This window comes from Triticum urartu, chromosome 6A, assembly GCF_056163025.1.
Source record: "Triticum urartu cultivar PI428250 chromosome 6A, HENAU_Tu73, whole genome shotgun sequence".
Classification (NCBI taxonomy): domain Eukaryota; kingdom Viridiplantae; phylum Streptophyta; class Magnoliopsida; order Poales; family Poaceae; genus Triticum; species Triticum urartu.
This window is the reverse complement of record NC_141878.1, coordinates 148,874,368-149,018,546: the sequence shown is the minus strand read 5'-3', so window position 1 is coordinate 149,018,546 and position 144,179 is coordinate 148,874,368.

Sequence of the window (144,179 nt, the reverse complement as noted above, 5' to 3'; positions counted from 1 at the left end):
CGACGAGCTCGCCTTCCTATTTGCTGTCGAGGCGAGCGCCTACGACGACGTACTTGCTGCAGCTGGGGTCTTCTGGGTTGAGCTTCACTTTCTTGATCTCCTTGGAGGGCTTGAAGTCGGCCTCGTTGGCCGGGTCTGAGGTCGGGATCGACGCGGCGGAGGCCTCGCCTGCCAGGGCGACGATCCGATCGAGCTGGCGCCGCTCCTCGGCAATGACCAGCGACTCGGCCAACTTGGCGCCGTCTCGGGCGCACTCCAGGGACTTGCGGTAATCACCGGTGATGGTGATGAGGCCCTTGGGACCCGGCATCTTCATCTTCAGGTATGCGTAGTGGGGGAACGCCATGAACTTAGCGAGCGCGGGCCGGCCCAGCAACGCGTGATACGCGCTGGACAGGTCCACTACTTCGAACCAGATCGGTTCGGGCTGGAAGTGGCTGCTGTCACCAAACAGGATGTCTAGCCGGACCCGGCCAATGGGGGAGCAGGAGAGGCCGGGCACGATGCCATGGAAGATCGTCCGGGTCGACTCCAGGTCCTCGGCCTTGAGGCCGAGCTTGGTCATCGTGTCACGGTAGAGGATGTTGATGCTGCTGCCGCTGTCGATGAGGACCCGGGAGAACTTGCATGTGCACCGCGCGATGATGGTGGGGTTGAGGACGAGGGCGTAACCACCCGGGCTCGGCATGACTGCCGGGTGATCCTCCCGGGTCCAGGTGATCGGGCGATCCGACCAATGCATGAACTCCGGCTTGGCTGGGACGACGGTGTTCACCTCCTGCCAAAGGAGGCGCTCGCTGCGCTTGTCATAGCCGAGGCTGGTGAAGACGATGTAGGCCGCATTCTGGTCCGGGTAGGCGTCGTTGCGCATCGTGCCGCCAGCTGGAGGCAGCGGCGGAGGTCGTGGCGGCTGTCCCGTGCCTGGAGCCGGAGCCGGAGGGGGCAGGACATCGCCCCTCATGATGCGCTTGGTGATGGCGCACTGTCGGAGCATGTGCGTGGAGGGTTTCGCGCCACTGTGGTGCTTGCAGGGGGCGTCAAGCATCTGCCTGAAGCTCATGGCGGGTTGCCATGTCGTCTTGCCGGTTTGCCGGCGCTTTGCCGCTGGGTCCGCCGCGGGCTCGGCGGCCGCGATGAGACGGTTGTCGCGATGCGGCGCTGGCTGGTCGGCCTTGCGCTTGTTGTTCTGGTGATGCTGCTGCCGGCTGCTGTCGTCGGCTGGCTTCGGAGGGGGGACCGGCTTTGCCTTGCCGACCTCATCCAGCGCCACCTGGATCTTCATTGCGGAGTCGGCGTTGGCGTACTTGTCCGCCGTCACCATGAGCGCGACCATGGTGGTCGGCCGGGAGCGTAAGAGCTTGTGCTTGAGGAGGGTGCCGTCTCGGCACCTGTTGACGAAGTACTGGATCGCTCGGACTTCATGGACGCCCTCGCAGCTATTCCGGAGCTCGGTCCAGCGTGCGAGGTACTCGCGACCGGTCTCTGCGAGCCCCTGCACGCACATGGCGAGTTGGCTAGGGCGGCCGGGTCGCTTGTAGGTCCCCGTGAAGTTGCGGATGAAGGCTTCCTCGAAGTCCACCCACGTGTTGATGCTGCCCATCGGCAGGCTGTTCAACCATGTGCGGGCCGACCCTTGGAGCATGAGCGGTGAGTAGCGCATGGCGAGACGGTGATTGGCACCGGTGATGCCAATGGCCGTGGTGTGGTTGGTGAGCCAGTCTTCTGGCTTCACTATCCCATTGTACTTGGGGGTGTCGCGGGGGAGCATGAATCCTTTGGGGAAGGGCTCCTCCCGGATGCGGGGGACGAAGCACGCCGGACCGATAGCGCCGTTCTCCTCCATCTCCAGGGAGTGAGCGAGCCGATCGAGGCGGTGGCGAGCGTCGGCGTCGTCGATGGCGCGCGGGCCGAGTCGACTTGCGGCCAGGCCACGGGGGGCCGGGTCGGTTGGAGCCGGACGCCGGCCATGCGGGCCGGGTCCGCGCTGGATCTCTAGGATGGGCTCATCGCCCAATCCGCCGGCGGCTGTAGCGGCCGGGTCGCGCCGAGTCCGGGTTCGGCCAGAGTGTGCCTCACCGGGCGGCGAGGATGCGGTGTGCAGAAGTTCGCCGGTCCTGCCAAGGCGGGCGGAGCCGGACCCCGCTGCCTTGGCGATCTGGTTGAGGCGGTTCTGTTGGGTGTTGGCGGCGTGGAGGAGTTCGCGCATCCACCCGATGCGCTCTTTCAGCTCCTCACCCGCGAGCTGGTCCAGGCCGGCTGCGGCTGCCTGGGCAGCGCGCATGTTCTTCGCTGGGGTTTCGTAGACGGTTGGGACGGTGCCGAGGGCCCGACCGATCGCTCCTCCCCAGGCGCGCACATCGGCGACCCGACTTGGGTCGGCCGTGGCGGGCGTGAATCCGTAGGCGGCATCGCGCTCCAGCTGCGGCGTCCAGGCGACGCTGAGTGGCGGCGAGCGTCTCGGACAGGTCCAGCATCTGCTGGCGCCTTTCCTCGAGCTGGGTTCGGGCCTCGACGATGTTGGTGGTGTCGACGTCGGTGCCGATGGGGATGCGGAGGCTCTGCATTGCGGCGCACAACGGATCGGACGGCTCGATCCGTTCCGCTACGGTCCTGGCTTCGGCAGCCTTCCTCGTTTTGCTCGATGAGGAGGAGGCGCCGTCGCCAGTGACGAAGACCTCCACGTGGACGTCCATTGCCCCGAGGAAAACATTGCCACCGAGGGAGAGGGGAGAGTCGGAGTAGCTGAGCACCTCGCTGGGGTACTCGTTGGCCGTGAACGCATCGGAGATGTGCAACGCGGCGAAGGAGGCGACAAGCGTGCCGACGACGTCGTCCGCTAGTGCGACAGACTCGTCGGTGTAGGAGAAGGGCCCCGTCTGAAGCATGTTCCTGGCCAGCTCCTTGAGCTGCCCCACGGTGGGCACCAACTGTCGTGGTGGGTGCACAACAGATGCCAATGGATGGCTAAAGAGAGGAGGAGGCTCGAAGGCGCTGGTGGACTCCAGAGGCGAGGTTGGCATGAGCGGGCGCGGGACGCCGGACATACCCAGGTTCGGGGCTCTCCGGAGAGATAATACCCCTAGTCCTGCCGAGTGTAGTTGGATGATTGATAGTACAATGTCGCTCATGGAGCTGTATGGAAGAGGAAGGAAACTGGCCAAGGCTTAGGCAGTTCCTTCTCCTTGGATGTTGCTAACTTGGTGAGTGTGGTGGAATGAGTTCTCTGGCGCGTGTATATGTTGTCTGTGTTGTCTGTCTCTTTGCATGAGGGCTCCTAGGGGGTTTTATAGGTCAACCCCCCCAGGGGTACAATGGTAATGTTATAAGTCGGTGGCTCCGTATTGTCGGTGTCCAGGGACCCGAGCTGGGTCCCGCTGAGGGCTTGTGGTTCGCCGGGATCCCCTAGGTGCGGGCCCCGCATACCTAGGGGGACTGTGCGCCATCTTGTCGATCGTCAGGGCGTGGCCGAGTCGAGTCATGTACAGTGCTCTCCGTCGAGTCACCACTTGCTGTTGTCAGTGGTGAAGGCGGGGGCACTGTAGCCACGCCAGACTTGGTCAACGGGTAGGTGAGGAGCACTGTTGCTATGTACCCACTGACCAGAGGCATGGGCGGGGCACTGTCGCCTCGGTCATCATTGATTGAAGTCTTGTCCCATCGTACGGCCTGGATGGGATGGGTGCTGACCCGTGGCTGGATTGCGTAGCACGCCACGGGTGGTGCTGGCTTGTTGAGGAGGCTTTGCTCGTGCCGGGTTCGGCTGTCTTGCGCTAGTTGTTGAGGCCGAGTCGACGTGTCTTGCCGGGTCGGCTAATCTGGCCGGCTTGCGGGGCTTGGCCGGGTCGAGCGACTCGGCCAAGCGCTTGCCGGTATTGAGGGGCAGTGCCAACCCTGTTGTTTTTGAAGAAGATCCGGGTTCCGTTGCCTGCCCGGGGTCCATCCCCCCGACAATGTATGTTTAACTTGTATTTTTGTGAAGTGGCGATTGTAAGCCAACTCTTTATCCCTTTCTTACTCAGTACATGGGATGTGTGAAGATTACCCCTCTTGCGACAAGCCTACCATGCGGCTATGCCTCTAAGTCGTGCCCCGACACGTGGGAGGTATAGCCGCATTGTGGGTGTTACAGCTCCGCTGCAACGCTTGTGGAGCAGCCGGAGCGGGAGCGGCTCGCAACCTATTTGCGCGGAGTGACCAAGGTGGGGCTCCGCCGCTCCTGTATTTTGAGGAGCTAGTTTAGTGCCGAACAGGCCCTAAATAGCTCGAGAGTGGGATATTCTCCTCCGACGATGGAGAGATATTCTTAGGGCCCTCTTGGTGTGACAGTATCCATCATCGTCTGACCAGACACAGGTGACTATGTCAACGGGATGATGGAACACTTCAACGAGAAAGACGAATGAAACCGGCAACGAGATCAATAGTATAGTGAACATGTGCATGACTCAAGAGGATACCGATGCACCTTGGATTTTGTAAAGTATCACAAAGCAAAGGGAACATCACATGATAACCAAAGGTTCACAAGAACACTGGTACATCAAAGTGCTATACTAACGGTTTTTAACCCCTTTCTGCGATGGCATTTGAAACCGTCGCCAAGTGAGTGTGGGCGATAGGGGGGTCCTTCCCACACGACTCAGAAACCATCAGGGATATGCCCTCCTGTCACACACGCTCGGCAAAATGAGGTTGTGTGCGACCGGCGAGCGATCAAATATGGTTATACGTACGATAGTGCTAAAAAATACAATTATACAGGCGAAATTGTTTTCGGTCGTAAGTACATCCCACACAGTCAGTCCCTGCTAAACATTTCTGTTTATATATACATCCCACACAGTCGCTCCAAGGAAAACGTTTATGTTCGCAGGTACATCACACACAATTTTTCCCGTTAAATTGTTTGTGACGGCGTTGCCATTACACACAATATTAACAATTTTATCGTTTGCGTTATTGAATGCATCACATACGGTGCGTAGAATAAACTGTGTGGCAAAGGTTGTCCATCACACATAGTTTTTATGTGGTAAACGTTTGCGCAAGGTGGCCTAACGCAAACAGTTTTCAAGAGAACGTCATGTGTGATTGTTCATTGATCCAACACGGTTTATTCCTAGAAACTACATGCGTTGCCTAAGGTCATCGCCCAAAGTGTTTTCTGAATAATCATTTGCAATAGAAAACCCAATTAGCGGGCTAATTTACCATTAGCAGGCTAATTTCCTATTATTAATAATCCATTTATTAATCTAATTGACATTCATATTAAGCACGAAATATATTTCATTTCCATATTAAGGAAGCGGGATTTCATAATTGAAATACATTAGAGTACAACATGATATAGCTTCAGCACTCAGCTACCCCATTACACAACTGCACCAGCACCAACTTTCAAATGCAACATCTAGAACTTTTCGAAATTAGCATCATAGACGGTACATAGACAGATGCATCTCATCTGGAAAACTGCTGAAGCAGAAGGCGAATATTGAGCCTTCATTGATGTTGAAGGTCTTTGCAACTTTAGGCCAAGTGCCTGTGGATGATTGACCGTCCATCATTCGTCCTCTTCAGGAACACTTCAATATTGAACCGTGGGTGTTGTATGAAAATCTTCCTCGCCTTCTGACCATAGAGGTGGTTTGAGAGGTAATCATGAGTGAACTGTTTTGGAAAAGCCTGAAAACAAGGATGTGCATAAATATCTTCTCTATATTGGAAATGGGGCAAAGGAATAAAAAAAGGCAAGGTATAATAGTTATTACCATCTTATAGTTAACTGATGTCTTCTTCATTGTGCAGACAAAGATCTTATTGTTTTTTGTCACTAACTTCTTTATCCTAACAATTTCTGAGTTTCTTGACTTGATTGATATTCATGGAAAACTCATTTCCCCATATGCAAAAGGGTTGAACAGTGGGTCAAAACCTCTGACAGCAGGACCTACATGTGCAAGACCAAATTGTTAAAAACCTAAATATTAGAATGGTTCCTGCAATTGCACAATAATCTGCTATTAGACAACAAACCATGCACGTGCTAACCTCGATTGTAAACCTTAGTGCTTCCCATTGTTTCCCTGTAACACATATAAGGTAGTTAGTCATCAGGTTAAGTAAGGGTTCGCATGCTATGAGTAAAATATGTTCATGAAAAATAAGCACATTGCTGATTCATCAGATTAATTCAAGCCACATGGAAAACCCATTTATCCAAACCAAGCATGATTAAGAATTAGGAAATATAACACTTGTATATGTTTCTCATGTATTAAGTGCAGCCAAATTCGATTTATTCCTCACATGCATAACAATACAAAATTCTACCCACAATAATTGGACATCGCATTGCAGAATTGAACCAAGCAGTTAACTAAACACCACAACAAATGATCCAAACATTAACTGAGCACCACATTACACAATATAACATACTCCTAATAGAAGATCATACAGTTAACCAAACTAAACATGCTTAACAACTTGGAAATATAGCAATTGTATTTGTTTCTCATGTATTTGGTACAACCAAATTCAATTTATTCCTCACATGGTATACAATAATAGAATGCACCCACAACAATTGAACATCCCATTGCAGAATTGAACCAAACAGTTAACTAAACATCACAACAAATGAACCAAATGTTAACTGAGCACCACATTGCACAATATAACATACTCCTAATATAAAATCAGATAGTTAACCAAACCAAGCATGCTTAAAAACTTAGAAATATAGCATTTGTATTTGTTTCTCATGTATTTAGGACAGCCAAATTCGATTTACTTCTCACATGGCATACAATAACAGAATGCACCCACAACTATTGAACATCGCATTACAGAATTGAACCAAACTGTTAACTAAACACCACAACAAATGAACCAAACGTTTACTGAGCACCACGTTGCACAATGTATAACCAAACCAAGCATGCTTGACAACTTGGAAATATAGCAATTGTATTCGTTTCTCATGTATTTTGTAAAGATAAATTCGATTTATTTCTCACCTGGAAGACAATGCAAAATTGCAGCCTGAAGAATTGAACATCACATTTGCAGAACTGAACCAAACAGTTAACTGAAGACGACAATTAATTAACCAAACAGTTAATAAGTGAGCACCACACTGCATGACATATAGAACATATACACTAGAGCAACAAATTGCATGGTAAAATTAGATAGCACAATTCACTAGAATTTGTTAAGGAAAGGCAGGAGCGGCACACACAACGGGTAAACCGAGCATGCTTAAACGACGTAGCTAGCAAATGGCAAGGTGCTCCTCGAGGATCTGGGGGTCGGCACAAATGGCAGCCATCGCAACCCCATCTGCGCGTGCGGCCGCGATTTGCTTCTCCGCTGCCAAATGCTCCTTGAGCTCCTGGCTATACCGCATGCACCATGGCTTAGGGCGGCTCTTATTTTGTGGAGGGGTCGGTGATTTGGGTGGAAGGTGTCGCGCCGGCGGTCGGGGCATGTGGGATGTGGGAGGAGGAGGATGGGGGTCGGGTGTGAATTACCTGCCTGGATAGACCAGGCCGAGCAGTGTGAAGGAGGGTCGCCGACGAGGAGGCAGCGCTGCAAGCAAGGAGTGAAGGTTTCAATTTGGAAAGGAAGGCGGAAACAAGGGAAATGTGGCTTTTGGTAAGGGGGAGGGGTGAAAGGATCGAGAAGAGGTGTCTAGAGGGGTGGGGGGTGATTAGACACTAAGTGCCAAAAGTTGCAGTTTTTAATATTCTTAAGTTTAACTGGAGTTTAAGCACAAGTTTAACAAACACAATACATATCAAGCAGGCATGCAATGAGTATATGAGCAGCGGAAAGTAAAGCATGCAACTTGCAAGAATGTAAAGAGAAGGGTTTGGAGAATTCAAACGCAATTGGAGACACAGATGTTTTTGTCGTGGTTCCGATAGGTGGTGCTATCGTACATCCACGTTGATGGGGACTTCAACCCACGGAGGGTAATGGTTGCGCGAGTCCATGGAGGGCTCCACCCACGAAGGGTCCACGAAGAAGCAACCTTGTCTATTCCATCACGGCCGTCGCCCACGAAGGACTTGCCTCACTAGCAGTAGATCTTCACGAAGTAGGCGATCTCCTTGCCCTTACAAACTCCTTGGTTCAACTCCACAATCTTGTTGGAGGCTCCCAAGTGACACCTAGCCAATCTAGGAGACTCCACTCTCCAAGAAGTAACAAATGGTGTGTTGATGATGAACCCCTTGCTCTTGTGCTTCAAATGATAGTCTCCCCAACACTCAACTCTCTCTCACAGGATTTGGATTTGGTGGAAAGAAGATTTGAGTGGAAAGCAACTTGGGAAAGGCTAGAGATCAAGATTCATATGGTTGGAATGGAATATCTTGACCTCAACACAAGTGTAGGTGGTTCTCTCTCAGAAAATGTGTATTGGAAGTGTAGGTATGTTCTGATGGCTCTCTCCACGAATGAAGAGTGGGTGGAGGGGTATATATAGCCTCCACACAAAATCTAACCGTTACACACAATTTGCCAAACTCGGTGGGACCGAATGGTTAAACTCGGTCGGACCGATTCAGCAAACCTAGTGACCGTTAGGATTTTCGGTGGGACTGAGATGCAACTCGGTAGGACCGATATGGTTAGGGTTAGGGCATAACGTAATCTCGGTGTGACTGATTACACAAACTCGGTGGGATCGATTTTGGTAATAAGCTAACCAGAGAGTTGGTCAGGCAAACTCGGTGTGACCGATTACACAAACTCGGTGGGACCGATTTTGGTAATAAGCTAACCAGAGGGTTTGCATTGTAATCTCGGTAGTACCGATTGCTCAAACTTGGTGAGACCGATTTTGGTAATGGACATGCACAGAGAGATTACAATCCCATCTCGGTGAGACCGAGATCCCTATCGGTGAAACTGATTTGCTAGGGTTTGTGGCAGTGGCTATGACATCTGAAACTCGGTGGCACCGGATAGATAGAATCGGTGGGGCCGAGTTTGACTTTTGGTTTAGGTCATATGTGGATGTGGGAAGGTAGTTGAGGGTTTTGGAGCATATCACTAAGCACTTTGAGCAAGCAAGCCATTAAGCAACACCTCATCCCCTCTTGATAGTATTGGCTTTTCCTATAGACTCAATGTGATCTTGGATCACTAAAATAGAAAATGTAGAGTCTTGATCTTGAAGCTTGAGCCAATCCTTTGTCCTTAGCATCTTGAAGGGGTTCCACATCCTCTAGTCCATGCCACTCCATTGTTGAACTTATCTGAAACATACTAGGTAAAAGTGTTAGTCCAACAAGAGATATGTTGACATTAATTACCAAAACCACCCAGGGAGCACTTGTGCTTTCAATCTCCCCCTTTTTGGTAATTGATGACAACATACACCAAAGCTTTAGATAAAGATATAGAGAATAGCAAGTAAAGCTTTGGAAAGACATGTAACATGCATAGGCTCCCCCTACATGTATGCAATCATGTGAATATTGAATATAGGAGCATGTGAATGCGTAAACATGACAGAGTAAGCAATGTGTTACATGTATCTTGGCTATATGCATCAGAGCAAATGATGTGAATATGAGAAATGTACCTTCATGCTCATGAGTCCTTCTTGCAAACAGTATGTACATCAGCATGAACTTCTCATTCACATGACTGTGATGCATATACTTACCTTGTGGTCTTGAGTTGGCTTAGGATGGGATGAACCTGCGCAAACAAGGTTAAATAACACAGATACACCTACTGACCAGAGCAAGCAAGAGAAACCACAAGAGAACCAAGACTGGGATGACATGTAAAGTGAGTACTAAGTACCACATTGGATATAGACATGTCCCCAAAGGTAAAGATATGCAATAAAATCAGAGATTTCCTTCCCTTAGATGTCTTGCTCCCCCTGAATCTGCATGAGATATTGGGAGAAGATAGGGAACAGAAAATCAGAGCAACAAAAAAGGAAACAACAGAGCTTGAGCTAAAGAAAGCAACCAAACATGTCTTTCCCCTCTTAAAGACATGTGACATCTCTCCTCTTGAACACCAAGCATCAGGGGTCTTTGATGATATTACTTTCTCCTATTTGAGAAACTCTCTCCCCCTGAGTATTCTCTCTTTCTCCCCCTATAGGAGGGATTAAGCTTTGATGTGATCTCTCTCTCCCCCTTTGACATCAATTTCCAAGAAGGGCTCTTCTGGACATGTGATACAAATGGGTTGGTCCTCGAGTCACAGAGCAAAGCAGCATGTCTAATATGATGCTGGTAGAGGACAAGAATCATTGAGTGGAGCTGGAGCAAACAGAAATCAGGAATAAGTGGCAAGTTGGTTTCCCTGTGGTGGAATCGGTGACTCCGAGTTGTGTGCTTCGGTTGCACCGAAAGATTTCAGTTGGACCGAAGAGAACAAACCGGTGTGACCGAGTTCATTAGAGTGAATCCACTTGTCACCTCAGCTCACTAGACAAGTAAGATCTCACAAGGATATGCAAGGAATTTACTGAAAGATTTGCAATGAATTGGATATAGAAAATGCATAACAAGAAGGAAAGAAAAGAAACTAAAAGTTGGAAACAAATATGCAAGATACAAAAGCACATAGAGACACACGAGAACTTCATCTAGAGATGGTCGGCGACAAAGTCACCTATGTTAGAGTATATTGAGTTAGGAGTCAAGTGAGAGCACTTGATCATAGGTCATACTCATCGTTTAAGCTCAAAATGGGGTTACCATTTTTCGTTTAAGCCTTTTGATGTATTCACATCTTGTCGAGTTGCTTTGACTCATGACTTGGAGTAAAGCTTCTCTAAGATGGAATAACATACCTTGGGTGGTGGTGTTGATCTTGCTCGTGTAGTTGAACTTGTGCGGGTTGCTCAAGGTTGATGTAGTTCATCAAGGGTTGGGAGCACCACTTGGAGTTTGAGTTCATCTACCTACATGGGTTAGCTTTGCAAGGAAGAGCACTTGTGTATCCAAAATGACAATCATGAGACTCAACATAGAATTTGCCAAAGGATATGTTTGAATGGTTTCGTGCTTCCTTGTCTTCAACCACCATTGTGTAGAGACTTGGTGACGTAGAGATTTCTCAAGATGTGAGTGAGTTGCAATCTCATAGATTTAGATTCAACCAAGTACCTACACGGGTTAGATAACATGCAAGGTACAAATATATCCAAGACATATGAATAGCATCATAAGAGAAATATCGAGGATTAGTCATAGGCTCATGCCCCGCATGTATCAAATGGACTTCCTACTCCAAGTTTGAAGCATCAATGATGTTCAATTCACCTCTCAACCTGCAAAACACTTTCTCATCAAGTGGTTTAGTGAATATATCCGCCAATTGCTTATCGGTGCGAACATGCTTAAGGTTAATGTCCCCTTTTGCAACATGATCTCGAATGAAATGATGACGAACTTCAATATGCTTAGTTCAAGAATGTTGCACGGGATTGTGAGCAATCTTAATAGCAATTTCATTGTCACATAGCAATGGAACATGTTTCACATATATCCCATAATCTTTAAGAGTTTGGGTCATCCAAAGTAATTGAGCGCAACATGAACCAGCGGCAATGTATTCCGCTTCGGCGGTGGATAAGGATACCGAGTTTTGTTTCTTGGAAGACCAAGACACAAGAGATCTACCAAGGAATTGACAAGTACCCGAAGTGGATTTTCTATCAACCTTGTCTCCGGCATAGTCCGGATCGGAGTAGCCAACAAGATCAAAAGAGGACCTCTTAGGATACCAAATGCCAAAATTTGGTGTATGGATTAGGTATCTCACTATCCTTTTCACAGCCTTAAGATGACACTCTTTAGGAGCAGCTTGATATCGTGCACACATGCACACACTTAGCATAATATCGGGACGAGAGGCACATAGATATAACAATGAACCAATCATAGAGCGATAAACCTTTTGATCAACCGGTTCACCATCTTTGGTCAAATCAAGATGTCCACTAGTAGGCATGGGTGTAGTCATACCTTTGCATTCTTGCATATTGAACTTCTTGAATAAGTACTTGGTGTACTTCGTTTGAGAGACAAAGGTACCTTCCTTAGTTTGCTTGATTTGCAAACCGAGAAAGAATTTGAGTTCACTCATCATAGACATCTCAAACTTCTCCGACATTAGCTTTCCAAACTTCTCACTAAAATGAGGGTTAGTTGAACCAAATATGATATCATCAACATAAATTTGGCACACAAATAGTTCTACATTAACCCTTTTAGTAAAAAGAGTAGAATCAATTTTACCAATTTCAAAGCCTTTTTCAATAAGGAACTTGGTCAAGAATTTATACCATGCTCTAGGAGCTTGTTTAAGACAATAAAGGGCTTTGTGAAGTTTGTAAACATGATTAGGTTTCTTAGGATTGACGAAGCCGGGAGGTTGCTTAACATAAACTTCCTCCTCAGTTTTGCCATTTAGAAAAGCACTTTTAATGTCCATTTGGTACAAGGTGATATCATGGTGATTAGCATAAGCAAGTAAGATGCGAATGGACTCAAGTCTAGCAACGGGAGCATATGTCTCACCATAGTCCATACCTTCAACTTGTGTGTAGCCTTGGGCGACGAGACGTGCTTTGTTGCGAACCACTTGTCCATCTTCATCTTGCTTGTCGCGAAACACCCATTTGGTACCAATGATGTTGTGGTTGTTGTCGGGCTTCTCGACCAATGTCCACACTTGATTTCTCTCAAAGTTGTGTAGCTCTTCATGCATAGCGTTTATCCAGTCCGCATCCTCCAATGCTTCTTCAACCTTCATAGGTTCAATGCTAGAGATGAATGAGTAATGTTCACAAAAGTTAGCTAAACGAGTTTTAGAGCGAGTGATTCTCCCGGTTTGGATATCATTGTAGATTTTCTCGACGAGATGATCCTTAGCAATTCTTGCTCGAACTCGTGAAAGCTTTTGCTTGCGTCGGGGTGGAACATCCTCTTCATCTTGTGCTTCTTCTTGGCCTTCTTCATTGTTGACGTTGTCGTTCTCTTGTTGTGGTGGAGAAGGAGGTTGTTGATGTTCATCTTGGTGCGCTTCCTCGTTTTCTTCATCTTGGCGTGTCCCACTTGTGGATGCTTTCGTATCAACTCTTGGTTCACCTTGTCGTGAGGTAGAAGCTTCCACTTGGACAGACGAGGTACTCTCCTTCACTTCCGTTGGACGAATCTTGCCAATGGACAAGTCTTGAATTGCTTCCGAAGGGTCTTTGTCTCCTACATCAATTGGAAATTGCTCTACTTGCGAGCCGTTAGATTCATCAAACTTCACATCTACCGTCTCTTCAACCTTTTGGGTGAAATTGTTGTAGACACGGTAAGTGTGAGAGTTTGAGCCATAACCAAGTAGGAAACCTTCATGAGATTTAGGAGCAAATTTAGAACGATGATGCTTATCAAGAATGTAGCACTTTGAGCCGAATTTCGAAAGTATCCAACTTGGGGTTTGTTACCGGTGAGGAGCTCGTATGCCGTCTTGCCGAGTAGCTTGTGAAGATACAAGCGATTTGTTGCATGACAAGCTGTCTCAACCGCTTCCGCCCAAAAGTGCTTTGGTGTTTTGTACTCATCAATCATCGTTCTTTCCATCTCGATAAGAGTCCGGTTCTTCCTTTCAACAACTCCATTTTATTGAGGTGTGTACGTAGCCGAGAACTCGTGTGAAATCCCTTCTTCGTCAAGAAAGGTGTCCACATTTGCGTTCTTGAACTCCGTTCCGTTGTCGCTCCGAACCTTCTTGATCTTTACGTCAAACTGATTTTGGGCCTTCCTAGCGAAGTTTTTGAAGATCTTTTGGACCTGCGATTTGTCATCAAGAAAGAACACCCACGTGAATCTTGAAAAATCATCAACTATGACTAGACCAAATGAGTTACCACCAAGACTCTTGTAGGCATTTGGACCAAAGAGATCCATGTGAAGTAGCTCGAGTGGTCTTCTTGTGGTCATGATGTTCTTCGCGCGGTGACTTCCTCCAACTTGTTTCCCTGCTTGACAAGCACTACAAAGTCTATCCTTGTCAAATATGACATCTTTTATTCCAAGGATATGATCACCTTTAATAAGCTTATCAAGATTTCGCATACCAACATGACCTAGTCTTCTATGCCACAACCAGCCTTTAGAAGATTTGGTAATTAAGCAACTTCTAGGTTGAGCCTTTTTAGTGAAATCAACAATGTAAAGATCTCCTCTACGTATACCGGTAAAGACCATTTTATGATTGTCTCTACGAAACACTTGGCAATCTACTTCAGTGAATAAGACATTGAAACCAAAATCCGCAAGTATAGAAACTGAAAGTAAATTGTATCCAAGGGATTCAACAAGCATGACATTTTGTATGGAGCTATCATGTGAGATGGCCACCTTACCAAGGCCAACCACCTTACCCATTGAATTATCACCAAAAGTGACATATTTTTGAGGGCCGTCGTTTTCAGCAAGCTCACGGAACATATATTTATCTCCGGTCATATGATCAGTACATCCACTATCAAGGACCCATTCCTTTCCTCCAGCCATGTAGCCGCGAAGATTTGCCATAAGACCAAAATGCCTCAGTGCATCATCAAGATCATAGTCACTATCATCATCTTCATCATAGTATCCATGTTCAACATCATCTTGTGATTGATCAATTCCTAGAGAGGGTAATTCATTAGGTAAATGATCATCACAATGGTTACCTTTATGAATTCTAATAGCTTCGGATATGATATCACTAATGATTCCAACATTTCCTTTAGCACGCATGAGATTGGTAAGCTCAAATAGACAATCACCAAAGCTAGGATCACTAGAGTTCATCTTACTCAAGGCAATAGACTTATGGAGAATTTCGTCTAAAATTTTCAAGGAATAATCTGGAAATCGTTCCTCAAGAAATCTCCATATGGTGTAGGCACACTTGAGAGTAGGCAAACATCTAATCAAGTTTCTAGGCAAGCCTCTAATGATGAGCTCAACAGTTCTAAGATTGCGAATCATGTCAATATCTTCATCTAGGGTAGGGTGCAAAGGATCAACATGAGGTGCACAAGGGCTAGTAATGTACTTGTTCAAATGATATTCGTTGAAAATCTTAAGCATTTCATTTTTGCACTCATGAAAATACTCTCCATCAAGAATAGGCACTCTATGTCTAAGACTCCCCAAAGTAGACACATCCATCTTCCTCCAATGGTGTTTAAACCAAGGCAATGGAGACCAAAGCTCTGATACCAATTGAAAGGATCAAGAAGAGGTGTCTAGAGGGGGGGGGGTGATTAGACACTAAGTGCCAAAAGTTGCAGTTTTTAATATTCTTAAGTTTAAGTGGAGTTTAAGCACAAGTTTAACAAACACAATACATATCAAGCAAGCATTCAATGAGTATATGAGCAACAGAAAGTAAAGCATGCAACTTGCAAGAATGTAAAGAGAAGGGTTTGGAGAATTCAAACGCAATTGGAGACACGGATGTTTTTGTCGTGGTTCCGATAGGTGGTGCTATCGTACATCCACGTTGATGGAGACTTCAACCCACGGAGGGTAACGGTTGCGCGAGTCCATGGAGGGCTCCACCCACGAAGGGTCCACGAAGAAACAACCTTGTCTATTCCATCACGGCCGTCGCCCACGAAGGACTTGCCTCACTAGCGATAGATCTTCACGAAGTAGGCGATCTCCTTGCCCTTACAAACTCCTTGGTTCAACTCCACAATCTTGTTGGAGGCTCCCAAGTGACACCTAGCCAATCTAGGAGACACCACTCTCCAAGAAGTAACAAATGGTGTGTTGATGATGAACCCCTTGCTCTTGTGCTTCAAATGATAGTCTCCCCAACACTCAACTCTCTCTCACAGGATTTGGATTTGGTGGAAAGAAGATTTGAGTGGAAAGCAACTTGAGAAAGGCTAGAGATCAAGATTCATATGGTTGGAATGGAATATCTTGACCTCAACATAAGTGTAGGTGGTTCTCTCTCAGAAAATGTGTATTGGAAGTGTAGGTATGTTCTGATGGCTCTCTCCACGAATGAAGAGTGGGTGGAGGGGTATATATAGCCTCCACACAAAATCTAACCGTTACACACAATTCGCCAAACTCGGTGGGACCAAATGGTTAAACTCAGTCGGACCGATTCAGCAAACCTAGTGACCGTTAGGATTTTCGGTGGGACTGAGATGCAACTCGGTAGGACCGATATGGTTAGGGTTAGGGCATAATGTAATCTCAGTGTGACCAATTACACAAACTCAGTGGGACCAATTTTGGTAATAAGCTAACCAGAGAGTTGGTCAGGCAAACTCGGTGTGACCGATTACACAAACTCGGTGGGACTGATGTTGGTAATAAGCTAACCAGAGGGTTTTCATTGTAATATCGGTAGTACCGATTGCTCAAACTCGGTGAGACCGATTTTGGTAATGGACATGCACAGAGAGATTACAATCCCATCTCGGTGAGACCGAGATCCCTATCGGTGAAACTGATTTGCTAGGGTTTGTGGCAGTGGCTATGACATCTGAAACTCGGTGGCGCCGGATAGATAGAATCGGTGGGGCTGAGTTTGACTTTTGGTTTAGGTCATATGTGGATGTGGGAAGGTAGTTGAGGGTTTTGGAGCATATCACTAAGAACTTTGAGCAAGCAAGCCATTAAGCAACACCTCATCCCCTCTTGATAGTATTGGCTTTTCCTATAGACTCAATGTGATCTTGGATCACTAAGATAGAAAATGTAGAGTCTTGATCTTGAAGCTTGAGCCAATCCTTTGTCCTTAACATCTTGAAGGGGTTCCACATCCTCTAGTCCATGCCACTCCATTGTTGAACTTATCTGAAACATACTAGGTAAAAGTGTTAGTCCAACAAGAGATATGTTGACATTAATTACCAAAACCACCCAGGGAGCACTTGTGCTTTCAAGGGGGGAGGCAGATATTTCCGCAGAAGCCGAAATTTTGAATCACTTCAGCGAAAAAATTGACACGCAAAGTGTCATCAGACATGGTCCCTTATTCAGAACTGTGTACGATATGTGAATATCACAAACGATTCAGATAGCTTAACCCGTGTGTGATGAGTTTGAACGTCAAAAAATTTGGTTCGAATTTCCTTGGTTACAATGGTCATCCACGTCATTGCATAATTTGGGTACACAAAGGAGACTACAACATACACACACTTCTTAATTGAGCAAGCTCAGCAATTAGACAGAGCTAGCTGACCTAAACATTACTCTAACAAATTAAAGACTGGCGCTCTTAATTAAAAAACAAAGAGTACTACTGCGACTGGTGCTCATCGATCTCCGCCGCTGCTTCCATGTCCAGCTCGCGCCCAACGGTCTCCTGGGGAAGGGGCTCTATGGCATCCATCACACCATACTCGGCAAGCATCTTGCCATCCGTGTCTTCCATCTCTTTGGAAAAGTCCGCCACGAGCTGGGCGTGGGTGGCTATGATATGGTCTTGGACGGGCTCCGTCATGGCAAGGTATGCGGCGGAGGAACGGATAGCCGCTCGAATGCTCTTGGTGATTTCCAACTCTTCGGCCGTGGGTTGTCGACCGTTGTTGGAGAAGCTTCATTTGATTTGTGTGGTAACCGCCACGAGCTAGGCGTGGGCGGCCTCGACATGGTCGTGGGCGGCCTCCATCAGGGCTAAGGCCACCGCTGCGGAAGGAAAGCTGTTGTGCCGCTCTCGCCAGTTGCTATCCCCGAGGCAGATGTTGTTGCCGCCACCTAAGAAGCAACATCGGCAGTTTGGGCTGCCCTGGCCGCCCGGTCGCAGATTGTGGCCGCGCTCATGCATCTTGTTAGCACGTGCATGGCGGCTGCAGACACACTCTTGCCGGAGTGGACCGCCGAAGTTTCCCTCACAACGCGGGTCCACGTCCCCATCTTTCACCGGCGATGATTGAATAGTGAAATGATATTTGGGGAGCAAGCTAGTGTGCTTGACACGCCGGCTGTGGACTGGCCGACACACCTTCTCGCGTAAGCCATAGGCTTACTATACACCGACGGTGCTCCAGGATATTTTGTACTGCATCTTGCACGGTTGGTGATAATAAACTATGTGGGATCTAGTTGATTTTTCATCTTGATTTGAATTACATAATGGGTTCATAGCGGCAATGGACGGTGTTTGAATTGCTAGAACTTTTATCTACAATGAACATGCAACTACATGTGTGTCGTAAAAAAATTGGAATTATTCGGGGTTTGTTTGGACATTTTATACATTAAATTGGTTTTCTGGCCATTTCAGGTGCACAATTCAAAATTGAACTACATGCACCTGCTCCGGTGCACCAACATGGGTTGTAAAATCATATATGTGTCCATGGGTTTATACTTATGTCCCATGCAAGAAATTGGGATGAATTTCGAACACCACGGCACCGTGGCTCTCTGGCAAACATTGAGGTACTTGCTTTTGTAATTCTAGTAAATCCAAAACTCGTCTGAGATTCATGAAACTTGGCATGCTATAATGGAGCAGCGTCAACATGTCGTGGTAATTTTTTTTGTCGCATTTGGGGCAGGTTTGGGTATAAGCTTCTCACAAACCAGAGCTTCTCACAACAATCTTGATGGTTTCGGTAGGGAACGTGTCACCTTTGGGGACGAAACGATATCCGTTGCCTCTTATTGCTTTCAAAAAGTTTCTAGTGTCAACATAGAACAACATGAGTGTTGTGTTAAATTTTAGAATTTTTCAGGGTTCAATTGGACATTTTTATACATTAACTGGGTTTTCTAGGCATTTTATGTGCATAATTCAAATTCGAACTACATGCACATGCTCCAGTGCATATAAATTGGTTGAAAAATCAAATCTGTGTCCTTGGGTGCATGCTTAGGTCCCATGCAAGAAATGGGAATGAATTTCAAACACCCTGCTGATACGTCTCGAACGTATCTATAATTTTTTTATGGTTCCATGCTATTATATTATCAATCTTGGATGCTTTATATTAATTTTATAGTCATTTTATATCATTTTTTGGTACTAACCTATTGACATAGTGCCAAGTGCTAGTTGTTGTTTTCTGCATATTTTTTACATCACAGGAAATCAATACCAAATGGAGTCCAAACGCAACGAAACTTTTTGGAGATTTTTTTTGGACCAGAAGACAACCAATGGGCCAAAGAAGCACCTGGGGGGGGGGGTGCTTCGAGGGGAGCACAACCCACCAGGGCACGCTAGGAGGCCCAGGCGTGCCCTGGTGGGTTGTGCCCACTGCCGGTGTCAAAACCGGCGGATCTCGGGTAGGGGGTCCTGAACTGTGCGCCTAGGATCGATGGTAACAGGAGACGGGGGACACGATGTTTACCCAGGTTCGGGCCCTCTCTATGGAGGTAATACCCTACGTCCTGCTTGATTGATCTTGATGAATATGAGTGTTACAAGAGTCGATCTACCATGAGATCGTAATGGATAAACCCTAAAAGCCTAGCCTGTATGACTATGGTAATGAGTATATCCTTTCCGGACTAACCCCTCCGGTTTATATAGACACCGGGGGGATCTAGGGTTTACATAGAGTCGGTTACATAAGAAGGAATCTTCATAGTCGGTCGCCAAGCTTGCCTTCCACGCCAAGGAGAGTTCAATCCGGACATAGGTATAGTCTTCGGCCTTCATGTCTTCACAGCCCATCAGTCCGACCCAATAGATAACAGGCCGGACGCCCGAGGAACCCTTAGTCCAGGACTCCCTCAGTAGCCCCCGAACCAGTCTTCAATAGCGAGGTGTTCGGCACACAAATTGTCTTTGGCATTGTAAGGCGGGTTCCTCCTTTAATGATCTTCAAGTGATGTATTCGGCCATCGGTTCAATGTCGCTCCCCTCGGCTTCTGTGCGTTAAATAACTTCGCCTCCCATGTGTCAAGCGAAGGTGGAAGGTCGGGGTATTTTTGTAGATAACACCCTATCCCTGCAAGGAAGAGCACCTATTAAAGAGATTGGATCCTAGATCCATTCGGCACCACGCAGAGGAATCCCCGAAAACTGCTTAGGAGAAACCATTCCAGCATGGCTAGCGCCCCCAGCTCCTCCACCCATTCTAGCCCAGAGAAAGGCCAATGGGAGAGGTGTTCAGTGTCCCACAGTCAATTGAAGAAGCTGCAGACACAGGGATTTCTTCCCCCCGTAGATCTAGTTCCTGTTCGAGCGGGGCTAGATTCCTTCAACGGCGAGATTCAGGCAGAGGACTTCCCCAATCCATCCAGAGGAGAGTGAGTATGTTTCGTCCCCTACCTGCTAAGGGGCGTTGGATTTCCCATTCATCCGTTCCTCCGAGGGCTTCTGGAATACTATGGCCTCCAGCTGCACAACTTCACCCCTGCCTCCATTCTGCACATTGCGGGTTAAGTCGCCTTATGTGAACTATTCCTGGGTATCGAGGCTCATTTCGAGTTATGGAGGAAGTTGTTCTGTCTTGTCCCGCATAATCACGAGGGGTCAATATTTGAAGTGGGCGGAGCCGAAGTATGGCGTATCGCTGATACTGGATATCTGTCCGGCACACCAAGGAAGGCATCCGAAGAATGGCCTTCCGAATGGTTCTATATTGAGGAAGTCGCGCTTCCCGACCCAGTTCGAAAGGGTCTTCCTAAATTTGTGAGCGTTCCGCTGAGGAAACGCCACAGTTGGCGTCCTCGGAGTCTTGAAGAGGATGACAACGCAGAAGTTTGCGAGCTTATGAGCAAGATAAAGACGCTCGCTCAGTTCGAACTCACAATAATTGAGGTAATGGCGATCTCCATAGTGCGTGTGGTTCAGCCGCTACAAATACAGAGGGCTGCCCATGTGGCACTATAACGGAGAGGATGACGCCTCCCGCTATGGCCGAAAGGGTCCGGATACCCCCGCCGCTCTGGCCAAAATATTGGCCGAGCTATTTAAAGGGGAGGAAGAAGAGTTCCTTCACATTAAGCATAGAGATGGATATTCTATGTATGATCCTCCCAGTTGGGTAAGTTTCGACCCCTCTATTCCACTCATTCCCTTTCCGGATTACTTTTGATAAATTTCAAGTCTGTTTATGACACCACTGGCGGAAGGTCACCGAAGGACTTCATAGTCCTTCCCCACAGCCGGAGATCCACAACCGGGAGCTAGTTCCTGGGTTTGAACAGGATCCGGATATATTCGTGGTACTTGCGGGGGGAGTGTTTTACCAGACAAGCTATGATGGCATAGAAGTGGCCATCACCGCCGACTATCCTGGCCTTCTTCCTGCTTCGCATGTAAATAATTAAGAAACACCTTCTCTAAAAGAGTGCACTTATTCTGCCTCACCCACCGCACTGTATCGTGCTTCACAAGGGAGACGCTCGGCGATTTCGAAGAGATCGGCTCCCGCGTCGGGCAAGCCTTCCAAGTGGAAAGCAAATGAAGACACGGTCGTGCCTTCGTCGAAGAGGTATGAATTCGCCAACCCGCACCTAAGCAGTCACGTCCAACCGTGACCTTCCCGTTTTCCATGTGTCAGGAGGAAGGTGCGCCGGACTATATCCGGAGGTTCGAGCAGTCGTACTTCTCGCAGCCAGGATTCAAATCCCGCCATGCAGACGGGGGCTAATGCAGGGGCGACGCCGGACTGTCCTCCAGCCAAGGACTCAGATGATGTATCCGTCACCAACTCGGAAGTGGAGAGTGCCATGAATCATCGGCACCGCTGGGCCATTTTACAAGACCCTGGCTTTTCAGAAGAGTCGTTTAACACCTTCAACTCAGCCGATGCATACATCCGGGCTGCTCGAGATGGGATTAACAAGGCTACAAAGCAACATTTGAAAGATGTGCAGGTAAATTCGCTTTGTCTGACTATGATAACCATATGCCAGTAGCCCCCGAGACTTAAAGGAGTTGAAACAACTGATTTAAGGATCAATGTACAACCAGGTGCTTACTGAGAGGAATACCTAGCTAGCTCAGGAACTAGAAAAGTGTCGGCGCCAGCTGCTTGCTGCCAATGCCGAACTAGAGAAATACAAGGCATCTCCCGGTAATATTTTCCTCTATCGAAAATTCATAATGATACACCGATAGTGTGAATCTGGGTTCTAATCTTTGTGTTGGATCGTTAGACCAAGTACGAGAGCAGCTGGACGTCGCTCAAAGCGAAGAACACGGAGCCAAAAAGCTTCTAGCAGGCGAGCGTGTATTGACAAAGGTCGTTGAAGAGAAAAAGAAACTCCAGGATTCGAACACCAAACTGGGCGAAGAACTGAAAGATGTGCAAGCGCAGCTAGCCGACTCCTTGGAGGAGAACAAGAAGCTCCATGGCGGCATATTCAGTACGTGGCTGCTTTTATCTTATAGCAGTTTGGAGGCAAAGGTAGCTGATATAGCTGTAATTGCAGGTGTATTGACGAACCGCCCCGAAGAGGAAGTGTGCGGATCATCGAATGATCTTCTGCAAGGGCTGTCGCAGTTGCACGAGCAAGCTCGGTAGGCTATGCGGAGTGTAGCCAAGGCTTTATGGCCATTCGACTCCCCTACAGGAAGCATGGAGAAGCTGGTAGAGCTGCTCAAGGGAGCGCGGCGGCGTATCCGGCAGTGGAAGATATCTGCCTGCCGAGAGGGTGCGCGAGAGGCCTGGGCCATGGTGAAGACGCGATATACCAAGCTGGATCCTAATCACATGGCTCGTGTCAGACCGGTAGGGCCGAATGGGGAAGAAATTCCTGTTAGTATAGTATATGACCAAGTAGAGGTGGCCGCCAAATATTCCCAACAAGATTGTAAGTTAGACTGCCTGTTGGAAGGTGTAGAGGAAGAGGTGTCGAGTCCAAGTGACTGTGTACTTTCCTCATCTAGCTGAATTGTATATCATTTGTCATGGCAAACCTTTTCGCTTCAACCTCCGGACCCGAAGGTGCGGAGTGTTTTCGAATACCGTTGCGGCCAAATAGGCCGGGGTATGCCTGGAAAACTAGGTGTGGGGGTCATAGTTGCTTGAACAGACAAGTTGTATCCGGCTAGCTATGTTATATTACATTGATACCGTAAGAAACATCTTCCAGAGAGAATAGTTCTGTTAAGGGTTCCTTTCCCTGGGTGTGCATGCATTTAATGTACATGTCCGAATTGTGGTGCGAGCACGACAGTTTGTATAACTTCTGGGGGTGCACAATGGAGTGAGTTTAGAAAACATCTTTAATTCACTGACCGAATATTCCCTTAAGAACGCTAGCTTTCGGTTTCACCCAGTCTGAGGTACACATCTGGATGACCCAGCAGTAACAATTGTAGAGGTGCTCCCTTTATGCCCTAGCCGAACTAAAGGGAACGTAGGGCATAAGCACAGGAGCCATGCAACCCAGCTTGGCCAAAAACTTAAGTCTATGCATATAGTGGCAAAGAAAATGTACATATGGAAAAACTCATATGTGAGGAGCTTAATGCTCAAGGAATGACAAGAACTTCTATCCGAGAAGCCCCCCAGGTACAAGTGACATGCACATTTAGACATGTATGTGTCGATGGTGTGCGGTCTAGCCATACCAAAGCGTTAAAGCAAGAAAGAAGAAAATAATAGGAAAAGAGAGAGAAAAAATAATGGAAACTACAGGGGAGGAGGAGACGAACAAGGGGTTTGGCGCTAGGCATAGAATCTTCGGAGTCTGGCCGCATTCCAGGGGTTCAGCTTGAGGCGATTGTCTGATGCATCGTGAAGATGGTATGCTCCTCCAGTGAGAACTTCGTCAATTATGAAGGGACCCTCCCATTTGGGCTTGAGTTTGTCCTTTTTCTTCTCCGACAGGCATAGAACGAGTTCGCCAATGTTGTAAGTCTTGGCCCGTACTTCTCTGCTTTGATATCTTCGAGCCTGTTGTTGGTAAAATGTTGAACTGGCTTTTGCGACATCGCGTTCCTCCTCCAGGGCATCTAGGCCATCCTGCCGATCAAGCTCGGCTTATCTCTCTTCATACATATGCACTCGAGGTGAGTCGTGAATAATATCGCGGGGCAATACGAACTCTGCGCCATACACCATGAAGAAAGGTGTGTATCCGGTAGTGCGGTTGGGTGTGGTCCGCAACCCCCAGAGTACGGAGTCGAGCTCCTCAACCCAGTGCTTGTCTGATTCTTTCAAAGACCGCACTAGTCTAGGCTTGATGCCGCTCATAATAAGACTGTTGGCTCGTTCGACTTGACCGTTGGTTTGTGGGTGGTAGACGGAGGCGTAATCGAGTTTAATACCCAGATTAGTACACCAAGTTTTTACCTTGTCGGCTGTGAAATTGGAGCTGTTGTCAGTGATGATGCTGTGTGGGACACCATAACGGTGCACAACACCGGATATGAAGTCTATCACCGGGCCAGACTCAGCTGTTTTGACCGGCTTAGCCTCTATCCACTTAGTGAATTTGTCCACCATAACCAGCAGATATTTTTTCTTATGGATTCCCCTTTTAAGGGGTCCAACCATATCGAGTCCCCAGACCGCAAAAGGCCAAGTGATGGGGATTGTTTGTAAGGCGGTGGGGGCATATGGCTTTGATTGGTGAAGAGTTGGCATCCGGCACAACGTTGGACAAGGTCCTGTGCATCTGCTCGGGGCCGTCGGCCAATAAAACCCTGTACGGAAGGCCTTGCCAATAAGGGCCCGAGCTGCGTGATAACCCATAAGTATAGGGGATCGCAACAGTTTTCGAGGGTAGAGTATTCAACCCAAATTTATTGATTCAACACAAGGGAGCCAAAGAATATTCTCAAGTATTAGCAGCTGAGTTGTCAATTCAACCACACCTGGAAACTTAGTATATGCAGCAAAGTGTTTAGTAGCAAAGTAATATGATAGTAGTGGTAACGGTGGCAAAAGGTAACGGTAGCAAAAGTAATATTTTTGGTGTTTTAGAGTGATGATAACAATAGCAACGGAAAAGTAAATAAGCGAAGAACAATATATGGAAAGTTTGTAGGCATTGGATCTGTCATAGAGAATTATGACGGATGTGGTTCATCATGTAACAGTCATAACATAGGGTGACACAGAACTAGCTCCAATTCATCAATGTAATGTAGGCATGTATTCCGAATATAGTCATACATGCTTATGGAAAAGAACTCGCATGCCATGTTTTGTCTTACCCTCCCGTGGCAGCGGGGTCCTAGCGGAAACTAAGGGATATTAAGGCCTCCTTTTAATATAGTACCGGACCAAAGCATTAACACATGGTGAATACATGAACTCCTCAAACTATGGTCATCACCGGGAGTGGTCCCGATTATTGTCACTTCGGGGTTGTCGGATCATAACACATAGTAGGTGACTATAGACTTGCAAGATAGGATCAAGAACTCACATATATTCATGAAAACATAATAGGTTCAGATCTGAAATCATGGCACTCGGGCCCTAGTGACAAGCATTAAGCATAACAAAGTCATAGCAACATCAATCTCAGAACATAGTGGATACTAGGGATCAAACCCTAACAAAACTAACTCGATTACATGATAAATCTCATCCAACCCATCACCGTCCAGCAAGCCTACGATGGAATTACTCACGCACGACGGTGAGCATCATGAAATTGGTGATGGAGGATGGTTCATGATGACGACGGCGATGGATTCCCCTCTCCAGAGCCCCGAACGGACTCCAGATCAGCCCTCCCGAGAGAGTTTAGGGCTTGGCGGCGGCTCCGTGTCATAAAACGCGATGAATCCTTCTCCTTTATTTTTTCTCCCCGAACACGAATATATGGAGTTGGAGTTGAGGTCGGTGGAGCTCCAGGGGGCCCACGAGGCAGGGGGCGCGCCCCCACCCTCGTGGCTAGGGTGTGGGCCCCCTGGCCTTGATTCTTTGCCAATATTTTTTTTATTATTTTCAAAAATAATCTCCATGGAGTTTCAGGTCATTCTGAGAACTTTTGTTTCTGCACATAAATAACACCATGGCAATTCTGTTGAAAACAGCGTCAGTCCGAGTTAGTTCCATTTAAATCATGCAAGTTGGAGTCGAAAACAAGGGCAAAAGTGTTTGGAAAAGTAGATACGACGGAGAGGTATCAACCCCCCCAAGCTTAAACCTTTGCTTGTCCTCAAGCAATTCAGTTGAAAAACTGAAAGTGATAAAGAAAAACTTTTACAAACTCTGTTTGCTCTTGTTGTCGTAAATATGTAAAGCCAGCATTCAAGTTTTCAGCAAAGATTATGAACTAACCACATTCACAATAACACTTAGGTCTCATGTTTACTCATATCAATGGCATAACCAACTAGCAAGCAATAATAATAAATCTCGGATGACAACACTTTCTCAAAACAATCATAATATGATATAACAAGATGGTATCTCGCTAGCCCTTTCTGAGACAGCAAAACATAAATGCGGAGCACCTTTAAAGACCAAGGACTAACTAGACATTGTAATTCATGGTCAAAGAGATCCAGTCAAGTCATACTCAATGTAAACTAACAATAATGAATGCAAATGACAACGGTGCTCTCCAACTGGTGCTTTCTAATAAGAGGATGATGACTCAGCATGAAAGTAAATAGATAGGCTCTTCGTAGAGGGAAGCAGGGATTTGTAGAGGTGCCAGAGCTCGGTTTTGAAATAGAGGTGAATAATATTTTGAGCGGTATACTTTCATTATCAACATAACAACCAAGAGATGGCAATATCTTCCATGCTACACACATTATAGGCGGTTCCCAAACAGAATGGTAAAGTTTATACTCCCCCTTCCACCAACAAGCATCAATCCATGGCTTGCTCGAAACAACGAGTGCCTCCAACTAAGAAGAGTCCCAGGGGGAGTTTTGTTTGCAATTATTTTGATTTAGTTTGCATAAAGCATGGGACTGGGCATCCCGGTGACCAGCCATTTATCTCGTGAGTGAGGAGCGGAGTCCACTCCTCTTGAGAATAACCCGCCTAACATGGAAGATACGGACAACCCTAGTTGATACATGAGCTATTCGAGCATACAAAACAGGATATTTATTTGAAGGTTTAGAGTTTGGCACATACAAATTTACTTGGAACGGCAGGTAGATACCGTATATAGGTAGGTATAGTGGACTCATATGGAATAACTTTGGGGTTTATGGAGTTTGGATGCACAAGCAGTATTCCCGCTTAGTACAGGTGAAGGCTAGCAAAAGACTGGGAAGCGACCAGCTAGAGAGCGACAATAGTCATTAACATGCATTAAAATTAATCAACACCGAGTGCAAGCATGAGTAGGATATAATCCACCATGAACATAAATATCATGAAGGCTATGTTGATTTTGTTTCAACTACATGCGTGAACATGCGCCAAGTCAAGTCACTTAAATCATTTAGAGGAGGATACCACCCTATCATACCACATCACAACCATTTTAATAGCATGTTGGCACGCAAGGTAAACCATTATAACTCATAGCTAATCAAGCATGGCACAAGAAACTATGATCTCTAGTTGTCATTACAAACATGTTTATCCATAATAGGCTGAATCAGGAACGATGAACTAATCATATTTACAAAAACAAAAGAGGTCGAGTTCATACCAGCTTTTCTCATCTCAGTCAGTCCATCATATATCATCATAATTGCCTTTCACTTGCATGGCCGAACGATGTGAATAATAATAGTAGTGCGCGTGCATTGGACTAAGTTGGAATCTGCAAGCATTCAATAAACAGGAGAAGACAAGGCAATATGGGCTCTTTTGTCAGATCAACAAGTATGCATACAAGAGCCACTTCAACAATTTAATTATGGTCTTCTCCTATCGACCCCCAAAGAAAAGAAAGGAAATAAAACTATTTACACGGGAGAGGTCCCAACAAGTAAAAGAAGAACATGAAATCTTTTTGGGTTTTCTTTTTAATTACTACTACAAGCATGGAAATTAAACTAACTAAAAGCTACAACTATTTTTTTATTTTTCTTAAGGTTTATCAAACACACAAGAAGAAAGCATAAAAAGGAAATTAAACTAGCATGGATGATACAATGAAAAAGTATGAGCACCGACATCTAGCAATGAGTGTGTGAACATAAATGTAATGTCGGTGGGAAATACGTACTCCCCCAAGCTTAGGCTTTTGGCCTAAGTTGGTCTATGGCCACGGCTGGCCTGGCGGATATCCATAATAATAGTTGGGGTCATACTGCGATGTAGCGGCTATCGCCTGCTGAGCTGCAGCGTGGCGACGAGCGGCCTCCGCTCTCCTCTCGTACTCATCTGCCTCCTCTCTGGTAATAGTATATCTTCCTTTTGCCTGATGATCAAATAAGGCAGGAGCAGGGAGAGTATTATGGACAACACGACGTTTGTCAAAGATTAGTCGATACTGGAGAGGTGATTCATTCCTCTCGACAAACTGGTGGTGAACCATAGCATTAAAGTCTAGGTAAGCAGGAGGTAATTCAATATCATCTTCGCGTATGGCTATACCAAGAAAATTAGCTATGCGGGTTGCATAAATTCCTCCAAAGAAATCTCCATTAAATCTATTAAGATGCAACCTACGTGCAACAATGGCTCCCAAATTATAAGATTTGTCTCCCAACACAGCACTCCTAAGAATACTGAGGTCGGGCACACACATGTGACATGCTTCATCCTTACCGTTAATGCATCTACCTATGAAGAGAGCAAAATAATGTACAACAGGAAAATGAATGCTCCCTATGGTAGCTTGTGTTATATCTCTAGATTCCCCCACAGTTTTGGTAGCAAGAAAATCTCTAAATTCAGATTTGCGAGGATCCCTTATACTACCCCATTGTGGAAGTTTGCAAGCAGTGGTAAAGTCCTCTAAGTCCATAGTATAATAATTTTCATTAAGTTCAAACAGGAAAGTTGGAGAATTACGTGAAGTTGAAAATTCAAACCTCCTCACAAAGGTACTGGTGAGGTTGTGATACTGACTGCACTTCTCTTCCTCGAAGCTCACAAGATCGGTGTTACGCAAATATGCGTTGGATTCTTCTTTAATTCCTGCTCGATCCATAAAATTTTCAGAAGGCCACTCACAAGGACGCACTGGAGCGTCTCTTGGTGGCTCTTCATCAGCATCACGCATCGCAAGCCTCGGTCCTTGCTTCCTTGAGGAACCACCTTGAAACATTTTCCTAAGCATTTTTCTTCCTCTGAAAAATTCTGAATTTTTTTAGTAACTTCAAAATAAAAGTAAACCAAACTCAATAATATTGATAGCAACTACTCCTACAAGTGCCTAGAGCCTATATCATGCATCAAAACTACTTTTGACCAAATAAATTTGACATGCAAGCTCAAGAACAGGGTCACCTAAGCAGCAAAAATTTGCAATGAATAAAGCACTAGAACAAGAACTAATTGGACCAATGGAGGAGTCACATACCAAGGAACAATCTCCCCAAGCAGTTTTGTGAGAGGTGCTTTGAGCAAGGAGATTGAAAATGGCAGCAAAACGAGCTTGGACTCGGGTTTGAGCTGGTTATTCGTGTTTGGAGGAAGATGGAGTGTGTGGGTGAAAGGATAAGTAGAGCACCTTTAAAGATCAAGGACTGACTAGACATTGTATTTCATGGTGAAAGAGATCCAGTCAAGTCATACTCAATGTAAACTAACAGTAATGAATGCAAATGACAGCGGTGCTCTCCAAGTGGTGCTTTTTAATAAGAGGGTGATGACTCAACATAAAAGTAAATAGATAGGCCCTTCGCAGAGGGAAGCAGGGATTTGTAGAGGTGCCAGAGCTCGATTTTGAAATAGAGATGAATAATATTTTGAGCGGTATACTTTCATTGTCAACATAACAACCAAGAGATGGCGATATCTTCCATGCTACACACATTATAGGCGGTTCCCAAACAGAATGGTAAAGTTTATACTCCCCCTCCACCAACGAGCATCAATCCATGGCCTGCTCGAAACAACGAGTGCCTCCAACTAACAACAGTCCTGGGGGGAGTTTTGTTTGCAATTATTTTGATTTGATTTGCATAAAGCATGGGATGGGCATCCCGGTGACCAACAATTTTCTCGTGAATGAGGAGCGGAGTCCACTCCTCTTGAGAATAACCCGCCTAACAAGGAAGATATGGACAACCCTACTTGATACATGAGCTATTCAAGCATACAAAACAGAATGTTTATTTGAAGGTTTAGAGTTTGGCACATACAAATTTACTTGGAACGGCAGGTAGATACCGTATATAGGTCGGTATGGTGGACTCATATGGAATAACTTTGGCGTTTATGGAATTCGATGCACAAGCAGTATTCTCGCTTAGTACAGGTGAAGGCTAGAAAGAGACTGGGAAGCGACCAGCTAGAGAGCGACAACAGTCATGAACATGCATTAAAATTAATCAACACCGAATGCAAGCATGAGTAGGATATAATGCACCATGAACATAAATATCGTAGAGGCTATGTTGATTTTATTTCAACTACATGCGTGAACATGTGCCAAGTCAAGCCACTCGAATCATTCAAAAGAGGATACCACCCTATCATACCACATCACAACCATTTTAATAGCATGTTGGCACGCAAGGTAAACCATTATAAGCTCCTAGCTAATTAAGCATGGCATAAGCAACTATAATCTCTAATTGTTATTGCAAACATGTTCATTAGTAATAGGCTGAATCAGGAACGATGAGCTAATCATATTTACAAAAACAAGAGAGGCCGAATTCATACCAGCTTCTCTCATCTCAATTAGTCCATCATATATCGTCATAATTTCCTTTAACTTGCACGACTAAACGATGTGAATAATAGTAATAGTGCACATGCATTGGACTAAGCTGGAATCTGCAAGCATTCAATAAACAGGAGAAGACAAGGCAATATGGGCTCTTGGTTAAATCAACAATAATGCATATAGGAGTCACTTCAACAATTTAATCATGGTCTTCTCCTATCGACCCCCAAAGAAAAGAAAAGAAATAAAACTATTTACACGGGAAAGCTCCCAACAAGCAAAAGAAGAACATGAAATCTTTTTGGGTTTTCTTTTTAATTACTACTACAAGCATGGAAATTAAAACTAGCTAAAAGCTACAACTATTTTTTTGGTTTTTCTTAAGGTTTGTTAAACACACAAGAAGAAAGCATAAAAAAGAAATAAACTAACATGAATATTAAAAGGAAAAAGTATGAGAACTGACATCTAGCAATGAGTGTGTGAACATGAATGTAGTGTTGGTGGGAAATACGTACTCCCCCAAGTTTAGGCTTTTGGCCTAAGTTGGTCTATTGCCACGGATGGCCTGGCGGATATCCGAAGTTGTAGTTGGGGTCGTACTGTGATGGATACTCAGATTGCCACTGGCCGGCAGTCACCTCCGGATCCCACTGGTAATCAGACTGTTGTGGAGGATCAAATTGTGGTTCCGGCTCTGGCTCTGCAGCTGATGTAGGGTTTCGGTAGGCGTGAATAGCCTCCAACAGAACAAGGTACTTGCGTGCAGATAAATCAAACAAGGAAGGAGCAGGCAGGGTAATAGTCTCAGGATGATGTTTATCAAAGAACAATTTGTATTTAAGCTCCCTTTCCCTATCCTTTCCAATAAAATCATGCGCTACCATACTCTTATAATCTAAATAAACAATAGGCAGCAATTTTTCTTCTTTTTCATAGTGCCTAAGTATGTTATAATATGCAGCAAGGCGTGAAGCATAGACACCTCCAAAGATGGGGCCCTTTGTACGGTTCAGACTTAACCGTTTGGCAATAATACCGCCCATACTAACAGAGTCGTCACGGAATAAACCATGGAACAAAATAATAATATTAGGAACACTAACGTTTCCACAGTTTCGGCGACCAATTAAGCAACGACTAGCAAATATTGCAAAGTAGCGTAAAACAGGAAAATGTATGCTAGTGATTCTTGCATCGGAAACTTTCCTAGTTTCCCCTATAGTAATAGTTTCAATAAACCTGTCCACATCTCTACAATGTGGTTCCTCGAAGCTACCCTCGAAAGGTATTTTGCAAATCCTGCAAAATTCATATAGTGACATCTTCTTAACCACATCATATAAATGAAACTCTACTGAAGGAGGTGATTCCCTTGGATAATAGTAGAATTTTTGCACAAAAGTATTGGTGAGTAAGAGATATTGTTCGCGTTGGTCGCGGAGGAAGTTGGTGAGGCATGCATTCTTAGACAATTCATAAAAATCATCATAAATCCCGACTGCTCTCAAGAAATCATCGGAAGGCCATTCACATGGCCGAACCTCCGCGGTGCGAGGCATATTATATTTGGGACTCTCTGCTTCTTCATTTTGCTTTTCCTTCGAGCTTCGGCTCGATGAGACCCTCAAAAATCTCTTCATTATTTTTTGAAAAATTCTGAAATTTTTAGTAACTTCAAATAAAAGTGAACCAAGCTCAACAAAATTGATAGCAACTACTCCTACAAGTGCCTAGGACCTATATCATGCATTAGAACTATTTGGAACCACATAAATTTGACATGCAAGCTCAAGAACATGGTCACCTAGGCAACACAATTTTGCAATGAATAAAGTACTAGAACAAAAACTAATTAAACAAATGGAGGAGTCACATACCAAGGAACAATCCCCCAAAGCAGTTTTGTGAGAGGTGCTTTGAGCAAGGAGATCGAAAATCGCAGCAAAATGAGCTAGAACTCGTGCTTGAGCTGGATGGTGATTTTTTGGGAGGAAGAAGAAGTGTGTGGGTGCAGGAATAAGTGGAGGGGAGCCACCATGGGCCCACAAGGCAGGGGGCGCGCCCTGGACCCTCATGGCCAGGTGCTTGCTCCCCCTGCTGTGTTCTCAGTGAGAGATATTCTCAAATATTCCAGAAAAAATCATATTAAATTGGTAGGGCATTTGGAGAACTTTTATTTTCGGGGTATTTTTATATTGCACGAATAATTCAGAAAACTGACAGAAAATACTATTTTTACTTTATTTCAACTAACTAACAAAAAGTAAAAGGAGGGTACAGAAGGTTGTGCTTTCTAACTTCATCCATCTCATGCTCATCAAAAGGAATCCACTAACAAGGTTGATCAGGTCTTGTTAACAAACTCATTCCGAATAACATGGAACCGGAGAATTTTCGAATAACACTAGGTTACCTCAACGGGGATATGCACATGCCCAACAATAAGAATATCATATTTCTTCTTGATAGTAGGAAGAGGAAATTCAAAACCTCCAAAAATAATCGATGGAATTTTTCCAATAGAATTGATACTGTGAACTTGAGGTTGTTTCCTCGGAAAGTGTACTGTATGCTCATTACCATTAACATGAAAAGTGACATTGCCTCTGGTGCAATCAATAACAGCCCCTGCGGTATTCAAAAAAGGTCTTCCAAGAATAATAGACATACTATCGTCCTCGGGAATATCAAGAATAACAAAGTCCATTAAAATAGTAACGTCTGCAACTACATCAGGCACATCCTCACAAATACCGACAGGTATAGCAGTCGATTTATCAGCCATTTGCAAAGATATTTCAGTAGGTGTCAACTTATTCAAATCAAGTCTACGATATAAAGAGAGAGGCATAACACTAACACCGGCTCCAAGATCACATAAAGCAGTTTTAACATAGTTTCTTTTAATGGAGCATGGTATAGTTGGTACTCCTGGACCTCCTAGTTTCTTAGGTATTCCACCCTTAAAAGTATAATTAGCAAGCATGGTGGAAATTTTAGCTTCTGGTATCTTTCTTTTATTAGTAACAATATCTTTCATGTACTTAGCGTAAGGATTCATTTTAAGCATATCAGTCAAACGCATACACAAAAAGATAGGTCTAATCATTCTAGCAAAGCGCTCAAAATACTCATCATCCTTTTTCTTGGATGGCTTAGGAGGAAAAGGCATGGGTTTCTGAACCCAAGGCTCTCTTCCCTTATCGTGTTTCCTAGCAACAAAGTCTCTCTTATCATAACATTGATTCTTTGATTGTGGGTTATCAAGATCAACAACAGGTTCAGCTTCTGCATCATTATCATTGCTAGGTTGAGCATCAACATGAACATTATCATTAACATTATCACTATTTTCATGTTCATTACCAGATTGTGTTTCAGCATCAGAAATAGAGATATCATTGGATTCTCAGGTGTGTCAATAACAGGTTCACTAGAAGCATGCAAAGTTCTATCATTTTTCTTTTTCTTCCTTTTAGAAGGACTAGGTGCATCCGTATCATTTCTCTGAGAATCTTGCTCAATTCTCTTAGGATGGCCCTCAAGATACAAAGGTTCCTGGGTCATTTTACCACCTCTAGTCATAACTCTAACAACATTATCATTTTTCTTACTATTTAATTCATTGAGCAAATCATTCTGAGCTTTAAGTATTTATTCTACTTGAGTGGTAACCATAGAAGCATGTTTACTAATGAGCTTAAGTTCACCTTTAACTCTAGACATATAATCACCCAAGTGTTCAATCATATAAGCATTTTGTTTCAATTGTCTACCAAAATAAGCATTAAAGTCTTCTTGCTTAACCATAAAGTTATCAAACTCATCCAAACATTGGCTAGCAAACTTAGTAGGAGGGATTTCAGCTTTATCATATCTATAGAGAGAGTTTACCTTTACTACCTATGTCGGGTTATGAAGACCATGTGTTTCTTCAATAGGTGATGGATTAAAACCATATATTTCTTCAACAGGCGGTAAATTAAGACCATGTATTTCTTCAATAGGAGGTAAATTCTTAACATCTTCAGCTTTAATACCCTTTTTTTCATGGATTTCTTTGCCTCTTGCATATCTTCAGGAGTGAGAAATAGAACACCCCTTTTCTTCGGAGTTGGTTTAGGAATAGGCTCAGGAGTTGGCTTAGGAAGTGTCCAATTAATTTAATTTTTCAACATATTATTCAATAGAATTTCATCTTCATCCGGTGTTCTTTCCCTGAAAACAGAACCAGCACAACTATCCAGGTGGTCTCTGGAAGCATCGATTAGTCCATTATAAAAGATATCAAGTATTTCATTTTTCTTAAGAGGATGATCAGGCAAAGCATTAAGTAATTGGAGAATCCTCCCCCAAGCTTGTGGGAGACTCTCTTCTTCAATTTTCACAAAATTATATATATATCCCTTAAAGCAGCTTGTTTCTTATGAGCAGGGAAATATTTAGCAGAGAAGTAATACATCATATCATGGGGACTACGCACACAACTAGGATCAAGAGAATTAAACCATATCTTAGCATCACCCTTTAATGACAACGGAAATATTTTAAGAATATAAAAGTAGCGAGTTCTCTCATCATTAGTGAACAGGGTGGCCATATCATTTAATTTAATAAGATGTGCCACAACAGTTTCAGATTCATAGCCATAAAAAGGATCAGATTCAACCAAAGTAATTATATCAGGATCAATAGAGAATTCATAATCCTTATCAGTAACAAAGATAGGTGAAGTAGCATAAGCAGAATCATATTTCATTCTAGCATTTAGAGTTTTTCGGTTTAAGCTTAGCTAGTAATTTCTTAAGATCACCTCTATCATTGCATGCAAGAAAGTCTCTTTTAGTTTATTCATCCGCAAAATAGCCCTCAGGCACAACAGGCAATTCATATTTATTAGGAGATCCTTCATCATCACTTTCATCAATATTATCATTTTCAATAATTTCATTCTCTCTAGCCCTAGCAAGTTGTTCATCAAGAAATTCACCAAGTGGCACAGTAGTATCAAGCATAGAAGTAGTTTCATCATAAGTATCATGCATAGCAGAAGTGGCATCATCAATAATATGCGACATATCAAAATTAATAGCAAAAGTAGGTTTTGGTGTCTCAAGCTTACTCAAAATAGAAGGTGAATCAAGTGCAGAGCTAGATGGCAGTTCCTTACCTCCCCTCGTAGTTGAGGGATAAATTTTTGTTTTCGCGTCTTTCAAGTTCTTCATAGTGACCAGCAGATATAAATCCCAAGTGACTCAAAGAATAGAGCTATGCTCCCCGGCAACGGCGCCAGAAAATAGTCTTGAAAACCCACAAGTATAGGGGATCACAACAGTTTTCGAGGGTAGAGTATTCAACCCAAATTTATTGATTCGACACAAGGGGAGCCAAAGAATATTCTCAAGTATTAGCAGCTGAGTTGTCATTTCAACCACACCTGGAAACTTAGTATCCGCAGCAAAGTTTTTAATAGCAAAGTAATATGATAGTAGTGGTAACGGTGGCAAAAGCTAACAGTAGCAAAAGTAATATTTTTGGTGTTTTATAGTGATGATAACAATAGCAACAAAAAAGTAAATAAGCGAAGAACAATATATGGAAATATCGTAGGCATTGGATCGTTGATAGAGAATTATGTTGGATGTGGTTCATCATGTAACAGTCATAACATAGGGTGACACAGAACTAGCTCCAATTCATCAATGTAATGTAGGCATGTATTCCGAATATAGTCATACGTGCTTATGGAAAAGAACTTGCATGCCATCTTTTGTCTTACCCTCCCGTGGCAGCGGGGTCCTAGCGGAAACTAAGGAATATTAAGGCCTCCTTTTAATAGAGTACCGGACCAAAGCATTAACACATGGTGAATACATGAACTCCTCAAACTATGGTCATCACCAGGAGTGGTCCCGATTATTGTCACTTCGGGGTTGCCGGATCATAACACATAGTAGGTGACTATAGACTTGCAAGATAGGATAAAGAACTCACATATATTCATGAAAACATAATAGGTTCAGATCTGAAATCATGGCACTCGGCCCCTAGTGACAGCATTAAGCATAGCAAAGTCATAGCAACATCAATCTCAGAACATAGTGGATACTAGGGATCAAACCCTAACAAAACTAACTCGATTACATGATAAATATCATCCAACCCATCATCGTCCAGCAAGCCTACGATGGAATTACTCACGCACGGCACTGAGCATCATGAAATTGGTGATGGAGGATGGTTGATGATGACGACGGCGACGGATTCCCCTCTCCGGAGCCCCGAACGGACTCCAAATCAGCCCTCCCGAGAGAGTTTAGGGCTTGGCGACGGCTCCGTATCGTAAAACACGATGAATCCTTCTCCTTTATTTTTTTCTCCCCAAACACGAATATATGGAGTTGGAGTTGAGGTCGGTGGAGCTCCTGGGGGCCCACGAGGCAGGGGGCGCGCCCAGGGGGCAGGCGCGCCCCCACCCTCGTGGCTAGGGTGCGGGCTCCCTGGCCTTGATTCTTTGCCAGTATTTTTTATTATTTCCAAAAATAATCTCCATGGAGTTTTAGGTCATTCCGAGAACTTTTGTTTCTCCACATAAATAACACCATGGCAATTCTGCTGAAAACAGCATTAGTCCGGGTTAGTTCCATCAAATCATGCAAGTTAGAGTCCAAAACAAGGGCAAAAGTGTTTGGAAAAGTAGATACGACGGAGACGTATCACTGCGGCGTGGTGACCGCCGAGTCTGGCATGAATTTCAGCCAAGAGCTGCCGCCCCTCTTCCTCGGATATACATCGTTGAAGTACTCAGGTGGCGCTTTTCTTGTAGAGCTCTCCATCATGAACCTTGTAGGCCTTTGAACGCCGGATAATGCAGCGGGCCTCATTCTGGTCCTTGGGAAGCTCTTTCCTGTTGAGGTAGGCCAGGAAGGGTTTGGTCCATGGGGCAATGGCTGCCATGATGAGATGCACTGACGATGTTATTTCGATGGCTGAGCCCCCGACGACGTCAGTGTTTCCAAGATCTTGGATTATGTTTGGTTCCGGACTAGTATTGCCGTTTCCCCCCTGCCACACCACGGATGGCTTAAAGAGCCTTTCCAGGAAAATATTAGGTGGGACGGGGTCGTTCTTAGCGCCGATACGAGCAAGAACATCCGCCGCTTGATTACTTTCTCGAGCCAAATGATGGAACTCGAGTCCCTCGAACCGGGCTGACATTTTTATGACTGCATTACGATATGCTGCCATCTTTGGATCTTTAGCATTGAAATCTCCGTTTATTTGAGATATTGCAAGGTTGGAGTCCCCGCGTACTTCTAGGCGTTGTATGCCCATGGAGACAGCCATATGGAGACCATGTAATAAGGCCTCGTATTCGGCTGCGTTATTGGAGTCTGTGTATAGTATTTGGAGAATGTACTAGACGATGTCTCCAGTAGGGGACGTTAAAACGATGCCCGCTCCTAACCCAGCCAGCATTTTGGAGCCGTCGAAGTACATGACCCAATTGGAGTATGTGCCGTACTCTTTAGGGAGTTCGGCCTCTGTCCATTCGGCGACGAAGTCGGCCAGTACTTGGGATCTGATAGCTCGACTTGGTTTATATGTAATGTCAAATTGGAGGAGTTCAATGGCCCATTTGGCAATTCGGCCCGTAGCATCGCGGTTGTTTATGATGTCATTGAGTGGCACTTCGGAGGCCACCGTGATCGAACACTCCTGGAAGTAGTGACGGAGCTTTCGAGATGCCATGAAGACCGCAGATGCTATTTTTTGATAATGAGGGTACTGGGATTTGCATGGTGTAAGGATAGTAGATACGTAGTATACTGGCTTCTGAAGCAGGAATTTATGTCCGTCCTGTTCTCGTTCAACGACAAGTACGTCGCTCACCACCTGGTGTGTTGCCGATATGTATAATAACATCGGTTCACCGGTGTTTGGTGCGGCTAGGGTTGGATTGCTCGCAAGAAGGGTTTTTATTTCCTCCAGTCTGGCTGTTGCCGCGTCTGTCCACTCAAAGTGGTCGGTTCACCGTAGAAGGCGATAGAGTGGCAGTGCATTTTCTCCCAATCTGGAGATAAAGCGACTTAGAGCTGCTATGAAACCCGCAAGCTTTTGAACTTGTTTAAGGTCTGTTGGCTTAGCCAATTGTAACAAAGCTCAGATTTTGGCTGGGTTTGCTTCGAGTCGTATCCTGTGGTGGCGTCGATGATTTGATCAATGGGGGAGAGGGGAATGGATCCTTAGGGCAAGCCTTGTTGAGGTATTTGAAATCGACGCACAGGCGCCAGGATTTGTCCTTCTTTGGTACCATCACCAGGTTTGCCAGCCAGTCCAGGTGTTTGATTTCTCTAATGAATCCGGCCTCGATGAGTTTGGCCAGCTCCTCCCCCATGGCTTGTCGCTTGGGTTCAGAAAAGCGCCGCAGTGATTGCTTGATCGGTTTAAACCCCTTTAATATATTGAGGCTATGTTCAACTAGCTCGCGTGGGATCCCTGGCATATCTGAAGGGTGCCAGGCGAATATGTCCTAGTTTTCGCGCAGGAATTCTCGTAGTGCGGTGTCAACTGTTGGGTTCAGTTGAGCTCCGATAGATGCTGTCTTCTTGGGGTCTGCTGGGTGGACCTGGAATTTGACTATTTCTTCTGCTGGTTTGAAGGATGTGGATTTAGGGTGTTTGTCGAGGATCACGTCGTCCCTGTCCACCGTGGAGCGTAGTGCGGTTAATTCGTCGGCCGCGAGGGCTTCAGATAGCTCCTCTAGGGCCAGGGATGCGGTTTTGTTTTCAGCGAGGAGTGCTATGTCCGGATCACTGACAAGAGTGATTATACCATTTGGTCCGGGCATTTTGAGCTTCACATACCCGTAATGGGGTATCGCCTGAAAGCATGTAAAAGCATCCCGCCCCAACAGGGCGTGATATCCGCTACTGAAAGGGGCCACTTGGAAAGTTATTTTTTTGGACCGATAGTTTTCCGGCGTGCTGAATTCTACGTCAAGTGTGATTTTGCCCGCGCACCGCGCCTCCCGACTGGGAATAATTCCTCGGAAGGTTGTGTTACTTTGCATGATGCGGCTCCTGTCTATTTCCATTTTATGGAGTGTGTCCTCATAAATGAGGTTTAGTCCACTGCCGCCGTCCATGAGGACCTTGGTAAGTCGAAACCCGTCCAGGATGGGACTAAGGACTAACGCGGCTGGTGCTCGTACTGTTCTGTACTTTGGTTCGTCACCGGCGTTGAATGTTATAGCCGTGTCGTTCCAGGGGTTTATCGTAGCAATTTGGCAGAATTCGGCGAGCTCGCGAAGCGCCCTTTTGCACTTGTTGTTTGAAGCGAATGTCTCAAAGACCGTCAGTACTCTTGAGTTATCGTCCCCTTGGGGATGCCGTTCTGGGTCGTCCTTGATAAGGATGTCCTCGCCGCTCTTGGCTACCTGTCGTAGTGTCCAACATGCTCTAAGGCTATGGGTTGCCACGGTACCTGTGTTCTATGTATTTTGCATGGGCCATCGAGCCACCCCACCAGAACGGTTCCATGCCGCATAACGGTTTTGTGTTTCTTGACCGTTGGACTGGGCGTGCCACAAGGGTGCGCCCTTTTCGCCTGTAGGGGGAGTTGAGTTGGGACTGACGGTTCCCAACGAGCTGCCTGAGTTTTCCAGGTGCTCTCCATCACGTTGTACTTTTGTACGATGGTTGCTAAGTCAGCGAATTTCAGTATGCGGCGGCGATTAATGGCGTTGAGGATTCCTTCGTCTGCGCAATTGTTGCAGAACGCTGATATTGCGTCCTCATCACGACAATATTTTACCTTGTCCTTGAGAAGGAGGAATCTGGCCCAAAAGTGATGGACTGTTTCCTAAGACTGCTGTTTTGTGCTCATGAGAGCGTCTATATCCGGTTGGGTGGGTGGAATTAAATCCGAACCCCGACCTGGCTGATTATCCGGAGTCTGACGACCTTCCGGGCTTAACAGTCCGGGTTCCGGAATATCTTCTAAATGTTTAGGACCGTCGTCCGATGCTATGTTCGGAGGGCTGGTCGCATGCTTTCGCGCGTGGGTATCCGCCTCTTCCTGATCGGCGATCCGAACATAATCCGTCTTCAGTATAGAATAAGGCTCGTTGTCCTGCTCCACGACTACCGCAATCTGGTGTATGATCGGTAGGGACTCGATTTCTCCTTGATCGGTTTTAGGCCCAATCCGATCGTAGTCTGTGGCTATTCCCAAAGCAGCGATGCGATCTAGGAGTTCGTTCAAAGACGAAAACTCTATCGGATCCATCTGCTTGGAGTTCTCGGAGTTGATGCGAAGGGGGTTTTCGATGGCCCGAGAGGTCATCGTCGGCTCAGCGGCTGAACGGGCGATCATAGTAAAGCCGGCCAACCGGAGGGTTTGGCCTGGGGCCAGAGCTCCCTCGGAGGTGATGTTGTCTTTAAGGACAAGGCAAGCCATCGAGCCTTTCATCGATGGCATAGTGGAACTCTCAATGAAAGCACCAATGTTGGTGTCAAAACCGGCGGATCTCGGGTAGGGGGTCCCAAACTGTGCGTCTAGGATCGATGGTAACAGGAGACGGGGGACACGATGTTTACCCAGGTTCGGGCCCTCTCTATGGAGGTAATACCCTAGATCCTTCTTGATTGATCTTGATGAATATGAGTGTTACAAGAGTCAATCTACCACAAGATCGTAATGGCTAAACCCTAAAAGCCTAGCCTGTATGACTATGGTAATGAGTATATCCTTTCTGGATTAACCCCTCCGGTTTATATAGACACCGGGGGGATCTAGGGTTTACATAGAGTCGGTTACATAAGAAGGAATCTTCATAGTCAGTCGCCAAGCTTGCCTTCCATGCCAAGGAGAGTTCAATCCGGACACAGGTACAGTCTTCTGCCTTCATGTCTTCACAGCCCATCAGTCTGGCCCAATAGATAACAGGCCGGACGCCCAAGGACCCCTTAGTCTAGGACTCCCTCACCCACCTCGGGTTCCCCCTGAACCGCCTCTTTGCTCTATAAATACCCCAATATTCCAGAAACCCTAGGGAAGTCGACGAAAATCAATTCGAGCCGTCCCAGAGTCTAGAACCACCATATCCAATCTAGACACCATCACGGAGGGGTTCACCACTTCCATTATTGGTGCCTCTCCGATGATGCATGAGTAGTTCTTTGTAGACCTTCGGGTCCGTAGTTAGTAGCTAGATGGCTTCCTCTCTCTCGTTTGATTCTCAATACAATGGTCTCTTGGAGATCAGTATGATGTAACTCTTTTTGCGGTGTGTTTGTTGGGATCGGATGAACTTTGAGTTTATGATCAGATCCATCTTTTTATCCATGAAAGTTATTTGAATCTTCTTTGATCTCTTATATGCATGATTTCTTATAGTCTCATATTCCTTCTCCGATATTTGGGTTTTTTTTGGCCAACTTGATCTATTTATCTTGCAACAGGAAGAGGTGCTTTGTAGTGGGTTCGATCTTACAGTGCTTGATCCCCGTGACATAAGGGGAACCGACACGTATGTATCATTGCTACTAAGGATAAAATGATGGGGTCTATCTCTACCTAGATAGGTCTTGTCTACATCATGTCATCGTTCTTATTGCATTACTCTATTTCCCCATGAACTTAATACACTAGATGCATGCTGGATAGCGGTCGATGTGTGTAGTAATAGTAGTAGACGCAGGCAGGAGTCAGTCTACTAATCTTGGATGTGATGCCTATGCTACCTCTTGAGCACTGCGTTGGTTTTCCCTTGAAGAGGAAAGGGTGATGCAGCAAAGTAGCATAAGTATTTCCCTCAGTTTTTGAGAACCAAGGTATCAATCCACTAGGAGACTACACGCAAGTCGCCTCGCACTTACACAAACAAATAAGAACCTTGCAACCAACGCGATAAAGGGGTTGCCAATCCCTTCACGGCCACTTGCAAAAGTGAGATCTCATAGAGATAATAAGATAAATATTTTTAGTATTTTTATGATATAGATTGAAAGTAAAGATTGCAAAGTAAAATAGATTGGAAACTTATATGATGGAAAATAGACCCGGGGGCCATAGGTTTCACTAGTGGCTTCTCTCAAGATAGCATAAGTATTACCGTGGGTAAGCAAATTACTGTCGAGCAATTGATAGAAAAGTGCATAATTATGAGAATATCTAGGCATGATCATGTATATAGGCATCACGTCCGCGACAAGTAGACCGAAACGATTCTGCATCTACTACTATTACTCCACACATCGATTGCTATCCAGCATGCATCTAGAGTATTAAGTTCATAAGAACGGAGTAACGCATTAGGCAAGATGACATGATGTAGAGGGATAAACTCAAGCAATATGATATAAACCCCATCTTTTTATCCTCGACGGCAACAATACAATACGTGCCTTGCTGCCCCTGCTGTCACTGGGAAAGGGCACTTCAAGATTGAACCCAAAGCTAAGCACTTCTCCCATTGCAAGAAAGATCAATCTAGTAGGCCAAACCAAACTGATAATTCGAAGAGACTTGCAAAGATAACAAATCATACATAAAAGAATTCAAAGAAGAACCAAATATTGTTCATAGATAATCTTGATCATAAACCCACAATTCATCGGATCTCGACAAACACACCGCAAAAAGAATTACATCGAATAGATCTCCAAGAAGATCGAGGAGAACTTTGTATTGAGATCCAAAGAGAGAGAAGAAGCCATCTACCTAATAACTATGGACCCGAAGGTCTATGGTAAACTACTCACACATCATCGGAGAGGCTATGGTGTTGATGTAGAAGCCCTCCGTGATCGATTCTCCCTCTGGCCGACCTCCGAAAAGGCCCCAAGATGGGATCTCTTGGGTACAGAAGGTTGCGGTGGTGGAAATAGGGTTTCGTGGTGCTCTCGGATGTTTTCGGGGTATATGAGAATATATAGGCAAAAGAAGTCGGTCAGGGGAGCCACGAGGGGCCCACGAGGGTGGGGGCACGCCTCCCTGCCTCGTGGCCTCCTCGATGCTTCCTTGACGTCCACTCCAAGTCTCCTAGATTGAGTTTGTTCCAAAAATCACTCTCTCAAAGTTTCATTCCGTTTGGATTCCGTTTGATATTCCTTTTCTGCGAAACACTGAAATAGGCAAAAAACAGCAATTTGCACTGGGCCTTTGGTTAGTAGGTTAGTCCCAAAAATAATATAAAAGTGTATAATAAAGCCCATTAAACATCCAAAACAGATAATATAATAGCATAGAACAATCAAAAATTATAGATACATTGGAGACATATCAAGCATCCCCAAGCTTAATTCCTGCCCGTCCTCGAGTAGGTAAATGATAGAAACAAAATGTTTGATGTGGAATGCTACCTAGCATAATTCTCAATGTAATTTGATTTATTGTGGCATGAATGTTCAGATCCGAAAGATTCAAGACAAAAGTTTAATATTGACATAAAATAATAATACTTCACACATACTAACAAAGCAATCATGTCTTCTCAAAATAACATGGCCAAAGAAAGTTATCCCTACAAAATCATATAGTCTGGCTATGCTCTATCTTCACCACACAAAGTATTTAAATCATGCACAACCCCGATGACAAGCCAAGCAATTGTTTCATACTTTTGGTGTTCTCAAACTTTTTCAATCTTCACACAATATATGAGCGTGAGCCATGGACATAGCACTATAGGTGGAATAGAATGGTGGTTGTGGAGAAGACAAAAGGAGGAGATAGTCTCACATCAACTAGGCATATCAACGGGCTATGAAGATGCCCATAAATAGATATCAATGTGAGTGAGTAGGGATTGCCATGCAACGGATGCACTAGAGCTATAAGTGTATGAAAGCTCAATAAGAAACTAAGTGGGTGTGCATCCAACTTGCTTGCTCACGAAGACCTAGGGCATTTTGAGGAAGCCCATCATTGGAATATACAAGCCAAGTTCTATAATGTAAAATTCCCATTAGTATATGAAAGTGACAACATAGGAGACTCTCTATCATGAAGATCATGGTGCTACTTTGAAGCACAAGTATGGTAAAAGGATAGTAGCATTGTCCCTTCTCTCTTTTTCTCTCTTTTTTATTCCTTTTTTGGGACTTACTTTTTTATGTCCTTTCTCTTTTTTTCGTCCGGAGTCTCATCCCGACTTGTGGGGGAATCATAGTCTCCATCATCCTTTCCTCACTTGGGACAATGCTCTAATAATGAAGATCATCACACTTTTATTTACTTACAACTCAAAAATTACAACTCGATACTAGAACAAAATATGACTCTATGTGAATGCCTCCGGCGGTGTACCGGGATGTGCAATGAAACAAGAGTGACATGTATGAAAGAATTATGAACGCTGGCTTTGCCACAAATACGATGTCAACTACATGATCATGCAAAGCAATATGACAATGATGAAGCGTGTCATAATAAATGGAATGGTGGTAAGTTGCATGGCAATATATCTCGGAATGGCTATGGAAATGCCATAATAGGTAGGTATGGTGGCTGTTTTGAGGAAGGTATAAGGTGGTTGTATGGTACCGGCGAAAGTTGTGCGGTACTATAGAGGCTAGCAATGGTGGAAGGGTGAGAGTGCGTATAATCCATGGACTCAACATTAGTCATAAGAACTCACATACTTATTGCAAAAATCTATTAGTTATCGAAACAAATTACGACGCGCATGCTCCTAGGGGGATAGATTGGTAGGAAAATATCATCGCTCCTCCCCGACCACCACTCATAAGGAAGACAATCAATAAATAAATCATGGTGCGACTTCATCACATAACGGTTCACCATACGTGCATGCTACGGGAATCACAAACTTTAACACAAGTACTTCTCAAATTCACAACTACTCAACTAGCACGACTCTAATATTATCATCTTCATATCTTAAAACAATCATCAAGTATCAAACTTCTCATAGTATTCAATGCACTTTTATGAAAGTTTTTATTATACCAATCTTGGATGCCTATCATATTAGGACTAATTTTATAGCCAAAGCAAACTACCATGCTGTTCTATAAGAATCTCAAAATAATATAAGTGAAGCATGAGAGATCAATAATTTCTATAAAATAAAACCACCACCGTGCTCTAAAAAGATATAAGTGAAGCACTAGAGCAAGATTATCTAGCTCAAAAGATATAAGTGAAGCACATAGAGTATTCTAATAAATTCTGATTCATTTGTGTCTCTCCCAAAAGTGGTGTACATCAAGGATGATTGTGGTAAACTAGAAATCAAAAACTCAAATCAAAAAAGACGCTCCAAGCAGAACACATATCATGTGGTGAATAAAAATATAGCATCAAGTAAAGTTACCGATGGACGAAGACGAAAGAGGGGATGCCTTCCGGGGCATCCCCAAGCTTAGGCTTTTGGTTTCCTTGAATTTTTCCTTGTGGTGGCTTGGGCATCCCCAAGCTTAGGCTCTTGCCACTCCTTATTCCATAATCCATCAAATCTTTACCCAAAACTTGAAAACTTCACAACACAAAACTCAACAGAAAATCTCACGAGCTCCGTTAGTATAAGAAAACAAACCACCACTTAAGGTACTGTAATGAACTAATTATTTATTTATATTGGTGTTAAACCTACTGTATTCCAACTTCTCTATGGTTCATACCCCCTGATACTAGCCATAGATTCATCAAAATAAGCAAACAACACACGAAAAACAGAATCTGTCAAAAACAGAACAGTCTGTAGTAATCTGTAGGTTTCGAATACTTCTGTAACCCCAAAAATTCTGAAATAAATTTGTGGACGTGAGTAATTTGTCTATTAATCATCTGCAAAAATAATCAACCTAATCGCACTCTCCAGTAAAAAATGACAGCAAATCTCGTAAGCGCTAAAGTTTCTGTTTTTTACAGCAAGATCGCAAACACTTCCCCCAAGTCTTCCCAAGGGTTCTACTTGGCACAAACACTAATGAAAAGAATAAAACCACATCTAAACAGAAGCTAGATGAATTATTCATTACTGAACATAACCAAAAAACAAGAAACAAAATAAAATTGGGTTGCCTCCCAACAAGCGCTATCGTTTAACGCCCCTAGCTAGGCATAAAAACAAGAATAGATCTAGGTATTGTCATCTTTGGTATGCAATCCATAAGTGGCTCTCATAATAGATTCATAAGGTAATTTAATTTTTTTCTATGAAAGTGTTCCATGCATTTCCTTAACATAAATTGGAATCTAATATTCCCTTCTTTCATATCAATAATTGCACCAATCGTTCTAAGGAAAGGTCTACCAAGAATAATAGGACATATAGGATTGCAATCTATATCAAGAACAATGAAATCTACGGGCACATAATTCCTATTTTCAACAATAAGAACATCATTAATCCTTCCCATAGGTTTCTTAATAGTGGAATCCGCAAGATGCAAGTTTAAAGAACAATCATCAAATTCACGAAAACCTAACACATCACACAAAGTTTTTGGAATCGTGGAAACACTAGCACCCAAATCTCATAAAGCAAAGCATTCATGATCTTTAATTTTAATTTTAATAGTTGGTTCCCACTCATCATAAAGTTTTCTAGGAATAGAAACTTCTAATTCAAGCTTTTCTTCATAAGATTGCATTAAAGCATCAACGATATGTTTGACAAATGCTTTATTTTGACTATAAGCATGAGGAAAATTTAACACGGATTGCAACAAGGAAATACAATCTATTAAAGAACAATTATCATAATTAAATTCCTTTAAATCCAAAATAGTGGGTTCATTGATATGTAAACTTTTGACCTCTTCAATCCCACTTTACCAATTTTTGCATCAAGATCTGAAAACTCAGAATCATTGGGACGCCTTTTAACTAAAGTTGACTCATCTCCAGTCCCATAATTATCAAGATTAATATTGCAAAACAAGGATTTAATAGGGGACACATCAATCACTTTTAGATCTTCATCCTTACTATCATGGAAACTAGAAGAACACACTTTCATAAAACAATCTTTTTTTGCCCGCATCCTAGCGGTTCTTTCTTTGCACTCATCAATGGAAATTCTCATGGATTTGAGAGACTCATTGATATCATGCTTAGGTGGAATAGATCTAAGTTTCAAAGTATTAACATCAAGGGAAATTCTATCCACGTTCCTAGCCAACTCATCAATCTTAAACAATTTTTCTTCAATCAAAGCATTGAAACTCTTTTGCGAACTAATAAATTCTTTAATTCTAGATTCAAAATCAGAGGGCATCTTATTATAATTTCCATAAGAATTGTTGTAGGAATTATCGTAATTATTAGAGGAATTACTAGGATACAGCCTAGGATTAAAGTTTCCTCTATACGCGTTGTTACCAAAATTGTTCCTACCAACAAAATTCACATCCATAGATTCATTATTATTCTCAATCAAAGTAGACAAAGGCATATCATTAGGATCAATAGGAGCACTCTTATTAGCAAACAACTTCATAAGTTCATCCATCTTTCCACTCAAAACATTAATTTCTTCTATCGCATGAACCTTTTTACTAGTAGATCTTTCGATGTGCCATTGAGAATAATTAACCATAATATTATCTAGGAGTTTGGTAGCTTCTCCTAAAGTGATTTCCATAAAAGTGCCTCCCGCAGCCGAATCTAAAAGATTTCTAGAAGAAAAATTCAATCTAGCATAAAATTTTTGTATGATCATCCATAAATTCAAATGATGAGTAGGGCAATTACAAATCATTAATTTCATCCTCTCCCAAGATTGTGCAACATGCTCATGATCTAGTTGCTTAAAATTCATAATATTGTTTCTAAGAGAGATGATCTTAGCGGGAGGAAAATACTTAGAGATAAAAGCATCTTTGCACTTATTCCAAGAATCAATACTATTTTTAGGCAAAGAAGAAAACCAAGTTTTAGCACGATCTCTAAGCGAAAACGGAAATATCTTCAATTTAATAATATCATTATCCACGCCCTTTTTATTTTGCATGTCACACAAATCAACAAAGTTGTTTAGATGGGTAGCGGCATCTTCACTCGGAAGGCCAAAAAATGGATCTTCCATGACAAGATTCAGCAAAGCGGTATTAAGTTCACAAGATTCAGCATCGGTAAGAGGAGCAATCGGAGTGCTAATAAAATCATTATTGTTGGTATTGGAAAAGTCACACAATTTAGTATTATCTTGAGCCATCGTGACAAATGATCCAACACACAAGCAAGCAAGGCAAGCAAAAAGAGGCGAACGAAAAAGAGGCGAGCGAATAAAACGGCAAAGGTGAAGTGGGGGAGAGGAAAACGAGAGGCAAATGGAAAATAATGTAATGCGAGGGATAAGAGTTTGTGATGGGTACTTGGTATGTCTTGACTTGGCGTACATCTCCCTAGCAACGGCGCCAAAAAACCTTCTTGCTACCTCTTGAGCACTGGCGTTGGTTTTCTCTTGAAGAGGAAAGGGTGATGCAGCAAAGTAGCATAAGTATTTACCTCAGTTTTTGAGAACCAAGGTATCAATCTAGTAGGAGACTACACGCAAGTCGCCTCACAGCTACACAAACAAATAAGAACCTTGCAAGCAACGCGATAAATGGGTTGTTAATCCCTTCACGGCCACTTGCAAAAGTGAGATCTAATAGAGATAATAAGATAAATATTTTTGGTATTTTTATGATATAGATTGAAAGTAAAGATTGCAAAGTAAAATAGATTGGAAACTTATATGATGGAAAATAGCCCCGGGGGCCATAGGTTTCATTAGTGGCTTCTCTTAAGATAGCATAAGTATTACGGTGGGTAAACAAATTACTGTCGAGCAATTGATAGAAAAGTGCATAATTATGAGAATATCTAGGCATGACCATGTATATAGGCATCACGTCCGCGACAAGTAGACCAAAATGATTCTGCATCTACTACTATTACTCCACACATCGACCGCTATCCAGCATGCATCTAGAGTATTAAGTTCATAAGAACAGAGTAACGCATTAGGAAAGATGACATGATGTAGAGGGATAAACTCAAGCAATGTGATATAAACCCCATCCTTTTATCCTCGATGGCAACAATACTATACGTGCCTTGCTGCCCCTGCTGTCACTGGGAAAGGACACCGCAAGATTGAACCCAAAGCTAAGCACTTCTCCCGTTGCAAGAAAGATCAATCTAGTAGTTCAAACCAAACTGATAATTCGAAGAGACTTGCAAAGATAACAAATCATACATAAAAGAATTCAGAGAAGAACCAAATATTGTTCATAGATAATCTTGATCATAAACCCACAATTCATCAGATCTTGACAAACACAGCGCAAAAAGAATTACATTGAATAGAGGAGAACTTTGTATTGAGATCCAAAGAGGGAGAAGAAGCCATCTAGCTAATAACTATGGACCCGAAGGTCTGTGGTAAACTACTCACACATCATCAGAGAGGCTATGGTGTTGATGTAGAAGCCCTCCGTGATCGATTCCCCTTCTGGTGGAGCTCCGGAAAAGGCCCAAAGATGGTATCTCTTGGGTACAGAAGGTTGCGGCGGTGGAAATAGGGTTTCGTGGTGCTCTCAGATGTTTTCGGGGTATATGAGAATATATAGGCAAAAGAAGTCGGTTTGGGGAGCCACAAGGGGCCCACGAGGGTGGGGGTGCGCCTCCCTTCCTCGTGGCCTCCTCGATGCTTCCTTCACGACCACTCCAAGTCTCCTGGATTGCGTTTGTTCCAAAAAGCATTCTCCCGAAGGTTTCATTCCGTTTGGATTCCGCTTGATATTCCTTTTCTGTGGAACACTGAAATAGGCAAAAAACAACAATTTGCACTGGGACTTTGGTTAGTACGTTAGTCCCAAAATAATATAAAATTGTATAATAAAGCACATTAAACATCCAAAACAGATAATATAATAGCATGGAACAATCAAAAATTATAGATACATTGGAGACGTATCAGCCTATATAATGATCATTGCCTGGATATCGTCATGATTATTTGAAGTTCTATCAATTGCCCAACAGTAATTTCTTTACCCATCGTTTGCTATTTTTCTCGAGAGAAGCCACTAGTGAAACCTACGGCCCCCGGGTCTCTTCTTTAATATATTTGCCTTTGCAATCTATTTTATTTGCCTTTTATTTTCAGATCTATTAAACCAAAAATACAAAAATATATTGCTGCAATTTATTCTTATTTATTTTATTTGGCGTTCGATCTATCAATCTACTACAATTTATTCACGTCTGTTTTGCCAATTTCTGGCACCGTTACCCGAAAGGGGTTGACAACCCCTTTAATACGTCGGGTTGCGAGTAGTTGTTATTTGTGTGCAGGTGCCATTTATGTGTTGTTGCTTGGTTCTCCTACTGGTTCGATAACCTTGGTCTCATCACTGAGGGAAATATCTACCGTCGCTGTGCTGCATCATCCCTTCCTCTTTGGGGAAATACCGACGTAGCTTCAAGCCACATCACCTGCCACCGTCACTCGGCCGCAAACATTGACATACCTGGTTTTTAAATTCTAGTAAATCCAAAACTCGTCTGAAATTCATGAAACTTGGCATGCTATCATGGACCAGCATCAACATGCCATGGTAAATGTTTTTTTCCCATTTGGGGCAGGTTTGGGCATAAGCTTCTCACAACAAGCCTGATGTCTTCGGTAGGGAACGTTTCGCCTTTGGGGACGAAACGATATCCATTACCTCTTCTTGATTTCAATTTTTTCTCTAGTTTCGACATAGAACAACTGGAGTGTTGGGTTAAATTTTGGAATTTTTCGGGGTTCGTTTGGACATTTTTATACATTAATTGAGTTTTTAATGCTTTTATGTGCATAATTCAAATTTGAACTACATGGACATGTTTAAGTGCATATAAATTGGTTGAAAAATCAAATCTGTGTCCTTGGGTGCATGCTTAGGTCCCATGCTAGAAATGGGAATGAGTTTCAAACACCCTGCCACCATCACTCGGCCGCAAACATTGAGATACCTGGTTTTTAAATTCTAGTAAATCCAAAACTCGTCTGAAATTCATGAAACTTGGCATGCTATCATGGAGCGGCATCAACATGCCGTGGTAAATTTTTTGTCCCATTTGGGGCAGGTTTGGGCATAAGCTTCTCACAAAAAGCCTGATGTTTTCGGTAGGGAACGTTTGACCTTTGGGGACGAAACGATATCCGTTGCCTCTTCTTGATTTCAAATTTTTCTCTAGTTTCAACATAGAACAACATGAGTGTTGTGTTAAATTTTGAATTTTTTCGGGGATTGTTTGGACATTTTTATACATTAATTGAGTTTTCAATGCTTTTATGTGCATAATTAAAATTTGAACTACATGCTCATGCTCCAGTGCATACAAATTGGTTGAAAAATCAAATGTGAATGAATTTCAAATAGTAGGACACTGTTGATTGCTGGCAAAACGTTGAGATACTTTGTTTTTAAATTCTAGTAAATCCAAAACTCGTCTGAAATTCATGAAACTTGGCATGCTATCATGGAATGGCATCCGACATGCTATGGTATTTTTTGTGTACATTTTGAGAGAAGGCACACTCGAATAACATCCAACAAATGCATTTTGAAAAAATAGCTGCCACTTTAATATCTCAAACGTTTGTATAATTCAAACCGCGTGCGTTCTATTAACCATTCACGTGACGCAACGTGTCTTGATTTTAATGGCTACAGGAGGTCCCGTGAGGACAGCTGCTTGATTGAATGGGAGGCGTGCGAGTGCAGTCCGGTGCGCAGGTTGACCGAGAGGCGCACAAGTTATCCTCCAATGTGCAGGCTCACCGGGAAGCGTGCGAGCTGTATGTTGCGTAGGCTCAATGGGAAGTGAGCCCATTGACTTTCATGGCCGCCCGCCGTCCTCTCCATTAATGGCGCCCGAGCCGCTATTTAATACGGGCGGCCTTACTGTTCGCCTCCCATTCCCCTCCCTCCCGTAGACCTCCACCAACGCCATGGCATAGAATGATCATGTGCCACTAGTCTTCAAGTTTGGTGGAGTGAACTCCGAGCGGGAGGAGATAGAAAATAAGGAGGAATGGGGCCTCATGGACATGGCCCTGAACGAGCTGGCCACGGCGGTTGCTGCCCCCGCTCCTGTCCCAGCTCCCATCCCCACGCCCGCGCCAGCGACCATCCCCGTAGCATTGACGGGCTGGTCACCGAGCACTATCACAGAGCTGGAAGCCGCGGGCGTCAGCGAGGTCTCCTCGGACCCGCGCGAGATTGTGTACATGCCCGTGCCTGTGCCCGTGCGCGTGCCTCCACCCACCGCGGCGCCGGTCCCCATGTCTTTGGCTGCACCCGCCGCGCCCATGCCCGTGTGCACGCCCGCCTCAGCGGCATGGGACAATGCCGTCGACCGCTACCTCTCATCGGCCCCAGGCCCCCAGTTGCCGTCCTCCCGTGCCCAGCCCGTCGATCGCGCGACGACATGATGTTTGATTTACAAGTGAAGAACATTCTATGCTGCCTTGAAGACTTCAGCAACGGCGTCCCGGAGGACGACAACAACAATTATGGCGCGGCACGCCGCCTCCGCCGCCGCCGGAAATAGTTTTTTTGGGGTTTAATACCGTATCTCGAATTCTCGATCATATGAATATAAATTCACAGTGTGACTGAATGAAGGATATGGTTTGAACGGACTTGCATTTTTCTCTCTTAATGTACAGACTTATCAAACGATTTTCTTTTGAAAATAACGTCAATGGTTTTTAAATATAATACACTCATTGCAAATATTTTAGTTAGAATACCCGTATGCAAATGGACAGCTTCCCCGAGAAGCCAAGGGAAAATGTGCCGAGCTGGATTTGTGCAACTCTTGATCGCAAACGTTTTAGATATAACACCTGTATGCAAAGTGAGAGCTATGGTCTTCCCCCTTATGTCAAGGGAAATTCACAGCGCATGATTTGTGCATCCCTTCAACGCAAACGGTTGTTTTGGATGACCCGTGTGCAACCACGTACAAACAATTTGGTAAGATTTGCATCTGTCATATTGGGTATGTTGCCATTTGTCAAACAGGAAAGATTGACATTTTTTGATCTAGTAACATTGCCATTTCTCAACCTTGTAACACTGTGATTTGCCAAAATATGCAGCTAAAAATCACTAGCACTATCTAATTTTTGCAACAAAAATTCAGTAATTAAGCATAGATTTCATTCATAGATTAAGCAGTCATTCTTTATACAAACAGTTCAACTTGACAGCTGAACCGACCAAACTTTTCCCCAATTCTTGCCAACCACGTACTGAAATAGCTAGTTCAACTATATATGATAGCTAATTTTAAGTACGTTGTACAGTTCCACCATATCTATAGTCAGATGAAATGAACAAAATAGCCCCTAAATACTACTACTACGAAGGGGCTTTGTACTACTTCCGAAAGCCTCTCCTCTGTCGAGCGCTCAGTAAGAGGCAGAGGAGGAGGAGCCTACCGACGAGCTGGACAACTGCAATACGGTGCCTGCCGCTGCTGCAGCTTCAGCAACGCTCACCTCGAATGTCCTCTGCCGCTCCAGACGACCCCTCTCGAAGCGGCAGTTCTCCTCGTAGATCTCCTGATTCCTCGCCTCTGAGGCGGCGTGTGCCGTGGCCATGGAGGCAGTAAGTCTCTTTGCATGCTCAATGAGGCGTTCCTCCTCCTGCCGCAGGAACTCGGTGTAGCGCACAAGGTCACTGACACACATGCGGGCCTCCACCTCTGCCCCCCGCCTTCGGGCAGCGGTGGCGGAGCGGGTGCTGACCCCGGCGGTCGATGGTGGGCTGGCGGCCGACGATGGGGTGGCGGCCACAACCACCACCGCCCGCCTTCAGGCCGCGGTGGCAGAGCGGGTGATGGCCGGTAGTGCGGTGGCAGCCACAACGGCCACCTCCCGCCTTCGAGCCGCGGCGGTGGAGTGTGCAATGGCCCTGGCTTTCGACGGTGGTGTGGTGGCATCGGCGGCCGAGAACTGCTGCCGACGAGCAGGGGCGGTGGAGTGTGTGGTGGGTGTTTCGCTGATACTCTCCGTCGTATATATAATTTTTGATTGTTTCATGCCAATATTATACAACTTTCACATATTTTTGGCAACTTTTTATATGATTTATTGGACTAACCTATTGATCCAGTGCCCAGTGCTAGTTCCTATTTTTTGCAGGTTTTTTGTATCACAGAAAATCCATATCAAAAGAAGCCCAAATGCAATAAAATTTTACGAAGAATTATTTTGGAATATATGTGATTTTTGGGACTTGGAATCAACGCAAACGGAGTCCCACACAGCCCACAAGGCACCACGGCGTGACCCAGGAGCCAAGCGCGTGGTGGTGGGTTGTGCTCACCTCGTACGCCGGTTGGAGCTCTACTTAAGGTGCAAGGAAGCTTATATCTGGAAAAAATCGTGTTAAAATCTCAGCGCAATCGGAGATACGGATCTCCCAGAATATAAGAAATGGTTTTCGTCCAGATCTAGGGAGCGCGAAACAGAAGAGAACAGAGAGGGAGATCCAATCTCTGAGGGGCTCCCGCCCCTCCGCTGCCATGGAGGCCATGGACCAGAGGGGGAACTCTCCTCCCATCTAGGAGGGAGACAAAGGAAGAAGAATAAGGCGGGGGGCTCTCTCCCCCTCTCTCCCGGTGGCGCCGGAGTGCCGCCGAGGGTCGGATCATGACGGCGATCTACATCAACAATCTTGCTACCGTCAACACCAACTTTCTCCCCTTCTATGCAATGGTGTAACACCCCCTCTCTCCACTGTAATCTCTACTTAAACATGGTGCTCAACTCCATATATTATTTCCCAATGATCTATGGTTACCCTATGCTGTTTGAGTAGATCTTTTTTGTCCTATGGGTTAATCATGATCTTGGTTGGTATGATTGTTTATTTTTTTAGGGTGCTGTCCTACAGTGCCCTCTGTCTCGCACAAACGTGAGGGGTACCTGCTGTAGGGTGTTGCAATACATTCATGATTTGCTTATTGTGGGTTGCAAGAGTGATAGAAGCTTAAACCCGAGTAGGTGGGTTGTTGCGTATGGGATAAAGAGGACTTGATACTTAATGTTATGGTAGGGTTTCATGACCTTACTGATCTTTAGTAGTTGCGGATGCTTGCTAGAGCTCCAATCATAAGTGCATATGATCCAAGTAGAGAAAGTATGTTAGCTCATGCCTCTCCCTCATAAAATTACAAGAATGATTGCCGATACTTGTTATCGATTGCCTAGGGACAAATGTCTTTCTTGTTGGCAAAAGCTATCCGCTTTTATTACCTTGCAATTTATTTGTAGTTTTTATTCTCGCAAAGTACTCCTAGTTTTATTCTTGCAAAATAGTTTCATACTTGTTCTAGGTAAAGCAAACGTCAAGTGTGCATAGAGTTGTATCGGTGGTCGATAGAACTTGAGGGAATATTTGTTATAACTTTAGCTCCTCATTGGGTTCGACACTCTTATTTATCGAAGAAGGCTACAAACGATCCCCTACACTTGTGGGTTATCAAGACCTTTTTCTGGCGCCATTGCCGGGGAGCAATAGCGTGGGGTGAATATTCTCGTGTGAGCTTGTTTGCTTTATCACTAAGTAGTTTTTATTTCCTGTTCTAAGTTGTTCTCTATCTTCAGTTATGGACATGGAACACGAGACACCAAAAAAATTAGTTGTACTTGCTACTCATGGAGATGGGGGACCTCCTAAAACCCTCGATGCTTGTTATGTGAAAGATGTCATGCACTACTTTGATAATCCCGAGAAAACCCCATTCAACTATATAATGGAAGTAACGTTGGATCAACGTGAATACTTTAGGGATTATCGCTTGACACAAAAAGGGAAATTATTATGGGATCAAATTCATATGTTGCATTGGTGTGCTCAGGAGTTATCCTTGAGATATGGTTATACTTATTGCTCTAGGATGAATGCTCCACACCTTCCCTTTTCATGCAAATTTAATGAAAATGATGTGGAACGAATAGAAGAATTCATTGCTTTTAAGGGTGCTTATGAAATTGAATATTTGTTTGAAAAGTTTGAAGATTTTGATGATTCAGTTTATAGACTTGAAAATTTTGCTATCATTAAATATTGCTATGATAATTATAAATACAATTCCGATATTGATGCATTTATTGAGAAAGTCTCCGCTGTCCAAAAAGAGACTAATATTTTGCAGGAGTCTATTGAAGAAGGAATTGATGAAACTGTGAGCTCATTGGATGCAAAAGATGATGAGGAGAGCAAAGAACAAGTGGAGGAAGAGCGGATTGGTCACCCGTGTCCACCTTCTAATGAGATTAACTCTTCAACTCATACATTATTTAATATCCCTTCGTTCTTACCGAAGGATGAATGCTATGATAATTGCTATGATCCCATTGATTCATTTGAAATATCCCTTTTTGATGAACTTGATGCTTGCTATGCTTGTGGCCAAGATGCCAATATGAATTATGCTTATGGAGATGGACTTGCTATAGTTCCTTATATTAAGAATGAAATTTTTGCTATTGCACCCACACATGATAGTCCTATTATCTTTTTGGATTCTCCAAACTACACTATATGGGAAAAGTTTGTACTTATTAAGGATTACATTGATGGGTTGCGTTCTAACACTACACATGATAAATTTGATGAGTATAATATGCATGTGCTTGCTGATCCTACTTGCAATTATTATGAGAGAGTAACTATATCTCCACCTCTCTATGTTTCCAACACGATAAAATTGCAAGAAACTGCTTATGCTATGTATTGGCCTTTACTTGATGTGCATGAATTGTTCTTGTATGACATGCGATGAATAGGAAGAGAGTTAGACTTTGTCATTGCATGATATATGTTGCTTTGTGCTCACTACTAAATGCCAAATCATTCACTAGTACAATGAGGTGCTAAACAAACGGTTTTTAACCCCTTTCCGCGATGACATTTGGAACCGCCGCCAAGTGAGTGTGGGCGATAGGGGGGTCCTTCCCACATGACCCAGAAACCGTCGGGGATATGCCCTCCTAGCACACACGCTCGGCAAAATGAGGTCGCGTGCCATCGGCGAGCGCTCAAATACAGAAATATGTACAGTAGAGCTAAAAAAATTCAATTATATAGCAAAATTGTTTCCTGTCGCAAGTACATCCCACACAGTCAGTCCCCGCTAAACGTTTCCGTTCGTATGTACATCCCACACCGTCGCTCCAAGGAAAACGTTTCCGTTCACAGGTACATCACACACAATTTTTCCCGTTAAGTCGTTTGCGTTATTGAATGTATCACACACGGTCCGTAGAAGAAACTATGTGGTAAAGGCTGTCCATCACACACAGTTTTTATATGGTAAACGTTTGCGCAAGGTGGCCTAATGCAAACAGTTTTCAAGAGAAAGCCGTGTGTGATTGTTCATTGATCCAACACGGTTTATTCCTAGAAACTGTGTGCGTTGCCTGAGGTCATCGCCCACGGTATTTTTTCAACAACCGTTTGCAATAGCAAACCCAATTAGCAGGCTAATTCGCCATTAGCAGGCTAATTATCCGATTATTCATAATCCATTTATTAATCTAATTGACATTTCATATTAAGCACACAATATATTTTATTTTCATAATTGAAATACATCAGAGTACAACATCATATAGCTTCAGCACTCAGCTACCCCATTACACAACTACACCAGGATCAAGTTTCACATGCAACATCTATAACCTTTCAAAATTAGCATCATAGACGGTACATAGACAGATGTATCTCATCTGGAAAACTACCGAAGCAGAAGGAGAATATTGAGCCTTCATTGATGTTGAAGGTATTTGTAACTTTAGGCCAGTGCCTGTGGATGATTGACCGTCCATCCTCCGTCCTCTTCGGGAACACTTCAATATTGAACCGTGGGTGTTGTATGAATACCTTCCTCGCCTCCTGACCATACAGGTGATTTGAGAGGTAATCATCAGTGAACTGCTTTGGAAAGGCCTGAAAACAAGGATGTGCATAAATATCTTCTCTATATTCTAAATGGCACAAAGGAATAAAAAAGTCAAGGTATAATAGTTAATACCATCCTGTAGTGAACTGATGTCTTCTTCATTGTGCAGACAAAGATCTTGTTGTTTTTGTCGCTATTTTCTTTATCCTAACAATCTTTCTGTGTTTCTTGACTTGACTGATATTCATGGACAACTCATTTCCCCATATGCAAAAAGGGTTGAACAGTGGGTCAAAACCTCTGACAGCAGGACCTACATGTGCAAGACCTAATTGTTAAAAACCTAAATAGTAGAATGATTCCTGCAATTTCCTAATAATGTGCTATTAGACAACGGACCATGCATGTGCTAACCTCGATTGTAAACCTCAGTGCTTCCCGTTGTTTCCCTGCAACACATATAAGGTAGTTAGTCATCAGGTTAAGTAAGAGTTCGCATGCTATTAGTAAAATATGTTGATGAAAAATAAGCACATTGCAGATTCAGCAGATTAATTCAAGACACATGGAAAACCCATTTATCCAAACCAAGCATGATTAAGAATGTATTAAGTGCAGCCAAATTCGATTTATTCGTCACGTGCACAACAATAGAAAATTCTACCCACGACAATTGGACATCGTAGTGTAGAATTGAACCAAGAAGTTAGCTAAACACCACAACAAATGAACCAAACATTAACTGAGCACCACATTGCACAATATAATATACTCCTAATAGAAGATCATACAGTGAACCAAACCAAGCATGCTTAACAACTTGGAAATATTGCAATTATATTTTTTGTCATGTATTTACTGAAGGAAATATGCCCTAGAGGCAATAATAAAGTTATTATTTATTTCCTGATATCATGATAAATGTTTATTATTCATGCTAGAATTGTATTAACCGGAAACTTAGTACATGTGTGAATACATAGACAAACAAAGTGTCACTAGTATGCCGCTACTTGACTAGCTCGTTGAATCAAAGATGGTTAAGTTTACTAACCATAGACATGAGTTGTCATTTGATTAACGAGATCACATCATTAGAGAATGATGTGATTGACTTGACCCATCCGTTAGCTTAGCACGATGATCGTTTAGTTTGTTGCTATTTCTTTCTTCATGACTTATACATGTTCCTATGACTATGAGATTATGCAACTCCCGAGTACCGGAGGAACACTTTGTGTGCTACCAAACGTCACAACGTAACTAGGTGATTATAAAGGTGCTCTACAGGTGTATCCGATGGTACTTGTTGAGTTGGCATAGATCGAGATTAGGATTTGTCACTTTGATTATCGGAGAGGAATCTTTGGGCCCTCTCAGTAATGCACATCACTATAAGCCTTGCAAGCATTGTGACTAATGAGTTAGTTGCAGAATTATGCATTACAGAACGAGTAAAGAGACTTGCTGGTAACGAGATTGAACTAGGTATGAGGATACCGACGATCGAATCTCGGGCAAGTAACATACTGACGACAAAGGGAACAACGTATGTTGTTATGCGGTTTGACCAATAAAGATCTCGGTCATGTCTACATAGTTCTCGAACCCGTAGGGTCCGCACACTTAACGTTCTGTGACGATTCGGTATTATGAGTTTATGTGATTTGATGTACTGAAGGTAGTTCGGAGTCCCGGATGAGATCGGGGACATGACGAGGAGTCTCGAAATGGTCGAGACGTAAAGATCGATATATTGGACGACTATATTCGGACATCGGAAAGGTTCCGAGTGATTCGGGTATTTTTCAGAGTACCAGGGAGTTACGGGAATACGGGGAAGAAGTATTGGGCATCATGGGCAAAGTGGTGGAAGAGAGGAGGCAGGGCACGCGGCCCCCCTAGCCCAAACCGAATTGGACTAGGGGGCCGGCCCCCCTTTCCTCCTTTCCTCCCTCTCCTTCCTTCTCCCCTTCCCCCTTCCTTTCCTCCTCCTAGTAGTAGTAGGAAAGGGGAGTCCTACTCCTACTAGGAGGAGGACTCCTCCTCCTGGCGCGCCCTACAGGGGCCGGCCGGCCTCCCCCTTGCTCCTTTATATACGGGGGCAGGGGGGCACCCTAGAACACACAAGTTGATCATTGATCTCTTAGCCGTGTGCGGTGCCCCCCTCCACCATAATCCACCTCGATCATATCGTAGTGGTGCTTAGGTGAAGCCCTGCGTCGGTAGCAACATCATCACCGTCATCACGCCGTCGTGCTGACGGAACTCTCCTGTGAAGCTCTGCTGGATCGGAGTTCGTGGGACGTCATCGAGCTGAACGTGTGCTGAACTTGGAGGTGCCATGCATTCGGTACTTGGATCGGTCGGATCGTGAAGACGTTCGACTACATCAACCATGTTCTCATAGCGCTTCCGCTTACGGTCTATGAGGGTACGTGGACGGTACTCTTCCCTCTCGTTGCTATGCATCACCATGATCTTGCGTGTGCGTAGGATTTTTTTGAAATTACTATGTTCCCAACATTTACTACAACCAAATTCAATTTATTCCTCACATGGTATACAATAACAGAATGCACCCACAACTATTGAACATCGCATTGCAGAATTCAACCAAACAAAACAGTTAACTAAACACCACAACAAATGAACCAAACGTTAACTGAGCACCACATTGCACACTATAACATACTACTAATAGAAGATCAGAAAGTTAACCAAACCAAGCATGCTTAACAACATGGAAATATAGCAATTGTATTTGTTTCTCATGTACTTAGTACAGCCAAATTAGATTTATTTCTCACATGGTATACAATAAAAGAATGCACCCACAGCAATTGAACATCGAATTGTAGAATTGAACCAAACAACCAACAGTGTCGCGTCGTCGACGCGCGAGGCGTCGACGGTGGCCTCGACGGCGAGGTGCTCCTCCAAGATCTGGGGGTCGACACGAATGGAGCCATCGCGACCTTATCCGCGCGTGCGGCCGCGATTTGCTTCTCCGCTGCTAAATGGTCCTTGGGATCCTGACTATACTGCGTGCACCATGGCTTAGGGCAGCACTTATTTGGTGGAGGGGTCGGTAATTTGGGTGGAAGGTGTCGCGCCGGCGGTCGAGGCATGTGGGATGTGGAAGGAGAAGGAGGATGGGGGTCGGGTGTGGATTACCTGCCTGGATAGGCGAGGTCGAGCAGCGTGGAGGAGGGTCGCCGGTGAGGACGCGGCGCTGCAAACAAGGAGTGAAGGTTTCAACTTGGAAAGGAAGGAGGAAATAGGGGAAATGTGGATTTTGGTAAGGGGGAGAGGGCGGGGAGGTAGATATTTCTGCGGAAGCTGAAAATTTGGAATCGCTTCAGCGAAAAAACTGGCGCGCAAAGTGTCATCAGACACGGTCCCTTATTCAGAACTGTGTACGATATGTGAACATCACAAATGATTCAGATAGCTTAACCCGTGTGTGTTGATTTTGAACATAAAAAATTTTGGTTCGAATTTCTCTGGTTACAGTGGTCATCCACGTCATTGCATAATTTGGGTGCATAAAGGAGACTAACTTCTTAATCGAGCAAGTTCAGCGATTAAACAGAGCTAGCTGACCTAAACATTACTCTAACAAATTGAAGACCACAGCTCTTAATTAAACAAAAAAAAGAGTACTACTACGGCTGGTGCTTGTCGATCTCCGCCGCCGCCTCCATGTCCAGCTCGCGCCCGACGGTCTCCTGGGGAAGGGGCTCCATGGCATCAATTGCACCATACTTGGCAAGCATCTCGCCATCCGCGTCTGCCATATCTTTGGAATAGGCCGCCACGAGCTGGGCGTGCGCGGCCGTGATCTGGGCTCTGGCGGGCTCCGTCGTGGCAAGGTATGCCGCGCAGGAACAGACGGCTGCTCGAACTCTCTTGGTGATTGCCAACTCTTCGGCCGTGGGTTGCCGAATGTTGTCGGAGAAGCTTCGTTCGATTTGTGCTGTGACCACCACGAGCTAGGCGTGGACGGCCTCGACATGGTAGTGGGCGGCCTCCATCAGGTCTAAGGCCGCCACTGTGGAACGGACAGCTGCTGTGCCGCTCTCGCCAGTTGCTATCCTCAAGGCAGATGCTACTGCCGCTGCCTGAGATGCTACAACGGCCATTTGGGCTGCCTTGGCCGCCCGGACGCAGACTGTGGTCGCCCTCACGAAGCTTGTTAGCACGCTCCTGGCGGCTGCGACTGCGCTCTCGCTGGAGTGGGCCGCTGAAGTTTCCCTCACGACATAGGTCCACGTCCCCATCTTTCACCAGCGACGAATGAAAAGTGAAATGATATTTGGGGAGTGAGCTAGTGTGCTTGACACGCCGGTTGTGGACTATAGTCGACGCACCTTCTCGCGTAAGCCATAGGCGCACTATACACCGACGGTGCTCCAAGATATTTTGTGCTGCATCTCACACGGTTGGTGATAATAAACTGTGCGCCATCTACTTGATTTATCGTCTTGATTTGCATTACGTAATGGGGTCACGGCTACAAAGGATGGTGTTTGAATTGCTAGAATTTTTATCTGCAGTGAACATGCAACTATAGGTGTGTCGTAAAAAATGGAACTATTTAGGGTTCGTTTGGACATTTTATACAATAACTTGGTTTTTGTAGGCATTTCAGGTGCATAATTCTAATTTGAACTACGTGCACATGCTCTAGTGCATATAAACGGGTTGAAAAATCAAATATGTGTCCTTGGTTGCATGCTTAGGTCCCATGCAAGACATGGAATGAATGTCACACACCCTGCCACCGTCACTCGGCCGCAAACATTGAGATACCTGGTTTTAAATTCTAGTAAATCCAAAACTCGTTTGAAATTCATGAAACTTGGCATGCTATCATGGAGCGGAATCAACATGTGGTGGTAAATTTTTTGTCCCATTTGGGGCAGTTTTGGGTATAAGCTTCTCACAAACCAGAGCTTCTCACAACAAGCGTGATGGTTTCGGTAGGGAATGTGCCACCTTTGGGGACGAAAAGATATCTGTTGCCTCTTATTGCTTTCATAAAATTTCAAGTGTCAACATAGAACAACAGGAGTGTTGTGTTCAATTTTAGAAATTTTCGGGGTCCGTTTGGACATTTTTATACATTAACTGGGTTTCCTAGGCATTTTATGTGCATAATTCAAATCTGAACTACATGCACATTCTCCAGTGCATATAAACTGGTTGAAAAATCAAATCTGTGTCCTAGGTTGCATGCTTAGGTCCCATGCAAGAAATGGGAATGAATTTAAAACACCCTGCCACCGTCATTCGACCGCAAACATTGAGATACCTGGTTTTTAAATTCTAGTAAATCCAAAACTCGTCTGAAATTCATGAAACTTGGCATGCTATCATGGAGCGGCATCAACATGCCATGGTAAATTTTTTGTCCCATTTGGGGCAGGTTTGGGTATAAGCTTCTCACAAAGCAGAGCTTCTCACAACAAGCGTGATGGTTTCGGTAGGGAACGTGCCACCTTTGGGATGAAACGATATCAGTTGCCTCTTATTGTTTTCAAAAAAATTCAAGTGTCAACATAGAACAACAGGAGTGTTGTGTTTAATTTTGGAATTTTTCGGGGTTCATTTGGACATTTTTATACATTAACTGGGTTTCCTAGGCATTTTATGCGCATAATTCAAATTTGAACTACAAACACATTCCAGTGCATATAAACTGGTTGAAAAATCAAATATGTGTCTTTGGTTGCATGCTTAGGTCCCATGCAAGAAATGAGAATGAATTTCAAACACCCTACCACCGTTACTGGACCGCAAACATTGAGATACCTGGTTTTTAAATTCTAGTAACTCCAAAACTCGTCTGAAATTCATGAAACTTGGCATGCTATCATGGAGCGGCATCAACATGTCGTGGTAAATTTTTTGTCCCATTTGGGGCAAGTTTGGTTATAAGCTTCTCACAAACCTTAGCTTCCCACAACAAGCGTGATGGTCTCGGTAGGGAATGTGCCACCTTTGGGGACGAAACGATATCCGTTGCCTCTTATTGCTTTCAAAAAATTTCGAGTGTCAACATAGAACAACAGGTCTATTTTGGAATTTTTCGGGGTTCATTCGGACATTTTTATACATTAACTAGGTTTTCCAGGCATTTTATGTGCATAATTCATATTTGAACTACATGCACATTCTCCAGTGCATATAAACTGGTTTAAAAATCAAATATTTGTCCTTGGTTGCATGCTTAGGTCCCATGCAAGAAATGGGAATGAATTTTAAACACCATGCCACCATCACTCAGCCGCAAACATTGAAATACCTGGTTTTTAAATTCTAGTAAATCCAAAACTCGTCTGAAATTCATGAAACTTGGCATGCTATCATGGAGTGGCATCAACATGCCTTGGTAAATTTTTTGTCCCATTTGGGACAGGTTTGGGTATAAGGTTCTCACAAACCTTAGCATCTCACAACAAGCGTGATGGTTTCGGTAGGGAACGTGTCACCTTTGGGGACAAAACGATATTCGTTGCCTCTTATTGCTTTCAAAAAAAATTTAGTGTCAACATAGAACAACAGGAGTGTTGCGTTTACTTTTGGAATTTTTCGGGGTTCGTTTGGACATTTTTATACATTAACTGGGTTTTCTAGGCATTTCATGTGCATAATTCAAATTCAAACTACATGCACAAGCTCCAGTGCATATAAATTGGTTGAAAAATCAAATCTGTGTCCTTCGGGGCATGCTTAGGTCCCATGCAAGAAATGAGAATGAATTTCAAACACCAGGGCACTGTTGATTGCCGGCAAAACATTGAGATACCTGGTTTTTAAATTCTAGTAAATCCAAAACTTGTCTAAAATTCATGAAACTTGGCATGCTATCATGGAGTGCCATCAACATTCCATGGTAAAATTTTTGTCCTATTTGGGGCAGGTTTGGGTATAAGCTTCTCACAACAAGTGTGATGGTTTCGGTAGGGAACATGCCACCTTTGGGGACGAAACGATATCCGTTGCCTCTTATTGCTTTCAAAAAATTTCTAGTGTCAACATAGAACAACAGGAGTGTTGTGTTTACTTTTGGAATTTTTGGGGTTCGTTTGGACATTTTTATACATTAATTGGGTTTTCTAGGCATTTCATGTGCATAATTTAAATTTGAACTACATGCACAAGCTCCAGTGCATATAAATTGGTTGCAAAATCAAATCTGTGTCCTTCGGGCATGCTTAGGTCCCATGCAAGAAATGAGAATGGATTTCAAACACCAGGGCACTGTTGATTGCCGGCAAAACATTGAGATACTTTGTTTTTAAATTCTAGTAAATCCAAAACTTGTCTGAAATTCATGAAACTTGGCATGCTATAATGGAATGGCACCCGACATGTTGTGGTATTTTTCGTGTCCATTTTGAGAGTAGGCGCACTCGAATAACAGCCAACAAAGACATTTTGAAACAAATAGCTGCCACTGTAACATCTCAAACATTTTGTATAATTTAAATTGTGTGCGTTCTGTTAACCATTCACGTGATGCCACGCCTCACTCTTTTAATGGCTAGGAGGTGTCGTGCAGACAGGTGCTTGAGTGCTTGACTAAACGGAAGGCATGCAAGCTGTACTCCAATGCGGAGGCTCATCGGGAAGCGTGCGAGCTGTACGCCTCGTAGGCTCACCGGGAATCGAGCCATTTGACTTCCATGGCCGCCCGCCTTGCTCGCATCCTCTACATTAATGGCGCCCAAGCTGTAGTTTAATACGATTTTTAAATATAAAACACTCATCACAAACAGTTTAGTTAGAACACCCATATGCAAAACCGACAATTTCCCTAGGAAGCCAAGGGAAAATGTGCCTAGCAAGATTTGTGCAGCTCTTGATCGCAAAGTTTTAGTTAGAACACCTGTATGCAAACCGACAACTTCCCTAGGAAGCCAAGAGAAAATGTGCTGAGGAGGATTTCTGCAGCTCTTGATCGCAAACGTTTTAGATAGAACACCCATATGCAAAGTGAGAGCTATGGTCTTCCCCCTTAAGTCGAGGGAAAATCCGCAGCGCGGGATTTGTGCATCCCTTCAACGCAAACGGTCGTTTTGGATGACCTGTGTGCAACCACGTACAAACAATTTGGTAAGATTTGCATTTGTCATATTGGGTATGTTGCCATTTGTCAAATTAGAAAGATTTACATTTGTTGATCTAGTAACGTTGCCATTTGTCAATCCTTGTAACACTGTGATTTGTCAAAATATGTAGCTAGAAATCACTAGCACCATCTAATTTTTGCAACTAAAATTCAGTAATTAAGCATAGATTTCATTCATAGATTAAGCAGTCATTCTTAATTTATACAAACAGTTCAACTCGATAGCTGAATCCACCAAACTTCCCAATTGTTGCCAACCACATACTGAAATAGCTAGTTCAACTATATATACTAGCTAATTTTAAGTACGTTGTACAGTTCGACCACACATCTATAGTCAGATGAACTGAACAAAATAGCCCCTAAATACTACTACTACCACGGAGGGGCTTTGTGCTACTTCCGGCATCCTCTCCTCTTCCGAGCACGCTTAGTAAGAGGCAGAGGAGGAGGAGGAGCCTATCGACGAGCTGGAGAAATGCAATACCGTGCCTGCCGCTGTTGTACGTTCACCGACGCTCGCTAACTCGAACGCCCACAGCCGCTCCAGACGATCCCTCTCAAAGCGGCCGGACTGCTCGTAGATCTCCTGATTCCTCGCCTCTGTGTCAGCATGTGCTGCGGCCACGGCCGCAGTAAGGCTCTTTGCGTGCTCGACGAGGTGCTCCTCCTCCTCCCGCAAGAACTCGATATAGCACACAAGGTCGCTGGCGCACGTGCGAGCCTCCACCTCCGCCTTCCTCCTTAGGGCGGCGGTGGCGGAGCGGGTGATGATCCAGGCGGTCGACGATGGGCTGGCGGCCACGGCAGCCCATGATGGGGTGGCGGCCACCACCACCATCTCTCACCTTCGGGTCGCGGTGGCGGAGCGGGTGATTGCCACGGTGGCCGGCAGTGGGGTGGCAGCCACGATGGCCACCTCCCACCTTCGGGCCGTGGCGGCGGAGTGGGAGATGGCCCTAGCTTTCAATGGTGGTGTGGCGGCAACGGTGGCCGGCAACAGCTGCCGACGGGCAGCGGCGGCGGAGCGTGTGGTGGGTGTTCCACGCACACCCAACAGGGACGCCACGTGCACTACACTACGCCAGGGACTGCATTGCTGCCGCGGTGTAGCCTCCCAGCTGGAGCTGTCCTCTGGTGACGGCGGAGTGGCTGCGCGACGACGACGGAACCGGTGCCATTGGCGATTGTGGGAGAAGCACACGAGATAAGCTACAGGGAGGGAGGGAAAAATGCGAGGTAGGACTCGCCGGCCGTGAGGGTTTTTATAGAAGGCCGGTAAGCATTGGGATTTTGGGGGATTTCACCGAGTTGGGCAGGAAGCTTGCGCGGGAACCTGTGAGGTTGTGCGGGAATGGGCTCACTGACGATTCATTGGCGCCACCGTTTGGCTAAAAGAACGCCCCCGCGCACTACGCAAGCTTGCGCTGTAAGCTGTCTGCGACAGCGGGGTGACAAGACGTGCGAGAGGAGGACGAAAGGACATGTACACATACGGTTAATACAAAAAAACATTTGCGATTTAATTACCCACTATACCCCCATCCTGGTTTATAAGTAGGATTTAACTAATAAAATACGAATGCATGTCGCCAAAGATTATATCGTTGGAGTCGTATTTGAACATAGTTTCCAGCTATACGATTTTTGTAACATGCATTAACACTTTTTTGGTTAAATTTAAGGTTATATACTAACAAGCATTTACCCGCAACACACACGGCTTATTCCATCACAAACAGCTCGGATGGATCAATTGTATGCCACGTATCGCACACGCAACTCTAATCTGATTCATGCTTGATATCTCCGACATCGCTCGCATAGTTCGTCTTATTTGCCACGTATCATTTTGCCGGCCTCTGCTCGCGTCCCTCGGCAAGCTCTGCTCGCCGTTAGGCGCCGCAGCGCGCTGTGCTCGCCGTTAGGCGCCAGGCGCGCTCTGCTCGTGTCCGTTGATGCGCTATGCTCGCGTCCGTCGGTGCGCTCGGCTTGTAGACAATTTTTCCTTGCGCGTTCAACTGAACTAGTTAAGGGTTTCAACGGTGCAAAATTTCTAAAAAATTCTGAAAAAATACTGAACCAACACACCTATAATATAACATGATCCAACGAAGGGATTAAAAAAATACGACTGTATGTGTCCTGGACAAAAAAACAAATAGTTCAGTATATATTTATGTCGCAGTGAGATGAAATGCTTATTTTTTGCGGAGGACACATAGATGCATATTTTGACAATCCCTCCATTTGATCATCTTATTACATTAGAGAGATACTCCCATATTTATTTCATATTTTTTGATAACTTTTAAACCGTTAAAAGTTTAGTGACCCTTAACTAGTTCTGTAGCAAGCTATGGTAGATCATCTTATTGCCTATATATATATAGTGATAATATTCATCACTCAGGGTGCAGAATAAGTTATTCTTCACCCGAGGTAATCTTATGATTATTTTATAATTAAATTACGTTTGGAATTCAATAGTTACATTCTTATTGATTCACTACATAAAATTTGGTATAAGAAAATAAAAATATATGTCATAAGACAAGAAAATTTACAGTTTATGTGTATTTTACACTATGTTTTTACGTTTGTAATTTTACATAACATAAAATATTTTTTACAACGATTATATATTTTCTTATGGTATCTTTTTATGTGGGAAATAAGACAAAACTTACGGAACGTAAAATTACGATGCATTGATGGTAAAATAGAGGGGGGGGGGGGTGAAGAATAACTATTCCTCACCCAGGGTGACGAATAGTCAATCCATATGGTTACTCGCCGTTGAGGCGACCGCGGAGCGCTCTGCTCGCGTCCCTCCATGCGCGCTTTGCCAGCGGTTGGGCATGCGCACGATCACGTCGGGGGCCCCATATGCATGCGGTTGCGTCGCGCGCGTTGCCACGTGATGTAGTTACACGCTGCAAATTAGAACTGTCATCAGGGTATTCCTGGCCGTCCGGCTTCCCCTTTAATTCCAGCGGCCATTATAACCTCAGTCTCTTCAACCTTTCGATCGCGCCCCACAACACAACAAGCACACCCACGATGACACATAGAGAGGGGATGTCCAGCGGCGCTCCAATGGAGTTTGGCGAGCATAGAATGGAGACCCACACGAGGGAGACGGATCTCTCGGTTGTGTACACCATCGACCCGGCTGTGGTGGACGACTACATCAACAGCATTGAGCAGTTGCTTGCTGGAGAAAAGTACAAGGTGGTTGGCATCGACCTCCAGTACACCGCAGGTCGTCCCGACATAGATCAGAAGGTTGTCGTCGCCCAGTTGTGCGTGCGCCATCATGTCCTCATCTCCCACTACTGCATGGCCACAGAGCATTGCGACCATTTCAACGGGTTTGTCAACAGCACCGACTACAAGTTCGCCATGGTGGAAACCACCAACGATGTAAAAGCACTGAGTGTTACAAGCTTGGCCTGCAAGAACCTTGTCGAAATTCATGACCACTACAGGGTCTAGGGAACCACAAAGAAGGACTCCCTGGTTGAACTCGCCTCGGCCATCATCCTATGAAAATATGAAGCAGGATGCCTAGAGAACAAGTCCACTATCCTGGCACAGGGCCTGGATGCGGCAATTGGATGAACCTCACCTCAGGTTCGCGACTAAGAGCGTGTACACATTCTACGAGATGCACAGTCGGATCGTTGACATGAGGAAGTGCCTTGTTACCTAAATCGACGAGCCCGGATCGAGCCACAAGCAGAGCAAGCATCACAAGAAAGTAGATGATGATCAGATGATCATTTATACTAGTTAATCATGCATGTAATATATAGTTTACTTTATTGGTGTGTGGAAATGTCATGTGTGTAGTAGCCACCTATGTAATTATGCATGTAATAGTTTACTTTGGTGTGTGCAAATGCCATGGTTGTAGTAGCCACCTATGTAAGTGGATGTTTAATTTGGTTATGCAAGCATGTCCTTATAAGTGTGTGTGTGTGTGTTGTTGTTCTGTATGCAATCCCATCGCACAACACACACGTCTTATTAGCAGCAAACGTCTGTGTTATTATCGGTCTTCACACACATTTCTGATTACAGACCTGTTTGCCACGCATCACACACATCTTGTTAAGTTGAACCGTTTCTGTTCTCATGTCTCAACGCAAACAGTTCATCCGAGTGAACCGCATGTCGTATATCGCACACACCTTCATCTGGCCAACCGTTTCTTTTGTTGCCTAATCACAAACAGTTCATCCAAGTGAACTGTATGTTGTATATCATACACAACTCCATATGGCTACCCGTTTCTTTTGTTCCTCCTCATCACAAACAGTTAATTCAACTGAACTGTATGCCCTACATCGCACACGGAACTAAAATCTGAACCATGTTTGATGGCTCTGCCATCGCAAACATTTTACACCTTTTTTGACATGTTTTTTACACCACCGTTTGCGATTATGGCATCGAACACAGTTTCGTCGAAGGGTCTCTGATCGTAGTGTCACGTTAGTAGCATCCTGCAGTAGTGATTGTTAATTAAAATTGGCTTTGATATACCTTGGGATCCGGGTGGACCCATTACTTGAGCACCTTATGCCTAGCTTAATGGCTTTAAAGAAAGCGCTGCCGGGGAGACAACATGGAAGTTTTAGAGAGTCATTTATTTCCGTTGAGTGCTTTTATAAAGTTTAAAAACAAAAAATATAGAGGGGAACTTAAAACTTCACAAAAAGAAAAGTGAAAGTGAGATAGACGAGCACCATGGAAGCGAGAGCATGCCTTGAACTTTGTCATGCCCATGGAAACTTTGTGAATCTTGAATTGCAAAAACTTTTCAACAAAAATAGTTATCCCCTTGTACAATTCCATTGTATTATAAAAATAATGTGCCAAGATTTTCCTTTAGGATGAGTAGATTGCTTGTTGGTATGAGCGGTGCAAAAGCAGAAACTTTGGCTGTAGCGCACGATTTTACATTTTTTACTAGAACGTAGAAAGGTTCTGAAACTTTTTGCACAGTCTTGCTTTACAAATTGTTTATTTTTTCCTAATTGTTTCAGAATTTTAGGAGTACCAGAAGTATGGTGAATGTTCAGATTACTACAGACTGTCCTGTTTAAGACAGATTCTGTTCTGATGCATTGTTTTGCTTGTTTTGGTGAAACTATCGATTCTATCGGTGGTATAAGACATGGAAAAGTTATATTATAATAGATACAATGCAAAAACAAAATATGAATTGGTTTGCAACAATACTTAAAGTAGTGATTTGCTTTATTATACTAACGGATCTTACCGAGTTTTCTGTTGAGTTTTGTGTGGATGAAGTGATCAAAGATCGAGGAGGTCTCGATATGAGGAGAAGGGGGAGAGGCAAGATCTCAAGCTTGGGGATGTACAAGGCACCCCAAGTAAATATTCAAGGAGACTCAAGTGTCTAAGCTTGGGGATGCCCCGTAAGGCATCCCATCTTTCTTCAACAAGTATCAGTATGTTTTCGTCTTCGTTTCGTTCATGTGATATGTGTAAATCTTGGAACGTATTTTGTGTTTATTTTTTATTTTTATTTTAAGAACCATTCTGGTATGAGAAAGTCCATGGTTGATTTATAGAATGCTCATTGCACTTCACTTATATATTTTGAGTGTGGCTTTATAGAATGCTTCATGTGCTTCACTTATATTATTTGAAGTCTGGATTGCCTGTTTCTCTTCACATAGAAAACCATTGTTTGTAGCATGCTCTTTGCTTCACTTATATTTATTAGAGCATGATGTTTTGTAGAAAGAATTAAACTCTCATGCTTCACTTATATCTATTTAGAGAGTCAACATGAATTGGTCAATTGCATGGTTAGTCATAAAATCCTACATAAAACTTGTGGATCACTGAATATGATATGTTTGATTCCTTGCAATAGTTTTGCGATATAGAGATGGAATATGTGGGAGGTACTAGTAAACGGTTGTGCTTAGTAAGAATATTGGTGTTAAGGTTTGTGATTCCCGAAGCATGCACATATAGTCTCTCGTTATGCCATGAAGTTGGAGCATGATTTATTATCTATTGTCTTCCTTATGAGTGGCGGTCGGGGACGAGCGATGGTCTTTTCTGACCAATCTATCCCTCTAGGGGCATGTGTTGTAGTACTTTGCTTCGAGGGCTAATAAACTTATGCAATAAGTATATGTGTTATTTATGACTAATGTGAGTCCATGGATTATACACACTCTTACCTTTCCGCAATTTGCTGGCCTCTACGGTACCGTGCATTGCCCTTTCTCACCTCTACAGTCGGTGCAAACTTTGCCGATGCATGCAAACCCCGTGATATGATATGCTCCATCACACATAATCCTTGTTATATCTTCCTCAAAACACCCACCATACCTACCTATCATGGCCCTTCCATAGCCATTCCGAGATATATTGCCATGCAACTTCCACCGCTTCCATTTTGATGACATGAGCATTCATTGTCATATTGCTTTGCATGATCATATAGCTGACATAGCAGTTGTGGCTCAGCCACCGTTCACCATTTTTCATACATGTTACGCTAGATCATTGCACATCCTGGTACACTTCCAAAGGCATTCATATAGAGTCATATTTGTTATAGGTATCGAGTTGTAATTTTTTATTTCTTTTGAGTTATAGGTAAATAGAAGTGTGGTGATCATCATTATTTATTTTTAGAGCAGTGCCCCAGTGAGGAAAGGATGATGGAGACTATGATTGCCCACAGATCGGGATGAGACTCCGGACAATGAGAAGAAAATAAAGAAAAAGAAACAGAAAAAGAAAAAGAAAAAAAGAAAAAGAAAGAAAGAAAAAAGAAAGAAAAAATAAAAAGAAAATAAATAAACAAAGAGAGAAGGGGCATTGTTATTATCCTTTACCACACTTGTGCTTCAAAGTAGCACCATGTTTTTCATATGGAGAGTCTCTTATGTTGTCACTTTCATATACTAGTGGGAATTTTTCTTTATAGGATTAGATGCACACACACTTAGTTTGCATATTGAGCTTTCATACACTTATAGCTCTTAGTGCATTCCTTGCATGGAAATCCCTACTCCTCGCATTGATATCGATTGATGGGCATCTTCATAGCCCGTTGGTTAGCTACGTCGATGTGAGACTTTCTTACTTTTTGTCTTCTCTATATTTACCCCTATCATCATACTTTATTCCACACGTAGTGCTATATCCATGGCTCACGCTCATGTATTACGTGAGGGTTGAAAAAGCTGAAGCGCGTTAAAAAGTATGAACCAATTGCTCGGCTTGTCATCGGGGTTGTGCATGATAAATACTTTGTGTTAAGAAGATAGAGCATGACAAGACTATATGATTTTGTAGGGATAGCTTTCTTTAGCGTTGATATTTTGAAAGACATGACTGTTTGTTGGGATGCCTGAGTATTGATGTCTTTATGTCAAATTATGGACTATTGCTTTGAATCACTTATGTCTTAATATTTATGCCATGATTAGATATATGATCAAGTTTATGCTAGGTAGCATTCCATATCAAAAATTATCTTTTTTATCATTTACCTACTCAAGGACGAGTAGGAATTAAGCTTGGGGATGCTGATACCTCTCCATCGTATCTATAATTTTTATTGTTTCATGCCAATATTATACAACTTTCACATATTTTGGCAACTTTTAATATGATTTATTGGACTAACCTATTGATCGAGTGCCCAGTGCCAGTTCCTGTTTTTTGCATGTTTTTTGTATCGCGGAAAATCCATATCAAACGAAGCCCAAATGCAACAAAATTTTACGGAGAATTATTTTCGAATATATGTGATTTTTAGGACTTGGAATCAACGCAAATAGAGGCCCACACAGCCCACAAGACACCACGGCGCGACCCAGGAGCCAGGCGCGTGGTGGTAGGTTGTGCTCACCTCGTACGTCGGTTGGAGCTCTACTTCGGGCGCAAGGAAACTTATATCCAGAAAAAATCATATTAAAATCTCAATGCAATCGGAGTTACGGAACTCTCGGAATATAAGAAACGGTTTTCGTCCAGATCTGGGGAGCGCGAAACAGAAGAGAACAGAGAGGGGGATCCAATCTCGGAGGGGCTCTCGCCCCTCCACCTCCATGGAGGCCATGGACCAGAGGGGGGACTCTCCTCCCATCTAGGGGGGAGTCCAAGGAAGAAGAAGAAGTAGGGGGGTGGGCTCTCTCCCCCTCTCCCCCGATGGCGCCGGAGTGCCGCCGGGGGTAGGATTGTGACGGCGATCTACATCAACAATCTTGCTACCATCAACACCAACTTTTTACCCCTCTATGCAGCGGTGTAACACCCCTTCTCTCCGCTGTAATCTCTACTTAAACATGGTGCTCAACTCCATATATTATTTCCCAATGATCTATGCTTATCATATGATGTTTGAGTAGATCCGTTTTGTCCTGTGGGTTAATCGTGATCTTGGTTGGTATAATTGTATATTTTATTTATGGTGCTGTCCTACAGTGCCCTCCGTCTCAAGCAAATGTCAGGGGTCCCCTGTAGGGTCGAAAGTATGTCTAGAGGGTGGGGGGTGATTAGACTACTTGACAAAGTAAAAATATAGCATTTTCCCAATTTTATGTCTTGGCAGATTTTAGCAACTTAGCACAAGTCAAGCAATCAACCTACACATGCAATTCTAAGAGTATAGCAACGAAATGTAAATCATTGCATATGAAGGTAAATGGGAGGAGTTTGGAGGGAGAAAACACAATGTAGACATGGAGATTTTTGGCGTGGTTCCGGTAGGTGGTGCTATCGTACATCCACATTGATGGAGACTTCAACCCATGAAGGGTAACGGTTGCGCGAGTCCACGGAGGGCTCCACCCACGAAGGGTCCACGAAGAAGCAACCTTGTCTATCCCACCATGGCCATCGCCCATGAAGGACTTGCCTCACTTGGGTAGATTTTCATCAAGTAGGCGATCTCCTTGCCCTTACAAACTCCTTGGTTCAACTCCACAATCTTGACGGAGGCTCCCAAGTGACACCTAACCAATCTAGGAGACACCACTCTCCAAAAGGTAACAGATGGTGTGTTGATGATGAACTCCTTGCTCTTGTGCTTCAAATGATAGTCTCCCCAACACTCAACTCTCTCATAGGTTTGGATATGGTGGAAAGATGATTTGAGTGGAGAGCAACTTGGGGAAGGCTAGAGATCAAGTTCTTGTGGTTGGACTGGAATGTCTTAGTCTCAACACATGAGTAGGTGGTTCTCTCTCAGAAAATGAATGTAGGAAGTGTAGGCACGTTATGATGGCTCTCTCTCCAAATGGAGAAAGGGTGGAGGGGTATATATAGCCTCCACACAAAATCTAACAGTTACACACAATTTACCAAACTCGGTGGGACTGAATAGTGAAACTTGGTCAGACCGATTCAGTTCAAAATGTGAACATTAGGCTTTTCGGTGGGACCGACATTTTCAACTCGGTGGGACCGATTGTGTTAGGGTTAGGGCATAACTTGATCTCGGTGAGACCGATCACATGAACTCGGTGAGATCGATTTCAGTAATAGGCAAACAGAGAGTTGGTCAGGCAAACTCGGACCGATCGCTCATTTAGGTGAGACCGAAACGTTACGAAAAGGAAACAGAGAGTTTGCATTGCTAACTCGGTGGGACCGATCGCTCATCTTGGTTAGACCGAAATGCGACGAAGGGAAACCGAGAGTTTGCAATCCCATCTCGGTGAGACCGAGATCCCTATCGATGAGATCGAACTGATTAGGGTTTCTGGCTATGGCTATGTCAAGTGAACTCGGTGGCGCTAGATAGATCAAATCGGTGGGGCCGAGTTTGATTTTAGGTTTAGGATATATGTGGAAATGAGAAAGTGGTTGAGGGCTTTTGGAGAATACCACTAAGCATTTTGAGCAAGCAAGTCATGAAGCAATACCTCATCCCCTTTTAAGAGTATTGGCTTTTCCTATGGACTCAATGTGATCTTGGATCACTAAACTGAAAATATAGTCTTGAGCTTGTGCCAATATGTGTCCTTAGCATTTTGAGGGGTCAACATCTCTAGTCCATGCCATGCCAATCATTGAACTTTATGAAATGATTATCTTGAAAGAGTATTAGTTCAATGAGCTATATGTTGTTAAGAATTACCAAAACCACCCAGGGTTTAGTTGCACCTTCAATCTCCCCTTTTTTGGTAATTGATGACAACATATAGATCAAAGCTTCGATAAATGATAATAAGAATGAAATACATCGTCGCTTTAAGAAGTATGTGATAAGCAAGAGCTGCCCCTAAATTTGTGCATTATTGAAAATTTGCTTTTGAATGCAAATTCACAATCGATTAGGATCGTGGGTTACTCTTCCATGTCACATACATCTTGGTGGAGCGCTCAAAATGATAGAATATGAAACGTGCACTCATCACCAAGACAAAGTGTGAATGATCATACATGAGAGATCGAGAATATCATCGTGCAAGCACAAACATTAAAGTATGATATGATCAAACACATGACCATACAAGTATCTCTCACACACACAAACATAGAGTATCAACCAAACAAGCAAGAAAATAAGTAGCAAGAGATAGCAAAAATAAGCAAAACACACTCTCTCTCGAAGCCTATGACCTATACATTTTCTTCCCCTTTGGCAACAAGTTACCAAAAGCTTGAAAATGCATAGTGCTATGCGGCTCTCTAAGCTTGATCTTCGGGAGCTCCGAAGTGCGAAGGTGGCATGGAGAGGAGTCCTGCAACAAATGCATCTGAAGAGGTTGTAGGCACTGGTGGAGTTGCAACTTGAGGGGCAACTAAAGTTGTGACTGCAGGAGCTGAAGTTGTAGCTCTAGTGTCTGTTACTGGCACTACTGCAGACCTCTGCCTTCTGGGCACCCTTTGATAAGCATCAATAGTCATCTTGTCACTCCTATCCTCTAGCTATTATTGAATCTTCTCCACAGAAGTCTGAATGTCTATCACCTTTACATCCAAGTCATGAAGTTTTGTCTCAAAAATTCTCTCAAGACTATCTTGATTTTGAGTCAGGTTGGCCAAGCCTTTCTCAATCCTCAAAGTAGCCTAAATGAGATAGCTAAGTTGATCTTGTTTAGACTTGAGAAAAACTTGGGAGGCCTCTTCAACACTTGGCATCTTGGCTGCCCTCTCTGCTTTTGCCTTTTCTCTCTTCTCTTGAGCCTCTACTAATGTAGGATCTGAAGCATCCATAACAACCGTGTTGTCCTCACGATCAGGTATCAAGGGAAGGTGCTCTTTATCTAACAGATACATGCCTTTGCCCATCTTGGAGTTGATGAGCATCTGAATGTGTGGAGCATACCCACATGATCTCTTTTGGTATGCTGTTGTTCTCTTGATGGTTTCAACTATCAAGCTCATCACCTTGAATTTCTGTGGCACATCAAACAATCGAAGAAAGTTGATGGAGTGGCCCTTGATCATCCTATGATCTCCTGATTTGGGCAACAAGGTGTGCCTCAATATGTTGTTCATGGTGGCCAGTCCAGACAAAACATAGTACACTGAGCCTAGCTTGTGTGTTTCCAAGGCCTTGTCAGGTATCTCCTTGTACATGTTGGCCATGGAGTTGTGATCTTTCTTGCTCTTGGCATAGACATCAATGTCATCCTCATGCTCTTCATGGGCATTGATAAGCTTGGCCCACTCAGCAACAGTAGACTGGTACCTTGTACCTTCAGTCATCCATACAATTCCCCCATCTGGGTAGAAGTGAGATGTTGAATAGAACTGCATGATAAGTGATACGTCCATTCTGCATCATGCTTTTATATCGATATTTATCGCATTATGGACTGTTATTTCACTTTATGTCACAATACTTATGGCTATTCTCTCTTACTTTACAAGGTTTACATAAGGAGGGAGAATGCCGGCAGCTGGAATTCTGGGCTGGAAAAGGAGCAAATATTAGAGACCTATTCTGCGCAACTCCAAAAGTCCTGAAACTCCACGGAACGTCTTAAAATAAATAAAGAAAAATCCTCGCCAAAGATGAAGGCCAGGGGCCCACACCCTGATCACGAGGGTGGGGGCGCGCCTCTACCTCGTGGGCCCCCTGGTGGCTCTCTGACACCCATCTTCTCCTATATGAAGTCTTTCGATGAGAAAAAAATAAGAAGGAACTTTTCGGGACGAGACTCCACCGCCACGAGCCGGAACCTTGGCGGATCCAATCTAGAGCTCCGGCAGAGCTGTTCTGCCGGGGAAACTTCCCTCCGGGAGGGGGAAATCATCACCAACGCTCCTCTCATCGAGAGAGGGCAATCTCCATCAACATCTTCACCAACACCATCTCATCTCCAAACCCTAGTAGGTTGCTAGTAGTGTTGATTACTCCTTGTAGTTGATGCTAGTTGGTTTATTTGGTGGAAGATCATATGTTCAGATCCTATATGCATATTATTACCCCTCTGATTATGAACATGAATATGCTTTGTGAGTAATTACGTTCATTCCTGAGGACAAGGGAGAAGTCTTGCTATGGGTAGTCATGTGAATTTGGTATTCGTTTGATATTTTGATAAGATGTATGTTGGTGTTATGTGAACGTCGACTACATAACACTTCACCATTATTTGGGCCTAGAGGAAGGCATTGGGAAGTAATAAGTAGATGATGGGTTGCTAGAGTGACAGAAGCTTAAACCCTAGTTTATGCGTTGCTTCGTAAGGGGCTGATTTGGATCCATATGTTTCATGCTATGGTTAGGTTTACTTTAATACTTTTGTTGTAGTTGCGGATGCTTGCAATAGAGGTTAATCATAAGTGGGATGCTTGTTCAAGTAAGAACATCACCCAAGCACCGGTCCACCCACATATCAAATTATCAAAGTATCGAACACGAATCATATGAATGTGATGAAAACTAGCTTGACGATATTCCCATGTGTCCTCGAGGGCGCTTTTCCTATTATAAGAGTTTGTTCCGGCTTGTCCTTTGCTACAAAAGGATTGGGCCACCTTGCTGCACTTTATTTACTTTCGTTACTTGTTGCTCGTTACAATTTATCCTATCACAAAACTATCTGTTACCACTTATTTCAGTACTTGCAGAGAATACCTTGCTGAAAACCGCTTATCATTTCCTTCTGCTCCTCGTTGGGTTCGACACTCTTACTTATCGAAAGGACTATGATAGATCCCCTATACTTGTGGGTCATCAATAAGCTCATCATTCCACTTGGTCAATTTTTGATCCACAAAGGTGTCAACACCATTGAGTCTGAAGCTCTCATGTACTCCAGGGAAGTGTTCTTCATTGTTGTCAACGTATTTCCAGTCCACCCACTTCATGTCACACATGATGGGCTTCTTATCCAATAGAATTGTCTCATAAAAGTCCTGTTGTTCATTGGTGTGAAATCTGTAGTCCACAATAGTTCTTCTCCTTGCAGCATAAGGGTCTGATTGTCTCCACAATCTAAGACATGCATCCTTTATCTCCTTCTTGTTTTCTGCCACTGGATGATTGTCATCATGATCAGGAATTTTTGGCTTAAGTTTTCTGAGCACTCGGGCTTCATCATCATCATCATCATCTTCTTCTTCTTCTTCTTCTTCTTCTTCTTCTTCTTCTTCTATTTCAGGCACTGGGGCCTTGTTCTTCTCAGTAGCTGGTATACTCCTGGTGGATCTCTTTGGTGCAGACTTTGAAGCTTGAGCAGTAGCTTTGGGTGTAGTCTTGGGCTTTGATGGAGTAGCCCCAGACTTTATGGCATCCCCCATCAGCTTCTATCACTACAAAAAATACACTTCCGTGATGATACGCGTTTGTCACAGTAGGTCGCATTTTTTTCATGCATGTACATCCATGACGATTTTATGACAGAATCAAGATAGTCATACCTGTGCTGTCGTAGAAGTGTTCCATGACATTACCAAAATTATCATCATGGAAGTGTCCACTTCCATGATGATAAATCACGCATCACAGAAGTGCTTTCATCAAGGGTGACCGACACATGGCATCCACCGTAACGGAACGCCGTTAAGCTATCGGGTTGGGTTTTGGATCCGATAACCCATTAACAGCCCCGACCAATGGGGATTTTCCACGTGTAAAATCATCATTGGCTGGAGGAAACACGTGTCGGCTCACCGTTGGGGCAGATGTCATCCGCTTATTGGACCGAAGGCGCCTATGATACGGCGACACGTGGCACGGCCCAACAGAGGCCCATTCCTGTGAAAAGGCCGACACGTTTGACTTGGTCAAAAGGTGGCAGGCCAGCCCACGGAAAGCCTGTTAACGACCTGTTCGCATATAGCCCATTTACAGCCCCTAACCCAGGGCCCGTTACGCCCTATCTGAATTAGGCCCAGTAGCGTCATCTGGGCTGTCCAATATGATTCAACCCGTTTTAACTTCCGATCCATGTGTGGCCCATGACTTCTTTTGGCCCATATGAGGACCTTTGTAACTCTTAGCCCATTAACGGCCCGTGGTGAAACTGGCCCGTAATGAACAGTGTATCACTTTATACCCATTAACGGCCCGTTATTCCATTGGGTCGTTTCCAGCCCAAGTTATCTTTCAGCCTTCTCAGTGCCCATTGATTCTTGGGCTCATTTGCAGCATTCGGTTACATACGGCCCATTACTGTCATTTTCTGCTTGTGGGCCAAATTCAGCCCGTCGTTACAGTCGGCCCGTTTGCGGACCGTTAATACGTTGGGCCGTTTTCATGTCAAAAAACCCGCTGGGCTTTTTTCATAGAGTTATCAAATACGGCCTATTAACGACCCGTTATGGTCCACGAATAGTATGGCCCATGATTGGCGAAATGATGATACGCCCCGTAGAAGGCCCATGGATCCTACGGCCTGTATGAGGCCCATGGATAGTATGGCCCGTAGAAGGCCCATGGACCCTATGGCCCGTAGAAGGCCCATGGACCCTAAGGCCCATATAGAAGGCCGATGGATCCTACGGCCGGACGAAGGCCCATGGATCATACGACCTGCAGGAGGCCCATGGTTACAACAGTCCATGTGTTGCCATGATTATTTTGGCCTAGTTTCCAAAAATAGGCTATTGTGGCCACTAGAAAAAACAGAAAAAGAACTGCAGTGACTACAAGAAAACAACTAAACAAGACAATAAGGACATAAATAAGCAAGCAATTAACGCTAGCCTATTACCGCTATTACACATATTACATCCACTGGGCATCAAAGTTCGCCACCAGTGAAAATATAGGGAACAAAGCAGCACATTACATACACTGGCCGTCAAAATTGGCCACCAGTGCAAATAAACACGGCAGCAAAACAAGAGCATAACTGAAACAACTTCAGAAGAGCTCAAGAAACGTTATCCTGGGTATCCACCATGCTGGCAATAAGCTTAGCAAGCTGATTAGCTTTGTCCTGTTTGGCGCTAAAATCCTCCAACGCTTGTTGTTGCACCAGAAAGTATGCATCTGAATGCTCCAGGGACTTCCGCAGTCCTTTTGCTTCTTGTCGCAGCACAGCTGGTCGATGTCTTTCAGCTTGTAGTTGAGACTCAAGAAACCGAACTGATTCAGACAGTGAGTTTGAATAGCTTGTGCAAGCGGTAGTGGCCAGTAACTCGAACACTAAACCAAGACAGGACTGTGGGGTTGTCTCGTTGTCTTCAAGATAGTCTTCCTTAGCTGTTTTATCAGCTTTGTTGGAGACCAACAAGGATGTGTCACTATCTTGAACCTTATCTGCATTACTTCCTTTACCATTGCTTAATAAGGCACTCTTCCCCAATATTCTGTCAGCATTCTAAAACAAGAAACAAGCAGACACATAACAAGTTTAGCATGTACTAGTATATGAAACTCATTTCGGTGAACCAGTTCATTAGTAAGGTGGACATGATTAAACTACCAAGTCTTCTATTGCCAAGTACTAGTACATAATAAAAGCATCAAACAAACATATATCTATGTCCTTGGTCACTGCATTGTCTTGCCAAATCAAAATAGAGACACGGTTCAAATCATATCAGTTTAAGACAAAGCATCAGTGAAAGAATACAAAACCTGGGAAACTACACGACACAACAAGATTTCAGATGGGTACCATGGGTCTACATGTAGAACAACACTATTGGCTCTGTTGTGATGCTAGTAATGTGCATGATATGAAAGTCAAATGTATACAAAATTGAAATTGAAATCAACAGAGCTATTGATAAGAGCAAACCTGTTAAAGAAACATGCGTGAACATACTTGCTGTGCCATTGGAGTTTTGATTGGATCCTTCAATTTAAAAATAAGTTTGTATGAGTAAATGCAGTGATACAAGAGCAAAGCAATCATAGTTAAAAAAGGCGCGCCTAAGCGAGCGCTTAAGCGCGCCTAGGCTCTAGGTATTGGCAAAATGCATTGCGCATAACTACGCATAATCTGTGCATAACTGCGCATAAGCATGCGCTTTGGTCAGTAAAGCGCAAGGCGGTGGCAAAACGCACAATTAACGCCTAGCACTTTTTTGAACTATGATAGCAATGGAATCTTAAATTAGAACATTTGTTCTTCAGGTTTAGGCACTTGTTCTACATGAATAGAGTACAATAAGACGCAAGAATATAATACTTAAAAATAGAAAATGAGCTCATATACCTTACCACATTCTTGGTTCGGGACCAGTACAGAACAAGGCGTTCCCAGTCATCGTCCAGTAAATGTGTCTCAGGAGAACGTAAGGGAATTTGATGAGTTTCTTTGCTGGTGAAGTACGTTTTCTTCAGGTAATTCCGATACTGCCACCAAGCATTCTTGAAGATAGCAGAGGTATTAGCACAGGTTACCTCATCCTGAGTTTCCAAATCGGTCCTTCTCTATAGAGAAAAATGGGAAAATTTGATGTATTATAACCATCATGGAGGTAGGATGTATGGGACGAAGCAAAGTAATTGCCATGAATAACATTACTTACACATAACTCCTGGACAAACACCTGCAACTGGCATTTTCCTTCATCTCCAGTATGATATTTCCAAGATGGGAAGATACGCACATACGATTTAACAACATCAAATGCGATAGATGCTAAACTACGACTAGCTGGTTGTGCTTCCTCCACAGGAATAGGCGTACTAACTGGTGGAGTTGGGGTTCGCCATGATAGTACTGGACCTTTGGGCACTGGAGCTGCCTTACTAACTGCTCTTGTTTGGGAGCTCTGTGGTGGAGATGGTGCTGTGTCAACAGGAACTGGGTTACTATCGGCTGGGGTTGGGGTTAGATTGGGTGAAGCTGGTTCTCTCTCCATCGTAGTAGGGGTACAATCTGCGAGAGTTTGGGTTATGTGTGGTAGGGCTGGTTCTTGTGCATGTACAACCGGGGTGCTATCTCCACCAAGAGGTAGCACTGTTTTATTTGAAGACCGTGTTTTTAGTCCGCTGGATACTGGCATCACCCGCTCCAATTCAAAGGGCTGATAAACAGGAAACATAGTTGAATGTACAGACATTGTATGAGAGACATATGCAATATATATTATGGAAAAAAGAGGGCATGAAATAGTTGACATGTATATTGTTTAACTAAAACGGATAGCATGACATAATTTCACATATATGATGTCTATCTAAACTGGATAGCATAGCATAACATAATTTAAAGATATGATGAATAACTAAACATGATCGCATGACATAATTCACCTACATGTTATCTAAGTAATCAGGATCGCATCATTTAATTCACATATGTGATTTATATGCTAAATAGAGGGCATTCGATATGATGTCTGAACTAAGAACATGGTGTTGAATATTGTGTATATGATGTCTAAACTATGCAATGCAAGACACCGTATGCATGATATGAGCAGTATAACCGTGCCAAGTTAGAGCATACACCTCAGTGGGGGAATAGGACTGGTCATATGTCTCTGAATCCATCTCTGAGGAGCTATCGGGACCCAACAAGAGATCTGCTTCGACAGGTAGCACTGTTTGCTCCGAAGGCCTTGTTTTCACTCTAGATTTTTCCATCTCCCACCCAAATGGCTGATTCACAGGAAGATTAGTTTAATGTACAAACATTGTCGACAAATGGAAATGTAATGAAGAAAAGGATGGGCAAGATATCATTCAAATATATGATGCCTGGTTAAACAGGATGGCATTACACATTTCACATATATTATGGCTGGCTAAAAGACATGAGACTGCATAATTCCCATATATGATATAGAAACTAAACAGGTGGCATTACAGAACATGTCTAAACTAAGCAGATGACATATATGATGTCAAAAGTAGGCACTGCAAGGCAACATATGCATGATATGACTAACATCATCATGCCAAGGTAGAGCAAACACCTTGGGGGGTAAATAGGAGTGGTCAGCGACGTCTGAATCCACCTCAGAACAGATATCTTCCTCTGGATTACAATCTAGAGAGGGGTGTGGAGGGTTTGCCATTGAACCCACCATGGAGCGATGTCTGCATGACATTGTATTGCCGTGCAAAACTCTTCTCTTTTTCTCTACATGTTCAGCATGACTGTGTACAATATCTGACATGCATACTAAAAAATATGGTGAGATTATGTAAGGAGAGTATGCAGAAATTTAGAGTGATGGTAACAACCAGTGGATCGACGTTTTTCCGTTGAACCAAAATAGCCCTAATGGATCGACGTGAATGTATAGTAATAAGTGATGCAACAAGTGTACAACCTCTTTGCCGTAGCCGTGTCGACCTCAACATCATTGGGTTGGTCGCTAAAGCAGTTGAGGCAGAGGTGGCTGTCAGAGGTGTGGAGGAAGATCTAAGGAATCTGTAGACGGCGTCTAGGGCACTACTCTATTGTGATGGATCGTTCTGTCGTTGGAGCAGCTCCGGTGAGCCGTAAGATGTCAAGGCTAAAGCAGCACAAGACAGACATCGTCAATCTCAAGTGGGATTCTAATAGAATCTCCAATAGACGATGTAAAATGGATGTAAAATTAACATCACCAAAAACCACCTGACTACAATAGATGAGGTAAAATCTGTTGACTCTGAACTTAACTGTCGAAACTAAATTTACTATGGAATATGAATGCTACTGTCGAAACTGAACGCAATGGTAGCAGAGAGGCACTTGACATGTAGTTTAGGGAGGGCCTACAGTTCATCTTCAACCTGCACCCCCCTAAGCCGCCAGCCACCACCAGCCGAACCGCCGGCCCCAGCGCCGCCTCGCCGCCCCGAAACAACTCGCCACCGCCGCCCCGGCCAGCCCTCTAGGCCCCCCGCCCCCACCTTGAACCCTAAGATAGATAGTGGGGTACCTCTCCGGCGAGCCCCCGTCCCCGCTGCGGGTGGTTCTTCCTTAACTCCGGCGAGCCCCCCCAACCCCTGAAAATCGACTGACCCAAAAGTCGATTCAGTCGACTGATGTGTGGCTTAATCGGAGCAGAGCAGCAGCACGAGCGAGGGGGAGAGCAGCAGCAGCTGGGCAAGCGAGCGATCGAGCGAGAGCCGGGGCAGCAGCAGCAGATCCGGCTGGTATGGATGCCGCCGCCGAAGGGGCCTCGCACTGGGGGAGAGCCGCCGTGGAGATGTCGTCCGCGGCGCCGGCTTCAAGGTAGCCGCTCCATGAGGGTGCGGCATGGAGCACCGTCGGCACCAGGAGGTCGAGTTAAGGAGAAGGTGCAATGTGATGAGTGTACAACCTCTTTGGTGGCGCCGAGTAGGCCTCGGCTTCGTCCGAGGAGTCGGTGAGGATGCTGCGGTTCCGGTGGAGCAGGTTAAGGCGGCACTGTGGGGATGGAGCAGCCGTGATATACGAGGCAATCGTCGGAGTAGCTCCTTGGAGGTGGAGGATGGGGCGGCTGAACCGGCGGGACGACGAGATGGACGACGGATCCTCATCCGGGGAGGTGGACGAGGGACGTCGAGCTGTTGCGGTGGACGACGTCGTCGGGGAAGAGGCTCCGACTAGGCAGCGGTGACGTGGCGGACGGGGCAGGGTGGGGTTTCACGGCTGGAGCGGAGAGGTTATGGCGGTCTGGGATTTCGAATGGCGAAAAGGGGGCGATGGGAGGGGGTGAAGCATGACTTAGGGACGCACTTGTCCAAAATGTAGGGTGTGTTACAAAAGTACCCCCCACCGATTTGAATAGCGTCCCTTTCGGCTCAGGGTTAGAAGGGGGATTTCGCGTGTCGGGATTTGGCAGCTGGAGGGAGTTTTCACGCGCGTTGTAATTTCGGGATAGTAAGGCGCGGGTTGTGAAGGTGCCAGTTTTGGGAGCACCATATCTGAATTTTCGGGATATAACAAGACGCGGGTTGAATTTTAGGGACAAGCCTAACGTGTAGTAATATTGTACTTGTACGTACCAAATCAATTCGCACTTCCCTCAACCAAAAATAAAAATGAAAAAAATAAAACTATTCACACCACACAAAGAGAGAGTCTTGCCTCGTTTTACTATACAAATGCTATTCAAAGCTACTCCCTCCTTCCATCTATATAGGGCCTAATGCATTTTTCGATGCTAACTTTGACCAAATATTAGAGCAATGATATATGACATGCAACTTACACAAAGCACACTGTTAAATTCGTCTGTGAAAGGTTCTTTCAATGATATAATTTTCACATTGTGCATGTCATGTACTATTAATCTTGTCAATAGTCAAAGGCGGTCTTAAAAATCTCATTACGCCCTATATAGATGGAAGGAGGGAGTATGAATCCATGTTATGTCCGATTAAATTTTTTTCGCTTGCTGTATAATGCATGTAACCTACTCGTACCAACATTTTAGTGCATTCCAAATGTATATACTACTGCTGCAATTCGGACTAAATTTGAATTCATTTCTCTATTTCAATAAGAATCTACAATCATGATTGTTGCCAACTTCAACCATCATAGTTTCCTTGCTATCCGCCAGATATAAATCGGACGGCCTATAATGCAGGATGGCGGGCACACCATCATCAACAACTCTATTTTTTATAAGAGTAGATATAAAATATATTAAATGTAGTATAACATGTTCATAACCACACCATGTGTATCACCGTTATATATATTCACACATGCGTCGGTTTGAAACATTATGATAAATTCTTCAAATATCCGAATTCGCTTTTTATAATGAAGTATATATGATCTCTATTCGTCTTTTACACCCACACAACCCTCTTATCTTTGTAGCTAGCACTAACTTTCTCTTGTGCATGCACATGCCCGCATCCCTCTCACCCTCCCTCAGCATTCTCTAGCTCCATCGCGCAAATTCGTCTTTTCACTTTAGGTCGTTCACCCACGGTGTGTGTAGGCCCCCAGCTCCTTCTTTATGGCACACATCGATCAATATGCCTCTCTAGCCAAGTGTGCCTAGCACAAACACAAGCTTCCCCTCTTCTCTTGTCACCGTCCATGCCTCACTCCCACCACTCTTTTCATCGTTCTCGTACTCGCACACTCCTCCTCCTCGATATAGTATGCCTCTCGTACCACCTCCTACATGCATCCCTCTCTCTCTATCCTTCTCCTCATACCTCATTTGCTTCTAACACACACATGCATGTATACCGATCGATCTCCCAACATATACCTAGATCGACTTTAACTACCCCCCCATCGATCGACGTACCTCACAAGTTATGTCTCTCCTTTCTCTAACAAAGGGAGATTGATCTTCCTATGTAGTTACGTCTGCTTACCACAGCCACATTGTCCCCCCTCATCATTCGTGCATGCCTCCTGACCCGTCTCTCACACGCACGTGCACAGACAACAAGCAGCCATCTCCTCTCTTATTGATATTGCGGGCGTGCCCTCCGTTTGTCTAGCAAGCCTATCCCACCATTTGTTAGAAGCAACTCCACTACCACCCCCTCCAACACTCTAGCTCTGTCTCTCTCCCAACCTTATTCCTCTCCTACACATATGCATGGATGCCGATCAATCTCCCTTAATACATGAGGCAGATCAATCTCCTTAATACATGAGGTAGGCCTCTCTCCTCCTCCACACATATACCAGCCATTGTACCTCTATAGTTAATTGGGCCTCCCTCTTCCCCCACCACACACCGATAGTCGAGCGCTGCAGGTAGGTATCCATGCCACAGAGACAAACTGCACATGTCCCATCTCACGTTCTAGTAGGCCAGCCACTCTATATCTTTGACGTGGGCACACACAAATTCGATGGCACTCTTTATTGATCGCGCGCGCGCACACACACACATCATCCCTCTCTTTGATTCTATGGACACCTCAAGCCGATGATACCTCCACTCTCTTCTCGTGGATCGCCCCCTCTATATATATGTTATATCCAGGAGTCTATTTCACACACATTGCATATGTTACATTTTTTGATTGACCCCCCCCCCCCAAAAAAAAACTCTCAAGAACCCACACACTATATCTCTCTAGGTTTGTATCTCTCTGACACAACCCCACGTAGGTGGTGTACGTATACAAGAAGAGAATAGGTGCACCGTGCACGTACTCACGCTTCGTGCCCAGCCACACCCGCGCGGGTACACGGTGGAGCTCATTTATTTACGAAATGGCAGCCCACGTGCTAATTTGAACGCCTGTAGCGGTTGTTTACCTAGGGAGCTCGTGTACCACGCGTGCCCGAAACAAAGTTTGACTTGACACGTTGCCGCGTTATTTTTAAATAAAGTTATAGAGCTCAATGGCACGTACACAGAATATAAAACGATTTTTATGGAGAAAAAGGTAGTCCGCTCACTATATACAATGGAGCCTGCCTTCCTGGTTTGTCGCTCTTCAGAGTATCTCACACAAGGCTACGGTGGCCTCTCTCTCTCTCTCACCGTTGGTCACTGATCCGACCGCATCCCGTCCGCCGGGGGAAAGGGAGGAAGTGCATCGTTTCTCCGTTCGACGGCGTCGAGGCAGCACGTCCCGATCTGCGGTACACGCTGTTCTCTCTGACCAAGCTCCGGCGCGGCAGGGCCTACGCCACCTGCTCGCAGATTCCGCCCACCGCCGCTCACCTAGTTACATCCCGACGACCTCCAGGTATCCCCTCCGGCCTTGCTCCACTGCCCGTCTTCCCACGTCGCTGCATGTGGATCTTCCATAGTTCTTTGCCCAAAACGTAGCTCGTTCGGCGTACTTTCCATATTGCATTCTCGTCCTCACACCGTTTTAGACAAACACAACCGTGTTGTTATCTTCCCTTAGGACAAGGAATATGCTTCTTTTTTGTTGTCGCATGTGTCATCAACTGTTATTGGCCAGTAATTGTTTCCTTTATACCTCTTTTTTTTGCAAACAGGGCTATCCATTTCACCTCGTTGCTATTGCGACCTTTTGGTGAACTACACAAATCACTTTTTTCTTAAGAGTGTTTTGTGCAGTTGTACTAAAATGTCACACGGGCAACGTCTCTACATTTCAGTGCGACTGCACAAAGGGAGATTGGTTTTGCTCTATCCTCCTCATCCAACTCCGAGCCTATTCTTCTCCAACTAGTTAGTCTTAAGAGAGACTACAAAGGTGACTGGCTTCTATTTGTGTGTTTATTGTTTCATTAGCAGTTCTCTATTATCGTAATCACACTTAATATCTTTGGAACAGGGACGCTCAGCTCTATTTTAGTGGAACTGCACAGAATGATCGGAATGTTGCATGCTCCAGACAGCTACTTTTTTCCCAACATGCCTTGTTGATTTAGACAGAGCTGGGGGGACGTTGCTGCCAATGAAAGCATGGATCAAATTTAATTTAACACCTTCTCACAACTCTTTCTTTAGTTGTGATGTAATTATTAGCTCTGATCTGCTAATAATTGACATGCATTAGCAAGGAAGTTAGTTTTTTATTGTTTCCTAAAGAGCATCGATGGCAAGACACGTGAAACAAAAGCTGAAAGCTCAGACCATTGTACAATTTCATGTCGTTGGAAAATTATTTGTATAGTACGTCAATTATGTAAACAAATGGTGGAAGCTTGATAGCATTGCCAGAAGCCTCTTCATCATCCGGGTCCATGTGCCATGCACAAAATTATACTCCTTCGTTCCTAAATATTTGTCTTTTTACAAATTTCAAACGGGCATATTTTAGAGTGTAGATTCACTCATTTTGCTTCGTATGTGTACTCCCTCCGTTCCTAAATATTATATTCGTCTTTCTAGAGATTTCAACAAGTGACTACATACGGAGCAAAATGAGTGAATCTACACTCTAAAATATGTCTATATACATCTATATGTGCCAGTCCATTTGAAATCTCTAAATAGACAAATATTTGAGTAGTCACTCATTGAAATCTCTAGAAAGACAAATACTCCGGAGTATATTTAAGAACCGAGGGGGTAGTGCACAACCGCATGGGAGACTCAGCCCGGTCGTTGCGCCGCATTAATAGTGAGTAATGAGCAGTCAAATCATAGGCCCCACCTTTCCCACTGTAAGTTGCTCTGAAGAAGCAACCATCAATACGCTCTTCTTTGAATCTGCTCATACTACTCCATCCATCACTGTTTATACAGCGTGCTTCAGAAAAAAGAAAAAAATCTGTGGGACCAAGGCGACTAGTGATCGGCCTGAAAAATAGCATTGGTAGTTATAGCACGGCGTCTATTACTAGAGGGAATAATGCGTACACACATGCATGCAGTGCTTCCACCCCGGGTACACACATGCATGCACTTACTCCACTCCGTAGTAGTACAATACATGAAGAGAAAATTGTGGACTTGATTGCGGTTACAACGCCCTAATTAATTGAGCATTAAACCAAACGCGTCTAAAGTCTCTCTAGTGGTGGAAATGCATTGATAGAAATGCATCATAATGAAGCGCGCCCTGTAAACTGTGACGGAGGGAGGAGGAGTATGAAGGTGCAAAACCAAGTACGCATATGGCCAGTCGGTCAATGCACCTCCTCTTGGCATATCACTAACATGTGGGACAGGACTGTGAGCAAACCGATCTCAATTGACGGCAAAGAGCCAACCTGCCGTTCCTTGAGAGAGACGACGAGCGAGAACACACAGACGGGCTCGCACGGAGGCCAAGATATATCCGAGCATGGTTGGTTGATCGATATCATTCATTACATGTTGGGCTGCCGTTTTCCGCCCTTCTCCGGAATAAACGTGTACTTTATCAGAGATAAAAAATAAGAGTACAGACGCTCCACCATGCGGTTCTAGTAGTAGTACTACTCGTACTACTGCGCTTGGCTCTTCGCCTCTTCGTGAAGTCGGACAATGATGGTACTCCGCATGTTGGGTACTACAGTGTATGCCTCTGACAATCTGACACCGAATGGACTGATGCATGTCCACCGAGGGTAGGTTGCATTAGTCAAAAGGCATAAGCGAGCTTCACCTTGTCCTGCAAGATTCTCCTCATTCTGCGAGTTGACGGGACACACCAAAAAGTAGTGCTAGTCCATACTCCCTCCTTTCCGGTTAATATGGCTTAATCTTTTTTGCGGGTAAATGAGAGAGCTTTATTCATATATAAGCATTCTTAGGACGATCAGCCAAGACACTGGTCACTAGGAAGCGAGGTACCCCGCAAAAAAAGAAGTAGGAAGCGAGGTGTTTCATCAAGCCAGCTCTCGGCCACATTCAAAGTGCAGCAAGCACGGTTCGCACGAAGATGCGCCGCAAGGTTTGCTGACCTGTTTACATGCTGAATAACAAAAAAAGAGGAAATATTACCGAGCGCTACTATTTGTAACAGGATATGAGCCAGAATTAAGTGAGAATTGTGGCGAGTGTTCCATGCAATCAACTTCCATTATCACATGCGAGAACCCTCGAAGAGAACCAAATGTGTTGAAGATTGCTTTATCACATTTTAAAATTATAATAAGAGTCCAGACGCTCCTCCATCTGGTTCCTAGTACTAGTATAGTATGTACCTTTATAGACTATAGTAGTAGTACTAGTAAACTTTGTGCTTGGCTGTTCGCCTATTCGGGAAGTCGAACAATAATAGCACTAGTAGTATAGTGTATGCTTCTGGCAATCTGACACCGAATTAACTGTTGCACGTCCACCGCCTGAGCGAGGGAGAGCTTGCATTAGTCAAAAGTTTCTCCTTGTCCTGCGAGCCACCACGCCCAAGCTTCTCCTGTTGTCGGTGTCAAAACCGGTGGATCTCGGGTAGGGGGTCCCGAATTGTGCGTCTAGGCGGATGGTAACAGGAGGCAGGGGACATGATGTTTTACCCATGTTCGGGCCCTCTTGATGGAGGTAAAACCCTACGTCCTGCTTGATTTATTCTTGATGATATGAGTATTACAAGAGTTGATATACCACGAGATCAGAGAGGCTAAACCCTAGAAGCTAGCCTATGGTATGATTGTATGTTGTCCTACGGACTAAAACCCTCCGGTTTATATAGACATCGGAGAGGGTTAGGGTTACACAAGGTCGGTTACAAAGGAGGAGATATACATATCCGTATTGTCTAGCTTGCCTTCCACGCCAAGGAGAGTCCCATCCGGACACGAGACGAAGTCTTCAATCTTGTATCTTCATAGTCCAACAGTCCGGCCAAAGGATATAGTCCGGCTGTCCGGAGACCCATAATCCTGGACTCTCTCAGTAGCCCCTGAACCAGGCTTCAATGACGATGAGTCCGGCGTGCAGTGTTGTCTTCGGCATTGCAAGGCGGGTTCCTCCTCCGGATATACCACAGAAGAGTTCAAATAAAAGGATAGTGTCCGACCCTGCAAAACAAGTTCCACATATCTCCGCAGAGAGAATAATATTTCCACAAATCTAATCTGCTGACACGTTTTGGCAACATGACATTAAGCCATGGCCCGGTGATTACTCGAACCGTTTTAACTGGCCCCGCGCATAACGCGAGGAAGTTTTTTGACACGTCTTGTCAAAGCAGAGATCGTGTCCCCCTTATTACGGGATTCTCATCAATACGGATGTGGGTAACCCAACCGCGCCATCGATTATGGTGCTTGGGGGATAAGCGAGTTTTACCAGGCTAGTGGGGTGCATAGTTTCGGCCGCCCTTATAAAGGGACAAGGTTTAACCCTTTTTCTACCCACGCCTTCTTCCTCCTTGCTCATCCACTCTTGCGCACTCGAGCTCCAATGCCCGAGTCCACATCTTTCTCCTCAACCTCCTCCAAACATGTCCGGAGCGGGAGGCAAGTGGATGGCTTTCCTCCGTTACGGAGGAACACATCAAAAAGCTGTGTGGAGCCGGATACTTAGCCGCGAATATCGCGCATCGGCTGCCCGCTACGGGGCAGATCGTCCCTACCCCAGAACCCCATGAGAGGGTAGTCTTCCTCCACCACTTCCTCTGTGGACTGGGGTTTCCCCTTCATCCATTCGTCTGCGGTCTCATGTTCTACTACGGGCTGGACTTCCATGATCTGGCCCCGAACTTAATCCTCAACATTTCGGCGTTCATCGTCGTCTGTGAGGCTTTCCTCCGCATCCGCCCCACTTCGGCCTATGGCTAAAGACCTTCGATATCAAGCCGAAGGTGGTGGGCGGCCAACAAGCAGAATGCGATGGAGCCATGGTGGGCAAGATGCCCAACATTATATGGCTTGAAGGCTCCTTCTGGAGACCATAAAGGGGTGGCAATCAGCGTGGTTCTACATCACCGAGCCGCGCGACACCAAATGGGTGGCTGCCCCCAAGTTTCGATCCGGATTCCCTACACGGCTCACTTCCTGGAAAGAGAAGGGCTTGTCGTGGGGTTCGTCGGTGGAGCTGGACGGACTCCAGAAATGTATCCTGAACATGACAAGCAAGAAGCTCAAGCTTGTCAACATAGTCCAGGTCATGCTCATCCGCCGAATCCTCCCGTGCCAACAACGGGACTTCAACTTGTGGGAGTTCTACCCGGCCCAGCAACAGACTCTGAGCGAGCTCTTTGACACGACGCACAAGGACGTCTGGAAGGTGCTGTTCAAGGGCGCCGAGGTCCCTCCCTCTCTCATCGAGGACCGTGGGCTAAGCGCGAAGCGCCGAGCGCATTCGGTGAGTTCTATACATCCGGTAGGATATTTATTTCCCCTAGCTTAACCATGTGCGGGGTTTGATCTCCATGCCTTTGACAGGACTGGGTGGAGACGTCGGGGCAGATTAACTGTCCGGACCCTCTGCCCGAAGACACTGCGGACGCTCTCTTGACGAAGATGCTAACTCCGGCTCCTTACAAGGTGCCATAGAAGACCAAGAAGGCCAAGGGAACCCGAAAGAGCTCCCGGCGCCAAGTGTTATCGGACTCATCGTCCGATAACTCCGCGACGCACTCCTCCCCCGAAGACAAGGAGGAAGATGAAGATGTTCCCCCTCCAGTCAGGGGAGACAAGAAAAGGAAGGCCGCCCCTACTGGGGGGGGGGCGAAGGGTCCAAGAAGGGAAGGACTCTCCTTCCGGACTACTCCACCACCGCTGCCGAAGGCAAAGACGAGTGGCCGCTCAGGGCCAAGCCCCTGGCGAAGTCGTAAGTATTCGGATACCACAGTAACTCATATCATTCCTTTGTCGCACTGCTTCTCCGAATGCTGAATTATGATTGCGCAGACCGCCCCGAACCCGTATCGACGTATCCTCGTCGGACGGCTCCCTGGGCTCGTCGGATATGGATAGCGATCCACTTCTGACTGGCACCTCCCCTTGCCCTACGGACAACGCCGAGGTGTTGTCTCAAGAGGCACTGGGTCGAGGGGAGACAGTCCCAGAGGCGCCTCAAAGCGACCTTCCGGACTCCGGGAGCAGGGGGAGCAAAGCCCCTGAGGGCTCCGAGTTCGGCCCTCAGCCGAACACCACGCCAGAACCTCCAGTGGTTCCGGACTCCGGCAGGCGGCCTCCTTCCAAGAGGGGCAAGACACCTGTGCCGGTGACCTCTGCCCATACAGAGGCACCGGACAATCTGCTGGGAGTGCTTCGCAACGCTTCCATTGACGAAGAGCACCGCACTATTATGAGTGCGGTGGTCCAGAAGGTTCAGTCCGCCAAGAGCGGACTGACTGAAGCCTGTGCCAGCCTTCTAATAGGCTTTGAGGTAAGTTTTTGAAATATAGGAGAAATATTGCCGCATAGACAGTAGCCCTTGATGCTCTATTTGGTGTTCACAAAGAAAATCCGAACAGAGGATCAAACAATATCGCAGGAGTCTAATATAAGTATGTCTATATGCGTATGCAGGCTTTGCTGCTGGCCTCTGCCGCACTGACTGCGGAGGTCGCCGCACTGAAGCAGGACCTTAAAGGGTCCAAGGAAGAGCTCGGCCTTGCCAAGAGGTAGCTCGAGGAGAACAAAGGTAAGTAGTACCTAGTCTATGGATCTATATAAAAGGAAAGCGATTGCAAAATGACAGGATTATCGTAAATTTGCCAGGGGCCATGACCGAGGTGGCGACCCTGAAGCAAGCGATGTCCGAGGCCGAAAACAAAGCAGCCAAGGAGCGCACCGAGCGGTAAAGGCATGAGGCACGGGTGGGTGAGGTGCATCAAGAGCTCCACGCTCTCGTGACAAAGCACGGGGCGTTGGAGCTTGACTTGAAGACGTGAGAGTCCGAGCTTGCCTCGGCCCTTGAGAGTGCAAAGAATGCCAAGGCCAAAGCCCAAAAGGCCCTCCAGGAGATTGATGTGATGAAGAAGATAGCGGCGGGTAAGGCATTCTATATGCAAAGCAAGCCTGTGAAAGTAAATTACCTGTTACTTACCCGAATCCGGAGCTCTCCAGGAGCATTCGCAGATTTGCCCCGCAGCGTGTCGGATGCCGCATAGTTTTACCAGGCCGAGGCGGGAAGCTCAACGGAGAAGCTGTTCTGGTCTCAGTATACTGGGACCGAACACCCGATGCCTCTGAGCGACCAGATGAAGCAGCTGGTCGAGCTGCACAAGGCGGCCGAACAGGCCATGAAGGGCTTTATAGTCCGGATGTGGCCTGGCGACGCCCTTCCCAACAGCTACTTTGGCCTGGTGAGGCGGCTTGTGGATGTCTGCCCACGGCTAGAAGTCATCAAGCGGTCCATCTGCATCGAAGGTGCACGCCGGGCTTTTGCCCGTGTGAAGGTGCAATGGGCCAAGCTGGACGTCGTGAAGCTGATTAAGGAAGGGCCGCCGGAGGGCAAGGAGCATCGCCACCCCGAGATGTACTATGAGGGTGTCCTGAAGGATGCTCGTCTCGTAGAGGACGAGTGTACTAAAGATATAATATTCGAGTAAATTCGCTCATGTAATCTTGTATTTATGAAAATTTGTTCATTTGCACTATGCAACGCTTGTTTGAATTTAAAATATTACCTTCTGTTCAGCTGTTTATCAAATCTGAGAGATGGCTAGTCGTCGGCTTCTGCCCCCATGCCATGAGTGCTGGGGTGTTCGGGATAAACCTGAGCACTCTTGTTCCCATTGTTGGGTCCTTCGATGGAGGTGCTCAGCACAACGAACAAGGCAATCGGACTATAATGCGTTATCACTCTCACTTAGCCATAGAATTCTATAATTTTAAATTTCGGCGAAGCCCCTAGTATTCGGAAGGCCGAATCTGGGGCCCGATACACGCCTTAAGCTGGACAGGGCCGACTCCTCGCTCTAAGCGGCATAAGTCTTTAAGGACTCGGAAACCTCTCGAACAGCGACCAGTCTCTCGCCTTATCATGACAGTTAGTTTTAGCTTTCTCTACTGAGGTGCTTAGCCCAGCAGAACCGGGGCACAATCGCAGTAGTTCTCCCAGTGCTACCTTAGCCGATATAGCGGAACGTAAGGTACCAAAACATGGGAGCCAGGTAAACCCAACTATTGACCCAGGACATGATTCGGAGCTAATGCATATAATGCTATAAGTTCGGGGTGCCGCACTGTCGAAAGTGTTCAGACTTCTCACGCCGTATTGTGGGGTATGCTTAAGCCCCTAGCGTATTGGCCGTACCAGAGTGTACGTGTGCTGGATGTCACGAATGAACATATATATATAAAAAAGGAAGAATGCAATAAAAGCCTTAATGCAATGCATTGTTTATTAAAAAACATGCGTTAGAGCAGAATGATACAGGTAGTGCGATAAGCAAAAAGTAGGACTATGTCCCCTCCAAGGGCAAGCTGAGGAATAATATTAAAGCAAGTATTTCTCTCATTATCGTAATCCACCTGGGAGTTCTGTGGTGTGATGTAGCTTTCTGCCTCCATGGTTGCTGCATCATGTGTTCGACAATCATGCTACCGGACAGGGTTTCCAGAGATTAATGTCCTGAAAGAGAGAAAAATAACAAAGCGGGAAGCCCCTAGTGCGGTTTAAGCCGCGTCTTGGGGCGTGCCGTAGTCGTGCCCCCTTCCCCGCCTGTGCCCATGGTATTTTTAATGCGTAATTATGTACGCGTGGCACGGGTTTCACCGTTTGGCTGGGATCGGGGTGGGGGCCGCATTGCTATGCGATCTCGGAACGTGCCAGGCGCTCCTGTTGCTGATTACTCCGGGCGCGCTTGAAGGTGTTTGGGTCCTTAAACGCCAAACTAGTGGATTGCCTTAAGAGGCTGCTTTGCACTTCCGCTGCGAGGGCCGCAGTGTGCTCCTCCGTTCGGAGAGAGCGCTCTGTGTTTCCGTTAACTATAATGACCCCCCGAGGTCCTGGCATCTTGAGCTTGAGGTATGCATAATGCGGTACCGCATTGAATCTCGCAAATGCGGTTCGCCCGAGCAGTGCATGATAACCACTGCGGAACGGGACTATATCGAAGATTAACTCTTCATTTCAGATGTTATCCGGGGATCCGAAGACCACTTCCAGTGTGACTGAGCTTGTGCAATGGGCCTCTACACCTGGTATGACGCCTTTAAAGGTCGTTTTTGTGGGTTTGATCCTTGAGGGGTCTATACCCATTTTGCGCACTGTGTCCTGGTAAAGCATGTTCAGGTTGCCGCCGCCATCCATAAGGACTCGAGTGAGGTGAAATCCGTCAATGATTGGGTCTAGGATAGTGCGGCAAATCTGCCATGACGGATACTAGTGGGGTGGTCCCTGCGATCGAAGGTGATCAGACAGGAGGACCATGGGTTGAACTTTGGGGCGACTGGCTCCAACGCATACACGTCCCTGAGCGCACGCTTCCACTCCCTCTTGGGGATGTGGGTTGCATATATCATGTTTACCGTCCGCACTTGTGGGGGGAACCTCTTCTGTCCTCTGGTGTTCGGCTATCGGGGCTCTTCCTCGTCATCGCTATGTGGCCCCTTATCTTTGTTTTCGGCAATTACCTTGCCGACCTGCTTGAACACCCAACAATTCCTGTTGGTGTGGTTGGCTGGCTTGTCTGGGGTGCCATGTATTTGACACGAGCGATCAAGTATACGGTCCAAACTGGACGGGCCCGGAGTGCTTCGTTTGAATGGCTTTTTCCGCTGACCGGGTTTAGAGCCTTTGAATCCGGCATTGACTGTCGTATCCTCAGTATTATCGCTGTTAATGCGGCGCTTATGTTTGTTGCGACGTGACCTGCTATTGCCGTCCTTGGTATCCGAAGTACCATGGTTCTTTGATATTTTATTACTGCGAGCCAACCAGCTGTCTTCTCCCGCATAAAAGCGGGTCATGAGTGTCGTGAGGGCTGCCATAGATTTCGGCTTTTCCTGACCAAGGTGCCGGGCTAGCCACCCATCGTGGATGTTGTGCTTGAAAGCTGCTAGGGCCTCTACGTCTGGACAGTTGACGATTTGATTTTTCTTTGTTAGGAACCGTGTCCAGAATTGCCTGGCCGATTCCTCTGGCTGCTGGATTATATGGCTCAGGTCAGCGGCATCTGGTGGTCGCACGTAAGTGCCCTGAAAGTTGTCGACGAATGCGGCTTCCAGATCTTCCCAACAGCCAATGGACTCTGCTGGCAAGCTGTTGAGCCAATGCCGAGCTGGTCCTTTAAGTGTGAGTGGGAGGTATTTGATTGCGTGTAGGTCATCACCGCGGGCCATGTGGATGTGCAGGAGGAAATCCTCGATCCATACCGCAGGATCTGTCGTGTCGTTGTATGATTCTATGTTTACGGGTTTGAAACCCTCTGGGATTTGATGATCCATTACTTCATCTGTGAAGCATAAGGGGTGTGCGGCACCTCTGTACTGGGCTATATCGCGACGCAGCTCCAATGAGTCTTGCCCGCTGTGTTCGGCCCGACCGGATTTACTTTTACTGTATCCGGCGTGACGTTTATCGTCTCGCATAGTGGCGCGCCCTCGTGATCCGTAGATCGATCTTGCATGTTTTGCTTTGTCCTCCAATATGTCTCGCAGGTCTAGCGTATTTCCCCATGCCTTTTTATTTGAATGGCGTCGGGGTGCAGGCTGAGCTTTTGGCTGGAATGCCTCTCTGTCGCGGCCACGAGGTGGCGGGTCAGTCGCATCATATGCTTCTTCCTCCAGTCGGGGTAGCAACCTGCATTGTGGGTAACTCTTGGAGGGGCGTTCGAGTTTATATTCCTCGGCCGCCAGGACTTCAGTCCATCTGTCAGCTAGCAGATCTTGATCAGCTTGAAGCTGCTGCTGCTTTTTATGAAGGCTATTTGCCGTGGCTATAAGCCGGCGCTTGAAGCGCTCTTGTTCGATGGGATCCTCTGGCACGACGAATTCTTCATCGTCGAGGCTTGCCTCGTTTTCCGAGGGAGGCATGTAATTATCATCCTCCTCATCTGCCGCTCTCTCAGGAGGGCTGGCCTCTCCATCCTCCTGCCCTAAATCATGCTAGAGGGGATTATTGCCATCTTCGGCACTATCCGGAGTGCTATTATCTCCTGTGCCGGTATCACCACTTTTGCTTTGGCAGGACTTAGAGCGGCGCTGCTGACGTCGGCGCTTGGGTTGCTTCTTGGAGGGGTCATCATCCGCTGTCTCGTCGTCATTGCCTTCTTTGGGTGTGTCCACCATGTATATATCGTATGATGAGGTGGCTGTCCAGTATGTCGCCAAAGGGCGAGTGCTGAAAAATATCCATGGAGGTAAACTCCATTATCGGCGCCCAATCGGATTCACTAGGAACGGGCGCAGGCGGTTCAGAGTCCGTGGCCGGAGAAGGATCCGGCAGTTTGACAACACGGCTCTCGTGCAGGGTAAGGTCGATGTTTGGCTCAATCGCCGCTGAGGATAAGGCCTCCATGGCAGGGTCCATCCGCCCGTCCATGGACGGCGCAACTAGCTCCGAATTGAGGGTCGGAGCGGCTGCCGGTGCGATCTCCTAAACATTGTTCGATGGTAGAGCTAAATCATACTCATCGTGACCGTGTGACGTACAAGGCAGGGGCTCGAATCCATCGAAGATCAAGTCTCCGCGGATATCGGCCATGTAGTTTAATCTTCCAAACCTGACCTGGTGGCCAGGGGCGTAACTTTCGATCTGCTCCAGATGGCCAAGCGAGTTGGCCCGCAGTGCGAAGCCGCCGAACACAAAGATCTATCCGAGGAGAAAAGTCTCACCCTGGACTGCATCGCTATCAATGATCATAGGAGCCATCAAGCCTAACGGTGACGACACAGAGGAACTCTCAATGAAAGCACCAATGTCGGTGTCAAAACCAGCGGAACTCTGGTAGGGGGTCCCGAACTGTGCGTCTAGGTGGATGGTAACAGGAGGCAGGGGACACGATGTTTTACCCAGGTTCGGGCCCTCTTGATGGAGGTAAAACCCTACGTCCTGCTTGATTTATTCTTGATGATATGAGTATTAAAAGAGTTGATCTACCACGAGATCGGAGAGGCTAAACCCTAGAAGCTAACCTATGGTATGATTGTATGTTGTCCTACGGACTAAAACCCTCTGGTTTATATAGACACCGGAGAGGGTTAGGGTTACACAAGGTCGGTTACAAAGGAGATATACATATCCGTATTGCCTAGCTTGCCTTCCACGCCAAGGAGAGTCCCATCCGGACATGAGACGAAGTCTTCAATCTTGTATCTTCATAGTCCAACAGTCCGGCCAAAGGATATAGTCTGGCTGTCCGGAGACCCCTAATCCAGGACTCCCTCACCCGTCCTGCAACCTTCTCCTCGTTCGGCAAGTTGACGGGACACGGCAAAGTAATGCTAGTCCATACTTCCTCCTCTCCGGTTAATATGGCTTAAATTCAAACGAGATAAATACAATGTCTGTCACTGTATATTTGTAAAAATACGGTCTGTGGACTTCATAATACGCTCATTGCGCTCAATATATATATTTTCCGGTGTTTATACGGTCACTAGCTCACCCTGACTGAGTATGTGTGTGCATGCATGTGTAGGTTGAGCACTTGAGCGTGACCGTGTGTGTTCCGTCGTGTGCTCAGACATGCATGCATTAGGGCGTCACACGCGTTTTTGCGTCCATGTGTATGTGTGACTATTGCATACACATAGGGGGAGTACGTGTAGGGGCCACTAAGGAGCAGTCAAATCACACAGTAAGTTAGTCGGAAGAAGCAACCATCATTTCACTCTTGAATGACACATACGCAATAGAAAATGGTTGATATGGAGAGAAAAAGAAAACCACTATATATACACTAGCAGGAGCCTAAGCTACAAGCCTGCTTGCTTAGGTTGCTCTCTTCACAAGCATAGAACGACGGGCCTGATCCCGCAGTTGGGGGAAGGGAACAATGTTCTGCGTAGACGCGGTCGACATCGGCGAGGGAGAAAACCCACAGTCGATGCGTCCCAATCGGGGGTCACCACGGTATGGGCCGATGCCGCGTCCCAACCGCCCTTCTAGCTACAGCCTGACATCCCAGGTAGTCCATCTTCCTTTTGGAGCCGCCTTGCTCCACTGCCGTAGCTCCATCTCCATGTCGATCTTTATCTACTTCTACCAGCTTCTACTTGTGATGAGTTTATGTCTCATGAACTAGTGCTAGTACTATTATTCTAATCACACTTCTTCAATATCTTTGCCATCAGGGATGCTCAGGTCAATTTTAGTGGAACTGCACAAAAGCATCGCATGATCCAAGGGTGCCAGCCGTCTTTCCTTCGACAGGTTCTACTTGGCCAGGAAATTAAATCATGTTTAGGGTTTAGGGTTTAAGTCGTAGTGACCCCATCAGTAGTTTTTCTTTCGTACACGCTCTCACAACTTTTTTCTTTAGTTGTGAAGTAAATATTGGCTATGATCTATGAATCATTGAGATGCATCAGCATGCGTGTTAGTTTCCCTTTGTATTTGATGGAATGTTGTAACGGGGCAACCTTGGAATAGGAGTGAAAATGGAGCGGAAAGTTTCTGTTTTTCCGAAGAAAAAATGGAAACAGAGAGAAACCAACGTTTTGTTGGATCGCGCCATCGAGAAAAACCAACGTTTAAATCACGTCTGTCGTGTTCGTGTCTCACCCTCCTCCATGGCTCGACCCCACATGGTCGCTCGGCATGCCACTCACCGCAAACCGAGTATACGATAACTTTCCCGCCTGCTTGTCGATGGATCGCGCCATGGAGTACTAGCACTACTGGAAGAGATTGATGAGTTGGGGGAGGACAGGTAGCTGTAGCACGGACTCCCAAGAACTTTTTACATGCATGTTGTAGCCGGCTATTGCGACCTTTGAACGCAGAGCAGCTGCGTGCACCCGGAAGCGGCGCGGGCGACACTCTCTCGGCCGGCGCACCGCTTCAATGCCGGCGCCAGTGAGAGGTCGCGTATGCTCTGGCCGGGCATGAATGCGGCACTGTCCGTTTCGGGCGGGAAGCACGCGCGGGTGATGAAGAGGGTTCGGGTTGGTCAGGACCAGCCGTGGCAGCGGTCCGGACGTGCACAAACAAGAGATGTTGTATGTTAATATTGGTGCGTATATAATTAACAACGTAAATAATGTGCCAGTTGGACAAATATGATTGGAGATGGAGATGGAAATGGAATTTTACGTAAACACGGATATGCATGTCTATGTCTATGTGTGTGTGCGCGACGACTCTCGCGACCTGGAAGCGGGGGCGTGTTTTTGATCGAGTTTTCTTTCTTGGTACGTTAGAAAATCAGTTTGTCTAATTCACATCTAGATGTTATTTAAGGATATCACATCTAAGCTCCCACAATTATATAATGTAGCAACAAGAAACAAAAAAACTAGGGAAAAAATAGGCCACAAACAGAGTGGACATCAACTTAGATGTGACATAACTATGTCACATCTAGATGTGTCCTACACAGACCCTTAAAAAATTGTCCGCCAGTACTCGTTTCTTTTTTCTGGGAACGCGCGTATTCTATTTAAAACCACTGCTATGGAGAGATTTTTTTTACTCCATTATAGCCTCTTGTTTGATAGAGTTTCTTGCATCTCGCTCTCTCACCCTCTCCATATCAAAACAAGATGACAGTGTCCACTCTATCTCTCTCCTCATCGGTGGTCACAGATCCGTCCGAATCCCGTCCGCTACGGGAGGTGAGGAGGTGCAGCGTTGACGTTGTCGCCGTCGGTGACGGTGGAAGCCGATGCGCACCGTCCTCTCGGAGCCGGTGCTGGCGCGGACGAAGATCCTCCGCGCCCTTGTCCGCTGCCGTCGTGTGGGCAGATCCCGCCCGCCCGCCTAAACGACATCTCGCCCACCTGAGGTATAACTTCTTGTACTGGTCCAGCTCCCCAGGTCACTGCGTGCGGGTTTTCTTCTATGCGACTACTCCCCAGCTCCCCATGCATAGTAGCTAGGGTTCGTCGGCTGGTCCAACATCACCTACTAGTACTATTATAGAGGAAATGCCACTCGAAAAGTTGCCCTGATTTATGCCTCGGTGGAGGTATACATGTTATTTCGACAAAAAGTACATGGTGGTTGTGCGGTCATTGTCCATATGGTGGTAGTACTATCACTGGTTAAATGAAGAAATGCTTTTTTTCTTGGGTATCCTGGTTTAGTTCCCATCAAGATAATTATGATGCTTCTGTTTGTTGCCGTACTTTTCATTAATTCTTATTGATAATTGAGATGTCGTTGTTAACCTTTTTTATATTTTTGGAAACAGCGATGCGTGTCTCCATACCCGGGCATGTCTTCCTCAATTTTAGTGGAACTGCACAAAATTGGATGGCCATTGTTGTTCTGCCTCACTGTCCTCTGCCACGTGGTTCTTCCTTCCTCAAGCTTGATTACTGAGAAGAAACAGACCACAGTGAGGATTTGTCGAACTTCATAGGTGCCTCACCCAAACTTGATGCCAAATGGATGATGCATCACCATGATGACCTACCGATGCTCATGGTTGCGCCTCATGGTTGCGTCGGCTGGTGAAGCTGATCGATTTTCAATGAAAAACAAGTTGTCTTCCATCAGTGCTCTTTGCTTGTTACGCACAAAGATGATATCCTTCGTCAGTTCACCTTGGTTGCGTTGGAGACGCAGTCGTCTTTCATGTTGGTGCAATTTTATCACACAATTGGCTATGAACCAAATGTTTCCTTGAAGAAGGATCAACGTTGGTACTAAGAGCATAAGTTTTGTATTGATTTCTAAGCCTTCTCACAACTTTGTCTCCAGCTCCCCTGTAATTTTATTTGTCTAGCTATTAACTTTGATTTAAAAAATGGTGTGGACTAAAAACCCGGATGGACGTAGTAGCCCTCCATTTTTATTTACTCCGCATATTAGATTTGAGTGAAGTCAAACTTTGTAATACTCTCAAACCTTTCCGATAATTGAAATTAAAATTCTTTATTTGTACACACTCTCACACATTTCCAATAATTTGGCGCATGTGTGGTTGTTCACTTAAGGGAGGGTAGTGTACCACATGTGAAGGACAGGAAGTGCGACCAGGACGCGTGGGCATGGATCGTTAGTTCATCGGAAGTAGTACTAGTTTTCTTCACTATACATTAAATAAAGAGTTTCATTTCGTACTTACACAATTTAAAACGATTGTTATGGAGAGAATAAGAGAACCACTCCACTATATATTAGTCGTATACACGAGAGTACTATATGGACGCAGCTTCATTGACTTAGTGCACCTGCCTTTGGATTTATGACAGGTGGGCCCAAAATGTGGTTGGCTCACCTGTCATACAGCCAAAAGCAGGTGCAGTGAAGGCACCGGAGCTCAGTCCGTACTGCAGTAGTATATATATAAGCGGGAGCCTTAGCGCTTGTACTCTAGGGTTTGCACTCTCCACACGCTCGCCGCACTACATATATGTTACACGCTGGAGACTCAGCGTTCATTTGCTAGGGTTTTCTATATTCACTGTCTCTCACCCTCTCTTCACCAGATCTAAACAAGACTACGTTGGCCTCTTGTCTCTCTCTCCCCCCTCATAGCTGGTGAAGGAGGCGTCCGTATCCCGTCGCACCGAGAAGGGGAGGAGGTGTAGCGTTCACTCTATCGCCTTCGGCGAGGGAGGCAATCCACTGCCGTATGCGATGTTCTCTTTCACCCAGTGCCTGTGCGGGAGGGCCACCGACCCCTTCTTCCTCGCTGCCATACGTAGTGTGGGCAGATCCGGCCTCCCGCCGCACGCCTTGCCACATCCCGACGACCCTAAGGTATAAGTTTCTTTGAAACCGTCGTTGCTCTAGCTGCATGTGGATCTTTTTCGATCTATAGTCGAATCTAGGTCTTGGTTCAAAGAGGAAAGAAGGGTGTGGTGGGCTGGAGCAAGAATCTAGGACATGGTTCAATGAGGAAAGGAGGGGCGGAAAGTAGTATAGACTGGCTATCCAGCCACTTTGTAGGTCGAAAAGGGAAAAAGGGGGTAACCCAGTACACACATCTGTAAGGAACCTATCTCTTTGTTGAAAAGGGAAAGAAACTGGGGGGGTCGGGTAGTTTGTGCAGGACTAGATTTGCTGCCCTCACATAGGAAGAAGGTTCAAAGAGAACAAATATGGGACCAACGCATATATGCTGCTTGGCTACATACTCTGCATCACCCATTTATACGTGTGGACACACATGGTGCTGGCATGTCCCATACAGCTATTTTGCCATTGTTAATCTAAGAATGCCATCGGAAAATTGAAGCAATGCCACTGTTAAAAGTAAATTACATTTTATAATGAATGTTGTTTCAAGAGAATGTCTCTGTTAATATGAATCAATGCAACCGTTTTAGAAATGCTACTGTCCTACTTTGATTTCCATCCAAGATAAGTAAGATGCTTCTTTCTGTCACCGTTTGTTTCATCCTCCTTTATCGGCAAGTAATTGTTTCCTTTTTTGCCTGCGTTGAAATAGGGGTATCGATTCAACTTGTTGCTATTGCAACATTTTGCTTCGCTACTCGAAACACTTATGTTTTTAAGAGTGTTTTATGCAGTTCAACTTGAATGCCACACCGGTGACTTTGCTTAATTTTGGCAGAACTGCACAAAAGGAGATCAAGATTTGTTTCCAATCTTCGTGGCGAGTTGTTTCAAATCTTGGTCTCAGCCACATGATGTGCAGTGTGCTTTGAGATGTTGTGCTACTTGTTTTGGTACTGTTTTAAATAAATGTTGAATTGAAGCTATTGTATTGCTGTCTTTTCCCATTAAGTAGTGAACAAAAATGGGACCAACCCAGACATGATGCTTGTTGCTTTGTTACAACAAATTCAGCATCACCCCCTTTATAAGCCAGTAATTGATGCCACTCTCAGAATTAACTACTGAATCTTATTTCAAAACTGCAAAACATGTTAGGGATTGGCGGGATTACCATTTTTGTGGCCGCATGTTTCATCCTCCTTTATTAGCCAGTAATTGATTCCTTTTTTGCCTCTGTTTAAACTGGGATATCTATTCAACTTGTTGCTATTTCGACATTTTGCTTCGCTACGCGAAACACTTTGCTTGATTTCAGTGCAACTGCACAAAACGAGATTGGATTTCCTATTCGTGTTGGCAGATTCGTATTTTATCTTGTTCGTCTCATGAAAGGTCAGTACATGCCTTCATCCACATGATTGTGCAGTGTTCTTTGAGATGTTGTGCTACTTGTATTGGTATTGTTTTAAATAAATGTTGAATTGAAGATATTGTATTGCTGTCTTTTCCCATTAAGTAGTGAACAAAAATGGGACCAACCCAGACATGATGCTTGTTGCTTTGTTACAACAAACTCTTCATCACCCCCTTTATAAGTAGATGGAAGCACATACCATTGTTGCGCCCATCTCCCCTGGAACTGTTTATGCTTTTCGTTAATCTAATGCCGCTGGTAAAATTAAGCAATGCCACTCTCAGAATTAATTAACTACTGAATATTAGTTCAAAACTGCAACACTTGTTAGGAATGGTACTATCCTGCTTTGTAGTTATTTCTACATGTTTAACCAAGGTATTGTTAAGATAATGTCTCTGTTAAAATGAATCAGTTGCATTATTTTAGGAATGGTACTTTTCTGCTTTGTCGTTCTTTATACATGTTGAAACAAGGCATTGTTAAGATAATGTCTCAGTCAATATGAATGAATCACACTGATGCAGAATTGCTACTCTCCTGCTTTGTTTCCCATTAAGATAAAGTAGATCAGTAGATGCTTTTATTTTGGGAGTACAAGTCATCAACCGTTATTTCTCAGTAATTGTTTCCCTTATACCTATTGTTGCTTACGGGGATATCAAAATTAAAGCTCGGTTTTATTCCGACTTCGATTTTAGTTGAACTGCACAAAAGGAGCCAATGTGTCCAAGGCAAACTGCTGCATTACTGGGTCCAGTTGGTCGCTCCACTTTGCAAAAAGAAGCAGTCACTGTTTGCGCTACATTACAGAAGGAATGACCGAGAAGCTTTACAGAGTATTATTAGACACCGGTGACATGACTAGTTTGCAGAGACCATTGGCAATTTAACAACACGTGGAGTGCCCTGGGCAAAAAGTGCCCAAACAAGTACAAGAAGCTACGACAGGACTCCACGATCATAGGCATTACATATTTTGAATGGGAAAAGCTTGTCAAAGTTTAATCATTGATGTTAGCAAGAAGACGTTAGTTTAATATATTGGAATTGGAAAACCTTGTCAAAAATTGCTCATTGATGTTAGCCAGAAGACATGCATTTAATATTTTTGAGTGGGACTCCCTTGCTGTGAGCAGCGTCGAGTGTTTTTTCCTATTCCTGTGTTCAGTTTATAAGTAAATAGTTACTCTGCTAAGATATTCATGTGTTAAGAGTTTGTTCTGAATATTGTCTATGTAATGCCAGGCCTTGTGTTTGATTGCAAAGTTGAGCTTGGAATGTTGTGGCATGCGGCATCACGAGCTATTCGCCGTGCCTCCTGAGAATAATGCTTCGTATTGTTTTGCATGTCGATCTAATGCCAGTGATTTGCTTGTTAAGAAGACCATCCTCTTCTGTTGTTTCCGTGCTTAAGAAGTTCATCGTCTGGTGTTTCATTCATAGCCTATACGACAAGTCGGGTAGGTTAGACGTGAAACCATATGATCTTCCGACCAACTCATGATATTAGGCCGTGATCGGATCGTCGTTTTCCAACCAAAACCGCTTGTAAAACTGACACTTGTAAATTAAAGCAGATGGTCTCGGGCGAAGGCGCTTGGTTGGTCGATTTCGACTAGTAAAATATCGGAAGTACTTCACACACGATAAAAATGCTGAATGACACTCGGATGATTGCTAATCCAGCCGTTAGCTGTTGTTTCAGCCTTGCCCATGGATGTCATGATACGCACGTCGTGCATGTATCGTCTGGTAATGTCGTGCATATAGCAGTGCTCGTAAAATATACACTGGTCTCTCAAATTACACGCGTAACCCGCCGGCTTTACTTATAGACCTCGGGCCCTCGGTTTCATTACGCCTATATTTTATGCGTTGTTTCCGATGACGAGTAAATTACACTTGTATGTTAATACATGTTTGAAATAAACCAGAGCTCCCAAGCGCGGCCTTACCGTTTCATGCCGTCTCAGTTTCTCGAAGGTGCTCATAGGTGTCTGTTGATCCTGGTTTCCTGAATGAGCAGCGGGCGTTGTATCAGACCATCCGTAGGGCCCGCGAGGCCCTCTCCGGTGTCCTTCGAGTTGTTGTGCTCGCTGTGGCGTCGAGCATTGTTAACATCGTCAACGAACATGAGGATTCAGGAGATGACTTTATTTTGACTGGATGGCACTAGGGACCCACTAGGGCCATAGCCGTACGTACGCAAGTGCCTCCTTATTATGTACAACTATATATTTTTTGCTTTCTCCTAGTTTCCTGACATCACGGTCCCACACCATTGTCAACCTATGTAGTCAATATAAACGAGAGAATTGCATAAGGTGCGGCCGACAGCTGGTACCAAGCAGCTCGAGCAGTATTTGTGTTTTTGAGGCATGAGCACTGCAAAGTTTTCTTGGCGATGATTTCGTCGTTGTTTAGAGGAGAGCATGGTATTAACTGGGCGGGTTGTGGCCCGTCTAGCCCTAGCCAGATATCTAGCCCAGATACTATTTTTTTTCAAGATGAAAATGGCTAGCCCAGCTATACATCTTTTTGAGGAATACCCAGGCAAGGTCAACTTGTTATTCTCCGCCCCGCTGGGCTGCAAATCTTTCCTAGGAGGGATGCATTAGGCTTAACAGGAAAATGGGCTTTAAAAAATAATAAATGGGATGTAATTATAAAAACTGGGCAGTAACTATAAAAAATGCACCAAACATGAAATATTATTTATGGATTTTGAAAATCTTAAATTTTCATTGTTGTGCGTGCAATGTTTCGTTGGATTTTTACGTAATACAAATTTATATTTAATCTGACTAGAAATTTCGGGATAAAAATATTTTGGATCCCATCAAAATGTGGGAAATTTTATTGAATTATGTCTTCAACGGTTGGTTGAAATTATTAATCGTTGTCCTAGCTAGAAAATGGGCTGTACTTTTAACAAACTGTAAATGGGCTGTTGTAAATTCCATTAGAATTCAAAAATGGGCTGTACATTCTTACAAAACGCAAATGGGCTATAAGTTCTCTGCCACACACTTTTGGGCCTACTAAGTGACGCATCCCCTAAAAAAATAAGTTGACGCGTATGCAAGGCTTTGTCAACTTATTATAATCAACACACGGTTCTAGCAGCAGTGGCCGTTGGATGTCTATCCAACGGATGTCGTGCTTCTTCTTCAATCTCGGATATTCTTAGCTTCGGCCGCCCAAAAAATGATTCCTCCCCCTAAGATCTGGGGTGCACCGTTTCGGAGGCTGACTTGTGGGCCTACTAAGTTGGAGCATACCAAGGGCTTTGTCAACTTAGTCAATATAAACGATTCTAGCTTCAGTGACCGTACGATGTCCATCCAGCGGCCGTAGTGCTTCTTCAACCTCTGGTCTTCTTCGTCCAGCCGCCCAAAGCAGCGTTGGTCGTGCCGCCTGCTCCTGCCTCCCGTGGCCGGCCGTGCTGCCGCAGAGGCCTCACCGCCCCCATACTACTCCCACCGCTGGCCAGGCCATCCCTCCACTCACCCACACCCCCTGTTATTCTACGGCGATGGCAGCCTCACACCGCAGCCGAACGAGTGAACCCTCATACTCCTCTCCGCGTGGGAATCCACTGCCACATCTTCACCGGCTCCGTGTCGTCCCCTTCCTAGGCCTCGCCGTCGTCCACCGCCCTAGTGCTCTCATCATGGCGTGGTCAACATGGTCAAGGAACGACTTCCATCGGACGTGGACTGTACGTGGAGAGGCTGACAGCTGGGTCCACGGCGGCAACAAGGAAGTGCCTCCTTATTACGCGGAAAATAATGATTCCTCCATCTGACAGCAGGGACCCACTGGACGGGCCACCGTATTTCGTGAAAAAAACATTTCCCCCCTAACTGCTGGGACCCACCAACTACACCTTTCCACGCAAGGAAGTGCGTCTGGGCAAAAAAACGATTCGCCCCTGACTGCTGGGACCCACCAGCTACATCTTCGCATGCAAGGAAGTGCGTCCAGGCAAAAAAACCAAAATGATTCGCCCCCCTGACTGCTGGGACCCACCAGCTACATCTTCACAGGCAAAGAAGTGCCTGACAGTCGGGACCCACCTAGTCGAAGCGTACGTAGCATTGTCATTCTGGTCGCGAACGTGTACGTACATATATATTGGTCGATGTAGAGGCGCACACGTGTCGTAGTCGAGGCGCGTACGTGTTGTAGTAGAGGCGCGCACGTAGCATGTACATGTACGTACAGCGGCCAGGGTGCAAGAAAGAAAATACGGCCACGTACGTACATACGGGCAGGGTCTCGAACGCCTACTCGCGCATATGTACGGCGAGGGCTCGTGTACATGGCTGGGTCAGAACGGAGAAATAGCGTCGTCGTCGTGTTCATGGGGAGGCAACGGAAAGCGTCGTGTTCATGGGGAGGCAATGGAATGCATCGTGTTCATGGGGAGGGGTGTGGCGTACCGCAAAACGGAGGAAACGGACCTCCTACGGTCGAAAGGGGGGTCCTGTTGATCGGGAGGAGTGTGGCATACCGCAAAACGGAGGAAACGGACCTCCTACGGTCAAAACGGGGGTCCTGTTGATCGGGAGGGGTGTGGCATACCACAAAACGGAGGAAACGGACCTCCTACGGTCGAAACGGGGGTCCTGTTGATCGGGAGGGGTATGGCTTACCACAAAACGGACGAAACGGACCTCCTACGGTCGAAACGGGGGTCCTGTTGATCGGGAGGGGTGTGGCGTACCGCAAAAGGACGAAACGGACCTCCTACGGTCGAAATGGGGGTCCTGCTCATCGGGAGGGGTGTGGCGTACCGCAAAACTGGACTCCACGGGATACTGTTCATCTCCACCGTCGACCTCCTCCAGCCTCCACGGGCTACCGCCGACCTCCTCTAGCCTCCACGGGCTCCAGTTCATCCAGCCTCCACCGCGCGCTACTCCACCTGCTACTGTTCAACCACCCCCCCACGGGCACCCCTCCACCGTCTACTGTTCATCCTTCCCTCCACACCACGGGGTCCTGTTTAACCACCCTCCACAGGCACCCCTCCACTGTCTAGTGTTCATCCAGCCCTCCACACCATGGGGTCCTGTTCATCCAGAGGCAACGCCACAGCTCACTGTTCATCCAACCCCCCCGGCAACGCTCACTGTTCATCCAATCGATCGACTTCAGTTAGCAGCAGTAGCGAAGGAATCGCTCTATTGGGTTCAGTTAACAGCCATCGATCGATCGCTCAGGTTCAGTAACGCGTAGCCTGCAGTGCAATCGCTCGGGTTCAGTTAGAGCCCAACGCCTCGCTCGGGTTCAGTTAGAGCCAACGCCTCGCACACACGCGCGTACGTGTATGAGAGAAACGCGCATCGCTCGGCCCCCGACCTCCCACCGTAACCGGGAACTCCCCGAAATTTTCCTCCCCCTCGCTTCTACCACGATTTTTTCCGTCATGGACAGCCAAAAGAATGTCATGCAGCTGAGTCTCCGGCCCGCCCAGGACGAAAATCCCATTTTCTGTCATGATTTTTTGTCATAGAAGTAGGAGCCCACCACATCTATGATGATATCGGGTTTTGTCACAATTATCGTCATAGAAGTGTCATATGTATGACAAATTTTTTTTTGTTCGGCCCAAAATGTCACGGATGTGTCTTTTATTTTGTAGTGTATGCTTTGTATGCTGGTGCAACATCATCTTCTTCCTCTTCCTCATCTGATTGGATCATCATTGATGGCTTTTCAATAATTCTAGCCATAGTCTTTTTGACCCTTTCTTTCCATTTCTTTCCCTCACCAGCAGCCACTTCTTCAGTTGATTTGGAGGCTTCAAGTGTTGAGGCTCTAGCCTTAGACATGGGCACTCTCTTGGCATGAGCTTTCTTGTGTAAACCAGATTTGGTTGAAGCTAGAGTGCCAAACTTTTTCTTTACAACTTTCTTCTTGGAGACCTCCTCCTCGACAGAAACATAATCTTCATCCTCTGAATCTGAGTTTCTCTTTCTCCTTGTCCTGGTTGCTCCTTGGGCAAGTTGCTTGGGGTGCTTCTGGTACCCTCATCATAGCTGCCAGAGGGACTAGTGCCCTCACTCAGGTTGACCTATTCCTCAGACTTGTTCTACCTGTCACTCTGATCTGACATAGCTGACACTGCAAATTGAAAGTTGACCCTGTGAATAGATGTAGTTGAGATAGAGTGGATGAGCATCACAAAGTGCAGAGATTTTGCAAAAAAAATTGAGTCGAAACTTAGTTTTAGTTTTCTACAGAAAGCATTTCAGATCTACCGATTTGTTAAACTCGGTGACACCGAAGCAACATTAGAGTCTAAACTAGTGGAATCGGTCAGACCGAGACATAGTTCGGTGACTCCGAGGTTGCTAGGGTTTCACTAAGAGTCGAACTCGGTCACACCGATTTGCAAGTTTCGGCCAAACCGAAAATTACAAGTGCAATGGCCTAAGCCAAATCGGTGAGACCGATTTCTACAACTCGGTCGGTCCGTGATGAGTTCGGCGGAAACCTAACCCTAAATTTTCGAATCAAAACTAATCTAAAGGAAGTTTTTGCTGGATAGAGTAATCTCATACGTGGTAAGAATCATGGCATTGACCTAAGTGCAGGAATCAGAGGTTAAGATTGCGCATAGGGGTCGAGTTCATACTCTAACTCGGCAGTGAACTCGCTACGGCGGCAACAGAGGTGAAGATTTCCGTTGACGGCGGCGGAGACCAGCGGCGGGAGGTTGTTGGCGATGAGGAGACGATCCGGAGACCTGAGTCGGTAGAGCTGGATACACGCGGGCGAAAGGTTTCGGAGGAATTTCCAAAATTTGACCCGTGAGTATATATATCCAGACATTGTCGGTGTGATCGAGTGGAACGACTCGGTAGCACCAAGATGCAGAACCACAAGCGGTTACTGCAACTCGGTGTGACTGAATTGTTCAAATCGGTTGCACCGAGATTGAAACCTAGATCAACTCAATGAACTCGGTATGACCGAAAGGGAAGAATCGGTCAGACCGAAATATATAGAGAGGTTTTGGAAGTATAAGTCTATGACGAATTGGTGGCTCTGAGTGCTCCTCACCCAGAGGGTTCAAATCTGACTTGATAAAACTTTGTGATGTAGCATGAATAGAGTTTGAGACGAGAAAATCACAGATAGCTAGAGGGAGTTCTTAGGCATTCTTATCCATCCATTTGGCAAATGAAAAGACCAAGTAATCAAAGCAACAAATGGATGTCCTTGAGTGAGAAAAATATGCACTCAACATGCTCACACAATAAGATGGGAGATGAAATATGTGGCAAAGCATGCACAAACACTCTAGCATCTATCAAGCAATTGGCGATGACTAGGTCATCTATATATGAGTATATTGACTGAGGAGTCAAATGAGAACATTTGATCGTAGGTCATACTCATCGTTTAATCACAAGTGGGGTTACCACTTTTACATAAAGCATTGTTGTGTTCACACCATTAGAGTTGCTTTAGCTCAATTCTTTTAGAGCAAAGCTCCCCCTAGATGTGATATCCCCCCTAAGAGGGATGAACTAACCTTGGGTTTTGTCGATGATGACTTTATGTAGATGTTGAGGATGTGGATGCTCATTGTTGATGTAGATCATTTGGAGCAATCCATTGGAGTGAGTTGCACTTTCAATACCTAGATGGGTTAGTCCCACAAGGAACAAACAAGGATATCCATAGACATAGAGTGAAGTACACACAAGATGATGTCCATGAAAGCATTAGGTTACCTTGTCCCTTGACTTACCAACAAGAGGGTTTGTGACTCCTTGAACTAGTGCAAGATGTGAAAGTTGTTTGCACTTGTCCTTGCCAAAATGAATATGAGTGAAGTATGTTGGCGCAGTCACCCTCAAGAACTCTCTAGTTCTTCTTCTTCGGGATCCACATCAACTTGATGGGAATCCTTGGAGTTGTAGTCATACTTTATGAAGTAGAACTTGATGTGGTCTTGGGAACCCACTTGACCAAGGCCATAGGAGCTTCTTCAAATGCATCAATCTCCTCTTGAAGCTTGTCCTTGCCTTTTAGCTTGTGGTCTTGTGGTGGAAGATCATCTTGAGCTTGTGTCCCCTTGAAAGAAGTGGGATCATACTTATCTTGTTGAGGAACAAACTTCGTGTTAGGGTATTGATCTTCTTCCCATGCAACTCCATTGGCATTGAACTTTTGTTCAAAACCAACACCTTCATTATTTCGGTGCCTTCCTTGCTTGCATACAATTTCCTCAAATTTCTTACTTCCGGCAAGGCTCTTGTAAACACCTTTCTCTATAATTCCTTCAATAAGCTATTTTCTTGCTCAAGTGTAACTTGGCTAATAGAATCATTAGTAGGATCAAGAGAACTACTAGAAGTAACAACATTGGATTTGGCATGATTATTGTTACTACTAGAAGAAGAATCTTTCTTACTCTTGTTGCTAGATTTTACTAATGGCATGTAAGTAGACAAGAGTAAATGCTTGGAAATGTAAGAAGAACTTTTCTTACGAAGATCATCATTGATTGCTTTTAAGAACCCATGCTCTTGCTCTAGGTTGAGCTTTTCAAAGCGTAGCTTCTCATGAGTCTTTAACAGCTCTCAATGATCTTCTAAGGTAGTTTCATGAGCTAACTTAAGAGTGTTTAGTTCTTTAGTTAGACGCTCAATCTCCTTCTTATCATCGTCATTCATTTTATCTTGATTAGCATGATTAATAGCAAGTTCATCATAGTTTTCATCACTAGAGTTGTCAACAAGTAAATCATCATCACCTAGCAAATCATCTTCAACACTATTGAAATCAACATACTCGGGGTGTGATACCTTTGGGCCTTTAGCCATGAAGCATCTTCCAATTCCTTCATTTGGTGGGTCAAATATATCATAGGAGTTGGTTGACACAAGTGCTAGACCGACAACTCCTTCATCTTGATTATATTCATAGTCGGAGTGATAACTTCTCTCGGAGTGATTGTCGGAGTCGGAGCCGGATACCCATTCACCAACATGAGCTTGATGTCTTCGTTTTGTGTAGCTCCTTGATGACTTGTCCTTCCTTTCTGAATCCTTGCTTCTGCGAGTGGTTCTTCGTTCATAACGATCATCTCTACTACTTCTCTCTCTTGGAGGTGATTCTTCTCTTTTGCTTCTCCTTTTAGGTGAGTCTTCTCATTGGAGTAGTGTCCGGGTCTTCCACAATTGTAGCAATCACGCTCACAACTAGAAGATCTTTTGTCATTGTAGGACCTTGACTTGGAACTTCTTTCTTTGCTTCTACTCTTGTAGAACTTGTTGAAGTTCTTCACCATTAAGCTCAATTCTTTATTGAAAGATTATTTCTCACTTGATGATGTACGGGCATCACATGAGGCTTTGTAAGCACCACTAGACTTGTTGTGAAGCTCTTCTTTATCCTTGAGTGACATCTCATGAGCAACAATTCTACCAATGACTTCCGTTGGCTTGAGATCTTTGTAGTTGGGCATCATTTGGATCAATGTGCACACGGTACCACATTTTCCATCCAAGGCTCTTACAATCTTCTTGATGATGAATCTATCGGTCATCTTTTCACTTCCTAAGCCAGCAATCTCATTTGTGATGAGAGCAAGCCTAGAGTACATTTCAGTGACACCTTCGCCATCCTTCATTTTGGACTTGTCCAGTTGACTTTGAAGCACATCCAATTTGGATTCCATGATGAAGTCGGTACCTTCGTGCATATCAATCAAAGAATCCCAAATTTCCTTTGCATTCTCAAGACGGCTGATTTTGTTGAATTCTTCGGGGCACAATCCGTTGAAGAGGATATTGCAAGCTTGAGAATTAATTGTATTGCAACATCTTCAATTCTTCCATGGTAGCTTCATGATTTGGCTCTCTCCCATTGAAGAATCCACCATGCAAGCCAATACACACAATAGCCCAAACAGCGGGGTTATGTCCAAGAATATGCATTTTCATCTTATTCGTCCAACTAGAAAAATTAGTACCATCAAAATAAGGACCTCTACGGTGGTAATTTCCCTCGCTAGATGCCATACTCCCCTAGGTTGTGAAACCAAGGTTGTGATCACCAAAGCTATGGAAATCAAGGCAAATGGAGACCAAAGCTCTGAGACCACTTGTAGGATTGAAAGTATGTCAAGAGGGGGGGGGTGATTAGACTACTTGACAAAATAAAAATCTAGCCTTTTCCCAATTTTAAGTCCTGGCAGATTTTAGCAACTTAGCACAAGTCAAGCAATCAACCTACACATGCAAGTCTAAGAGCATAGCAGTGGAATGTAAAACATTGCACATGAAGGTAAAGGGAGGAGTTTGGAGGGAGCAAACGCAATGTAGACATGGAGATTTTTGGCGTGGTTCCGATAAGTGGTGCTATCGTACATCCACGTTGATGGAGACTTCAACCCATGAAGGGTAACGGTTGCGCGAGTCCATGGGGCTCCACCCACGAAGGGTCCACGAAGAAGCAACCTTGTCTATCCCACCATGGCCATCGCCCACGAAGGACTTGCCTCACTAGGGTAGATCTTCACGAAGTAAGCGATCTCCTTGACCGTACAAACTCCTTGGTTCAACTCCACAATCTTGTTAGAGGCTCCCAATTGACACCTAACCAATCTAGGAGACACCACTCTCCAAAAGGTAATAGATGGTGTGTTGATGATGAACTCCTTGCTCTTGTGCTTCAAATGATAGTCTCCACAACACTCAACTCTCTCTCTCAAGGATTTGGATTTGGTGGAAAGATGATTTTAGTGGAAAGCGACTTGGGGAAGGCTAGAGATCAAGATTCATATGGTTGGAATGGAATATCTTGGTCTCAACACATGAGTAGGTGGTTCTCTCTCAGAAAATGAATGCTGGAAGTGTAGGCACGATCTAATGGCTCTCCTCTCTAATGAAGTAAGGGTGGAGGGGTATATATAGCATCCACACAAAATCTAACCATTACACACAAATCACCAAACTCGGTGGGACCGAATCATGAAACTCGGTCAGACCGATTTAGTTCAAAATGTGAATGTTAGGATTTTCGGTGGGACCGACATGTCAACTCGGTGGGACCGATTTCATTAGGGTTAGGGCATAACATAATCTCGGTGAGACCGATTACACAAACTCGGTGGGACCGATTTTGGTAATAAGCTAACCAGAGAGTTGGTCAGGCAAACTCGGTGGGACCGAATCGCTCATTTTGGTGAGATCGAAACATTACGAAAGGGAAATAGAGAGTTTGCATTGCGAACTCGGTGGGACCGATCGCTCATCTTGGTTGGACCGAAACATTACGAAGGGAAACAGAGAGTTTGCAATCGCATCTCGGTGAGACCGAGATCCCTATCAGTGAGACCGAAGTGACGAGGGCTTCTGGTAGTGGCTATGTCGAGTGAACTCGGTGGGACCGGATAGATCAAATCGATAGGGCCGAGTTTGACTTTTGGTTTGGGACATATGTGGATATGATAAAGTGGTTGAGGGATTTTGGAGCATATCACTAAGCATTTTGAGCAAGCAAGGCATTAAGCAATACCTCATCCCCTTTTAATAGTATTGGCTTTTCCTATGGACTCAATGTGATCTTGGATCACTAAAATGAAAAGGTAGAGTCTTGAGCTTGAGCCAATATGTGTCCTTAGCATTTTTAGGGGTCCACATTCCTAATCCATGCCATGCCAATCATTGAACTTTCTGAAATGATCATCTTGAAATAGCATTAGTTTAATGAGCTATATGTTGTTAGTAATTACCAAGACCACCCAGGGATAGTTGCACTTTCACTTACACCTATTCCCTCCGATAAACCTTTGGGTTCTGCTGCCCCAACTGCCAAGAGGAAGCTGGTCACTAATGAAAAAGCAGTTGTTTCCGCCAAAAAGGCAAAGAAGATTATTCCTGCTTCCACAGAGGGATATGATTTTGATATGATATTCAACATCATTGAAGGTGCTTCCTATGATGCCAATCCAGATGAGTTGGGTGATTTGGGTCTTCCAGAAGATGTTACCAAGATGGTAGCAAAGAACTTTCACTGATCTGAAGGAAATCACCAAAGAACTCAATCAGGCTATCGAAGATAAGAAGCTTCTGGAGAAAATGAGTAGGGAAGCCAAATCTGAAGCCGAAAGAAAGGATGTGAACAAGGTCATTCTTGCAACCACCAAAGCCCTCACTACCATGAGGAACAACAAGATAGAGTGGTACTCCAGAATGAAAATGGATGTCTCCCAGCTTTGTGATCGAAGAATCAGAGAGATTCAGTGTCAGGAAAATCTTGCTCGACGCAGGGAGAAAGAAGAAAAACGCCAAAAAGCTCAGGCCAGAGAAAATAAGCCAAAAGAAGTCATGGACAATCATGTCAAATCTGCTTCAGATGATAGTCCTGTTGACTCAAGTGCACCACTTCAATAGATTCCACCATCCCCTTGTCCCGAGGAAGTTGCTGAACACCAAGTTAAGGCTGTGGTAGCTTCTACCCCAGTCGAACAAGAAGCGGATGTTGTGGATATTTATCTTGTCAATCTTGATGAAGTTATGATTATGATTGAGCAAAATGCTCTCGAGGAAAAGATCGACGAAGAAATTGAAATGGAGAAGCTAGTCTCATCACCAATGAAGATCATTCAGGCTGGACCCTCCGGACCCACTGAGGAGGAAGAAAAGGTCAAGGGGGAGCAATCTGCTGCCCAAAGTACTGCCCCAACTGTCTCCTCATCTGGCGCTCCTGCCTCGAAGGAGGTTGACCCTGCTCCTGGTTCTTTGGCTTCACAACCAGATCAGGAAGAAAAGAAGATTGAAGAGCCCATGGCTCACGAGAAGAAGGATGAAGAAGTTGCACCATCTGATTAGTCCATGGAGGGCTCCACCCACGAAGGGTCCACAAAGAAGCAACCTTGTCTATCCCACCATGGCCATCGCCCATGAAGGACTTACCTCACTTGGGTAGATCTTCACGAAGTAGGCGATCTCCGTGCCCTTACAAACTCCTTGGTTCAACTCCACAATCTTGACTGAGGCTCCCAAGTGGCACCTAACCAATCTAGGAGACACCACTCTCCAAAAGGTAATAGATGGTGTGTTGATAATGAACTCCTTGCTCTTGTACTTCAAATGATAGTCTCCCCAACACTCAACTCTCTCACACAGGTTTGGATATGGTGGAGAGATGATTTGAGTGGAAAGAAACTTGGGGAAGGCTAGATATCAAGATTCTTGTGGTTGGATTGGAATGTCTTGGTCTCAAGACATGAGTAGGTGGTTCTCTCTTAGAAAATGAATGTTGGAAGTGTAGGCACATTCTGATGGCTCTCTCTCCAAATGGAGAAAGGGAGGAGGGGTATATATAGCCTCCACACAAAATCTAACCGTTACACACAATTTACCAAACTCAGTGGGACCGAATAGTGAAACTCGGTCAGACCGATTCAGTTCAAAATGTGAACGTTAGCCTTTTTGGTGGGACCAACATGATCAATTCAGTGGGACCGATTGTGTTAGGGTTAGGGCATAACTTGATCTCGGTGAGACCGATCACATGAACTCGATGAGATCAATTTCAGTAATAGACAAACAGAGAGTTGGTCAGGAAAACTCGGTGGGACCGACCGCTCATTTCGGTGAGATCGAAACGTTACGAAAAGGAAACAGAGAGTTTGCATTACTAACTCGATGGGACTGATCGCTCATCTCGGTTAGAACAAAACGTTACGAAGGGAAATAGAGAGTTTGCAATCCCATCTCGGTGAGACCGAGATCCCTATCGGTGAGACCGAACTGATTAGGGTTTCTGGCTATGGCTATGTGAAGTGAACTCGGTGGCGCCGGATAGATCAAATCGGTGGCCGAGTTTGACTTTAGGTTTTGGAAATATGTGGAAATGAGAAAGTGGTTGAGAGATTTTTGAGCATATCACTAAGCATTTTGAGCAACCAAGCCATTAAGCAACACCTCATCACCTCTTAATAGTATTGGCTTTTCCTATCTACTCAATGTGATCTTGGATCACTAAAATGAAAATATAGAGTCTTGAGCTTGTGCCATTATGTGTCCTTAGCATTTTGAGGGGTCTACATCTTTAGTCCATGCCATGCCAATCATTGAACTTTCTGAAATGATTATTTTGAAAGAATATTAGTTCAATGAGCTGTATGTTGTTAAGAATTACCAAAACCACCAAGGGATTAGTTGCACCTTCCCCGCTGTAGGGTGTTGCAATACGTTCATGATTTGCTTATGGTGGGTTGCGAGAATGACAGAAGCTTAAATCCGAGTAGGTGGGTTGTTCCATATGGGATAAAGAGGACTTGATACTTAATGTTATGGTTGGGTTTCATGACCTTAATGATCTTTAGTAGTTGCGGATGCTTGCTAGACTTCCAATCATAAGTGCATATGATCCAAGTAGAGAAAGTATGTTAGCTCATGCCTCTTCCTCATGTAGAATTACAAGAATGATTACCGGTACTTGTTATTGATTGCCTAGGGACAAATGACTTTCTTGTTGACAAAAGCTATCCACTTTTATTACCTTGCAATTTATTCGTAGTTTTTATTCTCACAAAGTACTCATAGTTTTATTCTTGCAAAATAGTTTCATACTTGTTCTAGGTAAAGCAAACGTCAAGTGTGCGTAGAGTTGTATCGGTGGTCGATAGAATTTGAGGGAATATTTGTTCTACCTTTAGCTGCTCGTTGGGTTCGACACTCTTATTTATTGAACAAGGCTACAAACGATCCCCTACACTTGTGGCTTATCATTCGCGCACACCCAACAGGGACGCCACGCGCACTACACTATGCCAGGGACTGCGCCGCCGCCGTAGTGTAGCCTCCTAGCTAGAGTTATCCTCTGATGACGGCGGAGTGGCTGAGCGATGATGACCGTCCGGTGCCATTGGCGATTGTGGGAGAAGCTGACGAGATAAGCTACAGAGAGGAAGGGGAAAATGCGACGCAGGACTCGCTGGCCGTGAGGGTTTATATAGCAGGCCGGTAAGCATTGGGATTTTGGGGGATTTCACTGAGTCGGGGGGGGGGGAAGCTTGCACGGGAACCTGCGAGGTTGAGCGCGAACGGGCTCACCGATGATTCATTGGCGCCACTACGAGGCACCGTTTGGCGAAAAGAACGCCCCTGCGCGTTGTGCAAGCTTGCGCTGTAAGCCGTCTGCGACAGCGGGGTGACAAGACGTGCGAGAGGAGGACGAAAGGCCACGTACACATACGGTTAATACAGAAAACGTTTGCACTTTAATTACCTACTATACCCCCGTCCTGGTTTATAAGTAGGATTTAACTAATAAAATATGAATGCATGTTGCCAAAGATTATATAGTTGGATTCGTATTTGAACATAGTTTCCAATTATATAATTTTTGTAACATGCACTAACATTTTGTTGGTTAAATTTAAGTGCAAAGTATGGCACAAAATATTAAGGGGACTATAGACCAAGACAGAGGTAGTAGCACACGGCCGCTCTCTACGCAGCGACACAACTGTCGGCCGGCTTGTAGGCGACAATTTCCTGCGTGTTCAACTGCTCTATACGTGTGGTTGCTTGCAGTTGAGGCGGCCGCAGCGCGCTCTGCTCGCATCCTGCCGCCACACTCTACTCTCGCGCCCATCCGGATGCTCTACCCTCGTCCATCCACGCGCGCTACCGGTGTTTGGGGCCGGTGCATGATCGCGCACGATCGTGTGCATGCGGTTGCACCGGGCACGACGCGACGATGCAGTTACCCGCTGCAAAAACTGCCATGCGGATGCGTCGAGAATCCAGGTCGCCCGGCCCCCTTTTATTCATGTGGCCATTTACCTTCATCTCTCGTGTCACACGACACAATAAGCACACCCACGATGACACATATAGAGAGGACATCCAGTGGTTCCAATGGCGCTCCCCGTGGCTCCAATGGCGCTCCCAGCGGCCGCCGACGCCAACGGCGGGCAGTTCACCACGCATCACGTAGTGGACACCCACATGAGAGGGAAGGCTCTCTCGATGGTGTACATGAACGATCCGGTCTCGGTGGAGAGCTCCATCCAAACTATGGAGCAGTTCCTTGCCGAGGACAAGTACCAAGTGGTCGGCTTTGACCTCGAGTACACCATTGGTTGTGCCGGGCACGATCATAAGGTTATCGTTGCCCAGTTGTGCATGCGACATGACGTCCTCGTCTACCACTACCACCTGGCCACAAGGACTCATGAGCGTTTCTCTAGGTTTATCAACAGCTCTGACTACAGTTTCGCTACGGTGGACACCACCAACGATCTAAAAACGCTCAAGGTTTTGGGCTTGAAATGCCCGAATCTTGTCAACATCCAGCACCACTACAAGGTCTGGGGTGGCAACAACAACAAACTGAACTCCCTGGTTGACCTCTCCTTGGCCATCATCGACCCCTACTACATGAAGATGAAGGATGAGAGCAAGAAGGACAAGATCGCCTAGCACAGTGTTTGGCATGAGAGACTGGATGAAAAACACGTCAAGTACGCGGCCAAGGACGCGTACACAAGCTATGAGATGTACAGGTGGATTGTTGACACGAGGAAGTGTCTTGTTCATGCCCCAGACGAGGGATCGAGCCACAGAGCAGTGGCGGGAGCGTCACAAGAAGTAGATGACTAGACAATTGTTTCTCCTACTTTAGAATGCATACAATTTTTTGAGGTGTGCGCGAATGATTTGTATAGTCACTTATGTAATTAGATGTTTATTTCAGTTACATATATATATACATGTTATTCTTCTATAGACAGCAAATCACACGGCTTATTAGCAGCAATCGTCTGTGTTATTATTGGTCTTGTCACGGGAAACCACGGACACCTATGGGACCAAAGGTCCCTTGCTGGTTTGGGGGGGGTGTCACATTGCACAAAGAGCAAAGGAGCGTGGGGCAGCACGACAGGGATCACACAGGCATTTTTACCCCAGTTCGGGCCGCCGTGAGGCGTAAAACCCTACTCCTGCTTTGGTGGATTGATGGTGGAAAAATGGTGGTGGTCGCAGCCCGTTTGCCCGGCAGGGTTGCCTCAAGGTGAAACGGCCACACACGTATGAAATCTGAGGGGGTTGACTTGCTAATCCAGGGTCCAACCCTTTCTAAGGTTGCCTCGGGCCTCCTTTTATAGGTTAAGGGGTTACCACAATGGCAAATCAGTCATTATGCACTAATAAGATAGCAAATAGTGCTATCATACCTAACTCTACAGGCTGATGGAGCACATTAAATGCGCCACTCAACGTCACATCATTGATTTCCCGGCAAGCCTTTCCAGGCCATTTTGCCAACTTCGCGCCTGCTCACTTGACATGTCACAGGACGGGTGTCGTCTATAGGTATTTCTTGTAGAAAGAGGCTGCCATGTGGCACATGACTGCCACTTAGTCACTTCGCGGCTTGACACCACACTGATCGATGACATGCGTCATGATAAAGTGGTTTAGTGAGGTGGCTCCGTCTCCGCGAGTCCCGGCAGGCCCTGCCGAGGCGTCTTGGAGGTCTTCTTCCAGGGATAACCCCGTCCTTGCCGGGCTCGCCTTCCCGGCAAGGGGGGCTTTTCTCCTGGTGGTTTCTTACTTCTCTGGCTTGGTCTTGGTCCTCTTGATATGCATGTTGGTCCTTTGAAGATCTTGATCTCTTGCACTTTCGCCTATAATCTTGTTCCCGTGCCTGTGCATAGTTTGGGCAATGGACCCAGGGTTTTTTGCACTGACAGAAGCCCCCGGGCCTGCCCCGAACACGTTGTCGAGCATTGTTGGGGTAGGCCCTAGTAAGTGCACAAGCAGGGGTGTGGAAGAGGCTGGCCCCTTGAGGTCTTCTTTGCTTCTTCATTAACCTAGGGTCCAGGCCAGTTTCCGGTTTCCTCGTGCGTCGTGTAAAGCCAACCGTGGTGGGGCCACTCTTGTAATGGCCCGTGAATGACTTTAACGCACTGGGTAGAAACTGCCAATTTACTCTTCCCACCACGCCCTTATCGTCAGCCACGTATGCTGCATGCATAGCATGGGGTAGGTAACGGAGGCGCGTGGTGCGGGAGAGTATCAAGGCGGGGGCCCAGCCTTCTCGGATTGGTGGAAGAGGGCGGCGGTCATTTGTTGAGGGAGCGGCTCTCCTCCTCGGCCCACCTATAAAATGAAGGGGGAGGGGAGAGCAGAGTCATCCATCTTTGCACTTATTCTCCTCCATCTTCTGCTGGTTATGTTGAAGAGCAGAGCCTGGGGCCAGGCCCTGGGATCTAGCTTGAGGTTGGTGACATCAAATGCTTGTGCTGATGCTTGGGGAGTGAGTCTGGTCCAAATCCTAGAGAAGACGCGATAGAGAAACCGCCCGTGGCGTGGGAGATATCAAGCTTTCCCATTGTAGGAAAATGCTTGTCTCCCCTGCTTCGGTCAGCCGTCCATCAGGCATGGTGGCATCTGGCCTCGACTTGTCGTTGACCGTTGGCTTGATGACCAGGTCCTTGGCGCCTTCAATGTGCACCTCGGAGGCAGGGCTGGGGATCATTGGTAATCCCAACACTGCCCCTTTTGGTGAATCCGGGGCTAATGCTGAGAGGAGGCGTGTCTTCCTGCCCGCCAAGGTGGGGAGCGGCATGCCCCGAGACCCCTGGCCGTCTTGGCCTTCGGCTGCTTCTCCGGGGAAGGCATCGGGCTGGGGTCCTGGCGTTTCTTCAAAGTGGTGGTGAGGGAGAGAAAACTAGGGAAGACGGAGAAGGCGGGTGGCAGGGCGTCAGGTCGGAGTACGATGGCGTGGATGCCTTCGCCTCCGACTGGCAACCTGCCGCCTTGTCTTCCCGATCTTGCCCTCCCTCCCCGGCACCATCATGCCTTGGGGTGATAGTCGGGGAGGGATGTTCCCTTGGTGCCTTAGCCTCTCCTCCAGCAGTCTTCTGGCTGAGTTTTGGTGGATGACTCCACCGGTGCCCATGCCGGGGCTTCTTGCTGGTCCTGGAGGTGGTGACTATGGGACCGCCGCTCTGCTCTCCGTGCCCCTCCTTCACAGCCTCGCCACTCCCGATCTTGTTAGACCACGCTCGGCAGGTCACTGCGGGACTAGGATGGGCCCCTGCTTGGGCGCCCCATTCGTCCTCTCCTCTTCCCACTGCAATAACGGGTGGAGGAAAAATGAAAAGAGGGAGATCACGGGGCACTTATCTTTTTTCAATCTTAAATCTATTAGCACTTGCCAAATTTTAGTTCAAATAATGTAATATCTCGAGTCCATGTTTGTGTTTTGTAAGGTTTGTACTTGTATAATCAGCATATTAATGAAAAAGATGAACCTTGCCGGGAACTCGTGCATGTATACACATGTGGAATGCCTCTTTATTTCCGGTAGGCTATCCTGCCGGTACCCTTTTATTTTGTTGCCGGAGGACTGAGCCTATCGTGCATAAATAAAGGGACCGACCCCCCGCCAATCTCTTTTCATCAAAGACCACTGCGACCATCCTGGCCGAAACAACGTTCGAGTCCAAGGATGGGAGCACTTAAGTTTTAAAGAGCGGCGAGGTTTTCTCATGCACAAGTTTCAGCTTACATAACACTTATGGACAAGAGGTAGAACTTATCTGTTTGGCTTGCCGGAGACCGCAGTGATGTTCATCTCCCCAACTCTCGGTAGAGGTCAAGCTCACGGCAGGAACCTGCAGCTTTATGTGGATGGGAATGATGCAAGATGCGACCTTATCTATATGCATATGCAATGCTCATGAAATGCTTACGCAATGATCTTGAAATTCTCATGCATGCATGCAACTTGTCGGAGGGGGCACCGCTTCGTTTATTTCACTGTTGCTCAGGGTCTGCACCTGGCTTTGTACAAGGGGTTACATACAACTGAGGCAAGGCCTGTACAAAAGGGTCGCTGCCAGGCAGGGCCCGACAACCGCACCTTATGGGTAGAACTTGCGGAGATGCTCAATATTCCATGATTTTTACAATTGAATGCCATCTCCAGTCTCCAGACGGACTACGCCAGGTTTGGTGACTCGAACTACCCGCTAAGGGCCTTCCTACTTCGGCGTCAACTTGTTGCGGACTGAACGCGCCTAAGGACAAGGTCGCCTTCCTCAAAACACCGGGCATGAACCCTGTGATTGTGGTAGCGACTGATACGTCTCCAACGTATCTATAATTTTTGATTGCTCCATGCTATATTATCTACTGTTTTGGACATTATTGGACTTTATTATCCACTTTTATATTATTTTTGGGACTAACCTATTAACCGCCCAGAATTGTTGTTTTTGCCTGTTTTAGGGTTTCGAAGAAAATGAATATCAAACGGAGTCCAAACGGAATGAAACCTTTGGAAACGTGATTTTCTCATCATATAAGATCTAGGAGACTTGGACCCTCCGTCAAGAAAGCCACGAGGCGGTCACGAGGGTGGAGGGCGCGCCCCCTGCCTCGTGGGCCCCTCGAAGCTCCACCGACGTACTTCTTCCTCCTATATATATCCATGTACCCCCAGATGATCAGATACGGAGCTAAAAACCTAATTCCACCGCCGCAACTTTCTGTATCCACGAGATCCCATCTTGGGGCCTGTTCCGGAGCTCCGCCGGAGGGGGCATCAATCACGGAGGGCTTCTACATCATCATCCAAGCCCCTCCGATGAAGTGTGAGTAGTTTACTTCAGACCTACGGGTCCATAGCTAGTAGCTAGATGGCTTCTTCTCTCTTTTTGGATCTCAATACAATGTTCTCCCCCTCTCTCGTGGAGATCTATTCGATGTAATCTTCTTTTTTGCGGTGTGTTTGTTGAGACCGATGAATTGTGGTTTTATGATCAAGTCTATCTATGAATAATATTTGAATCTTCTCTGAATTCTTTTATGTATGATTGGTTATCTTTGCAAGTCTCTTCGAATTATCAGTTTGGTTTGGCCTACTAGATTGGTTGTTCTTGTCATGTGAGAAGTGCTTAGCTTTGGGTTCGGTCTTGCAGTGTCCTTTCCCAATGACAGAAGGGGGGGCAAGGCACGTATTGTATCATTGCCATCGAGGATAACGAGATGGGGTTTTTATCAAATTGCATGAAACTATCCCTCTACATCATGTCATCTTTCTTAAGGCGTTACTCTGTTTTTAACTTAATACTCTCGATGCATGCTAGATAGCGGTCGATGAGTGGAGTAATGGTAGTAGATGTAGAATCGTTTCGGTCTACTAGTCTTGGACATGATGCCTATATACATGATCATACCTAGATATTCTCATAACTATGCTCAATTCTGTCAATTGCTCAACAGTAATTTATTCACCCACCATAGAATACATATGCTCTTGTGCGAAGCCACTAGTGAAACCTATGGCCCCCGGGTCTCTTTCTCATCATATCAATCTCCATCACTTTATTATTTCTTTGCTTTTACTTTATTTACTTTGCATCTCTATACCAAAAATACCAAAAATATTATTTATCATCTCTATCAGATCTCACTTTCGTAAGTGACCGTGAAGGGATTGACAACCCCTAAGCGCGTTGGTTGCATTGAGCTATTGTTTTTCTGTAGGTACAAGGGACTCGAGCGTAGCCTCCTACTGGATTGATACCTTGGTTCTCAAAAAATGAGGGAAATACTTACGCTACTTTGCTGCATCATCCCTTCCTCTTCGGGGAAATCCAACGCAGTGCTCAAGAGGTAGCAAGAAGAATTTCTGGCGTCGTTGCCGGGGAGTCTGCGCAAAAGTCAACATACCAAGTACCCATCACAATCCCTATCTCCCGCATTACATTATTTGCCATTTTCCTCTCGTTTTCCTCTCCCCCCAATTCACCCTTGCCGTTTTATTCGCCCTCTCTCTCTCTATCCTCCCTCTCTCTCTATTTGCCTTTTGGTTGCTCGTGTGTTAGTTTGCTTGCTTGCCGTTATGGCTAGTCTCATATCTTCTCCGTTGTCTCCCGAGAATGAAGTTCTAAATTTTAAACAAAGGGAGGGAGAAAATCTGAAAGATGCTTGGTATAGATTTTACAATGCTCAAAATAGATCTACCAAGAAGCAATATACTTCAGTTATTCTCCGCAATTTTTATGTAGGTGTTAATCCTTGGTATAGATATATCCTTGACACCATTACCGGAGGGAATTTCTTGGGTAGCCATACTTTTGATTCTTATAATGCTATGTTAGATTTATTTGGCTCACCACCTCTTTTGGTTAATGGAACTATGTTAACTTTGGAGCATGTTACGCAAAGACTTGAAATTATTGAAAATAAAGTTGCTACTATTAAATTAATTGAAAATCTAGATAAAAAGATCCACAATAAAATTACTCAATATGGATCTAAGGTAGGAATGACTTTGAAAAATATTAAGGAAAAGGAACCCATAGTTAATGAGAAGATAAACTTAGATTCTACTAGAATTGATAAACTTGAGGGTATCATTACAAATTTGGGAACCGCTTTTTCTTCCATAAATAATACTCCAAGTCCTCCTACTAAAATTGCCAAGCTTATGTATGTTCCTAAAAATAAGGGTGACTCATCTATTAAGGAAACTGCGGATCTTAAATATATAAGTATTCATCCCAATCTCTTTGCTATCATTAAGGAACCAATTGCTACAAATGAATTTTTCGATCTTGTGCCTAAGCGTTTGATAATCACAAGAAAGAAAGAAATTCCTAAGGTAGATAGATGCCTCATCAAAGAATTTCCTACCAAAGATGGCAATACCTAGATCTATTCTTGCTTGTTATGCCTAGCTAGGGGCGTTAAACGATAGCGCTTGTTGGGAGGCAACCCAATTTTATTTTTATTCCTTGCATTTTGCTCCTGTTTAGTAATAAATAAATTATTTAGCCTCTGTTTTTTTGTGTTTTTTGTGTTTAATTAGTGTTTGTGCCAAGTAGAACCGTTGGGAAGACTTGGGGAAAGTCTTGTTAAACTTGCTGTAAAAAACAGAAACTTTAGCGCTCACGATAACTGCTGTCATTTTTATTAGAGGAGTGATATTTAGTTAATTCTTTTTGCATATGGTTAATATATAAATTACTCATGTCCAGAAATTTATTTTATAATTTTTGGGGTTCCAGATCTTGCGCTAGATTCAGATTACTACAGACTGTTCTGTTTTTGACAGATTCTGTTTTTCGTGTGTTGTTTGCTTATTTTGATGAATCTATGGCAAGTAAAATAGTTTATAATCCATAGAGAAGTTGGAATACAGTAGGTATAACACCCATATAAATAAAGAATGAGTTCATTACAGTACCTTGAAGTGGTCTTTTGTTTTCTTTCGCTAACGGAGCTCACGAGTTTTCTACTTTAAGTTTTGTGTTGTGAAGTTTTCAAGTTTTGGGTAAAGATTTGATGGATTATGGAACAAGGAGTGGCAAGAGCCTAAGCTTGGGGATGCCCATGGAACCCCAAAGATAATCTAAGGACACCTAAAAGCCAAAGCTTGGGATGCCTCGGAAGGCATCCCCTCTTTTTCGTCTACTTCTATCGGTAACTTTACTTGGAGCTATATTTTTATTCACCACATGATATGTGTTTTGCTTGGAGCGTCTTTTATGATTTGAGTCTTTGATTATTAGTTTACCACAATCATCCTTGCTTTACACACCTTTTGAGAGAGCCATACATAATTTGGAATTTGATAGAATACTCTATGTGCTTCACTTATATCTTTTGAGTTATATAATTTTGCTCTAGTGCTTCACTTATATCTTTTAGAGCACGGTGGTGGATTTGTTTTATAGAAACTGTTGATCTCTCACGCTTCACTTATATTATTTTGAGAGTCTTAATATCATGGTAATTTGCTTAATAATAATATGCTTGGTATTCAAGATTTGTAAAACTTTCTTTTGAGTGCGTTGAATACTAAGAAAAAATTGATGCTTGATAATTGTTTTGAGATATGAGGATGCTGATATTAGAGTCATACTAGTCAAGTAGTTGTGAATTTGAGAAATGCTTGTGTTAAAGTTTGTGATTCCCGTAGCATGCACGTATGGTGAACCGTTATGTGATGAAGTCGGAGCATGATTTATTTATTGATTGTCTTCCTTATGAGTGGCGGTCGGGGACGAGCGATGGTCTTTTCCTACCAATCTATCCCCCTAGGAGCATGCGCGTAATACTTTGCTTTGATAACTTCTAGATTTTTGCAATAAGTATATGAGTTCTTTATGACTAATGTTGAGTCCATGGATTATACGCACTCTCACCCTTCCACCTTTGCTAGCCTCTCTAATACCGCACAATTTTCGCCAGTACCATACACCCACCAAACTTCCTCAAAACAGCCACCATACCTACCTATCATGGCATTTCCATAGCCATTCCGAGATATATTGCCATGCAACTTTCCACCATTCCGTTCATTATGACACGCTCCATAATTGTCATATTGCTAGCATGATCATGAAGTTGACATCGTATTTGTGGCAAAGCCACCATTCATAATTCTTTCATACATGTCACTCTTGATTCATTGCATATCCCGGTACACCACCGGAGGCATTCATATAGAGTCATATTTTGTTCTAAGTATCAAGTTGTAATTGTTGAGTTGTAAGAAAAATAAAAGTGTGATGATCATCATTCTTAGAGCATTGTCCCAAGTGAGGAAAGGATGATGGAGGCTATGATTCCCCCACAGTTCGGGATGAGACTCCGGATGAAGAATAAAAAAAGAGGCCATAAAAAAGAGAAGGCCCAAAAAATGAGAGAAAAAGAGAGAAGGGACAATGTTACTATCCTTTTACCACACTTGTGCTTCAAAGTGGCACCATGATCTTCATGATAAAGAATCTCTCATTATGTCACTTTCATATACTAGTGGGAATTTTTCATTATAAAACTTAGCTTGTATATTCCAATGATGGGCTTCCTCAAAATGCCCTAGGTCTTCATGAGCAAGCGAGTTGGATGCACACCCACTTAGTTTCCTTTGAGCTTTCATATACTTATAGCTCTAGTGCACCCGTTGCATGGCAATCCCTACTCACTCACATTGATATCTATTGATGGCCATCTCCATAGGCCGTTGATACGCCTAGTTGATGTGAGACTATCTTCTCCCTTTTTTGTCTTCTCCACAACCACCATTCTATTCCACATATAGTGCTATATCCATGGCTCATGCTCATGTATTGCGTGAAGATCGAAAAAGTTTTGAAAATGTCAAAAGTATGAAACAATTGCTTGGCTTGTCATCGGGGTTGTGCATGATTTAAATACTTTGTGTGGTGAAGATAGAGCATAGCCAGACTATATGATTTTGTAGGGATAGCTTTCCTTGGCCATGTTATTTTGAGAAGACATAATTGCTTTGTTAGTATGCTTGAAGTATTATTGTTTTTATGTCAACATGAACTTTTGTCTTGAATCTTTTGAATCTGAATATTCATACCACAATTAAGAATATTTACATTGAAATTGTGCCAAGTAGCACTCCGCATCAAAAAATCTGTTTTTATCATTTACCTACTCGAGGACGAGCAGGAATTAAGCTTGGCGATGCTTGATACGTCTCCAACGTATCTATAATTTTTGATTGCTCCATGCTATATTATCTACTATTTTGGACATCATTGGGCTTTATTATCCACTTTTATATTATTTTTGGGACTAACCTATTAACCGGAGGCTCAGCCCAGAATTGCTGTTTTTTTGCCTGTTTTAGGGTTTCGAAGAAAAGGAATATCAAACGGAGTCCAAACGGAATGAAACCTTCGGAAACGTGATTTTCTCATCAGATAAGATCCAGGAGACTTGGACCCTCCGTCAAGAAAGCCACGAGGCGGTCACGAGGGTGGAGGGCGCCCCCCTACCTCGTCGGCCCCTCGAAGCTCCACCGACGTACTTCTTCCTCCTATATATATCGACGTACCCCCAAATGATCAGATACGGAGCCAAAAACCTAATTCCACCGCCGCAACTTTCTGTATCCACGAGATCCCATCTTGGGGCCTGTTTTGGAGCTCCGCCGGAGGGGGCATCGATCACGGAGGGCTTCTACATCATCATCCAAGCCCCTCCGATGAAGTGTGAGTAGTTTACTTCAGACCTACGGGTCCATAGCTAGTAGCTAGATGGCTTCTTCTCTCTTTTTGGATCTCAATACAATGTTCTCCCCCTCTCTCGTGGAGATCTATTCGATGTAATCTTGTTTTTTGCGGTGTGTTTGTTGAGACCGATGAATTGTGGGTTTATGATCAAGTCTATCTATGAATAATATTTGAATCTTCTCTGAATTCTTTTATGTATGATTGGTTATCTTCGCAAGTCTCTTCGAATTATCAGTTTGGTTTGGCCTACTAGATTGATTGTTCTGGACATGGGAGAAATGCTTAGCTTTGGGTTCGATCTTGCGGTGTCCTTTCCCAATGACAGAAGGGGCAGCAAGGCACGTATTGTATCGTTGCCATCGAGGATAACAAGATGGGGTTTTTATCATATTGCATGAAACTATCCCTCTACATCATGTCATCTTGCTTAAGGCGTTACTCTGTTTTTAACTTAATACTCTAGATGCATGCTGGATAGCGGTCGATGAGTGGAGTAATAGTAGTAGATGCAGAATCGTTTCGGTCTACTTGTCTCGGACGTGATGCCTATATACATGATCATACCTAGATATTCTCATAACTATGCTCAATTCTGTCAATTGCTCAACAGTAATTTGTTCACCCACCGTAGAATACTTATGCTCTTGAGCGAAGCCACTAGTGAAACCTATGGCCCCCGGGTCTCTTTCTCATCATATCAATCTCCATCACTTTATTATTGCTTTGCTTTTACTTTTCTTTTACTTTATTTACTTTGCATCTCTATACCAAAAATACCAAAAAAATTATTTATCATCTCTATCAGATCTCACTTTCGTAAGTGACCGTGAAGGGATTGACAACCCCTAAGCGTGTTGGTTGCGTTGAGCTATTGTTTTTGTGTAGGTACAAGGGACTCGAGCGTAGCATCCTACTGGATTGATACCTTGGTTCTCAAAAACTGAGGGAAATACTTACGCTACTTTGCTGCATCATCCCTTCCTCTTCGGGGAAATCCAACGCAGTGCTCAAGAGGTAGCAGCGATGCAGGGCTTGCTGATAGCGTGCAGCATGCATAGCAGCCCAGAGATGGTTCTCCTTGAGTAGCACAGCGTCATCACGCCAGTGCTGATTTTGCACTACTTCATCGTAGGCAAGCACTCGAGGTGACCCATAAATGAGTTCCATGGGGATAATTGCTTCTACCTCATAGACTAGGGAGAAGGGAGTCTGCCCGCACTACAAAAAAATACACTTCCATGATGATACATGTTTGTCATAGTAGGTCACGTTTTCTGTCATGCATGTACATCCATGACAAATTTATGACATAATCAAGATAGTCATACATGTGCTGTCGCAGAAGTGTTCCATGACATTACCAAAATTATCATCACGGAAGTGTCCACTTGCATGACGAAAAATCGCGCGTCACAGAAGTGCTTTCGTCAAGGGTGACTAACATGTGGCATCCACCGTAACGGAACGCCGTTAAGCTATCAGGTCCGGTTTTGGATCTGATAACCCGTTAACAGCCCGGACCAATGGGGATTTTCCACGTGTAAAATTCTGATTGGCTGACGGAAACACGTGTCAGCTCTGCGTTGGCACAGGTGTCACTCATCCAATGGGTGAGATGCGCCTATGATATGTTGACACATGGACCCGGCCCAAAAGTGGCCATAAAGTTTAAATGGGCCGGCCCAACTAAAGGCCCACAAGATTTTACGGTCCATAATGGGCCGGCCCAGCAAAAGGCCCACGAGATTTTGCATACCATAATGGGCCGGCCCAGCTAAAGGTCCATGAGATTTTGCGGGCCATAATGGGCCGGCCCAGCTAAAGGCCCACAAGATTTTGCAGACCATAATGGGCCGGCCAAGCTAAAGGCCCAACATTCTCAGTTAAGGCCTGTACGGCTAGTGTCAAATCGGCCCGTCAACGGCCTGTCCTAAACTTGTCATCATCACAGCCCATGGTCACTTCTGGCCCGTTAACAGTTCGCTAAGTATATGGGCCAAATTACGGCCCGGTCTATTTTCGGCCTGTTAAAGGTCCTGCTTCATTTGGGCCCATTTACAGGCCATTGAAATTTTCGGCCCATAAACGACCGTGAAGGATTTGGGTCATATTCGGCCATGTCTAACATTCAGCCTGTTAGAGGCCCACTATAGATTTGGGCCACTTTCGGCCTATTGTGATTTTCGGCCTGTTAACGTCGGACGAAATCCATGGGCCATATGTGGCCCAACATCACATCGGGCCCATTAACGGCCCACAAAAAAATGACGATAATCTAGCACGACCGAACTTCCGGCCTGTTAAAGGCCCGTGTATTAGGTCGGCGCATTTACGGCCCGTCCGAATTTCGGCCTGTGAAAGATCCGCATCGTAAATGGGCCACCATTTCGGCTTGCTAAGACCAGTGGGTTATTTTGCACAATCAGGGCCCAATCTCACTTTCGGTCTTTTAAAGGCCCATGTTTTTTATGGGCTCGAGATATTTAGACTTGTAAACGGCCTATTGTTACCAAGGGCCCAAATTATGTTTAGGCCTGTTAAAGGCCCACTATGGGCACATGCCTACCAGAAAAATATGAAATCTTATGCTGATTTAGGCCTAGATATTTTTGGTGGGCTACATGCAAATTTTGGCCCATAATCGTTTTTAGCCCAGTTGGAATGGGCCCGACGAATGTTGGCATGTTGAGCTCCTACGAAGCTTTCGGCCGAATACATTACTAAGATAAACCTACACTATACAAAAATAGCGTCGTAATTATTGCAGCCTTTGGCAGCATCATAAATGATGTATCACAACAAAATAAATTCCAACCATACAACAAAAGGCCCGTTGGCATAAAGTTTACAATCCTTGCAGATAAAAGCACCATCAGATGTATAGAAGCACAGATCATTTGACCTGAGTGCTAATGTTTCAGGCTGTAGAATCTGATGGAGCAGCACGATCTTCACCTTTTTCCGCCATTGCTCTTGAACAACAAAGCGAATGTATGATAGTCTGGTTTCAAAACCATTCATATCTTGACGACATTTATCAACCACTATTCTTGTTTCCAAAACAACGTCCATTAGGGATTGGACTTGTGTCTGGAGCACAGATATATCACTTTGTCTAGCAGTAAGATTTTGTTCAGTAGGCGATTTGGACGAGGTTACCTTGACGACCAACCCAGAATTACACAGGAAGGTGCTTTTTGCACTGTTAGTGGAGAGATACTGACGCACTGCAGCAAGAGCTGACATTGTGCCTGTGGTAGCCTCGTCACCTTCAGGTGGTTGTGGCTGTTCAATCATTTTTTCCATAGGTTCCTGAAAGTTTGAACTTGTAGATTAGTGTAACAGATAAGTTACTAATAGACAAAAACAAACAAAGTAGGTTACACGTTTATACATAACTTATTTTGGTGAACTACTGTAATACATTAGCATGTATTGTAGTGCCAACTACATAATAAAATCACTTCCAGAACATATGTCCATGTAGCATGCCTACTGTATTGTCTATTTCCTCACATCCGTTGACATCTAAGGATAAAGAGACATGGTTTAAAGTAGGATGAACATAGTATGACATCACTCATATCATGGGAAAACAGATATAAAACAAACAGGCTATTTTATCATTGTGTGCGCATGTGAACATAACAACTAGAATACATATCAAGACCAAAAGAATATCCTTCATCTCTTTAAACCATGTAAGGTGAAATGATACGTTAAGGCAACTGTGTATAAAAGTGAACATAGTAACTGACATTGGCTGCAAACCAATTAGTTAAATGAACACATCACAGTACCAATCAGTTCAAAGGCAGGAGGAGTAAGGACTTACAAAAGCGGCTTGAACTGGTGTGCTCATACCCTTCATCTTGCTGGTGTGGCAATCCTTGAAGATTCGCACTGCATTCGGTTCATGTTCTTTTTGGTCCGCACAGTCTTTCCTCTGTATTTGGAACAAGTCAATATAGATCCGATAATATGGCACAGAAAAAAGAAGGAAGTACCAGCTATTTACAATAGCCTCGCAGTGTGTAATATAGCTACGAGATCCTATCGTCTGTTGGAATTTCACTTTAGAATGGTTAGTCTTGTTCTTCAAACAGTTAGCCTAGAAGAAGATACACTTGTAAGGCAATACATAAATACAAGTTCAATATGTGCTCTGATCAAATACATATAGCCTACCTGATACTTTGGATCAGACTAGTGTTTAACGAGGGCTGTCCAGTCTTCATCTGTAATATATTCCACTGGAGATGTTTGGGCGATTTCATTGTTAGCCTTGCCTTCAAAGTGAGATTTTCTAAGGTGGTACCGATACTGTCGTAGAGCAGACTGAAAAACATGAGTGCATGCTTGTTTAGTTGCATCATCTTTTGGACCAACTTGAACCTCATCTGTTGAAAAAAGAATGTGTGTCTTATTAGGAGGAAGCTAGAAAGTATGGGACAGAGCAAGACAATATTACTAATTGCGGTGAATAACATTACTTACGAATAAATGGTCAAGGAAGGTGTTAAACTGGGTATTGTCTTTCTCATTCCTGTACTGGATCAACGTTGGGAGGATACGTGCATGACACCTAATGGCAACGGCTGCCTCTGATACTAACTTGGCTGACTCTGTAGCATCATGTGGCCTTTTTTAAACCTGCCTCAAAATGGATCTCCATTCTTCCTCCTTTAGATTTTGTTAATCTGTCAAGCATTATCCCTGATGTCTGTTTCCGCTTGCGTCCTGGTGCTAGTTCAACAACGAATATGGAAAGTGTTAGTGTACATCAAACTGTGAGAGTACATATAAAGGAGCATGCAACTGCAACTTGACTCAGTCAGGTACCGTCTTGGTGTTGATGCTCATGAGGTTCATCTGATCTTGCCAAGTCCTGTTGTGTCAGCAGTGCTTCGGAAGTAGTGTTAGGTGTGAAGGCATCTTGGGAACTGGCCAGTTCCGGAGCAAACGAACGAGTAACTCATTGAGATGCTGGTACAGTTGAAGCGGATGCTGCAGCTGGTGGAGCAGGTGATACTGTGTTTGTAGATTTAGCCGTTGGACTTGGACCTTCTACTGCACTATAAGTACCAGCAAAATCTGGATGGCAGATCCTTTTCCGTTTCTCCCGACGAGTAACACCACTTCCTACTATATTATTTTCCTTGCTCTTTTTTGACTTTGCCATGTGAAGCCGTACCCATAACACAACAGAATAAAATTGCTCTTCAGAACTCATTGATGCATGATACAGACAAGCAATACTTTGATATAAGACAACAGTATGAGGATGGAATATGTAAGAAAAACAGGACGGCATGACATATTCACATCTACGATGTGTAAACTAAGCAGAAGGATTTTCAAGAAAATAGAAGTAATGCAAGCTAGACACCATATGAAAGATGCAACCAATATTACTCTGCCAAGTTAAAAGTGTCTTGTCATAAGTGGCAATTCAAAAAATTAGAAGCAGTACAACATAGAAATCAATGCAAGATGCAACCACTATCAAACTGCCATGTTAAAAGCGTCCAATCATGAGTGACTGATGCAGGATACACAACAACAGTACTTTGATGTAAGAACATGGTATGATAGATAGATGAGGTGTATTCTAGACACAGAATGCCATGTCATATGCACATGTATAACGTATAAACTCAGCAGGTGCAATTTAATCAAAATAGAAGAAATACAGGCTAGACAACATATGCAACATGAAACCAATTATCACACTGCCAACTTAGAGCAAGCACCTGCGATGGTGGAGTACGGGAGATGAACTCATCATGTAGACTTGGGACTTCAACTTCATTAGCAATAGCAGTGGAAAATCTAGAGAGTCTCTGTTTGCGTCGGTGCCGAGGACCACCAATATCCCCTAACTTACTCTTTTCCTTCCTATTTTCTGATATTGCCTTATGAAGTCAAAACCAAAAGAAGATGAATAAAATTAGCTCTGCATAACTGGTTGATGCATGATACATACGAACACTACTTTGATGTAAGGCAAGCGCATGATAGGAGGATGGAATATATACAAAAAAAGACAGTGTTTCATATTCACACGTACGATAGGAGGATGGAATATGTATGAAAAAACAGTAAGTGGAAGGCATTTCAACAAAATTAGAAGAAATGAAAGCTAGGCACCATATGAACATGCAACCAATATCACTCTATCAGGTAAAAAGTGTCTCGTCGTAAGTGCCATTTCAAGAAATTAGAAGCAGTACAAGCTAGAAGACAATGCAAGATGCAACCTACATCACAGTCCCAATTTAAATGTGTCTTATGGGTAAGTGATCGTTGCAGGTATAAGTTGTAAGCTAAGCAGATGCAATTCAACATAATCAGAAGCAATACAAACTAGACATCATACGGAAAACACAACCACATATAACAGTTCCAAGTTAGAGCAAGCACCTGTGATGGTGGAGTAGGAGAGATGTGCTCATCATGTACACGTATGTTCTAGAAACAGGAACACATATCATATTCACAGGCATTATGTGTAAAGTAAGAAGATGCAATTCAACAAAGTTAGAAGCAATACAAGCTAGACATCGTACGCAACATGCAACCACATATAATAGTGCCAAGTTAGAGCAAGCACCTGTGATGGTGGAGTAGGGGAGATGTGCTCATCATGTACACGTATGTTCTAGAAACAGGAACACGTGTCATATTCACAGACATTATGTGTAAAGTAAGCAGATGCAATTCAACAAAGCTAGAAGCAATATAAGCTAGACATCATACGCAACATGCAACCACATATAATAGTGCCAAGTTAGAGCAAGCACATGTGATGGTGGAGTAGGGGAGATGTGCTCTTCATCTACACAACTACGTTGACTGTCTAGACTTGCGTTGTCTTGCGAATCTTGTTGGGAGGATGGCGGAGTAGAATCTATAGAGAACCTCCGTTAGGCTTTATGGCTCCTACTATCATCGATAGCGATGCGGTCCAGGGCGAGACTTTTCTCCCCGGACAGATCTTCGTATTCGGCGGCTTTGCACTACGGGCTAATTCACTTGGCCATCTGGAGCAGATTAAAAGCTACGCCCCTGGCCGTCAGGTCAGCAGATTTGGAAGTTTGAACTACATGGCCGACATCCGCGGAGACTTGATCTTCGACGGATTCGAGCCACAGCCAGGCACGCCGCACTGTCACGACGGGTATGACCTAGCTCTGCCGCCGAACAGTACCCCAGAGGCCGCGCCCGCATCAGCTCCGACCCTTAGCTCGGAGCCAACTACGCCAATCGAGGACGGGTGGCTAGACACCACCTCAGGGGCTGCAGTCTCAACGGCGATCGAGCCGAACACCGGCCTAATCCTCTGTGAAGCCCGTGACTCCAAGGTGTCGGACTCTTTTCTGGACTCCGAACCGTCCGCGCCCCTGCCAATCGAATCCGATTGGGCGCCGATCATGGAATTCACCGCCGCGGATATCTTTCAGCACTCGCCCTTCGGCGACATTCTGAATTCACTAAGGTCTCTCTCTTTGTCAGGAGAGCCCTGGACGGACTATGGCCAACGGGATTGGGATGCGGACGACGGAGAAATTCGACGCCCACCCACCACCCACTTCGTAGCCACTGTCGATGATTTAACCGACATACTCGACTTCGACTCCGAAGACATCGACGGTATGGACGACGATGCGGGAGGCAAAGAGGAACCACCGCCCACAGGGCGCTGGACGTCCACCTCATCATATGACGTATACATGGTGGACACACCAAAAGAAGACGACGAGGAAGAACGGAAGGACGCAACGAAGGCTTGTTCCCTCGAGAAGCAGTCAAAGTGGCGGCGTAAGCGCCGCCCCAAATCCCACCTCGACAGAAATAACGATCATACAGACCCAGCGTTGTAGCAGGGCGAACCACCGCCGGACCACGGCAATACGGAGAATCAAACCGAACAAACCAATTCTGTCAAAGATAATAGTCCGGACGACATAACACCGGACAGGCACCCGGAGCAGCAGAATGCCCGTCAAAGGCTTGTTGCCACCGCGAGGAGTCTGAAAAAGCAAAAGCAAAGGCTCAAGGCTGCGCAGGACACACTCCAAATCAGATGGAGTAAAGTACTCAACACAGCAGTGAAGTACGGCGGCAATCGCCCCACCAAGAGCTACCCAAAGCGGAAGTTGCTACCTGAATTCGATGAGGAGGCCTTAGACCCCCCACAACCAAAAATTAAAACAGCCATCTGGCCGGATAGATGACCTCACGGCCAACACAAAGCGGCAAGCAACGCCGCACATAAGCCAATACACGGTCTACGCGAGGGCTCGAATCAAAAGGACGGCGAAACCAGATCCATCTATGGACCACGCAAGTGTGCTCCAGCATACGATGCAACACAACAAACATCCGAACAACGCAGTGCACCCAGATATAGGGGTGCCACTCACCCCCTATGTTTCACCGATGAGGTGCTGGACCATGAATTTCCAGAGGGATTCAAACCCATAAACATAGAGGCATACGATGGAACAACAGACCCTGGGGTCTGGATTGAGGACTATATCCTCCATATCCACATGGCTCGGGGAGATGATCTCCACGCCATTAAGTATTTATCCCTCAAACTCAAAGGGCTAGCTCGGCACTGGCTTAAGAGCCTCCCCGAAAGCTCGATTGGAAGTTGGGAAGAGCTAGAAGACGCCTTTCGGGAAAATTTTCAAGGGACTTATGTCCGACCTCCGGACGCGGATGATTTGAGTCATATAACTCAACAGCCCAGAGAGTCTGCCCGAAAGCTTTGGAACAGGTTTCTTACTAAAAAGAACCAAAATGTCGACTGTCCGGACGCCGAAGCCTTGGTAGCTTTTAAGCATAGCGTCCGTGACGAATGGCTTGCCAGACACCTCGGCCAAGAAAAGCCGAGAACAATGGCAGCATTATCAAGCCTCATGACCCGCTTTTGCGCGGGTGAGGATAGCTGGCGAGCCAGATGCAGCACCAGCGACCCCAGTACATCCGAAGTTAGAGATGGAAATGGGAAATCACGGCGCAACAGCAATAACAAATGCCAGAATAAAGAAGACAGCATGAAGAGCATGACAGTAAACGCCGGATTCAAAAGCTCTCGGCCAGGTCAGCAAAAGCCGCCCTCTAAAGGCGCCAGAGACGAACTGTCCAGCCTAAACAAAATTCTGGACCAAATATGTCAGATCCATAGAACCCCTGGTAAACCCGCTAATCATACCCAGAGAGAATGTTGGGTCTTCAAGCAGTCCGGCAAGCTCAACGCCGTACACAAGGGGGAGGATACACCAAGCGAAGACGAGGATGAGCCTCTCAAGCAAGACACTGGGGAACAAAAGAAATTTCCACCATAAGTTAAAACAGTAAACGTGTTACACGTGATCAAGGGGAGAAACAAAACAGCACTCCCAAAAAATATGCCCAAGGGCCTATCACCGCGGAGTCCTGCCACTAGTTGTCTCAACCGATCACTTTCGACCATCGTGATTACTCAGCAAGCATCCGGCGTGCAGGATGGGCTGCCCTGGTATTAGACCCAATAATTGACGAATACCACTTCACACAAGTCCTGATGGACGGTGGCAGCAATCTAAACCTGATATACCAGGATACAATCCGCGAAATGGGGATAGACCCAACGAAAATTTTCCATAGCAACACTACCTTTAAAGGAGTAATGCCAGGCCCAGGGGCTCACTGCACGGGCTCCCTGCTACTAAAGGTTATATTCGGCTTCCCGATAACTCCCGTAGCGAACATTTAACCTTCCACATTGCTCTGTTCCAATGCGGTTATCAAGCACTACTTGGACGTGAAGCTTTTGCTCGCTTTAATGCAATACCACATTACGCTTCCCTGACGCTCAAGATGCCCGGTCCACGCGGCATCATTACAGTGAACGGAAGTATTAAGCGATCCTTGCACGCCAAGAGAATGCGACTGCCTTGGCAGCCGCACACTAAAAACGGTCTTGCCAACTAAAGTATTTGATAGGTCGTCAAGACCACGGACGCGGTTAGACGAGTCTGGCACTGCTATATGTAATTTATACCGGATTGATGGCCACACCCCTATTACAAATACAAGGGGCTCAACGAGCGCAGACAAGTGGCAATTTCTACTCATTTCTAGTTATACATGGTCTCTTTAAAAAACCACCTTTTTGCACGACAACTTTTTCACCTAAGTTCCTCTTTTTTACAGATGACCATCGTGCTACACCCGTCCAGGATACGGCACAACAGAGACACAGGCGCAAACATGCAGCAGGGACCCGTTCCAAGGATTCTTTTTAGATTAAGACCCTCCGTAAAACTTTTTTACTGTCTCTTGTTGATACACATCCACCGAATTCTCAGCACAATTGAGAAGGATGCTGACGTCTTGGCATGTGGCCACGTCAGAATAATGCACATACCTGGACACAAGGGGCTTCTTACAAAGGGCACTATTTAGGCCCGGTTTATACCATAAAGACCGAACACC